The sequence below is a fragment of the Drosophila ananassae genome, chromosome 3R, assembly GCF_017639315.1.
Source record: "Drosophila ananassae strain 14024-0371.13 chromosome 3R, ASM1763931v2, whole genome shotgun sequence".
NCBI lineage: Eukaryota > Metazoa > Arthropoda > Insecta > Diptera > Drosophilidae > Drosophila > Drosophila ananassae.
Window position 1 is genome coordinate 12,350,042 of NC_057930.1, and position 123,056 is coordinate 12,473,097.

At 41.1% G+C, this 123,056-nt stretch overlaps 21 protein-coding genes and 3 long non-coding RNA genes across 35 annotated transcripts; 6 read left to right on the plus strand and 18 right to left on the minus strand.

Moving 5' to 3' along the window:
• Window positions 1-8,034: 8,034 nt before the first annotated feature.
• On the minus strand, window positions 8,035-14,445 carry LOC6503336 (phosphatidylinositol 3-kinase regulatory subunit gamma). 2 transcript variants are annotated; one of them, XM_001965353.4, is made up of 3 exons: window positions 13,864-14,445; window positions 12,180-13,038; window positions 8,035-10,003 (listed from the first exon to the last, which is right to left on the minus strand). In XM_001965353.4, coding segments are annotated over exons 1-3 (1,515 nt in total). In that variant the 5' UTR covers window positions 13,865-14,445; the 3' UTR covers window positions 8,035-9,348. The 2 variants fall into 2 exon arrangements, with proteins under 2 accessions (XP_001965389.2, XP_014760379.1); XM_014904893.3 differs by lacking the exons at window positions 12,180-13,038; window positions 13,864-14,445 and adding an exon at window positions 10,073-10,258.
• Window positions 14,446-14,943: 498 nt separating this feature from the next.
• On the minus strand, window positions 14,944-17,843 carry LOC6503334 (stress-induced-phosphoprotein 1). Its single transcript, XM_001965354.3, has 4 exons — window positions 17,674-17,843; window positions 17,317-17,599; window positions 16,148-17,252; window positions 14,944-15,478 (listed from the first exon to the last, which is right to left on the minus strand). Exons 1-4 carry the CDS (start codon window positions 17,680-17,682, stop codon window positions 15,406-15,408), a joined length of 1,470 nt encoding a protein of 489 aa, XP_001965390.1. The 5' UTR covers window positions 17,683-17,843; the 3' UTR covers window positions 14,944-15,405.
• A 394-nt stretch (window positions 17,844-18,237) lies between these two features.
• On the plus strand, window positions 18,238-19,631 carry LOC6507521 (splicing factor U2af 38 kDa subunit). The gene is made up of 2 exons (XM_001965355.4): window positions 18,238-18,500; window positions 18,575-19,631. The coding sequence occupies exons 1-2, from the start codon at window positions 18,457-18,459 to the stop codon at window positions 19,332-19,334; spliced, it is 804 nt and encodes a 267-aa protein (XP_001965391.1). The 5' UTR covers window positions 18,238-18,456; the 3' UTR covers window positions 19,335-19,631.
• On the minus strand, window positions 19,408-20,902 carry LOC6503332. The gene is made up of 2 exons (XM_001965356.4): window positions 20,656-20,902; window positions 19,408-20,599 (listed from the first exon to the last, which is right to left on the minus strand). Exons 1-2 carry the CDS (start codon window positions 20,745-20,747, stop codon window positions 20,197-20,199), a joined length of 495 nt encoding a protein of 164 aa, XP_001965392.1. The 5' UTR covers window positions 20,748-20,902; the 3' UTR covers window positions 19,408-20,196.
• Window positions 20,903-21,910: 1,008 nt separating this feature from the next.
• Window positions 21,911-31,714, plus strand: LOC6507554 (androgen-induced gene 1 protein). Of its 4 annotated transcripts, XM_014905131.3 has the most exons (4): window positions 21,911-22,032; window positions 22,715-22,941; window positions 30,099-30,319; window positions 30,889-31,714. In XM_014905131.3, the coding sequence occupies exons 2-4, from the start codon at window positions 22,744-22,746 to the stop codon at window positions 31,211-31,213; spliced, it is 744 nt and encodes a 247-aa protein (XP_014760617.1). In that variant the 5' UTR covers window positions 21,911-22,032; window positions 22,715-22,743; the 3' UTR covers window positions 31,214-31,714. The 4 variants fall into 4 exon arrangements, with proteins under 4 accessions (XP_014760617.1, XP_032311374.1, XP_014760616.1 ...); XM_032455483.2 differs by lacking the exon at window positions 21,911-22,032 and having other exon boundaries at window positions 22,612-22,941; XM_014905130.3 differs by lacking the exons at window positions 21,911-22,032; window positions 22,715-22,941 and adding an exon at window positions 27,970-28,191.
• LOC26514214 (protein amnionless) lies at window positions 25,248-27,003 on the plus strand. Its single transcript, XM_014905154.3, has one exon. It carries the CDS (start codon window positions 25,407-25,409, stop codon window positions 26,925-26,927), a length of 1,521 nt encoding a protein of 506 aa, XP_014760640.1. The 5' UTR covers window positions 25,248-25,406; the 3' UTR covers window positions 26,928-27,003.
• A 648-nt stretch (window positions 31,715-32,362) lies between the features above and the next one.
• Window positions 32,363-34,099, plus strand: LOC6507565 (androgen-induced gene 1 protein). Its single transcript, XM_001965360.4, has 2 exons — window positions 32,363-32,956; window positions 33,457-34,099. Exons 1-2 carry the CDS (start codon window positions 32,463-32,465, stop codon window positions 33,788-33,790), a joined length of 828 nt encoding a protein of 275 aa, XP_001965396.1. The 5' UTR covers window positions 32,363-32,462; the 3' UTR covers window positions 33,791-34,099.
• On the minus strand, window positions 33,787-38,470 carry LOC6503329 (protein smoothened). The gene is made up of 6 exons (XM_001965361.4): window positions 38,177-38,470; window positions 37,725-38,121; window positions 36,996-37,477; window positions 36,312-36,932; window positions 36,082-36,252; window positions 33,787-36,016 (listed from the first exon to the last, which is right to left on the minus strand). Coding segments are annotated over exons 1-6 (3,093 nt in total). The 5' UTR covers window positions 38,179-38,470; the 3' UTR covers window positions 33,787-34,596.
• A 454-nt stretch (window positions 38,471-38,924) lies between these two features.
• LOC116656023 (histone-lysine N-methyltransferase 2D-like) lies at window positions 38,925-41,495 on the minus strand. Its single transcript, XM_032455145.2, has one exon. It carries the CDS (start codon window positions 41,493-41,495, stop codon window positions 38,925-38,927), a length of 2,571 nt encoding a protein of 856 aa, XP_032311036.2.
• On the minus strand, window positions 41,484-42,961 carry LOC123257411 (protein smoothened-like). Its single transcript, XM_044716360.1, has 2 exons — window positions 42,664-42,961; window positions 41,484-42,608 (listed from the first exon to the last, which is right to left on the minus strand). Coding segments are annotated over exons 1-2 (543 nt in total). The 5' UTR covers window positions 42,666-42,961; the 3' UTR covers window positions 41,484-42,067.
• A 215-nt stretch (window positions 42,962-43,176) lies between these two features.
• LOC6503325 lies at window positions 43,177-49,420 on the minus strand. 2 transcript variants are annotated; one of them, XM_001965362.4, is made up of 3 exons: window positions 49,006-49,420; window positions 47,246-48,949; window positions 43,177-47,187 (listed from the first exon to the last, which is right to left on the minus strand). In XM_001965362.4, exons 1-3 carry the CDS (start codon window positions 49,343-49,345, stop codon window positions 43,412-43,414), a joined length of 5,820 nt encoding a protein of 1,939 aa, XP_001965398.1. In that variant the 5' UTR covers window positions 49,346-49,420; the 3' UTR covers window positions 43,177-43,411. The 2 variants fall into 2 exon arrangements, with proteins under 2 accessions (XP_001965398.1, XP_014760377.1); XM_014904891.2 differs by lacking the exon at window positions 49,006-49,420 and having other exon boundaries at window positions 43,177-47,192; window positions 47,246-47,418.
• An 80-nt stretch (window positions 49,421-49,500) lies between these two features.
• Window positions 49,501-51,717, minus strand: LOC6503323 (uncharacterized protein CG42266). Of its 5 annotated transcripts, none has more exons than XM_001965363.4 (8): window positions 51,201-51,717; window positions 51,061-51,141; window positions 50,929-51,006; window positions 50,864-50,866; window positions 50,778-50,804; window positions 50,692-50,724; window positions 50,292-50,637; window positions 49,501-50,238 (listed from the first exon to the last, which is right to left on the minus strand). In XM_001965363.4, exons 1-8 carry the CDS (start codon window positions 51,626-51,628, stop codon window positions 49,825-49,827), a joined length of 1,410 nt encoding a protein of 469 aa, XP_001965399.3. In that variant the 5' UTR covers window positions 51,629-51,717; the 3' UTR covers window positions 49,501-49,824. The 5 variants fall into 5 exon arrangements, with proteins under 5 accessions (XP_001965399.3, XP_032311370.1, XP_032311372.1 ...); XM_032455481.2 differs by lacking the exon at window positions 49,501-50,238 and having other exon boundaries at window positions 50,324-50,469; window positions 50,525-50,637; XM_032455480.2 differs by lacking the exon at window positions 49,501-50,238 and having other exon boundaries at window positions 50,324-50,469; window positions 50,517-50,637.
• LOC6503322 lies at window positions 51,442-53,945 on the minus strand. Of its 2 annotated transcripts, none has more exons than XM_032455478.1 (3): window positions 52,923-53,945; window positions 51,776-52,857; window positions 51,442-51,702 (listed from the first exon to the last, which is right to left on the minus strand). In XM_032455478.1, exons 1-2 carry the CDS (start codon window positions 53,881-53,883, stop codon window positions 51,836-51,838), a joined length of 1,983 nt encoding a protein of 660 aa, XP_032311369.1. In that variant the 5' UTR covers window positions 53,884-53,945; the 3' UTR covers window positions 51,442-51,702; window positions 51,776-51,835. The 2 variants fall into 2 exon arrangements, with proteins under 2 accessions (XP_032311369.1, XP_001965400.1); XM_001965364.4 differs by having other exon boundaries at window positions 51,688-51,718.
• Window positions 53,946-54,002: 57 nt separating this feature from the next.
• LOC6503321 (zinc finger CCCH domain-containing protein 18) lies at window positions 54,003-63,779 on the minus strand. Its single transcript, XM_014904890.3, has 3 exons — window positions 63,639-63,779; window positions 54,320-54,826; window positions 54,003-54,258 (listed from the first exon to the last, which is right to left on the minus strand). The coding sequence occupies exons 1-3, from the start codon at window positions 63,736-63,738 to the stop codon at window positions 54,113-54,115; spliced, it is 753 nt and encodes a 250-aa protein (XP_014760376.1). The 5' UTR covers window positions 63,739-63,779; the 3' UTR covers window positions 54,003-54,112.
• Window positions 55,098-63,774, minus strand: LOC26514262 (protein chiffon). The gene is made up of 2 exons (XM_014905159.3): window positions 63,639-63,774; window positions 55,098-61,273 (listed from the first exon to the last, which is right to left on the minus strand). Exon 2 carries the CDS (start codon window positions 61,252-61,254, stop codon window positions 55,987-55,989), a length of 5,268 nt encoding a protein of 1,755 aa, XP_014760645.1. The 5' UTR covers window positions 61,255-61,273; window positions 63,639-63,774; the 3' UTR covers window positions 55,098-55,986.
• Window positions 63,780-64,599: 820 nt separating the features above from the next.
• Window positions 64,600-66,262, plus strand: LOC6507575. The gene is made up of 2 exons (XM_001965366.4): window positions 64,600-64,817; window positions 64,896-66,262. The coding sequence occupies exons 1-2, from the start codon at window positions 64,778-64,780 to the stop codon at window positions 65,240-65,242; spliced, it is 387 nt and encodes a 128-aa protein (XP_001965402.1). The 5' UTR covers window positions 64,600-64,777; the 3' UTR covers window positions 65,243-66,262.
• Window positions 66,254-68,057, minus strand: LOC6503320 (protein disulfide-isomerase A6 homolog). Its single transcript, XM_001965367.4, has 2 exons — window positions 67,898-68,057; window positions 66,254-67,833 (listed from the first exon to the last, which is right to left on the minus strand). The coding sequence occupies exons 1-2, from the start codon at window positions 67,908-67,910 to the stop codon at window positions 66,539-66,541; spliced, it is 1,308 nt and encodes a 435-aa protein (XP_001965403.1). The 5' UTR covers window positions 67,911-68,057; the 3' UTR covers window positions 66,254-66,538.
• Window positions 68,058-76,109: 8,052 nt separating this feature from the next.
• On the plus strand, window positions 76,110-77,327 carry LOC6507586 (juvenile hormone acid O-methyltransferase). Its single transcript, XM_001965368.4, has 2 exons — window positions 76,110-76,800; window positions 76,854-77,327. The coding sequence occupies exons 1-2, from the start codon at window positions 76,149-76,151 to the stop codon at window positions 77,093-77,095; spliced, it is 894 nt and encodes a 297-aa protein (XP_001965404.1). The 5' UTR covers window positions 76,110-76,148; the 3' UTR covers window positions 77,096-77,327.
• A 6,384-nt stretch (window positions 77,328-83,711) lies between these two features.
• On the minus strand, window positions 83,712-90,336 carry LOC116656024 (mucin-2). The gene is made up of 2 exons (XM_032455146.2): window positions 90,243-90,336; window positions 83,712-90,173 (listed from the first exon to the last, which is right to left on the minus strand). Exons 1-2 carry the CDS (start codon window positions 90,243-90,245, stop codon window positions 83,712-83,714), a joined length of 6,465 nt encoding a protein of 2,154 aa, XP_032311037.1. The 5' UTR covers window positions 90,246-90,336.
• A 1,356-nt stretch (window positions 90,337-91,692) lies between these two features.
• On the minus strand, window positions 91,693-93,156 carry LOC116656068 (uncharacterized protein PB18E9.04c). Its single transcript, XM_032455428.1, has 2 exons — window positions 93,069-93,156; window positions 91,693-92,999 (listed from the first exon to the last, which is right to left on the minus strand). The coding sequence occupies exons 1-2, from the start codon at window positions 93,096-93,098 to the stop codon at window positions 91,773-91,775; spliced, it is 1,257 nt and encodes a 418-aa protein (XP_032311319.1). The 5' UTR covers window positions 93,099-93,156; the 3' UTR covers window positions 91,693-91,772.
• Window positions 93,157-103,331: 10,175 nt separating this feature from the next.
• Window positions 103,332-104,433, minus strand: LOC116656075. 2 transcript variants are annotated; one of them, XR_004311087.1, is made up of 4 exons: window positions 104,394-104,433; window positions 104,120-104,183; window positions 103,549-104,057; window positions 103,332-103,472 (listed from the first exon to the last, which is right to left on the minus strand). It is a non-coding gene; the product is annotated as an uncharacterized LOC116656075 (long non-coding RNA). The 2 variants fall into 2 exon arrangements; XR_004311086.2 differs by having other exon boundaries at window positions 104,120-104,211; window positions 104,394-104,429.
• Window positions 104,434-105,727: 1,294 nt separating this feature from the next.
• On the minus strand, window positions 105,728-106,091 carry LOC116656085. The gene is made up of 2 exons (XR_004311095.2): window positions 106,008-106,091; window positions 105,728-105,794 (listed from the first exon to the last, which is right to left on the minus strand). It is a non-coding gene; the product is annotated as an uncharacterized LOC116656085 (long non-coding RNA).
• A 285-nt stretch (window positions 106,092-106,376) lies between these two features.
• On the minus strand, window positions 106,377-106,708 carry LOC116656083. The gene is made up of 2 exons (XR_004311094.2): window positions 106,592-106,708; window positions 106,377-106,538 (listed from the first exon to the last, which is right to left on the minus strand). It is a non-coding gene; the product is annotated as an uncharacterized LOC116656083 (long non-coding RNA).
• A 4,639-nt stretch (window positions 106,709-111,347) lies between these two features.
• Window positions 111,348-112,296, minus strand: LOC6498688 (accessory gland protein Acp29AB). Its single transcript, XM_014906760.3, has one exon. The coding sequence runs from the start codon at window positions 112,258-112,260 to the stop codon at window positions 111,355-111,357; it is 906 nt and encodes a 301-aa protein (XP_014762246.1). The 5' UTR covers window positions 112,261-112,296; the 3' UTR covers window positions 111,348-111,354.
• Window positions 112,297-123,056: the final 10,760 nt, after the last annotated feature.

Sequence of the window (123,056 nt, forward strand, 5' to 3'; positions counted from 1 at the left end):
ATTGGTGGAAAGATTCTCTACCATTCTGCATCAAAACCTGGAAATAAAGTTTTCGATCGATTTTTTGTTCATTTTGGGATGGAACCCCTTGTAAAATCCGTGATCTCCAATTCGGCCTCAAAGGACATCCATATCTTGGCCAATTTGCATCCAATCCTGGAGAGGAATACCTTAATCGATTGGTGGAAAGATTCTCTACCATTCTGCATCAAAACCTGGAAATAAAATTTTCGATCGATTTTTTGTTAATTTTGTCATGGAACCCCTTGTAAAATCCCGGATCTCCAATTCGGCCTCAAAGGACATCCATATCTTAGCCAATTTGCATCCAATCCTGGAGAGGAATACCTTAATCGATTGGTGGAAAGTTTCTCCACCATTCTGCATCAAAACCTGGAAATAAAATTTTCGATCGAGTTTTTGTTCATTTTGTGATGTTAAATCCCGGAAATTTCCCTTGTTAAATCCCGGATCTCCAATTCGGCTACAAAGGACATCCATATCTTGGCCAATTTGCATCCAATCCTGGAGAGGAATACCTTAATCGATTGGTGGCAAGATTCTCCACCATTCTGCATCAAAACCGGGAAATAAAATTTTCGATCGAGTTTTTGTTCATTTTGTGATGGAACCCCTTGTAAAATCCCGGATCTCCAATTCGGCCTCAAAGGACATCCATATCTTGGCCAATTTGCATCCGATCCTGGAGAGGAATACCTTAATCGATTGGTGGCAAGATTCTCCACCATTCTGCATCAGAACCGGGAAATAAAATTTTCGATCGAGTTTTTGTTCATTTTGTGATGGAACCCCTTGTTAAATCCCGGATCTCCAATTCGGCTACAAAGGACATCCATATCTTGGCCAATTTGCATCCGATCCTGGAGAGGAATACCTTAATCGATTGGTGGGAAGTTTCTCTACCATTCTGCATCAAAGCCTGGAAATAAAATTTTCGATCGAGTTTTTGTTCATTTTGTGATGGAACCCCTTGTAAAATCCGTGATCTCCAATTCGGCCTCAAAGGACATCCATATCTTGGCCAATTTGCATCCAATCCTGGAGAGGAATACCTTAATCGATTGGTGGAAAGATTCTCTACCATTCTGCATCAAAACCTGGAAATAAAATTTTCGATCGATTTTTTGTTAATTTTGTCATGGAACCCCTTGTAAAATCCCGGATCTCCAATTCGGCCTCAAAGGACATCCATATCTTAGCCAATTTGCATCCAATCCTGGAGAGGAATACCTTAATCGATTGGTGGAAAGTTTCTCCACCATTCTGCATCAAAACCTGGAAATAAAATTTTCGATCGAGTTTTTGTTCATTTTGTGATGTTAAATCCCGGAAATTTCCCTTGTTAAATCCCGGATCTCCAATTCGGCTACAAAGGACATCCATATCTTGGCCAATTTGCATCCAATCCTGGAGAGGAATACCTTAATCGATTGGTGGCAAGATTCTCCACCATTCTGCATCAAAACCGGGAAATAAAATTTTCGATCGAGTTTTTGTTCATTTTGTGATGGAACCCCTTGTAAAATCCCGGATCTCCAATTCGGCCTCAAAGGACATCCATATCTTGGCCAATTTGCATCCGATCCTGGAGAGGAATACCTTAATCGATTGGTGGCAAGATTCTCCACCATTCTGCATCAGAACCGGGAAATAAAATTTTCGATCGAGTTTTTGTTCATTTTGTGATGGAACCCCTTGTTAAATCCCGGATCTCCAATTCGGCTACAAAGGACATCCATATCTTGGCCAATTTGCATCCGATCCTGGAGAGGAATACCTTAATCGATTGGTGGGAAGTTTCTCTACCATTCTGCATCAAAGCCTGGAAATAAAATTTTCGATCGAGTTTTTGTTCATTTTGTGATGGAACCCCTTGTTAAATCCCGGATCTCCAATTCGGCCTCAAAGGACATCCATATCTTGGCCAATTTGCATCCAATCCTGGAGAGGAATACCTTAATCGATTGGTGGAAAGTTTCTCCACTATTCTGCATCAAAACCTGGAAATAAAATTTTCGATCGATTTTTTGTTAATTTTGTGATGGAACCCCTTGTAAAATGCCGGATCTCCAATTCGGCCTCAAAGGACATCCATATCTTGGCCAATTTGCATCCAATCCTGGAGAGGAATACCTTAATCGATTGGTGGAAAGTTTCTCCACCATTCTGCATCAAAACCGGGAAATAAAATTTTCGATCGATTTTTTGTTAATTTTGTGATGGAACCCCTTGTAAAATCCCGGATCTCCAATTCGGCCTCAAAGGACATCCATATCTTGGCCAATTTGCATCCAATCCTGGAGAGGAATACCTTAATCGATTGGTGGAAAGTTTCTCCACTATTCTGCATCAAAAGCTGGAAATAAAATTTTCGATCGATTTTTTGTTCATTTTGTGATGGAACCCCTTGTAAAATCCCGGATCTCCAATTCGGCCTCAAAGGACATCCATATCTTGGCCAATTTGCATCCAATCCTGGAGAGGAATACCTTAATCGATTGGTGGCAAGATTCTCTACCATTCTGCATCAAAACCTAGAAATAAAGTTTTCGATCGATTTTTTGTTCATTTTGGGATGGAACCCCTTGTAAAATCCCTGATCTCCAATTCGGCTACAAAGGACATCCATATCTTGGCCAATTTGCATCCGATCCTGGAGAGGAATACCTTAATCGATTGGTGGCAAGATTCTCTACCATTCTGCATCAAAACCTAGAAATAAAGTTTTCGATCGATTTTTTGTTCATTTTGGGATGGAACCCCTTGTAAAATCCCGGATCTCCAACTCGGCCTCAAAGGACATCCATATCTTGGCCAATTTGCATCCAATCCTGGAGAGGAATACCTTAATCGATTGGTGGAAAGATTCTCCAACATTCTGCATTAAAACCTGGAAATAAAATTTTCGATCGAGTTTTTGTTCATTTTGTGATGGAACCCCTTGTAAAATCCCGGATCTCCAACTCGGCCTCAAAGGACATCCATATCTTGGCCAATTTGCATCCAATCCTGGAGAGGAATACCTTAATCGATTGGTGGAAAGATTCTCCAACATTCTGCATCAAAACCTGCGAATAAAATTTTCGATAGATTTTTTGTTCATTTTGTGATGGAACCCCTTGTAAAATCGTGGATCTTCAATACGGCCACAAAGGACATCCATATCTTGGCCAATTTGGATCCGATTCTGGAGAGGAATACCTCAATCGATTGTTGGAAAAATTCTCCACTATACTTTATCAAAATCGTTGACTTACACATTCTTACACAAATTGCATTCTTCTACAAACTTCTGCAATATCTATTATTTCTTAAAATGAATGAAATAGTTTTGTTGAGCAGGTTAGTTCTTTGTTTGTGTTCCCCTTTTCTCTTAGTGCACAAAACTGATAAATAAATATCACAGCGCGGCGCGTGCACTGTTTGTGAACTTTATCCATTAGCAATTAATCATTATTGAATTCGAAAAATTATTACATTTGTCATCGTTTAATATGCTCCTTCCTTTTCAAATCGAATTACGAACGATAAAAATCCAAAACCCTTTTTAGAGCATAAACAAGTACACGACTCTTTTAAAGATAGCTAAATTTTTTACAAAGTTCTGGAAACTCTGGGATTCTAGGTATTTACAAACAACATTCGCAATGTCAGCACCTCTTGATATTTCTTTTATTTATTTTCTTATCGTCGGCGTGTTAACAAAACTAAAACAAACAAAAAAGGAAACAAGCTGAGTTAGCTACAAAAGTCTATGGGAAGATAAGCTATTTATAGAAATGCAATCCAAAAAACGTGTTTTAGTTTTGCCCATTAACCAAATACGATGATCACTCACTCACTTTACTCATTCTTAGGTATTTTCATCCGAGTTTCATCTTCGAGGATAGCACGACCCAAAATGTGTCTTATTTAATAATAATCTGAGGTAATTCAAATCCATTCAAATATGATATCTTCCTGGCTTTATATAAAAAAGGAAAAAATATCTTGCAATTATACTTTTTGAAAAATAAGTATTCATTAAGAATTTAATACAAATTTTAGTATAGGCAAAAGTTAAATAATTTTATTAGAGTTAGGAATTCTTATCTCAATTGCAGCTGCAATCTATTTTTTTTCTATTCCTATCTTTAGAATATTTTTTGATGACCTATCACATTTTTTGAAAAATTCCCAGAAACCTAAGACCCCAAGACTCTTACTTATTCCAGTTTCAAGAATCTAAAAAGAATAAAACAAATCTAATTTATGTTTTGATTTCCTTGTGAAGAAAAAACTGCATTAGTAATAATTAATCAGGTTACTATATTACGATTGAAAAACCCAGTCACTCCTTAAGTGCATGGCTTTTCCGTGGTCATTGATGGCCCAAACGGCGGACGCGTGATTTTCGAATTTTCTTGTATTGTTTTTTAGACTTTTTGGCGATCGTTTTTCGCCAACTTCAGCGAATTGCAGCCAATCGGCAATGACGATGAGGGTTCATTGAAAGCAGAAACCTCCAGGAGGGTTTGGTGGAGGAGGAGGTAGGAGGTTCCAGTGCCCGCCCCACTACAATATTTATATGTGAACTTTTCAGGTGAGATTGTTTTTCTTTCATTTTTTTTATTATTGTTTCTTCTTCTCGTTTGTGTTATTTACGAACATTCTTTTTAGACACAAATACAAATACATACAATAATGTTTTCATCGCTTCTTTTTTTTTTTTTTAATTTTTCTTTCAATTCGTCTCTTTTAAAAAAAACTACTACAAAAAATGTTTGTTGTTTTGTTTGTTTGTTGTTGTTGTTGCTGTTAGCGCTTAAAGATCTACAACATATAGCATTCTAGAGCATACATATTATATAGGTATGTATGGGTTAAATATCTATATCGTATGTATATATATCCATATAAAAAAATACAACAAATTTGCAATTCGTTTCACATTTAGTTTCGTCGCCTTCCATTATTTTTTGTTTCGTTATTATTTTGTTTGTTTTTTTTTATTGAAATTTTTTATTTTTATTTTTTTTTATTTTAATTCTCCTTGTTCCGGCCTGCGCCAAAAAATGCAGACGCCAAGCGAGAAAGCGAGAAAAAAATTCACAAATATTTCCATCTAACACTTAGGTATGGCAAAAAGTCATCATCATCATCATCATCATCGTCATCGTCATCTACATCATTATATCATGATCTACATCAGTTATCGATACGATCGATATGATATCGATCAATCATATTTAGAATACATTTAATCTTTCACACATCTACTTGTTGGTTTGTTTCTTTGTGTTTTCATTTCTTTTTTTTTTTTTTGTTTTCTTTTCATATTTTTGTTTTGTTTTTTGTTTGAAACGCATATTTTACAAACTATATTTAAAACTTATAAATACTACAACGTACGAGATCCTCCGAAATCTCATAGAATTTAAGCAAAAATGAAACACACAAGTTACAGGTAAATAAATTAAATTAAGAGTTACACGTAAAGTATAGTATAATTTTTAATATATACAGTGGCGAGCAAAACTGAGTGCATGTTCACAACTCTCACTTTGGCCATCAATAAAAACACAACCGCTTATGCAAATTCAATAATTTTTTTTATATTATTAATCTTAATTAATTTATAACTTATTTTATGAGAAAAAACAAATTTAGCATATATATTCAAAGACTTAGAATAAAAAAACTAAATAAACTCACATAAACTCAATTTTGCACGTTTTAAGTCTTGTAACTGTTTTTGATTTTAACATCTCTTATCAGTATAAATCGGCCAGATTTACCGTTATATTTCTTTTAATGCTATTTTCGGTGGTCATTGATTAGTTAAAAGCGTGTTTTTGCAGAGCAAAGTTCTTTAGGGTGAATAAATATAAATAATTAGTGATAAAATCCTTAAAATGCGAAAATTATCGGGAGAAATTCAAAATAATATTGTCAGCTTGACCGAAAGTGGCAATTCCACTCGTCAAATTGCCGAAAGGCTTGGAATTAGCCAATCTGCGGTGGTCTCCATTCAGAAGAGGCGAAAGTTGACCCCCAAACCTCAAGTCTCAGGCCGGAAAAAATTATTGAAGGACTCAGATGCTCGACTAATGATGTCCGAAATGCGGAAAAATAAGAATTTAACCCCAAAGGGTGCTTGTCTGGCAATAAATAAAAATGTCAGCGAATGGACTGCTAGGAGAGCATTGCAAGACATCGGATATATGTCGATCGTTAAAAAAAATAAGCCTGCGTTATCCGACAAAAATGTCAAGGCTCGGTTAAAATTTGCAAAAGATCATAAAAATTGGACCATTGATGATTGGAAACGAGTTGTCTGGTCTGATGAGTCAAAATTTAACCGTTTTCAGAGTGATGGAAAACAATATTGTTGGATTCGACCAGGCGATAGAGTCCAAAGACACCATGTAAAGCAAACCGTCAAACATGGCGGTGGAAACATTATGGTTTGGGGATGCTTTACTTGGTGGCATATTGGACCTCTACAATTAGTCGAAGGTATCATGAAAAAAGAGGACTACCTTCGAATCCTTCAAACAAATCTTCCGAACTATTTTGATAAATGTGCCTACCCCGAGAAGGATATCATTTTCCAACAAGATGGGGATCCAAAGCACACAGCCAAAATAGTCAAGGAATGGATTGGAAAACAGCACTTTCAATTGATGGAGTGGCCTGCACAAAGTCCAGACCTCAATCCAATTGAAAATCTATGGTCAATTGTGAAAAGACGGCTTGGGCAATACGATTCTGCTCCAAAAAACATGGGCGACCTCTGGGAGCGTGTTGCGGTGGAATGGAGTCGGATTCCGCAGGACATCCTTCGAAATTTGGTCGAGAGTATGCCAAAGCGCGTAACAGAAGTCATTGTAAATAAAGGGCTCTGGACTAAATATTAGCAATAATGTAGTTATTAAGTTTTGATTGAAACGTGCAAAATTGAGTTTATGTGAGTTTATTTAGTTTTTTTATTCTAAGTCTTTGAATATATATGCTAAATTTGTTTTTTCTCATAAAATAAGTTATAAATTAATTAAGATTAATAATATAAAAAAAATTATTGAATTTGCATAAGCGGTTGTGTTTTTATTGATGGCCAAAGTGAGAGTTGTGAACATGCACTCAGTTTTGCTCGCCACTGTATATATTAATATATATATGGTAAATAGAAATATCTGAAAGACGCGCCAGTGTTTGTTTTGTGTGTATGTCGGTGTGTGTGTGTGTGTAAGTGTGATCGATTCGATTTCGATTAGGGAGAATGCAAACAGGAAGCACGAAAAGTTTTCAACTCGCTTAGAACATTAGGGTGGCACAAGAGAACAATTTAAGCAAAACAACTGTGGATACCCTTTCTCAAACAAAAAAAGAAAATCCGGCAGACTGGCAGAAATATATATACACTACGGGCATTAGATAATAAATGGGCAAGGGAGTTCGAAATTGCACAACTACTCCATTAAATATACTTATTAGTGAGTTATTTAGATTTGGTAATTTTGGGAAAGGGTATCCGTAAAACGCCTAGCAGGTGGGTTAAACATGCACTCCTACGTATTAAAGTGTTAAATATCAGTTTTGTAAAAGAACTTAAGCAGCTTTTTCTTGCCTATTGCATCGGTTATATATATTTTTTGTTATGTTTTTTTTTTGTATTTTTTGTATATAAGTTTTTATATATGGGCAACTTTTTTGTCTTTTTTTCCTGTTTCTTTCCGTTTTTGTTTAAATTAACAAATGTTAAAAATTTAATTATTACATTTTCGATTGCACTTTGTTTTTGTTTTGCTTGTTGCTGTCTATGTGTGTGTGTGTGTGTTTGAAGTTCTCTTGAATTTATTATAATTTTTATATTTTTTTTTTTTTTTTTGTTGTGTATATTCCTTTGTACATTTTATTTTTTCTTTGTTTAAACTCTGTGTGTTTGTTGGTATCTGTTTGTTTCAGTGTGTATCTGTGTGTGTGTGTGTCTGAGGTGTGTTTATGGAAATTAAGGCTTTCTCTTGTTGTTGGAACAAAAAAAAAAAAAAAAAAAAAAAAACATTGACAAAATATTTAATGAAAATTACTATTTTAGCAACAATCAACTGATCACATCGAGTAAATGTACGTATTTTTTTCGCTTAGAACTACATTAAATCAATCATAATATAACAACAAATATTAGAGCAAGGGGTGGTGGGGGCCTAAGATGGAAGGGGGGTGGTGGTGGTGCGGGTGCGGTTATCAAAACCTTAACCTGATTTCGCAAAAACGTATCGCAATGTTGCGGTTGCTCCTTTGTTTCGATTATTATTTTTTTTTTCTTTTTTTTTTTTTAGAATATTTACATGAACACGACAAAATTGTGTTGAAGAAATGCAGAAAATTTCTTCACGATCTCCAGGGCACCCCTGATCCTTTGTTTCTTTCCCCGCCCCCACCTAGCCTGCCACACCCCCTCCCTTCCCCTTTTCTGACAACGCGCAGCGTGATAACAATAATTGCAAGGGATGTGGGTGGGAGGTGGAAAGTGGGGGTAGGATGGTCAGGAGAGGGGCAGGACTTGGAGTTGGTACAACAACAGATAGCTTGACTTATCAATTATCACGCGAAATGCATTATTACAAAGTATATTATATACAGATATATGTATATACATATACGTGTATGTGTATGTGTATGAATATATAAAAAATTAATCGTAATATTAATAAGATTTCTTTCTCAATTAGAAAACAATTTTCGTTTCATCGAAAAGGTAAGCTTCTAGCAAGCCATTATCATCAACATTATTATGATCACCGACAAAAAAATGTTACTTGTTATGTTTCATTTTTTCTTTTTTCCGATTTTTCTTCGATTTTCGATTTACGATTTCCGATTTACGATTTCCGTTTCCGCTTACCGGAAGCCTTCTGATTCTTGAGGGGAAAGCGCTGTTACAATGACAGTTCAACTGCCCCAGCGCCTTCCATCACACACAAAAAATGTTTCAATACACAACACACACACCCATGTGTGTGTGTATATAATAATGATCCACAAACGCGACTGCGGTCTAAATAATAGAAACTGCAAGGGCAGAGGCTCTTCTTTTTTCTTCAGAAATTGTTTCAAAATACAAAAAACGATATTTTGTAAAAAAAAGAAAATATTGAAAAAAAATTAGATTTTCGAGGCTTGGCTCTCAAGAATGATGAACTACCTTTGGACCGCATTCGCTTTTTTCCAGATATCTAGAGATATATATATATAGAGAGTTGGGGGGGGAGGAGCAAGAGTTAGAGAGAGAGATAAGATAGCTAGCCTGAGGTGGAGGGCTTTAGGAGGGAGATTAGGGGCATCCTACTGCGAAGTACTAAAGTTCGAGGGCGAGATGGAGGCCGGCGGCGTTTCAGTTTCCTGGCTACCCGCCATACCATCCACCTGATCATGACTCGTCGTCCTGGACCGGCTAGTCGGTATGGGAGCACTGATCCCTATAAGGGAGTGCGGCGGCATTAGATTGGCGGCCTGCTCCCGTTCCAGTTCCACCTCCTCCTGCAGCTGGGCCAGGATGTTTTGGGAGTTCTGCTTCCAGTAGATCACCGGCCAGCGTAGTGTTGTGGTCAGGGTGTCGTTGTGCTCCTCCAGCGAGTTGTTGGCATAGTGCTCCACCAGTTTCTTCAGCGTCGGATAGATGTTGTAGGGAGCGGCGAATCCATAGCCCGTGGCTGTTTCATAAATGATGCAATGCTGCACCGTGTGGATCTCCTTCGTCGTACAGGCAATGGACAGGGCATAGTTGCCGGCATCCCTTACCCGGATGAGGAAAGTGCCGGGCGGAGCATCCTTCAGCATCTCCTCGGCATCCCGCCGCTTGGCATCCTTCAGTAGCCACAAGGCCTCGTTGCTGTGCGGCTGATTGGAGGCCGTTTCATGGTGTCGCAGCCACTTGACGAAGCCCATCTCCAGGATCGTCTTCAGGTCGTCATCCTTCAGATTGTGATTCTTCAGACGTCTGCAAAGGGAATAATAGAAGTCTATAGTTAGTGGAGGTCCTTTAAAGGATCGGTTTCTGTTTAATTACAAGAGGAACTTGTCCAAAACAAGATGAGCTAAGGAGCACATGCTATCAGATGGCTGGAAAGGATTGCTGAAAAATTTCATTCTTCAAAGCCTTATTTCACAATTAATTTCTTTATTCTGAGGGGGCTTGGCGTACGTGACTTTTGAGGCGTGGCCAGTCTTGAAATAATTTCAGTTTTTTGTTTATCTTTTTAAGAAATTCCTAACTGAACTTCCTAACTGATTTAAGATTTAATTTTATTTGTTTTAATTATTTTTTAAAGTGGTCTTCTATCTAAGAAGATAAACTTTCCAGGAAGATCTCTTCTAGAATCTAAATATTTTAATAATTGCAAGTAATATTTATTCTTTGTTCTGACGTGTCCAGCAGGAACTCTGCCCCTGGTGGTACTGACGCATCTACTACCAACTCGGCTAACCAGCCATTAAGTTCGATTTCTCCCGATAACCGAAGCAGCCGCTTGCAATTTCAACTGGAGACGAAACCCCCCCCCCCAAATCAGTACCAGATAACTAAATGCGATCGCTTCCAGTCCCCGGTATGGCGGTAGACGCCATTGGGTCTACGAGTGACTAGACCCGGAGGTTTCCTCATCACACGATCAGGGGGTGGAGCTTCGATACCTACTACTCCATGGCCCCACACCATGGGCCTCTATCTGAGTGACTAAGTCTCCGTCCCACAGAAAGAGCGATAAGCACTTGCGGTGGTGTGATATCATCATCGATCTTTAAGGCTGGCTTTTTTCGAGCAACCGAATCATCATCACTTCGAAAGGAAAATAATAGGTATAGAAGAAGCCTTTATCTAATCGGTATATGGAGCTGAACTTTTATCTTATGACGGTGGTGTGTGGCCTGAACTAATCCCTATAGTTTTGTTTTAAAAACCTTGCCAGCAAAGAAAGTGTTTGCCAAAAAAGCCTCACACTCTATACATATATAATATATAGTCGTAGGCGAGTGAGACCGAGACTGAGGCAAGTATAGAAATATTAAGCACTCTCGGCGACAAAAAAAAAAACTCATAATGCCGCCCTGATAAGCGGCAGCTATCTTCGGCAAAGGCGCTAACCTTATCTGGGGCTTTATTCCGCTTCCTCTATCACTCGGTTATTTTTTTTTCGCAATTTTTATTCTTTTTTTTTTTCTTTGGGTAGAATGCCCGTAGAAACCAAGAAGTAATGCCAACAATGACGTATTCTTTGTAACCCAGTTGCTGCCCTGTTGCCAGGTCGGGCTCCCTACCCGGAGATATGAGTCTCGTGTCTCCAGAAGATTAACAAGTTTCGCTAATCGGAGAAGAGAGATCCCCCATGTGGTCGATGGCTCAGCATAGGGGTAGTCTAATTAAAAAATAAGATTTTAAACTGAAAGTTCTAAGAAAATCATGAAGTTATCCAAGAAACAAATCAATCAAAGTCTGATAGGGTTTAGAGATGAGTTATAGATCCAAGAACAAATGACCTTGAAGCTCACCCACCCCATAATCCCCATAAAAGAAATTCTTCACATGATATTACTCAACAAATAATATATTTGGCAATTTTTTGATAAAAAGTTCTGTTCGTTTATCCCCTAAGAGGAGGGGGCTCTTATCACTACTCACTACCCCCCATGATATCATTATAAAAAGCCTACTTTAGCGGCCCTACTTGACGAGTATTTGTCATGAGATTTGACAAAATGGCAAATATGCTTAAAAATTTCTGACATATTTGGCTTTAAGCTAGATCATGGGGATCTCAACTGAAGCCCTGGACTTTGGAGTAGCATACTATTTGGGTGTATGACTTCAGAAGTGGCCAGGGATCAGTAGCGGGCATAGTTCTGGGAATCTGAAAGTTCGACTCCCGCACGTAGACGACTCGGCTGGCGTGGCTAATCGGAGGCAGTGGAGGAGGAGGAGGAGGAGGAGGAGGTGGCTACTGCCGCTAACAGTGTTATGCCATTATTATCGGTCTCGCATCGTATCGGTCAGACGAGCTGCCGACAGAACCATAGCCACTCGGGGGGGAATTAAAATTCCAATGCCATGCCATGCCATGCCGGCTAAAAAGTGCATTCTCTCTCGAAATTATAAACCATAGCCTATGACTACTACTTACTCTATGAATTTGTCCTTGCGGAACTGCAGGGCCTGGAGCTCTGGCTTGGTGGCGTTTATCTGCCGCTCCAGCAACAGTTCGTCCTTCTTCTTGCCCTCCATATAGATGTTCAAGGCCTGCAGCTTGTTTTCGATGATTTCCAGGATCTGGAGCAGGCGCTGTTGATTCTCCAGGAGACTGGACCGGGCCTGAACTCCCACTCCCACATCACTGCCGGCCTCCACCGCCTTGGAGTCGGTTGGAGTCTTCATGAAGGATTCGTTCAACTTGATCTGGTTGCGAATCATCTTCTCCGCGTTGATGAAGACCGTCTGGTGCATCTTCTTCTCCTGCAGCTCCTCCCGAATCGCATTGAAGGAGTTGCGCTTCTGTTCGAGCGTTTGTTCCAGTGTCTGGAGCATGTGCGACACCCGGATGAACTCATTACTGAGCAGGCCGAGATCACCATGTGGCTGGGAGTCGTCGTACTCGCAGGTGCGCACTATCGGATTGCTCAGCGTTATGTCAAGCGCCTTGTTGTACATGCTCAGCGAGTTCTCCTTGTAGTAGTTGATCATCTTCACCACCGAGTTGAACAGCATGGTGTCTATGAATCCGTACTTGCGCTCCATGTGACTGATCTTGATCAGCTTCTCGCTGCCGTCCTTCATCAGGGTGAGGGTGTACTCTCCCTTCTTGGAGAGGGCGTCTCTCACCAAGAAACTACCATCGGGCTTGCCGTGCAGTATGCCCTTGGCCATCTCCCGGGAGATGCTGCCCCAGTACCAGGGTGCCTGGAGTAGCTCCTCCTCGTTGGGATCGACCAGCGATCCGGGCGCCTGCGGTCGCATCGTTGAATAGTGAAGCGGTGAGGGTTGCACTGGGAATGGGAAATAAATTATAAGAGATTATAATAATTTATAATAACTATTATTATTTTTATTATTTATTTGTAAGGTTTAAAGTAGCTCCTAACTCGTCCTTCTTTCATAAAAATCTGTTTCTTAAAATTTTAAAAATATAAATAATAATAATATTTTTAACAAATACTTAAAAAATGCTTTATTATGATTACTAATCTTAAAAAATTTCAACAAAAAATTAGTTCTATTTTTGGGTTTTCATTTTTTTGATAAAATATGTACATATATGCTTTTAAATTTAAAAACAAAAACTCAAAAGCTGCTCCTTATCGTGTTTTATTTACGTTTCTTTTTATTTGTTTATAAAGATAACAAAAAAATATGAATTTTTTATTTAAAATTTGGAATAGTATTTCCTGTCGGCAAGTTGAGATATTAGCTACAAAGTTATGTTTTTTAATCTCTTATTTCTTAAAAATAGTACTACATTTTAACCCTCTTGTGGATGGCTTTTTAAGCCACATACCTTAACCCATGGTGGCTCCATATCTTCCCAAATCCGTTAATAGATATTGGCCTTATATCCCCCCCACCCCCACCGCAGAAAAAAAATAAATAATAGCAACAACTACAGTGCTCTCTCTCTTGGCAGAAAACGAGCCATGTAATCGCTGGCGTCCCGGCTCTCTCTCTTGGCCGGCTCTCTCTATCGCCCTCCCCCGCCACCCACACTTAACCCCCTCTCTCACTCTTGTGCTCGGTCGCACCGCTCTATGGGTTTCGGGCCTGTTGCCAAGCGCTCTGAATCCGAATTCGAATCTGAATCTGGGAGAAATACTTACTTTTGTTGGTTTTGTTACTTGGTTTTAACGGATTGACGGTAGGAGTTCCTGGCGCTTGGGATGAGGATGCTCAATGATAACTCTCGGTTTCGATCCTAGGGGCTACTCGCTCGATTTATTCGCGTGTGTTAATAGCTATAGCTACAGCTTATAGCCTATAGCTCGCACATCTTTCTATTCTCGATTTCGCACACACACACACAAATACAACCATACATGCGAACATACACACAGCACACACGCACTAACACCACAGTACGGTGGACACTACGACACACTGGTTAAAAAAATGGTTGGCTTGAGGTTCGGGATTTTTGATTAATTTTAGTGCTTTTTGCGCTCTATTCGTATTCAGTTATTGGCTTAACACATTAACGATTATGTCTCGGAATGGTTGGCGGCTTAAAACATTTTCGTACGGCACTTTTGGACGACAAAAAGGGAGTTAATCACAATCAGCACACCGTTTCCATTTCCATTTTCTCGGGAAGAAATCGTGCGGTGTTGGACAGCGCTGGTACTGTTGCTGTTGTTGCCATGCCACTTGCTGCCTGACTGCGGCTCGTTAATCAGCACTGGTCGCTTCCTGTGTTGGCCAGGGCCAAAAAGTACGTAAGGCCGGGCGAATGACGTAAGCGCCAGCGTTAGGGTAGCCAACTGGCTTCCAAATAGAATTAATCCTTTCAACAAACTGCGCAATAAGCTAAAACGAGTTTAATTCTTGACCATTTGCAATATATTTAAGTGAATTAGAACAGTCAAGGTATGATGAAACTACTAGCTAGATATTTTCTTTTAAATACTCCATTCCATGACAAAAACTTTAAAAACAAAATTTAAAACAGTTTTTAAAATAAAAAAGTAATATATTTTTTTAGATAAAATTGAATAAACATTTTTTTGATCATTATTAATTAGCATATTAAAAATAGTAAGTATATTCTTTTAAATCTTAAAACTTTTGCTTTGATCCAAACACTGCTTGGCAACACTGAAAACGTAACCACAGATTCGCCAGGCTCTAGTGTTGCAAACTGATTTTTACAAAACATGCCGCGCAATTCAAATGAAACCCAGTTCTTTACCATTCTTTGACTCTTTTATTTTACCTTCAAAATCTTATTTTAGAGCTAAGCTACAGCATAGTTATTGTAGTAAGAAAATAAGGACCTTGACGTTGGAGCCTACTCCATCCGTCTGCGTAAATCAACTAGGCAGACATTTATCAATGATTTTATATTCTCGTTTTAATAATTCTTTAGTTAGTTGTAGTTTATCGTCGTTCGGCGTTGAGGCGTTGCGATTTCTAAGGTAATAACGTTTTAGCATTAATTGTGGCCCGTTTCTTCGACAAAAAAACGATATTTAGTTAACCAGCTTAAAGTGCCATAAATTTTTTTGTATAATGCATAGTATTGGGTTTTTGTCTCCTGAATGTTTTATCAATATGGTTTTTTGTGTGTTTGTTGTGTTGTGTGTGTTTGTGTGTGTGAGAGGGGGTGTTAGTGTGAGGTTGGGTGTGAGTGGAGTGGAGTGGAGTGCTTAGTGTATCTGAATGATGCCCGATTCCAGCAGTTTCATTATCTTATCGGCGATGGCTGGATTCTGCAAGTGTCTGCAAAATAAAGGTAAGGTGTCGTTAATTAAAATTGAGTTCAACCACTTTGCTGCCCGGTACTCGGTACTCGTGCGGATAACACACCCCTGTGTTCTATTTTCAAAAGTATATTTTTGTTTAAACAATCAAAAATCCCAAATATTCTACTGCTGCTTTCTTGTCATTCACATTTTGATAAGATTCTGGGGCTGCGCCTATTCCGAAAGCTTAAAATAGCCATAATAACCATAAAAAGTTATATACTTTTGGGGTTCACTTTGTTAGATAACAAAGTAGAAATTAAATGAATTATATTTTTCCTTTCATTGAAAAGAAATAAAAAAAATAAAGAGTCAATTAAGTCATTGGAAACTAACCCACTTTTAAAAAGACAACTCCTTATAATGAGTCCCTAGTCTTCTATAACTTTTTCCACAACTTTCAAAGCTGATCTTAAATGAATTCCATTCAAAGTCTAAAGATTCCCTAATTACAATTTTAAAACATTCTTTCAACAACTTTCAACTTCCAAATAAAAAACGCTTTTAAAGAAAAGCTTTACATAACCTTTTTGTTTTGGAAAATGAAAGTTCTAGAACTTGTTCAGTCGAAACCCTAAAAAAACCGCATATCAAGTACCGGACAGCCCTCTGAAACTAAATTCTAGAATTTCAAAAATAAACTCACTCTTTCACCGCATTGGGATCGTTCTGCATCTGCTCGAGGATCATTCGCATGGCCGGGTCTTTGAGGATTTGCTGAATTTCGGGATCGGACATGGCATTCTTGAGCACCTCCTGGGGATTGCGCTGGAAGTTCATTGAGCACTGGCGGTAGCCTTCGATGGCCTCCGCATTGTTGGCATCGATTTCGAGAGCCTTCTGATAGGCCGACTGGGCTTTCGAAGTTTGCTGCATGCCCTGGAGGATCTTGCCCTTGCGAATGTAACCCTTGATGAACTTCTCATCCAATTTAATGCAGGTCTCACAATCCTTCAGTCCGAGATCAAAGGCGGCCAGCTTGGTGTAGCAGGCAGCCCGATTACTGTAGAGCTTGGGATCGTCGGGATTGCGCTTGATTGCCTCCGAATAGTGTTTGACAGCTGTGCTGTAGTCGCCCTTCTTGAAGAACTCATTGCCCTTCTCCTTCTCCTCCTCGGCCTTCTCCGGATTGATGTAGGCCATGCGCTCCTCCTCCTTAATCTTGGCCTCCACCTCGCTCAGTGAGGTCTTGATCTCCGGTGTGCGATGCTCGGACATGGCCTTCTCGTAGTAGACCTTGGCCTGCTTGTAGTTCTCCATCTTGCGGTAGGTGTTGCCGATGCGGGCAAAGGACTTGGCAATCAGCTTAAAGTCAGAACGGTTCTCACGACCCACCTCGATGCCCTTCTCGCATTGCTTGATGCACTCATCGTACTCCTTCCGTTCGAAGTGCACGGCAGCAATGTTGTTGTAGAAGGTAATGTCGTTGGGATCGTGCGAGATGGCAGCATTATAGTGGTTGAGAGCAGTCTCAAAGTCCTTCTTCTTGTAGGCCGCATTGCCCAGCTCCTTCTCCTGTTTGGCAAAGTGCTTTTTCCGCTCCTCCTCTGTCATGTCCTCGACTCTCTTCTCGGCGGGCTTGGATGGCTGTGCCGGCTTGGATGGGGGAGGAGATGGTGCTCGCCTGCTGCGCGGCTGAGGATCAATGTCCATTGGGAAGTCGCCCTGCGATTGCATGTAGTTCAGTACGGAAGCAGTGATATCCTGCCGACCCCGCAGCAAGATTTCATTCTGAGGATCGTACTTAAGACCTGAATTATAGCCAAAGTGAGGTTAGGTAATTCGATTGGGTGATTCATTTAAGGAGTGACCTACCCTCGTTGTACGCTTCGAAGGCCTTCATAAAGTCCTGCAGTCCGGCGGCAGCTGCTCCCTTGCGGGAGTACCCTTTCGGCCAAGAGGGATTCAGTTTGATCGTCGTCTCTGCATCCTCGAGCGCCTCCTGGAATTTGCCCGCCTTGGCGTAGGCCGCCGATCGGTTGCTAAACAGCACATGGTTTTGGCCGTCCAGCGTGATGGCTTCTGTGTAGGCCGCCACCGCCTCGTCGAACTTCTCTGCATTCAGCGCCTGGTTGCCCTTTTCCTTGAGTTCGTTCACCTGCGGCGACCGCAAGGGTTAGAGCCCACGTTTTCCTTTGTTTCGGCCCCCAGGGCCACCCGGTTTTTGCTCACCTTGTCCATATCTGCTGGTGTAGACGCTAACTAGGGTTAAGAATTCCTCTTAATCTCGGTTAACTGCTGGTGGAATCACGCTATGCGCCTAGCCAGGTAAAGATGCAAAAAAATGCCGACTTTTCTAGAAGCAAAATCGCTGTCAAACAACGGTGTGACCAGGCGCCTTGTTGAAATTGCAAAAATAACTAGCGCTTAATGCGATATCAATTCTAGAAAAACATCGATGTTTTTGATAGTTCTCAGCTAAACCATAAACTTTTATTTCCTTTTTAAAAGACGTTTTGTTTTTCTTATTTAAGAAAACGGTTTAAATTCGTGATCGATTCTTTAATTTTTTAGCTGGTTAAGTGTTAATAACGCTACTTTTATTTGGACTTTTATAGAACTCTGACTTAACATTCCTGCATTTAATTAAATTATTTAACGCTTTTACTCTATTTACCTTCGTTCAATTAGACTAATCTACGCTTAAAAGTAAGAAAAATTGAATTGTAATTAGTTAAAAACTCCTAATACCGATAGTTCTCCAGCCCTGGGGTAACCCTTAGGTGTTATCGATAGCGGCGCTTGACAACCCTGTTTTAGAGCTGGCAACGCTGTGCAAAATACAACCAGACGCTGCTTTTTACGTGCGGCAAAACGAAAAATAGCCGAAAATTGGCAAAAATAGACAGAGCGATCGCATTTCTGTGGCTCGAACGCACTGATAGGCAAACAAGGAGGAGCGAAGTTGAGCCCGTTGGCAAATAAACGCGCGCAAACCAGCCGAACAGCGCCACCATGGCCGAGTATTTGGCCTCCATTTTTGGCACAGAAAAGGACAAGTAAGTCGCATGGTTCTGCGCCCCCTCCAAGGGTTAGTTTTTCCAATTACTGAGTTAACCAATGTTGCGGGCAGAGTCAACTGCTCGTTTTACTTTAAGATTGGCGCCTGCCGCCACGGCGATCGGTGTTCGAGGATCCACAACAAACCGACCTTCTCGCAGACGGTGCTGCTACAAAATCTGTACGTTAATCCGCAGAATTCCGCCAAGTCTGCGGATGGATCGCATTTGGTGGCAAATGTCTCCGATGAGGAGATGCAGGAACATTATGACAACTTCTTTGAGGATGTGTTCGTGGAGTGCGAGGACAAGTACGGTGAAATTGAGGAGATGAACGTTTGCGATAATCTGGGTGACCACCTCGTGGGTAACGTGTACATCAAGTTCCGGAACGAGGCTGATGCCGAGAAGGCAGCGAATGATTTGAACAACCGCTGGTTCGGCGGCAGACCAGTATATTCCGAGCTATCGCCCGTCACCGATTTCCGCGAGGCATGCTGCCGGCAGTACGAGATGGGCGAGTGCACCCGCTCCGGCTTCTGCAACTTTATGCACCTGAAGCCAATCTCTCGGGAGCTGCGACGGTATTTGTATTCCCGCCGTCGCCGCGCCCGATCGCGTTCTCGCTCCCCCCGCTCGCGCCGTTCCCGCAGCAGATCACGCTCTCCGTGGCGGCGACGTGATGGTCGAGGCGATGGAGTTGGTGGCGGAAACTACGGAGGTGGCAGTGATCGTGGCAACGATCGCGATCGTCGCAAGGGTGGCGGTGGTGGAGGAGGAGGCGGTGGAGGTGGCGGCGGCGGCGGAGGAGGAGGCGGAGGTGGTCGCTACTAATATCCTGGATGATTTTCGATTCGGTGGCAATTTAGAGACGATATGATAAAAGAGAGAGAAACGGACAAGCAACTCCAAGTATCGTGTATTTTATTCTCGACGTTCATTTATCCTTTTTTTAAATCTCTTTTTTTTGTAAACGGAGAAGAGTGGAGTAGAGGAGGAGTGGGGTGTTCCACCACCACCTATGTACAAACCCCCCGCTATATACTTTACCGAGCGCCCATTAGAATTGTAATTACTTATAACACACATTCGTAATAATAAAATTGAGTAATACTATATACAGATGACAAAGCATAATGGAGCTTTAAATGAAAACTGTAGTTTAAATATTAAAATATTTAAGAGTTTGCTCCTGGCCGGCAAACTAATCAGACCACGTGAAATTATGAAAATATTGCATACATTATGTACTTTTTAAAAACATACAATATACATATATTCCGGAAATTCATTTATGTGTATTTAAAACTAATTCAAAATGTTTATTTTCCGTCAGACTATGTAAAAATATTTATCTGAATATGGCGTTAAAAATTATTGTTTTGAAAATGTGTGAAAGTTTTTAAGATGCATTTAGATTTTTAATAAATTTGCTAATATTTACAAGCAAACACTTTTCCAACCAAATAGTTTTATAATTTATATTTTTTCTTTTAATGTTGCTACATAACAATTATTATTTCTGCAATTATTTCAAACTCTTTCATATCTTGATATTCATTATCCAAAATCAAATAGCGAAAAACATAACAAATGCAATATTTTAATGGTCTATTGGCAGACCATGGTCTAATTTTAGTTGCTAACTAAAGTGGATTTGAAAACTACTCCTAGCTCCTGCTGTTGTTTCCCAGAATCAGACATTATCAGTGCTCGTCCCGACATTCTCTTTGGCTGACTCGTCCTCCGACTGCGGACCAGCAGATCCTGCAGCTGCTGCTGCTGGTTCAGTGCCATCTGCTGCTCCTGACATCGGCTGAGGCGGATTCTGGCGTTTGGGAAGCTTCACACTCGGCACTGCAACTGTTGTGACTTCAGTCTCCAGTTGGATGGTCCTGCGCGATGGCGATTGGGTGGGTGGCAGGGGAGTGGTAGAGGCATTGGTGGTATTGGAGTTCGAAGACACGTTAGACGCTGAAGCCTCCGTGGCCTTCAGTTGCTTGGTGATGTCTATCTGTTGCTGCAGCGTGTATGTGTTTTCGTGTTTGCGACGTTGCTGCCGCTCCACATCCCGCAGAACACCATCGTGGAGCTTTAACCTGAAAGAACATTTAATATTAGCCATTTATTTTAGAAATAAGGGGACACCAGTTACCGGTCAGCAGATTGTTTATAGTGCACATAACCTATGATAGCGGTGGAAACTGTGACTGCCAGGCCCAAAGTTACCCGCGACGCTGCCGACATTTCTAGGATTACAATCTGCGGGACGTGACCTGATCCGGAAAGGCATAAACTGCGAATTTGGTCTTTTGTGGATCTATTATTGTCGTATTGGGTTACGACATGTCCCCCGATTTGAAACAAAAACAGTAGGGCTGTTGATAACAAAAAAAATATCAATATATCGATATTATTTCGATATTTTATAATCTTTTTACTGGCCACATTTTGAGGAATTAAGAAGTAGGAATAAATTAAGCTTCACATGGTATATTTAAAATAAAAATTGTATTTAAAAAAATAAATAAATATAATGAATGCGATATTTTTTAAATATTTGGCAGTTATACAGTCTGAGAACCGAGCCAGTGTGACCACCAGAAGAAAATGGTAAAATAATTTGAAAATTTTTTGGGCGGGAAAAAAGAGGTCCTTAAAGTTTAAACGGAAAATATTTAACACAGTCTTAGTCTACTATGGCATTATATTTATTCTGTTAAGTAATTTATGGCATTAGTTTTAAACTGAGATCTATTTCAACTGGGTTTCAATGTTTGTATACTTTGTAAATGTGTGATAAGTATTTTCAAAAATTGAATTCATTTATTTTATTTTCACTATATTCTTTGTCTTTAAAGAATCTTTGCGATTTCTATAGCTTATTGTTAATGAAAAATATTTTAAAATTATTCATTTAATAAGCCAAATTAATTTAAATTTTGTGTTTAGCCTGGAACCCCTTTTCGATAAGCTTTTATTTATAAAATGAAACTAAAAAACTGTCTTTTCTTACTCTATTTAAGTAAATATTCTTATCTTTGGTTTGACGCAATAGAAACTGTTGTCCAAAAATAACACGAGATGCTTATCATGACGCAGAATTATCTTAAATTGCAGGCCCGGTGAGGCCCCTAATCTGTGCCTTTGCGAACAACAATACAAATATGGGTGAATGGGCTGCAGCGGCGATTCATTCAGGTGATTGGTCATCAGGAACGCATAAGAACGGTGGCTCCCATCCGCCCGGATCCGCCATGTGGCATCCGGAATGCGAATTCCGGAATCCGGACATGCGCAGCACGCACCTGAAGCGAAACAACGGAGCACAACCGACAACCACAAAACCGAAACCTGGAAAAAAAAAACGAAAACCGAACCGAAACAGAAGCAACAGCACAAGTACGAGTACAATGCAAAAAGGCAAAAGCGTTAAGCACAAAAGCAAGAAGGAAGGCAACGCGGCGTATGAGCGATATCCAGTACGACTCCAGTTTTCCATACGCTCTGTTGTGCCGCGGTAGTCCAATAGGTAGGATAGTCCCGAAATTAAAATCCGAAAATTTTGGTCAATCCTCTTGAGTAAAGAAAAAATCAGAAAAAAAAAAGAATCGTGCGTGTGCCGATTTGTTTAAAGAGTACAAATCAAATGTGAAATAATCAACAATTTCTCTTTAAATGGCCATAAAAAACCATCAAATTATGAACATAATTAAATTATAAACAAAAGCCACGGGAGGAGGGATTAGGATTTGTATTATTTTTTTGTTATTGTTGAGGAATTTCCTGAGTTGCCTGGAGGGAATAGGGGAGGAGAACAAGGGGGCCCTTAAATATTTATGTCAGTGACGCAAATATTGATTTAAATTTAGTGCGCGCTTTGGGTTGATTTAACACACGGAGGTGTCTTGCCTCAAGAGGAAAAACACCTTGACAAAGTCTTTTTATGTACTTATTTTAGTACTACTACACAGAAAGAAAATCTACTTATTTTCTAAAATAAAAGGGCGTTTTAAAGGGATGTTTCTGGGGATAAAGGGATAATACAAGTATTCAGTACTCATTTTTAAAGAATTATAGGAATATATTTTTAATAAATCATTCTTTATAGAGGCAAGGCACTAATATACAAAAACCTGCTATACAAAAATATTTCTAAATATTTTCGCTCTGTGTAACTCGTGTAATTCCCCCTTGGGCTTTTGTTCGTGCAGGATTTTAGTGACGAAAAAAAACATTCAAGATGACCAAAGTGGAGCTCTATAAGTCGCGTGTCTTTGTGACAATCATACACCTGTGCGCCCTGGGCCAGTTCGCCTATGGGCTCTACTACAGCTCCTTCGAGATCCAGCGCAGCTATAAGCTAAAGACCAGCCTGAATCGTCGCCTCGTCCCGGAATCTCTGCCCCAGAAAATCAAGTTTCTGGCCTATTGGTCGCTGGTGAGTAAACAGATTTATGTTACACCCAATTGAAGACATCCCCAAAAAGATATATATTGTGAATTATTACGAATTTAAAATCAACGATGGAATTGCGGACAGATTTCTTGGGTGTCTGTTTCAAGTGGGGCATGGAAATAATGTACATATATATGTAAAAAAAAAATGAAATGAAATGAAATGAGGAAAGAAGAAAATTATTCTTATTATTATGGATATGTATGTTGTTGTGTTCGCATTTATGTCTGCCATATGTTTGTTTATTTGTTTGTCTGCTCGTTGGGGAATCCGGCGACCGCACGGGTTCAACAACTGTAAGATACAGAGAGTATCTGATAGATACAGATAAAAAGTCCAGCGCTCGCAGTGCACTTTTCCTTTTCCTGGTCGGTCCAGTGCATCCACTTGGTGTGTGCAGATTCCTTCAATCCATCGCCCAGTGATTATTCTCCAATTTTTTTTGATTGTTCTCTCCAAGTATTTATTTGCTCAGATGTTTGCGGTTTTTTATTTTTAATTTTATTTTTTTTTTTCGCTGGCAAATTTATGGAACTGATGAATGCCAGAGTATCTTATGGGCGCCAATGTAAATATGCCATACCGGGCAGTTGGCTTCGATTTGATTCCAGACACCAATTGGGTGATTTGAGAGAGTTTTCTGGGCCTTCCATTGGCAGGCGTCACAACTCATTTACATATCGTTAAAAATTGTTTAGAAAATCGATCGGCTATTGCATTTTTCTCGCAGCTACTTGGCAACTATTTGAAAGCCAATGAAAACAATAGAAAATAGCTTGAAGTGGTTGTCATCGTGGAAAGTCGAATTTTTCATTCAACCATTGGTAAATAAATACCAGATGAGATTTGACCCATAAACTGGGAAAATTTTTAACAAGAAACAAAGGAAAATTTTTATTATTTAGAAATAAATTATATGATACCACATTGGTTATTACAAATCCATGAAATATTTAATGGACCATTACTTTTCCGGAAAATTACATTACCTTATAAACATTTATATTATATTTTGATCTTAAAGTACTGACCTATAAACATACTTTTAAAAAACACCATAATGTACCTTGAAATTATTACTCCATTAAAATTTAAAGTAATTATAAAATATAAGTACTTTTCATAAATCTACTTGACCTCTTTATTTTCCAACATTTATGGCTTAATTAATAGCCAAGGATAATTTCCCTGTAGGATATATATCTGAGATATTAAAATTCTTTAAAAACATGTTCTTAAAATTGTCAATTTTTGTTTAATTTATTTTTCCTCTCACAAGAACATACAAACACGTGTTGGTAATAATTAATGTACTTAAAATTTCCATTTCCGTGTGGCTTTTCCAGTGAAGACTTATGGTTTATTATTGAATGACCTTGCGTGCCCTTGATTAATGCCACCTACCACCCTCCAACCACCCACCTTCCACTACTTTGATCTGGCTGGTGAACATAAAGTGCTTTATATCTACAGATCTGCAATCGCTTAGGTATTTTTTCTTCATTTATTCTTCGGCAAATTGCTTTTATGTAGAGCCACGAGTATTTTTCGGTGCCATTACCATCCGGTTCAATTATTTTTGTTGCTATTTTCCTCTTTTTTTTTTGTTTTTTAGTTAGTTGCCTTTCTTCTTGGCATTCCAAAGGCTTCCGTCAAGCATCCGATGGAGGGAAAATTGTTTATATCAGCACAATCAAAATAAAAAAATAAACTTCAACTATTTTCCGCCAAACAATTGTTGCATTGTTGAAACATACGAGGGAGGAATCTGTGTAGGTTCTCTCCAGTCCACATTCATATAAAATCTAAAGAATAAATACTATATAGCTTATATTTATAAAAATCAATGTTTTTTAGGTTGATCAGTTCGATTTTAGGTGATTTATTAGCGCTATTTTTTGGGAGAACATTTATCAAGCGCGTGATGCCAAAATCCGAAAAAAAGACAATTGTTTTTTGAACTTTCTGGAAACAATAAAAAGCTTAATGAAATGTTTAAAAGATTGAACTTTATGAGAATATATAGGAACACTATTTTAACTAATAAACTGTTTAGGGGAATTATAAAATAGAATCCAGATTTTTCTTTAAATTTGTACTCCTAAAATTTATGACTTCCTAATCCTAAAATATTGGTCAGAAATTCTCAAATCATAATTTCTTAATCCCAAGTTATTGGTCACTAATTCTCAACAAAATATTATCCATCAATGAAGCCCATTTAAAATTCCCAAAGAATAACAGATAAATCTAGTAGAAGACTTGTTTTCCAACCATGTCTGGGGGATTTTGTTTACATCAGACAGTGCCATTCATCTGGATCGATTTGGGTTGTTATCTGGAAATTATTTAGATTTTTGTGGAACGTTTAACGCCCCCAATTTGAGAGAAATGCCCTGCCCTGACAAGTCACACAAATTCAGTTGAAATTCCGTTGCGTAGGCATCATGAGGCTGTTACTCTGCCTGTTTATCCCGATCCAGGTGGCTTGGGCCACCAAGTGGTATAGTGGTGGGATGGACTTCAACAGTCCCTCTTCGTGGGTGGATGACTATATGCCTTGTGGTCAAGATTTGATTGTTTTTCCGGAGCACTACCCGGCATTGCTGCCTCTGCCGGAGGACATCTCCGTAGATGGTATAGTTTTTCCCAAAAATGGAGCCATCCTGTTGGCCGAGGAGTCCACCATGACCTTCGGATCCAAAGCAACGAAATCCAACTGTGAAAGTCAGGAATGGAAAGCCTATTTGAAGCCGCCCAAGACCAGAAAATGGTATGATCCTGGCACCTGGACGGATAAATCCAAAGAGGTAGCCTTGTATGTGCCGGAGCTGGAGAGGATCCCCTGCGACAATGAGCAGGTTATAATCAAGGGTCATGGGCCCTTGGCCTTTGATCTCGAAAATGTGCAGCATCTTCGTCTGGGACAACTAATCCTGGCAGGATCTTCTATATCAAAATACTATTTGGATCAACTTCTTACCCAGGATGTGGGGCAGTTCTTGTTCCACAACTCACAGGATGTCCAGGTGGAGTACTATCGAGGTGAACTATGTGGCTGCCACAAGGACTTCGATCGGTTGGTGGAACCGGTCTGTCATAATGTCCAGGAAAAGTGTGAAATCCCCCACTGCCATTCTCCAGTTCGTCCTTACGGATCCTGTTGCCTGATTTGTGGCGCCATTCTCAGTATACGCAAGGATCACTGCATCGATGAGGACAAAAAGACTCTGGAGAATAAAATAAATAAGCTTATCAAGGAACACGATATGGAGGACCATCTAGAGTCCCATGTGGTGTTTGTGGGTGCCCAGGATTTTGGAAAGGTCCTGCAAGCCATCATCACAGATCGAAATGGTTACACAGAAAAGAGATTTGACTTCCTATATAGCCTCATATCAGCGAATAAGGGGAAACAGTTCACCATTGAGGTTTCTGGAAGTCACTACAATCCCAATGTCAGCTTTACTTCGGTGGTAATGATTCTCTTCTGCCTGGTGCTGGTCGGATTCGTCTCTGTGGTTATTCTGGCCCACTTTATGCCCGAAAATCCCTACTTGAATCGCATTCCCCAGTGGATCCACGATCCCCGTCGCTGGCGGTGGCACCACTTGGGCCTTAGAATACGCCGGAATCTCCTTTTCAATAGATTCGATAATGCCGGAGCTGGAGCTCCGGAAGAAGGCTCTGGTTCTGGCCTGGACCGTCTCGGCATTATGGCGTATGATCCCGAGAGTGGAGAGGTACGGGAACGAAGGGCTTTCGATAATCCCATGTTCGAACAGGGAGCTGCCGCTGAGGAGGCAGCAGGGTTGGATGCCAAGGAGCAGGAGGAGAACCTAGTGGTGCCCAAAATGGAGACGGGTGACTTGGACGCGGCTAGCCAACATGATGAGCAGGAGCTGACTGAAATCAATTTGGATGCTGGCGGGGAAGAAAGCGATCTTGAGGTGGAAACTATTGAATGAAAAGTCAAGAAAAAGTAATATTTTTGTTAATTTTTAGTATAACTTTTAAATAAAGTTTACGATTGATTTTTCTTAATTTTTTTTTTAAATAAATCACCTTAAAAAACCGAGGGTATTTATAAAGAAAATCTAATCACTTCTATAAAGTCTATGGTATAAAAAATACATCAGTTTTTTTGCAATAATATAAAAGCTTTCACATCTACCATATGACTCTTACCGATTCCAGATGGTTTTATGAGCCATTTAATGCACTACATAGCTCTCTAAAAGGACTCCCAGGACTATACCTGTCATGACGAAATATTTTTCTATATTACAAAAAACATATCAATTATCCAAACGCATAATCGATGAATGACGTGTAACAAAAGCCCAAAAATAACAAAAAAAAAAACAAAAAGAACACCTTGATAATGATATCCAGATAATGAGGTTAGGTGGTGGCTTTTAGGGGGCGGTGGGTGGCCTTTTGCTGTGTGACCTTCAAACGAATGACTCCTGGATGGGGGCCAATGGTGGTGGCGGGAATCGATAGTTGCCATTAGCTGCGCAACATATTTCTGAGAGCCTTTGTCTCGGCTCATAAATATGAATGATGCCCCTGTATTCGCATCTATTCATAGAACAATCCCAGTAGGTGGTGCAGGGGCTGTGGGCTTTAAAGGGGCGTACCTGGTGGGGCAGTTCCGATCCGGATTTGTAGCTTCTGTCAATTCATTCTCGAGTGGCTATACTTTGTACCACGGCGACAGATAAGAGTGCCTTATCAGGCTCAAAGTGAACGCAAAATACATACAGTAGGTGCTCGAAAAAGAGGAAATCCAATTAGGATATATAATATTATTGACTATTATCAGGTTTTTAGAATCATATATATATTGGAAATAATATTTTTCTAGTAATATTGAGAGTATTTGTATTTCTGATTGCTTTTAAACGAAAGCTTCCCTCTTAATGACTCGCCACTGTTATCATTTATTCGAAAACTCACATATAATTGCCGCTAGTGAGTGGACTCTGGCTATACTATAATCAGTACATATCTGGATCTGGTACTAGTAGGTTCATTATGGCCAAGCCCAAGACAAAATCAAAGACCAAGGGCTCCACTTCGCCGGGCTTCAACAAGGCGGTGAAATTGTTGCTCCACTTTACGGCCGCATTGCAGTTCAACTATGGCGTCTATTATTTCTATCCCCTCGAAATGCCCAATACAGTGCCTTTTGCTGGAAAATGGAAATTCCTGACATTCATATGTGCGGTAAGCCGGCAAGATATATTCTATATATATTTACATAAATATGTGTATTTAAAATTATTGAGTAATTTGAAAATATTCGTGTAAAAGAGGGGTTTCTATATAGATTGTTGAGTCAGGTTACCCCACCCTTCAAGTTCCCTAACATACAGATAGATAACTTAATCGCCAAGTAATGTTGTGTTATCTGAAACTTTTACCTATAGACTTATTGGAGACAGACAAAAAAGAATAAATATATATATATATATGTATATATGTACATAATAAAATTTGTTTCAAAAATATGGAAATATTTATGATTGTTTTTCACATTTTAAGACTCATTTCTGAAACACCATGAATATTATTACATTTTTGAATATAAAGCTTTTCGATTTGGGCTTTCGTTACTAATTCTTTTCTAATTCTAATTCTTAAGTCAAGCTATAATTATAAACTAAGCTATTTTATATTTTAAAATATATTTTAATATAATCTATATTTTAATCTTTATATTTTAAATATAAGAATAAAAGGTTATTCATATTTTTAAAGCAGTTTCTTTTGTTCTTTTTTAAAGACACTTCAACAAAACTCATTTAAACTTTAACTTTAATCAAAAACAATGTTTTTCGAATATAAAAATTCCATCTCTTTTAAATTTGTATGAATCTGAACATATTAAAACACCAAAATGTTCTACGAGGTCCTACAAGCTACAGAAAAAATCTTGAAAAATATATCCAAGCAAGCTTTATCTCAATATTCAAAAATGGTATAGTTTCTGAATGCAAAGGTTTTTCTTGTCTCTAAAAATTCCACGAAAACTCGCCGAATCCTGCTGATCTGGAAAGAAAAATAATATCCAAATAAGTTATTCTGCAATTTTCAAAAACCGCGCAAGTGTTGAAAGTATTGTCTGCATATCCACTCACCTGGTATTCTCCGGTTCTCGAAACTCGTCCACACTGTTTCGTAGCCACTTTGGGGGTGGCTATAGCCTCGCCTCGCCGCATAGCCATTCAACGTTCCAACGGCCGAGGGACCGGTTTGTTTGTGTTTTGGTTTTTGGTTTTGGTGCCGCCGTGAAAAATCAATCGAGACCCCGAACAGCAGCTGCATCTCGGAAAAATGGCATCGCCACGAAAAGGAAACTCCTCCATATACCAGGGTGTCTATGGAGCACTACGAACCCTCCTCCATCTAACAGCGGCCGTACAGTTCTCCTATGGTATATACTACGATTATACCTATGTTGAGTTTCCCACCACCGAGAAGGAGATGCGACTGCACCACCCATGGGGGGGCAAATTCAAATATCTAACGTTCCTGGATGCGGTAATCTTTCCCTCATTAGATACACGACACATATACTATGTAACGGCCGGGGTTTAAAGTTCACAATCGTTCTATGTTCTTGTTGTTATTTTTGTTTCTCGTTATATGCACGCTTCGTTTGTTTAACTGGTTTACACGCATCTATTCTACACTGAGATAAAGTATCTCACGGGTCAGATCGTTAATCTATGACAGCCATTAGTGGGGACTTGCTTTCAAACTTGAGAGGGAAAAAGATAAATTTCATAATCTTACTATTAGAAGTATCTGTATCTTTAGAATCTTTCTAAAAACTTTTCATTTTACTTCACTTCACATTTATCTTTTCATAAAAAATGTATAAGAATAAGATAGAAGCTTATAGATACTTTTTAAATGGTTTCTGCCAAGTTCTTAAAATAGCCAGCACTTCAAACATGTAAATGAATCGTGTGCCTTGAATTTCAATGAAGTTCAAATAGGAATCTAAAAGTATAAGAATTTGAAAACTTTTGTTACTGTGTATCAATTCCTTCCACTTCAGTTGAATCCATCAGAACAACCCTTCAGCTATATTATCTCAAACACACGTCTACTCTTCAACTTTGCAGATAATACAGGCCCTGTACTATATCGTCTCTCTGGTCAACGATTTTGTGGGCACCAATGAGCTGGCTCCCAAGAAGGCACCGGCAGTCCGTCGTTTCAAGGACTGGTTAATGGCCACTCTGGCCTTTCCGGTGGCCATTAATGTGGGTGTCACCTTCTGGACTCTGTACGCCATCGATCGTGAGCTCGTCTTCCCCAAGGTGCTGGATCCGGTGTTTCCCAGGTGAGATGGGGATGCTCTTTTGACTTATTTTCTGAATGGAGTTCAAGGGGGGAAGTATCTACAATTTGCATTTAAAAATATCTCAGCTCAAGTCTAATGAAAACAAACAATTCTAAAGTGTTTTTGTTTTGTTTATTTCTAGTTTTAAGTAAACTGTTCCTAGAATTTATTTTTCAAATTTTAATACTTCTCTGAAACGTCTGTTATTACTTGAAATTTTAATTTAATATTTGACCCAAAGAATTTTTAATATTATTATAAAAAGGTACTTTTTTTAAACAGTTAAGGTTACTTCATAAAGTTAAGTGTCAGCAATTACTGACCTGAAATTCCACTGCCCTAATCCAGAAATTTGTAGCTTTTTTTCGACAATTAAAAGCTGAAATTACTGACACATATTTTTAACTTTTTTTTGGTAAAATATTTACAAACTTTTTCTCTGCGGTGTGTTTGGCATATTAATTAGCAGCTTAGACTTTAAAGTAAGCTTGCAAGAAAGCTTACAAAAAACTTAGCTAAGAAATAAATTTCAAAAAGCATTTTTAAAAAATACCTTTATATATCCTTAGCTGGCTGAACCATGTCCTGCACACCAACATTGTGGTCTTCATCGTCCTGGAACTGTTCACCTCGTACCGTGCTTATCCCAAGCGTAGCCAGGGATTGGCCGGACTGGCCACTTTTATGGGCGCCTACCTGGTGTGGATCCATGTGGTGAAGCACTATTCCGGTGTGTGGGTATACCCAGTGCTGGAAGTGCTGCAGTTGCCCCAACGCATCCTGTTCTTTGTCGCCGTTATCGGATTCACACTGTCGCTGTATCTGCTGGGCGAGTTCCTCAACAACACCGTCTGGGCCAAGGAGGTTAAACTGGCCAAGCGCAAAACCAACTAAGATTTAGGCTGTGACCCATTTCTGTTCCGTGTAGTCGCGTTTAATTAGTCACAATATACAAGAAGAAAAAGGAATGAAAGAAAGGTCCTGCTGCGGTTATTAATTTCACATAAAATTGGATTATATTTGCTTTATACTAATTTTTAGTACTTAACCAGAATTTAGTAACAGAGTGATGGGGAAATTAAAAACTGCAGCCATACCTTTTGATTAATTCGCTAATATATATTTTAAAATACCTTAATGAATTGTGAAAGTCTTTAAACGTAATTGAGAATACAGTTTGCTAATGATATTCATTCTATTCTTAATACAAATTGCATTGTACTTGAGATTATAGCCGTAGTTTACATTCGGTTTATTAGAACTTGAGAGATCGCCTTCTCGATTCCAACAACCTCATATCACAAGGCACATACCACACACAATCTTTGAATACCTGCGTTACAATCTGTAATTCAATTCTAGAATCGTAATAAAAACAAACTTCGGTTTAAACAACTCTCAACTGTCTATTATTTTCTAAACAAAAAATTAGTAAGTATTCTATTTTGGTTCTCAGCTATTCTGGATAATATTGTTCTATTTAAGTTACTATTTTGTTAAACTTTTGTATCTAAAACTATTTTGTATCTTAGTAAGTAAACTTTTGTATCTAAAACTATTTTGTATCTCTATGAGTAAGACTTCTAAGATACTTTGTTTTGAAAGATACTTTGAAAACTAAAGATACATATGCTTTGTTTAAAATGTAGAAACTTTGTTTTAGAATTGTTTTTATTTTTTTATGACACTATAGAATTTGAATCTAAAAGTATGTATAAAGAAAACATACATTTAATATTCTATACTCTTTGGAAAAAAGGTTTTTGAATGTTCAGAACCACTAACATAACAAGTATTTCTATTGTGTTTCATTGAAATCATGACAGTTTTAGTGAAAAGTTTTCAAAAAAGAAAGTAATTTAGCACAGAATTTTTATGATATATTTTTTTTATATTTATAATTATATTTTTAAACTAAAATATAAACATCTAGGTACATAAATCCCTTCCCCTGTACCTTGTTTTGGCTTCAAAGCTGCCAACTTTCATTTTCAAGTCCGAAGGCCCCCCAATATTTTGGGGCTACCAACTCGTTTGGAGCCTTTCCAGTAAAGTCAGCTGTTCGCTTGGCATTTATTTGTTTTGATTTGTTCCGGCGTGTTGTCGAGCTCCTATATATAGACACTTTTTGCCGGGAACTAAAATGGGCAAGGTGAAGAAGCAGGTGCGTGAGTTCCAGGCCGCCAAGAAGGCGGAAAAGGACACAAATGACCAGCTGGACACGTGGAACGATGCCTACACGAGCGGTGCCTTCAGCTACCTGAGATTTCTGGTCCACCTGCTGGCGGCGGCTCAGTTCTGGTATGGGATGTACTACCACTATTTCCGGGTTCACTGGCCCTCGGATCTGCGCGACGAGGAGGAACTGAAGGCGCGCTGGGGTGGCAAGTTCAAGTATCTCACCTTCCTGGACGTCATTCTGCAGGCCATTTACCATTCCTTGGCCCTCTTGAATGACATCTTTGGCAGTAATGCCGTCTCCCTGAAGTCGAGATCCAAGTTGAGATCCATCCGGGATTATATATTCGCCGCCTTCGCCTTTCCGGTGGCCCACAATGTGTGCCTGTCGTTCTGGGTCATCTACGTGTGGGATCGTGAGCTCATCTTTCCCTCGGCATTGGATGCTATTTTCCCCAGGTAAGTTCAAAGGTCTTGTGGGTTTGTCGATTTACGTGGCAGTTAGATAGTGTACAGTGAAGATTCTTGAAGACGAACTGGGAAAGGGTACTTAAACTTAAACTTAAGTAGGTTAAAACTTTGTTTATATTTAATTTAGTAGAGATATTTACTTATTATTTTTTAGCTTTAAAATAATCATAGATAGATTACTTGTACTTCCTATAGAGTGTTTAGGAATAATTAGCCATATAATCTTTGGATAACTTTGAATTATTGGATTATTTGAATTATTTGAATTATTGGACTTTAAGGTTTAAAGAATTTTGTTTACTTTTTAAGTCATTCTCATTAATATTTATAGAAAATAACAATAGAACCTTAACTACAAATTTTTAGGAATATTTGTATTTTATTAAACTCCAATATTTAATTTTAAGGATCACCCCCTACACTCAGCATACCTCAGACTTCACAAGAAAGTGCCATAATTTACCTGTATTTCTCTCATTCCTCCTCAGCTGGCTGAATCACGTTGTGCACACCAACGTCGCCCTCTTGGCCATCATGGATCTGTTTACCTGCTTCCGTCGCTATCCGAGTCGCCTGGCAGGAGTCACCGGCAACATGGCCTTCATCATTCTCTACATCATTTGGCTGCACATAGTCCGATACTTCAGCGGTGAATGGGTCTATCCCATACTAGAGGTGTTGCCCCTGCCACTCCGCTACCTGTTCTTGGCTCTCCTTGTGGGCTTCAATCTGGTGTGTTACTTTTTGGGCGAGTTTGTGAACAACATTGTTTGGAAACCGGAACACAAGCTGCTTGAGCAGCAAAAGGTCAAGCAGGGTTAAGGGATTTAAAATCAATTTATTAGTTACACAAAAAATATGAGATATTTTGTAAACTTGTAGGCACTTTTCGAGGTACGATCCCCAATATGGCCAGAGAGGCTATAAACCGTCGTACACTTTGTATTATCTTAGAGTCTAGGATTTAAGGAAACAGTCACACAGATACACATGGAGATTACAAACTAAATGGGAGGGTATTTCAATTTATAAAAATATCATTCGCGGTCTAGTGTCTATGAGTATTCGTAATTCGTAGCTGTCGTAACGTAGTTTTTTGCTTATTTGCTCAATAAAACAACTAAGGGGAAACTTATAGTCCTTCTAAACTATTTAAAATCTAACATACATAGTGGATAGTAGATTCTGTTCTGGTTTTTTTTTTATAAATTTTGTAGGAACGAGCAGGCCGGACTTGACACTTTTGATTCCATGGAACTGATCAAATATCACGTTTTCTTTACTATTTAAGTAAATAAAATATCTCATTTCTAAAAAAAACAAAACTATCAAATTTCTTCGGGGGTCACAGAGGGGTTAAAATGAAGCCATAATTGAAAACAGGAATGCAATTTCCCTATATACTGTAATAGAACTCTGTTAAAATCTTTGAACTTTGGTATTAAAAAAGTATTTTGTACTTTTCTTTAAATGCATTGCTGATGGAGAGCTTTGAAAGTGCACGGAATAAATGCAGAGGAATCCTAAACCAGAACAGCTACCTTTCATTCTTACAGACAGTTTTAAAGGACCTTCGATTTGAGTTTCAGAAACTTAAGTAAATGCATCCGGAGTAGTTCGTTGCTGGGCTATTTTGAAGGCAGCAGCAACATCTTGAGCTTGTCGGACTCGCTCATAAAAGTCGGTTCTCTGTGATGTCTCGAATGTCCTAAAAGGGACTGTAACTCCGTGCCGCCACAATCATCATTGGCTGCCTCATTTCGTTGCCTGCTGGCTGCATTTAGAAGTCGCATCGCCTGCTGAAGCTCCTCATCACCGTAGGCGGGTACTAGCTCGAAGGGATTGGCCTGGATGCCCACATCGCAACTGGTCTTGCTGTTCCTGCTCTGCGGCTTGCCCATGGACATGCCGGAATAGGAGGTATTTAACAGGCTACCACAATCCAATGCAACATCTAGTTCCATCGAAGACAAGCTCAAGGTATCATTGGAACGACTCTTTATGTAGTCCCTCTTAAAGTCCAGAGGTTCCAGTGCCGTGGTAGTCTTTGGGTGGCTCTTTCTCGATTTCCTGGACTGGCGACTTCGAGTGGAGTTTCTTGAATGGCGATTGCCATTGGATTCATTGGACTTTTTCATGTTCTTTATGAAGTTTTCCAATGCCACCTGCTTGCTATTCGGCAGCTCCACGATCTTGGGTCCATCGTGGTCATCATCGTCCTCGCTGATCTCCTCCTGCTTGACGACCACATTGAGGTCCTGGATCTTGAGAGAAGCACGCGAGTCCTCGCCCTCTGAACTGGTGCTCATGTCCTGGTTTTGAAGGAAGGGTATGATGAAATTGCCATTCTTCTGCAGAAATTCGTTCAGGATGGAGGGATCGAGGCCGGCGTCCCCTGTTCTTCGTTTCATGGAGCCGGATGTATAGTTGTGCTGCTTCTTTGAGGTGTGCTGGGCGAACACACCAACTTTGTGACTAGCATTCGGATAGGTGGTCTTTTTGAGGGCAATTACTTGGGATTCTACCGATGTGCTGCTCTCCCGTCGCCTGCTGCTCCTACCAGTAGCCGCTGCTATGTAATCCCTTCTCCGTTGATTCCTTTTATTACCCGAGGAACTGCCATGCTTGCCACGCGATCTGGATGCAACTTTGGTTTTCATTTCGGCTATTTTCACCGAAACTTGGGAATCCACAGAGTTCCTTCTAGATTCCACAGATACATGCCTGACACTCACACTGATCTCCGAATCGAGAGAGCTCTTGCGAGGTCCTTGGCTGGAAGAGTTCGCCGTGGCTGCCCCCGTCAGTGCCATACGCCGCTTGACGCACTGGGGCAGGTAGTGCACCCACGTGGAGCTGATCTCATTGGTTTCCGAGGAGTTCAGATCATTGACATCGAAGTTCAGGCCCACGGGATCGGTGTGGGTGTTGTAGAGAGTTATGGAGAGTCGACCCTTGTCCTCAAAGTCCTTTCGTTTGGCCCAGGTCTGGGCTATGACCTTGTGCTTTGGCATTTTAACTTCTTCCACCACCTCCTTTCCGTACTTTCTGTTGAGTTATTGATGATTAATAAAATATTAATCGTAAAAGAGTTATTCCATTTAGTTACTTACTTTCTTATATAGCGCTTCCAAGTCTCAACAGATGAAGGTGTCCAGCACCAGGTGGACATTACAATGCCGGAACTAAACAGGCATAGTAAGTGCAGCTGGAGGATGCCCACACTGGGACGATTTTTGATGAGACAAGTGCTTTTCTCCTCGAAAACGGAAGATATTTTGCAGCTGCAACAAGAAAGAGAGTTTTTTAGTGAAATTAAAATATATTTAAAGGACCAACTTACATTATAAACTCCCTGAAGCTGAGTGACCATTCTTTGGCATGCCGGAATTCCGTGACATGACAGGCAATGGCAACCAGAATGAACACCAAGGTGAGCAGAGCGCAGACCCCCATCCGCATGATAATCAAATGGATCTTATTGCTGGCTGAGGTGGATTTAATGTCGTTGGCAAAGTGCTTCAGACCAAAGAGCATCACCATGCCCCGGGTGATGAAGTAACCGCCAATGAGGATCACACCACAAAGAGGTCCGAGCAGCAGGCCCGCTCTCATCGAATGATTTATGTATCCCACGAAGCAGATGCCCACGATACTATTCCCGTCCACTTCGCTAAAAGCCATCGTGGTAATCGTTAGCACCAAAGGCAGTGACCAAGCCACCAGGTGAAAGTAAGAGCCCTTCTTGTCGATCCGATCCTGAACATGGCCCATCGCCCGCCAGTGCCAGGCGTAGGTGAGAAAGACGAACCACACCATTCCCGCCGTGAGAAAGTAGTAAACCAGCACAAAAATCGCGATGCAAGAAAGATTCTCCCCAGTTGTGGGTTCCGAATGCCGGAGAGTTCCGTCCTTGCGACAGACAATGTCCTCGCGCGATCCGGAAGTAAATTGCAGAAGCCATCTTTAATTTAAAACAATTATTTCATGGACTATAAAGTGGATTATGGTTATAATAGTAACTCACCCAACACACGCTAGCAGAAAACAGAGATTGATGTAGAAAACAATAACTGCCGGATACTTGTTGGCATTCTTCCAATCAATAATGAAGGTGGCCACCACAAAGAGGTTCGAGAGCAGGCACAGGCTACCTGCCCAAGCAATCAACTTGTGGATCTGACGATGCTCATCGTCCGTGTACAATGGATCCTTGCACCGCACTCCGCAACCTTCGATGCCAGGATAATAGCTGGCAGCCGTATCAGTCGGCACCAAAGGACTTAGGCACTGCCCGGTTACATTGAATTTCATGTCTCGCGCTCCATTTGTGCATTTCGCGGGAAAGAGAGTCTCATTGCAGCGGAGGAATTTCGGGAAAAATGTGGTGTTGTACAGAATACGACACGGTTCCAGGGTCATTCGGCACATTTCGTAGGAGGGCAGGTAGACCATGTCCTGACCGTTGATGTTCTCACACTTTGGTTTGAAGACGGCGCACAAAAAGGGCTGTAAAAAAAGAGGATTAAATGTAAGTAAACACGAAATAGGGAAATCTTTAAGAGTTAATCATCTTAATATAGTTTTCTAGTTTAAGTTTCATTTAAAAATCTACAATTAAATAAAATACATCAATATAGATAGAAACAAGGGGGTATAGAAACGAATAAAGCAGTGATTGAGAAATCTATTGAGCCATTTCGACAAATCTCAAGGCCAGCCTGCTAGCTCATTAAGATCCATTCCCATTCCTCACCTGAATCGCAGCCCAACACTTGGGTACATGCTTGAGGGCCTGGTAGTCATTCAGCTTGTCGTTGAGCTCCTTCTCGGTGTGGAAGTCTGTGAGATCGAGGCTGCTCATCTCATGGGGGAATTTGGATCCAAAGCATGTGTTGGTGAGGTTGGTGGTGGCATAGCAGCGGGCCCGCCGGACGCACTGGATTTGTCGGCTGTCGAGGCCATCAAACCAAGGCTTATCGTCTTTGCCCTGTTTGGCGTAGAGGCGGAAATTGAGGGTGCCATTAATGGCCTCCAGCTCCACGTCCGATTTCTTCACGCTCGCCGGCGTTGTGCTGCTAAATTTGGCCAAACTGGAGGCAGTGCCTCCGATGAATACAACGATGCAGAGCAGTAACAGTTCCATGTTTTTCCTACACATACATTTAAATCAAATTATATTTTCTTATTCTTGTCTTTAATACTTACATTTGGGAACAATTTTTAAATTAAATTATTAATTTTAATGGAGCCTTTAAAAAATCGAGTGCCGCTCCTTTTTTTTGGAGTTCCGATCCTCCTCTTGGAAGTTGGTCCCACCCTTCACTCCATTGTGTTGAGCCTTTGTCCGATTTTTCCTGTTCTTGGAATTCCTTGAAATGGTTTATAGTATTTTTCAAAATAAAGAAAAACACAAAACCGTAGAGAGAAACAAAAATAAACTCGCAAGACGTTGAAGCAACAGATGAATATTAGAGATGGAAATAAAATAGATGCGATCGTCAAAGAGATGAAGAGATGTATTAGTGTGACCGTTTCAAGTTTGAAATATACCAGATTTAACAGAAAAAAACTGTTTTTTAAATTTATTATTTAAAATTTAAAAATTAGACGGTAATAGGGTAATTTTTCTAGCAATTAAATTCATTTGTTATGAATTTAATATTTTACTTACTTGCAAGTTGCATTTTAAAAAGTCCCTTTAAATAAAAAACTTAAATCTTAAATGTATTTCGATTTTAATCCAAATTGAAATAGGGCTATCCAACTTTGGGCATTTATGATTGGAAACTTAATCAAAAATGGATCGGATTTCGCTTAAGGTTCTCAATCATAGTTACCACACAATTTTTTTTTTAATATGTGTTGATACCGTTACGTCGCATGAATCTGGCTTTCTGGTTACAGGATCTGGGTCTCGGATCCTGGGTCCTGGACCGGCTGCTCTCGGATCGGCTTACCAACGATCACCCCTTTGGTAATATAGGCCAAAGTTGTCCGCGCAACTGCAACTTTCTTGGGGAAAACGGTTACTGGAGTCGTAAAGGACTTTGATTTCGTTATCCTTTTGCTCGCAGTTGGCACAAGGCAGTGTGAACTTAACCGTCGGCTGGCACGATCGCCTTGGCTGTTCCTGGTCGCTGTCAGCACAAGGACATTGGAAATTATCTGCAGGCTCAGGAGGTTCTTGCTTCTTGTGGGAACATGGACACTCGAAATTAGTCGACGCATCCTTTTGGTTGTTATTGGCAGCGAATCGTGGAGGACATTGCCTGTCACACTGGCAGGCAGTTCGTGGTTCTGGCTTTTGTGGTTGACACCGATCTGTACAAATTTTTTTGATCTGATCTTTTGTACAATAACAGATGGGTCGAGGTGTTGGCTCTATGGGCATGGGCTCTTCCTTTGGCTGCTCCTTTTCCTTCTTCCTCCCAAAGGAACAGAATTTTCTTTCCTTTGGTGGTTTTGGCTCCTTTGGTGGTTTGGGCTCCTTTGGTGGTTTGGGCTCCTTGGGTGGCTTAGGCGGTTTGGGCTCCTTTGGCGGCTTGGGCGGTTTGGGCTCCTTAGGTGGCTTAGGCGGTTTTGGTTCCTTAGGTGGCTTAGGTGGCTTGGGTTCCTTAGGCGGCTTAGGCGGTTTAGGTTCCTTTGGTGGTTTAGGCGGTTTGGGTTCCTTTGGTGGTTTCGGTGGCTTTGGCTCTTTTGGTGGTTTCGGCGGCTTAGGCTGTTTTTCCTTCTTTTTACAGGAAAAGAACCCACTGGACTTCGAGGAGGATCTCTCTTTAGGTGGCTTTTTAGGCTTCTCCTTTTTTGGTTTCTTTTCCTTTGTAGAGCTGACGGAGCTGGTGGAGGGCTTTGGTTTCTTTTCCTTTGGCTTTTTAAGTTCCTTATTAAAACACAAAAATCCACTTGATGAGGATTTCTTCTTTTTGGGCTCCTTAATTTTGACTTTCGACTCCTTTTTCTTTGGCTCCTTGATTTTTGGTGGCTTCTCTGGCTTTGGGGGCTTCACTGGTTTTGGGGGCTTCGGCGGTTTTGGCGGTTTCTCTTGCTTCGGTGGCTTGGGTGACTTATTCCTTCGACAACATTTGAAAAGAGATGACTTCGATTTCTTCGGCTGGCAGCTGCAGCGAACATATTCTGGAACATCACAAGTGCACTCATTGGAAGCACTTTCTTCGGCGGTGTCTTCCCCGGTTTCTTCCGTCCCCTTTGGAGTTTTGCAATAGCAGGTCAAGGGTTGATCTTTCTCCGCCTTGTACTTTTCAAAATTATCCATAATATTCATCTCATAGCTATTTAGTTCCGAAAAATTCATGTGAGGATTGTGGCGGGTCTTGCCAGGAATGGCTGGATGGGCACCCGGCTTGGGGCATACGGTTTCATTTTTCCGTATCGGATGATCCGGGTCGGTCTTGCCCTCTACTTTACAGGTCCGGTGACATTCGGATATGAGAAGACGATCCGATGCCAGTGGCATATATGACCGGGTCTCGGACCAAACCTTTGGTTTACTTTTCTCGTCACATTGCGCCTTTTTCAGGTCTGAAGCGTAGTGCGATTCAAAGGGTCTGCACAACTGGGAGATAGCTCTGCGCTCGCGTAGGAGAGGAATAAATTGCGCCGAATCGGTTACGCACTTCTTTTGCAAGCACAGGAAGTTGTTACAGTTATGCGATGTTCTTGCACATAGGCAGGTATCACTGTCCTCGCTGGAGAAGACATCAGCCCTTCCACTGCCCTGACGAGCCCGACCTTTACAGAGTTTGGGGCATTCTCCGCGGGAGTATCCCGCTCGACACACACAACTAGAGGAGGTGCTACTGTACGAGGGTTTCTTCACCAGCTTATGGGTTGATTTTAAAGACGGTTTTCGGGACGATGGACGATGGTGGGAACACCGGGAATGGTTGCAATGTACCGTCAGTGGTCGCTCCTTATCCTTTGTCCTGAACAACTGGCATGTTTTCATTAGACAGTTTTTAGGGGACTTGGAATGATGTCGGCTTGAGGAGGCGTCCACAAACTTCTTATAGTTACTATTTTTAATAGTTAACTTACTAATCCGCTGTTTAAGGCTAAGTTTTTTCTTCGGTTTCTTGTCGCAGTCGACACAGCTGCAGAATTGCACGGATGGCTTCTTCCGGGACCGATAATTATCCTCGGCGGACTCATCCGACTGACCGTCAGACCATTCGTCGTCTTGGGAATAGCTCTTTCCAGGACGACTGAGATAATTGCCAATCTCATTATCATCTGACCCACCACCCTCCTGATACCTAACCCCTTTTCCGGCTTTTTTGGCTTTCACATAACATTCGGGACTACATACACTAGTCCTGCTAGTGCTTCCTCCTTTATATCCTTGATTTTGATTCCGATCCCGATCTCTATCCCGATCTCTATCCTGATCTCTATCCCGATCTCTATCCCGATCTCTATCCCGATCTCTATCCTGTCCCGATCTCTGACCTGTTTGTTGGTTCCTTGGAGGTCTGTTTAAATTTATGCGTTCTGGTTCGGGCTCCATTTCTTTATTTTTATTTGGAAACCTTCGATCTGGACAAGTACATTCCTCGTCATCATAAACATCCGAAAAGCCCACATTGTTTCTGGATCGATTTTCAAAACCATTATTATTCTGTTGATTCCGCCTCCAGTTTAAATCAGTATTGGAATAATTTTGGCCATCGTAGTCATACCTATCTCTGGGGTAGTTGTCCTGAGGTGGACCTCCGTCAGGATGTCCAAGCCTGGCGAAACTTGGTTGAAAACCAACTGTAGGTGGGACATAATTGAATGGCGGGATGGTTGGAAAGGGATTTGGATTGGGAGGATTAAATTGTCCTTGCTGGTAGGGGTTTGGTCCAGTATAGGTGCAGTTCGGTGGACAATAATATGGATTTTGGTAGGAGTTGGCTTGTGGGAGCTGATAGTTCTGTTGGTAATTGACGGGCGGTGGAGCCACATTATAAGGCACCTGTGGCGCTGGTGGCTGGGCTTGTGGTTGAGCCAAACTGGTGGTACTTTCGCGGCCCTTCCTCTTATTTATTTCAAATTCCAGACCAGCCACAGTCTTTTGGAGGATATCGATTATCTTAGTCACATCACAATGAGCGGGCACCACTTCCTTTTCCGGTTTTCCGTTGGACGTATCGTTATCGGTAACATCGTTATCTGCATTATCGTTATCGTTATCATCATTATCCTTATTATCCTTTTTTGGTTTTTTGGCATCTGTATTTCGACTAGGACGACGTGAATTTGAAGGACTTTTCTTGGGGCCTGGTAGTCATTCAGCTTGTCGTTGAGCTCCTTCTCGGTGTGGAAGTCTGTGAGATCGAGGCTGCTCATCTCATGGGGGAATTTGGATCCAAAGCATGTGTTGGTGAGGTTGGTGGTGGCATAGCAGCGGGCCCGCCGGACGCACTGGATTTGTCGGCTGTCGAGGCCATCAAACCAAGGCTTATCGTCTTTGCCCTGTTTGGCGTAGAGACGGAAATTGAGGGTGCCATTAATGGCCTCCAGCTCCACGTCCGATTTCTTCACGCTCGCCGGCGTTGTGCTGCTAAATTTGGCCAAACTGGAGGCAGTGCCTCCGATGAATACAACGATGCAGAGCAGTAACAGTTCCATGTTTTTCCTACACATACATTTAAATCAAATTATATTTTCTTATTCTTGTCTTTAATACTTACATTTGGGAACAATTTTTAAATTAAATTATTAATTTTAATGGAGCCTTTAAAAAATCGAGTGCCGCTCCTTTTTTTTGGAGTTCCGATCCTCCTCTTGGAAGTTGGTCCCACCCTTCACTCCATTGTGTTGAGCCTTTGTCCGATTTTTCCTGTTCTTGGAATTCCTTGAAATGGTTTATAGTATTTTTCAAAATAAAGAAAAACACAAAACCGTAGAGAGAAACAAAAATAAACTCGCAAGACGTTGAAGCAACAGATGAATATTAGAGATGGAAATAAAATAGATGCGATCGTCAAAGAGATGAAGAGATGTATTAGTGTGACCGTTTCAAGTTTGAAATATACCAGATTTAACAGAAAAAAACTGTTTTTTAAATTTATTATTTAAAATTTAAAAATTAGACGGTAATAGGGTAATTTTTCTAGCAATTAAATTCATTTGTTATGAATTTAATATTTTACTTACTTGCAAGTTGCATTTTAAAAAGTCCCTTTAAATAAAAAACTTAAATCTTAAATGTATTTCGATTTTAATCCAAATTGAAATAGGGCTATCCAACTTTGGGCATTTATGATTGGAAACTTAATCAAAAATGGATCGGATTTCGCTTAAGGTTCTCAATCATAGTTACCACACAATTTTTTTTTTAATATGTGTTGATACCGTTACGTCGCATGAATCTGGCTTTCTGGTTACAGGATCTGGGTCTCGGATCCTGGGTCCTGGACCGGCTGCTCTCGGATCGGCTTACCAACGATCACCCCTTTGGTAATATAGGCCAAAGTTGTCCGCGCAACTGCAACTTTCTTGGGGAAAACGGTTACTGGAGTCGTAAAGGACTTTGATTTCGTTATCCTTTTGCTCGCAGTTGGCACAAGGCAGTGTGAACTTAACCGTCGGCTGGCACGATCGCCTTGGCTGTTCCTGGTCGCTGTCAGCACAAGGACATTGGAAATTATCTGCAGGCTCAGGAGGTTCTTGCTTCTTGTGGGAACATGGACACTCGAAATTAGTCGACGCATCCTTTTGGTTGTTATTGGCAGCGAATCGTGGAGGACATTGCCTGTCACACTGGCAGGCAGTTCGTGGTTCTGGCTTTTGTGGTTGACACCGATCTGTACAAATTTTTTTGATCTGATCTTTTGTACAATAACAGATGGGTCGAGGTGTTGGCTCTATGGGCATGGGCTCTTCCTTTGGCTGCTCCTTTTCCTTCTTCCTCCCAAAGGAACAGAATTTTCTTTCCTTTGGTGGTTTTGGCTCCTTTGGTGGTTTGGGCTCCTTTGGTGGTTTGGGCTCCTTGGGTGGCTTAGGCGGTTTGGGCTCCTTTGGCGGCTTGGGCGGTTTGGGCTCCTTAGGTGGCTTAGGCGGTTTTGGTTCCTTAGGTGGCTTAGGTGGCTTGGGTTCCTTAGGCGGCTTAGGCGGTTTAGGTTCCTTTGGTGGTTTAGGCGGTTTGGGTTCCTTTGGTGGTTTCGGTGGCTTTGGCTCTTTTGGTGGTTTCGGCGGCTTAGGCTGTTTTTCCTTCTTTTTACAGGAAAAGAACCCACTGGACTTCGAGGAGGATCTCTCTTTAGGTGGCTTTTTAGGCTTCTCCTTTTTTGGTTTCTTTTCCTTTGTAGAGCTGACGGAGCTGGTGGAGGGCTTTGGTTTCTTTTCCTTTGGCTTTTTAAGTTCCTTATTAAAACACAAAAATCCACTTGATGAGGATTTCTTCTTTTTGGGCTCCTTAATTTTGACTTTCGACTCCTTTTTCTTTGGCTCCTTGATTTTTGGTGGCTTCTCTGGCTTTGGGGGCTTCACTGGTTTTGGGGGCTTCGGCGGTTTTGGCGGTTTCTCTTGCTTCGGTGGCTTGGGTGACTTATTCCTTCGACAACATTTGAAAAGAGATGACTTCGATTTCTTCGGCTGGCAGCTGCAGCGAACATATTCTGGAACATCACAAGTGCACTCATTGGAAGCACTTTCTTCGGCGGTGTCTTCCCCGGTTTCTTCCGTCCCCTTTGGAGTTTTGCAATAGCAGGTCAAGGGTTGATCTTTCTCCGCCTTGTACTTTTCAAAATTATCCATAATATTCATCTCATAGCTATTTAGTTCCGAAAAATTCATGTGAGGATTGTGGCGGGTCTTGCCAGGAATGGCTGGATGGGCACCCGGCTTGGGGCATACGGTTTCATTTTTCCGTATCGGATGATCCGGGTCGGTCTTGCCCTCTACTTTACAGGTCCGGTGACATTCGGATATGAGAAGACGATCCGATGCCAGTGGCATATATGACCGGGTCTCGGACCAAACCTTTGGTTTACTTTTCTCGTCACATTGCGCCTTTTTCAGGTCTGAAGCGTAGTGCGATTCAAAGGGTCTGCACAACTGGGAGATAGCTCTGCGCTCGCGTAGGAGAGGAATAAATTGCGCCGAATCGGTTACGCACTTCTTTTGCAAGCACAGGAAGTTGTTACAGTTATGCGATGTTCTTGCACATAGGCAGGTATCACTGTCCTCGCTGGAGAAGACATCAGCCCTTCCACTGCCCTGACGAGCCCGACCTTTACAGAGTTTGGGGCATTCTCCGCGGGAGTATCCCGCTCGACACACACAACTAGAGGAGGTGCTACTGTACGAGGGTTTCTTCACCAGCTTATGGGTTGATTTTAAAGACGGTTTTCGGGACGATGGACGATGGTGGGAACACCGGGAATGGTTGCAATGTACCGTCAGTGGTCGCTCCTTATCCTTTGTCCTGAACAACTGGCATGTTTTCATTAGACAGTTTTTAGGGGACTTGGAATGATGTCGGCTTGAGGAGGCGTCCACAAACTTCTTATAGTTACTATTTTTAATAGTTAACTTACTAATCCGCTGTTTAAGGCTAAGTTTTTTCTTCGGTTTCTTGTCGCAGTCGACACAGCTGCAGAATTGCACGGATGGCTTCTTCCGGGACCGATAATTATCCTCGGCGGACTCATCCGACTGACCGTCAGACCATTCGTCGTCTTGGGAATAGCTCTTTCCAGGACGACTGAGATAATTGCCAATCTCATTATCATCTGACCCACCACCCTCCTGATACCTAACCCCTTTTCCGGCTTTTTTGGCTTTCACATAACATTCGGGACTACATACACTAGTCCTGCTAGTGCTTCCTCCTTTATATCCTTGATTTTGATTCCGATCCCGATCTCTATCCCGATCTCTATCCTGATCTCTATCCCGATCTCTATCCCGATCTCTATCCCGATCTCTATCCTGTCCCGATCTCTGACCTGTTTGTTGGTTCCTTGGAGGTCTGTTTAAATTTATGCGTTCTGGTTCGGGCTCCATTTCTTTATTTTTATTTGGAAACCTTCGATCTGGACAAGTACATTCCTCGTCATCATAAACATCCGAAAAGCCCACATTGTTTCTGGATCGATTTTCAAAACCATTATTATTCTGTTGATTCCGCCTCCAGTTTAAATCAGTATTGGAATAATTTTGGCCATCGTAGTCATACCTATCTCTGGGGTAGTTGTCCTGAGGTGGACCTCCGTCAGGATGTCCAAGCCTGGCGAAACTTGGTTGAAAACCAACTGTAGGTGGGACATAATTGAATGGCGGGATGGTTGGAAAGGGATTTGGATTGGGAGGATTAAATTGTCCTTGCTGGTAGGGGTTTGGTCCAGTATAGGTGCAGTTCGGTGGACAATAATATGGATTTTGGTAGGAGTTGGCTTGTGGGAGCTGATAGTTCTGTTGGTAATTGACGGGCGGTGGAGCCACATTATAAGGCACCTGTGGCGCTGGTGGCTGGGCTTGTGGTTGAGCCAAACTGGTGGTACTTTCGCGGCCCTTCCTCTTATTTATTTCAAATTCCAGACCAGCCACAGTCTTTTGGAGGATATCGATTATCTTAGTCACATCACAATGAGCGGGCACCACTTCCTTTTCCGGTTTTCCGTTGGACGTATCGTTATCGGTAACATCGTTATCTGCATTATCGTTATCGTTATCATCATTATCCTTATTATCCTTTTTTGGTTTTTTGGCATCTGTATTTCGACTAGGACGACGTGAATTTGAAGGACTTTTCTTCTTCTTGGGGGAAGTTGCCTGGCTTGGAGTTTCTTTGGCGACTGTTTGGCTGTTTGGCTTAATTTTCTTTTCAGTTTTTACTTCCTCCTTTGAAGTTTTGGAAGTCTTGGCCTTAACTTGGTTTTGCTTAGCTTTGCTACAGGGTATGCACTGGAAGTCACATTTCTTTTTCCCACAAGGAGGCCGATCCGAACTCGATGCCTCCTGGTAATCGCTATCCGCACTTTTGACAGAAGTTGATTTTTGTTTTTGAAGTTTGGCCGATTCGATGCGGGTCGGGGAGGTTTGGGTTTTCACCTCATTTCTACGTTTGTTAGACTGTTTATCCACGCCATTGTGTCGAGTTCGACGGGCATCTCCATTCCTTCTGGCTCTGTCAATACCCCGAGCAGCTCCCACCCCATCCACAGACTGTGGAGTTTTGGTTCTGCTAGAAGTTCGCCCCGTCTTGCCAGCTGTACTACAAATAATGGGAATTAGTTGATTTAAGATTGGTATTTGTTTAAAAATTACCTAATACTTGACTCTTTTCGGGTGTCTTTGAATCTCCAGTGGGAGGAGGACTCAGACATACACACTGACTCAGAACATTGGTGTGGGAGCCATTGTCCATCTCGTTCTCCTCTCTCCAAGTCACGTCCGGCCTAGTGTTCCGGCCATCATTTTCCGCAAAGGAGCTTAAGTCTTCAACGCTATGGTACCTTCGATTATTCGTTCGATTGAAGGGACACTCCGGATTTGGACAGTAATGATGTTCGTCGGCACCTCTTTGATTGGTATTTGAGTATTGTTGATATCTCGATCTGTCATCATTTTGGTTTCTGGACCTCCCTTCGTAGTCCTGGTTCATCCTGTCGTCATTCCATTGCTCCCTATTAAAGGGACACTGGGAATTCGGGCAGTACTTCCTATCATGGCCTCGCCTATCCTCTCTGTACCTGGGATCACTTTCCTGGAATCTTCTCTGGCGATATTGAGAGTTTGGATCGAAGTCATCACCCCGGTTTCTTCTCATTTGGGACATGTCTTCGTTGGACTGCATCCGGCGATTGCGAGGGAATGCCATGTCTTCACCATTCCGATATGGTCTAGCTGGTTCGCTATAATTATCGTTGGACCTGCGCCTAGAGGGGAATCCTTCTTGCCTTTGGCCCGGTGAGTTACTCACTTGCCACGGACAATCGGGGTTACCGCAGGTTCCTGAATGCCTCGTACTTGGTCGCCTTGAGTCGGGGGCTTCATCAAAATTCCCACCTTGATAGCCACTCCTTGGCTCTTGATTTCTACCAAACGAATTTTGCGAAAAGTTTCCCTGCATTGGAGTCTCATCAGGGCTATTTCTTCTTGATATATTCCGCCACGAAGCGTTTCCGTCTCTAAGCGGCGAGTCATCTCTCCTGAAATCCATTTCACCCATCGAATCATTGGAGTACCTATTGTTAACCGCCCGTGATGGAGGAATATTAGGACATTGATTGATGCAAGTGTTTTCACGACTGCTCCGAAACATATAGTATTCTATTTCGGTGGTACTGGGTATTTTAAGGCCCCACTTCGTTTTCAATGCTGGGGGGGGTTTGCTAATCTGATCGATTTTGTTCAGATGTTCGTAGGGTCTGTCATACTCGCAAACGTTGCTGCACAAATCATCTTCTGTTTCCGAGGGAGTGTAGCCTCCGTAGTTCTTAAATTTCCGGGCACCAGGACATCCCGGCTTACACACGAAAGTTCGATCCTGATCGACATCTTCACCGCTGTAGACCCTATTCCTCACTTTCAGGAGTCGTCCGCTGCTCTGGCTGGTCTTGCTGGTGCTACTTACTCGACTCTTCCCTCTCATCAAGGATTGGAGTCCTCCGGTGTCACTTGAGGACTCTGCATCATCAACTGTCTGAGTCTGAGCCACCGATAAAGATTTAGTTTGCTTTGCCTTCGGAGTGGTTTTCTTTTTCTTGAGAGTACACTGACAGGAGTTGTCCGACCTGAGGGGCTTGTTCAGATTGTGATCGTAAGGAGTACGATTGAGGCAAGTACAGTTGTTGACTTCCTCCAAGGATCCTTTAGAATTTTGATTCGATTCGTCCTTCGGTCGATTCAAATCCAGTTTCCAGCTAGACGGGTAGGTGGAGGAGCTGTGTCGAGATCGGGTGCTGCCTTTGGAGCGATCACTCTGCTTCAGACTATGGCCAGATCGCTCACTTAGATTCGGAGTATCCTCTAAAGAAATAGTTGTGTTTAGGAGCTAACTTATCCTTGGATTTCGCAAAACCCACCTTGTTGCTTGTGTACCCTCCATGAATCATTTCGCATGGTCTTTAGTCCAGGAATTTTCCCTGCTTTTTTCCTTTCCGAGGGGATCTTAAAGGGATTGGTTGCCAGAATCCTTTGCAGCTTCTTCACAGCCCGCGTCGACGACCTTTCCTGGCTGCGTTGCATAGCCTTAATGTACTCGGGATCTCTGGAAAGCGATGGCAGCACCATGATGCCACCTTCGTCTCGGTCCCTGCAATCCGGAAACGCGGTGGCATCCTGGCACCTGCCAACGCTCCTGCTCAGAGCTCGGCGCAGGAGGACTTGGTGGGCGGCGCGACGTCTTCTTGTCAGGCCAGTCATCTCATAGCAGTGGGAACAGCCGAGGCAGCTCAGAGGCTCAGTAACATTTCGTAAATATGACAGAATTTGGAAAGCCAATCATATTTTTTTTCAAAAGTAAAAAAATCTAAAAACCTACCACATAAACTATTACCTTTTCAAATTAAACTTAATTATTATTGGGGGCTCAGGTTTATTTCATTTTTTATTGGGTCCAACAGGAATTGTAAAGTCTATCAGGGATTATCAGAGTGGATTTTGAAGTAGAACTGTTGGGGATAATCGAAGGGCTTGTGCTGGATCTCTGGTGGGTAAGACGCTAAAGTCCTTTCTGGATTCTCGAAGGGCTTCAGTCATCAATCAAATCCATATTTCTACATGATCTGCTGTTAGTACTTTTTTAAGTTTTGGTTGTCGGTTGAAAGAAAGTGATCTTAGAACCATATTAGCATCTCCAGACTCTAATAATATCCCTAATATCAATTCCGAATCCATTGCGATTACCATCCGCATGCGTTGAAACATGGGAAGCAATTACCCCCAGAGCATGACGGATAGCAACAAGGACGGCATCTGGGTATGGGATTTATGACAAACGGGGGACTGGCAAACCGATCATAAAATTTCTTGGGTGCCCATTTCTTTCGAATGCGCTTGCGTCGTTTCTTTCTCAGGAAGCACTTGCAATAGGAATTGGGGAGAAGTTCGCGCAGTAGGCGCTCCAAATTGGTAAGATCGCACTCGCAGCCGAACTCATCCTCAAGTCCACCGTTCGCCACACAGTTGCACTTGCCCTGGGGATTGCAGGTGCAGTCCTGCTCCTCGTATTGTTCCTCATCCATAGCATTTTGAGCGACGGCGCACTTGCAGCACTGACAGCATTCCTTCTTTCCCGTTGTAATGCAAATGGGTACCTTGGATATTTTCAATTAAAAGATGGATTAAAATGATCAGGAATAGTACTGACCGTAATACACCGATATGACGTCTTATTGTTATCAGCCACAACCACATTCTGTTGATGCATATTGGCCTGCCATCGCATCTCGTCCTCATATCCCTCCAGGTTACTCATTGCGTCGTGCATCGTGTTGGTTGGTGTGCCCCCGAACTGGCCATCTTCCGAATCAGTGCAGTCACATTCTCTGAGACCAGGCTGATTACTTTGCATTGTATAATCCTCTGGACTTACGCAGTTACAGGTTTCGCCTCCTCCGCTCATTCCATCTGGACCACCGATATCGACAGGATTCTTATTCTTTTTGTCACATCGACAATCGCGTCTTCGATTCGGAGGCTGTCCGCCTACACCACTGGAATACCATTTAATTTTAATAGTTTTCTTTTTGAATTAAAGTATAACTTACTCTCTAGGAAATGCCCTTCGATCGTCTTGGAACCTTTGGCGGGAAAGAAATTATTAAATTTGGTTAAAGAACTTTTGATACATTACCCATTCCGACCATTTCGATAGCCATCACTGTGGGTTTATGTCGATTTTGGTTAGGAAAAGGATAAGTTATTACTTAAGAAACATACCGACTGGAAAAAAGAATATATTTTTAAAAATGTATCATATATAAACAGAATAATTTCTAACTTACTAGCAATTTGGATCTTGGGGGTAGCCCACTCCTGGAGGATTTCTCCTCGCTCCGTTTCTAGGCGGTGAGTAATAATAACTTAAAATACAAAAATTAATAAAAGGATATATAAAAAGGAGGACTAACTCCTACTTAGGATATCCACCCTGCCCAGGATAGCCCATGTATCCACCAGGTGCTGGATAACCTCTTCCCGGATACGGCTCTGGCTTGCTGAATTACAAAAGAAGGAAAACATTTCAGTGAGGAGTGAGGGAAAAGGACCTGCTCACTTGACGACTATCAGCAGGATGGTGGGCTGGGTTGGTGTCTGAGCCTGAGCCGGTTGGGCCGGTGCTTGTGGTGGTGGTGGTGCCAGCGAAACCTCATTGTCCATCGGTTCTTCACCTGGACTAACGGACCGCTGGGCCTCGAAAGCATTCGCATCGTTCTCATCGTAGTTCCTCGGCTGGAAGGGATCCGGCTGTTGGACCTCCGAAACAGTGTAGACACTCTCCATTGACTGAATGGTACGGGCAGAGTTGCGACGACTGGCAGTTGCCGCGCCTGGGCCCTCTTCGGTTTTATCCTTTTGCGGATCGGTCATCCTTATGGACGGGGGAATGGATGACCAGGCCTTAGAGTCAGGGCTTCGAAGACAGCAATTTCCACAGCGACAGATCGGTTTCTTAATTTCAACGATGTCGTCGCCACACAGCATACTTCGCCAGGACCTCCTCCAACATCCCTGAAGACTCTGTCTCCCAAGCCCCCGTTTTCCGGGGTTCGTGTGATCTGAGAAGCAACAATTCTGTCAAAATAATCTCAAATGAAGTTTGCTTTGGCAGATCAAGCAAAGTATACCTACCCAACTGAACTATGTAAATTATCAGAAAGGGGGGCAAACAGGAGCAGGAACATCCTCCATCTAATCCTGCCAAAAAGTGGAGTAATCTAGCCCTGGCTTGCGACTTGAGGGTCGATTTGGGGATCCCCCCTGCTCTCGATTTCCTTGATTGTCCTTGAACTGAAAGGGAGAGTAATCGCAACTGGTCGATCTATTCTGAAGCCTCCGGGATTTGGATTTTGGGGAAGCGGATTTTTCTTTGGAATGCGATTCCTTACGTCGTAGCCTGAGCGGGTTGGTGCCGACCGACCTCATCTCCGGGCCAACCTGAACTCCCTCGGTCTGAAGAGTCTTCTCAAACTGCACCTTATTGGCTTCGGATTGGGATCCGCTTTTCATGCGGTATGGCCTCCTGAAGGAGGATCTCTTGCAGATACTGAAAATCTGCACTGGCTTCTTGGGTCTACCAATACTTATGTCCGTGGTGCTAATGGCTTTATCGGTGGTGGCTATGATTTCCAAGGAACTGGACTCACTGGAGGTGTAGGCATCAGTCTGCACTTGTTTGTTCTTCATGGTCAGCGATCTCCGGCTCATCTCGATTTGCATCTGGTACTGTTGCTCCTTTTCCCATTCGGACAACACCTTCCGGTCAGTGTCACTCCAATCATCCTCATCGACGAAGGCTTCTGGCGGATGAGCTTCTTCCCGCTCCTCCTCTTCCTCCTCCACATAGGAGTAGGTCAGATGCCCACCTCCACTCTGAAAATCAGGGGAAGTCACAACATTAGAGCCCCGTGGGGTGTCCGCCAGGTAGATGGAGGGTCCACTACTCTTCCTATATAGCATATGTTTAATCGGTTTCCGAGGGTACTCGATTTCCGCTTCCTCCTCGGAGGACAGCTGGCTAGGAGGTGGTGCCGCTACTTGGGGCGGATTAAACATATTCGACTTGGTATTGCCACTTGGAGAAAGCATTTTCTGTACACGAGGAACATTATCCAGACTTCTGACCACTCCGCAGCATTGTCTGCAGCATTCCATTGGACACCACATGGTGGTGCCCTCATCCCTAACTGTCTGACAAGCGGTTCCTGAGGTATCTAAAAAATATATAAAGAGCAAGAAAGTGGATGGAACTCCCCCTTTAATGAAAACCTGAACTTACTACACATTTTGGCCGATTTTGAAGCTTCCAAAATCTTCGGCAATGTGTCCAAATCTTCTGTGCTGCTCCCCCTATTCTGCACCCGGACATATTCCGAGGATTTCGGAGGACGCTTCTTTGGTTTCCTCAACCACGGCAGTGTGTTTATGTATTGTCTCTTAGGTGGCCTGGATTCCGCCTCCGAGTCGAACGAATTCGGATTGGAAGGATCAACGTTTTGGACGATCAGAGGTTGGACGGGAAGCAGCAGGACCTGCACGGGTGAGGTGGTGGGTGACACAACTGGAGGGTCTACCGTACTATCCATGTGGTTATCATAGATATTCTGCTCCTGGGAGTGATGGGCTAAATAATTGTTTAGTTTTTCGACTGTTTCGGACATGAAATCGGTCAGAACCGAGATCTCAGATATCTCGGGAGGATTGTTGTTTTCCGGAGCTTCGGTTTCGGATTCCTTATTGGTGGTCTGACTGTCTTCCGAGCTCTTTAGCTTTTCGGCAGCCAAGTGGGTCTCCAGACCAAACAATATGTCTTTAAGGTCGTCTATGGCCTGTTGGCCGTTGGTTTTCTTCAAGGACCTTATGGGTGGCTGTGGGGGAGGATCGTAGCTTGCTCCTGAATCCATTTCAAAATCATCCACACCTCCAAAAGGATAACGCTCTTCGAGATCACCCCCCGTTAAACGATCCATGAAATTTTCACCATTAAAAAGATTATTTGGATTCCAGTTGAAGCCCCAGGGATTAACGGGCTGTGCTGGATTGAACATCATTGGCATGGGCATCAAATACGGATTGAGGAGCTCTCGCCTCCGTCTGCGTCTTGGTCCTCTTGGTGAAACCGACCCATTGGCTTCGATGTTGAAGGTGACACGTCGTGTCCTGCGCGTCATAGTGGTCCTTGCCGGCACCGAAACCAATGGTTCCAGCCTCAACTGGCATCTGCGGCGTCGCTCCAACATGCTAGCAGTTCTTTATTCCAAGTTGTCCGTTCAAAAGTGGATTTTAAAAATCTTCAAAAACTAATTTTGACAGCTAACCAAAACATTGAGAGAATTTTTTGTTTGAAACAAAACAGCAATTTACAAATAAGAATTTTCCAACATATATTTGAATTTGAAGAATGAATCGAAATAAATACAGAATAGTGGAATCGATGAGTGTCTATAGGAATTGTCTTGAAAATTATCATCATTTCGGATCCAGCCGATGGCGGGCTCCGAATCGGGAGCTCAGCTTGGGAAGCTCGCCGGGAATTTGGCCTCGGAAGTGGGCCCACTCCTTCTGGTAGTATTGGTAAAGTGCCACCGGATCAGTGTATCGGTTCTTGCGACGTCCTGAAAAGAAAAAAAAGAGTTTAAAATATTTCCAAAATATCATACTATCCATTGCCCTCACCTGTTGAAGATCCACGACTGGCACTGCGAGCACGAGACCTGCTACGGCGACGTCTTTGGGCCCTGGGACGTTCTCCAGCATTGGCTTCCGATTCGCCACTAGACGGCGGTGGCTGCCTGCCGGAACGCGATGAGCTCCGGCTACGCCTGCGGCTGACTGGCTCCGACTTGGCCATGGTCTGCTTCGTGCTCTGCTTGGGAACAACCGGCGGAATGGAGGCATCCATCAGTAGCTTCTCGCGGAAGAGACGTGCCAGGTCATCGAAGCCAGCACCACCTTCCGAACGTGTGTCCTCCCGATCAGTCTTGAACTCCTTCTCCTTCACGAATAACGATGACGACGTGGTAGCGGGAGCCGAGTTCTCCTTATCCTTATCCTTGTCCCTGTCCCGGTCTCCGGTTAGTTTGGCACGTGAGCTGGCGGTGCTGCGCTTATGCAGGCTGCTGAAATTGTCCTCCTTTGCGTTCTCCGCCAGACGCTCCTCATACTTGATGAGCTTGCGCAAGTCTATATCGGGATGGGATCGGATCAGAGATCAGAAAGTCATTAGCAGGGAGGTGGGAAGAAGGGGGGTGAACATATGGATGAGATGGCGACCGGTGCAGGATGGAGAAAGGTGGAAGGAGCAGATAGAAACCCAGAATTAAAATCATTTTTCTAAAATTTTCAACTTAAATCTTTTGCCAATTTTAATAAATTTCAAATCTAAAAAAAACTAGGCCAAATAAATAATTTTAACTTCCAATTTGGATAAAAAATAATTTAAAAGTTCTGCCAGTTGAATAAAAACTATCGTGTATTTTTAATTGAATATTTAATAATATAATTTACTCTTTGTTTTAATATTTTTACAATTGCTTTTGGTTTTTTTTTTGTATTAAGTTTAATTTATTTTTTATTTCTGTTACATAGTAGTTTACTTTCGCCTTTCTTTAATTTTTTTTTTTGAGCGTTGACTTGATATTAGTACATGGCTAAAAAATAATAATAAAAACATTTGGAAATAGAAACGAAAAAAAGGATCTTTACTACTTAATAGCTAGGATTTGAAAATGAGAAGTTCTTTTTTGGAATTGTCCGAAATAGTTAATGTGCATTTTTTGCATTTAATTTTTTGTATTTGTATTTAGGGGAAAGGGTATTTGAGCTAAACTAATATTAAACTAAGACTTATTTACGTATCGCTGTGTGTGATTTTTTTGCTTTTCTGTTTGTGAGTTGAAATTATGCTAAATTTTGGATGTTGATGGATGGGTCGGGATCTGTTCCCACTTCATTTCCGACTAACAATAGCAATAGTTTTGTTTATTATTAAAAATTAAAAAATGGACAAAAATAAATAAAAACCTTTGGAGACTCTGCATCGAATTGATTTTAATATTTAACAAAAAAATCGTAATGGCAGTGATAAAGTAACATTATAATTTCCAATTTCCAACTTCCCATTTCGCCAAATTTAATCCGAAAATTGAATTGGGAACAGAGTACTCGCTTTTTTGGAGGGAATTGTGGCCTAAAAATACCTATAAACTGAAACTTATCGTCTCTGTACACACTAAAGTCTAAAAAGTGATTGGTGCTGAATGATGACCGTGATGACCTGCCCCCCAAATGGGCAGGACTATTATGATGATGATGATGGTGGATGATGGAGCTGATCCGATGGCTCAGCGACGGTAACGAAATCGCCGAAACGGTGCCCGCAGCCGCCGGCAGGTGACACGCACCTCCTTCTTGAGGAACTGCGAAATGGCCAGGGATTTGACCGCCGCGGTGGCAGCTTCCGCCGCACAACTGCTGGCCGCCTTCCCATTGTTCGGCGGCGCATACTTGGAGATGTCGAACTTCCGCTTTGGTGTCGTCTGTTGTGGCTGCTGCTGCTGTTGGTGGGGACAGTGCTCGTGGGAGTCGCCCGCCTGGGTGTTGCTCAGATCCAGATCGGTGTCCAGACCATCCGAGGAGACGGTGAAGATGTCAGAGTTGTCTCCCAGTTTCTCGCTTGGCGATATGCAACTGCCGAGGCTACCATTCAGCTGGGGCGTCCGCCTCTGAACCTGGCCGGAACTGGGCGTGGAGGTGGCCTGGAGGCGCTGGCCGTTGTGCAGGGTGAGCAGCAGTTTCTTGCCGGGTGTGGAACGGTCCTCCGGTGGCGTAGTCACCGATATCGAGGGTATTCGGGCTCTCTTCTCGACCGGCTCCCCTTCTTCCTTGGCCTTGCCGCTGGTCTCCTGCTCCTCGAAGGCATCCTCGAACACATCCTCCTCTTCTTCCTCGTCCTCCTCCTCGACATCCGCATCAGTGGCCTCGATTTCCGCCTCATCGTCCTGCTGCTGATCCACCGAGTCGGCCATCGTTTCATCCTCCTCGGGCAGGCTTTCGTTTTCATCCGCCTCGGGCTCCGGCTCATTGTCGGCCGTATCATCCACGTCGGTGGCCGGTGGCGTCATGACGGCGCCTTCTCGAGGATTCTGCTTCCCATCTGCCGTTCTCCCCGGCCCACCTCCGCCTTCATCTCCCTCCGGATCTCCACCACCACCCTCATCATCTTCATCCTCTTTGCTCAACAGTTTTTCCCGGGTGGCCGATGTAGTAGTGGTCGTGGTGGTGGTCTGCTCCTCCTCCGTTTCCATTGGCTCCTGCTTAATGGGTCGCATCTCCACCAGGCCCATCTTCTGGAAGTTGATCCTCTCTTCAGGCATGGAACGATTACCGCCAAATCCCCCAGCATTGCGTCGCCTGTGCGCCTTCGGCCAGCCGGTGCGGTTGGACTTCAAGCTCTTCCGCTTTTTGTAGTAACTGGAATACAGGTTCAGGCTGTTGTTCATCCGCCGACTGGTGCCCGGCAGACCGCCCTTGGCCGGGTCCTCCTCATCATCTCCACTGCCCGCACTGCCCAAGAGCAAGTCGCAAAGGTCGAACTCGCTGGTGAAGCAATCGGTGGGCGGAGGTGTCTGCGGATTGGATTGCCTCTCCTGGGCCTCCACTCCCGACGATGACGAAGAAGGTTCTTCGATCTCTAGATCGTATTCCCGGCCAGCCAGCTCCAGGTATTTGTCTAGCTGCCAGGCAGCCAACCCGGGATTACTGTACTGCATTGCCTGATCCAGGGCTTTGAAGGCGGACGACTCCATCTCGTACTCGAGCACACCCTTCTTACTCGGGAGCTTGCGAACTCCCCGGAACGACCCGACACCTGGCTGCTGTTGAACGGTCTGTTGTGGCGGCCGCCCAACACAACCGGTACCCTGGACGTTGACCCTTCTCTTCCGCGAAGCCTTCGCCTCCCGTCGGTTCGCCGTGGAGGCGGCGAATTCCAAGCGGCGGGAGTAACTGTGGCTGTAGCTCTGATTGGCGGTGGAGGGCGGAATGCGGCGACTCCGGATGGGTGACGCCGTGGCTGGCACGGGAGCTGGCGGGGAATGATCGTACTTGTTCTGGCCACGCCGCATCCGCTTCACAGTCTCGCTGATTTCGGTGGCAAAGCGCAGTTCCTCCACGGGAGTGGCGGCCTGGGACCGGGTGGTTCGCGGCGATGCTGGCGCCACCACGGGCTCCTGCTTCAGGGGCGTCTTCAGTTTGGGCGGCTGCGCAACCACGGGTGGAGGGGGCGGCTCTTCAGCCTCGGAGTTCGTTTTACTCTGCGAGTCCTGCCGCTGACGGATGATGCAACTGACCAGGGCCAGGGTGGAAGCGTGCTCCCGCGGCGATTTCCTCGGCGGCAGCTCGGCAATCCTGGCCAGCTGCTTGTTCCGGCAAGTGATGCCGCTTTTTTGGCTATTGCTGCAGCTGGAACTGGAGGTGCTGCGAACCCGCTCTATCAACTGCACCCGATCCCCCAGAGAACCCGAGGCGAACTCCCGTTCGAGGAGCTCCGGCGTGCTGGCCTTGCTATCACATTTGGCTATGGCAGTGGCTAGGGGATGGCCTTCCAGCTGCTGCTGCTGCTGGAGTTGCTCCTGTTCCTGTTGGTAACGCTGGAGGAGGTGCAGCTTCTTGTGCTTGTAGACGGAGGACGTGCACGGAGATTGGTCATCGTCCTCCGTCTTCACTTCCTTCTTCGTCTGGGGCGTCTGCTCCTCTTGCTTCTCTGGCACTGCCTCCACCTCGGCCTTCCCCTCGCTGCCATCCCGGCACAAGGAGCAGGTGTGAGCCGGCAAGGTTCGGGCCATGGGTATGGGACCCATTTCGTAGGGCAACTTCCGGTAGCGGGTGCTGCCATAATACGTAAAGTAGTGCTCCTCGCCCGCATCCTGACGCAGAAACACCCGATTCCAAAGCTCTCCGCTGGGCAGGGACTCGAAGGTGTACTTCATCTTCTGCAATCGCTCGCTCTTGGCGCAGTCGAAGATGAGATCCACCGGTGGAGCTTTGTTCTTCGGTGGCCTGCCCTTGGCCGCCTTCGCTGGGCTCGCCGACTTGGGGGCTGGTCGTGTGGGCGATGTCTTCGCTTCCACCACCGGCTCCACCTCGCCGGCACTCCGATTTATGGTTAACCTCGAGCGCCGCCTGGCCGCCCTCTGCTCCCTGGTGTCGGCAGGTTTCCGGGCCTTTGTCGTGGCTGTACTTTTGGTGGCTATGTAGTCCTCATCGCTGCCCTCCGAGGACACGCTGCTCTCCAGATCCAGTTCCAACTCATCCTCGAGGTCCTCCAACAGCACCTCTTCGAACTCTGGTTCCGTCTCAGCTGGAGCTTCAACTTCCTTTTGCTTTGTCTTTGCTTTCTCTGATTCCCCCATCCGATCCTCCAGTTTGCTGGCCCATTTCCGGCTGGATGTCTGCCTCAGTTGCTGCTGCTGATGACGACTGCTGGCAGTGGCGGCTGTCACAATGGCGGTGGCAGTCCGACTACTCTTCCTGGTGGCCACCATTTGCTGCTCCTGCTTCACCTTCAGCTTCATCTTCATCTTTAGCTGCGGCTGTGGCTTCTCCGGCTTGGGCTCTTCCTCTGGCTGGATGGGGGCGCTCGGAAAGCGCTGCTGGTTGCTATTGCTACTGCTGCTCCCGGTGGACAACTGGCGCTGGAGCACCTCTTGTCCACTGCCTCCACCTCCCGCTTTTCTCCTCCTTCCCACGGCCTGGGCCCTCTTCCGTATACTAGTGTTATGTAGGCCGGAGGACTCTTTTGTTTCCGCTTCGCTGGTGCTGGTGTCCAGGCTGGCCGAGGAGATGCTGCACCTGCCCCTCACATCCGAAGTGGTTTGCCTGTCGATGTCCGTGGGCAGCTCACTGCTGCTCCTCGTCGTGGACGCCGTCGTCCGTGGAAACATGAAGTTCTCTGCCTCGCCATTTAAGCGCTGCAGCTCCGTTTGCCGGACTTTCTGGAACTTGACTATCAGGGAGGGGGAATCCACCTGGTTGCCGCCGGGCCTGCCTCTTCGCGGCGGAGTGGCGCACTCCTCGCGAGTCTCCACCACCTTGTACAGCGAGGAAGGCGGCAACATGGCTCTAATTGGCGGCGACAGCCCGGAGTTCTGGGTTTTCCGCCGCCCAGTAGTCGTGGTGGGAGTGGCGGCCGCCGTTGTAGGATGCACCTGGCGCTGGAGCTCCGATAGACTTCCAGCTTGCTGTTTCTTTCCGCTGTTGCCACTTCCGGCACTGGCGCCTCCGGGCGAAGGCGTCTGCGGGGATGCAGCCGATGCTTGGAACTTTTCCGACGAATGCTTGCCTTTGGTTATACGCTTGGATCTCTCCCGCAACGCTGGCGATGGCCTCTTCTGCTCCTCATTACTCATTGACTCGTCCACATCCATGTCCAGATCACTCTCAACGGGCGGCTGCTCTGCCAGGAACCGATTCACATCCGCCGAACTGCTTATGAGGCTATCCAATGCCAGGAAATTCTCCGAATTCTTGGCAAACAGCTCGTGATCCTTGCTCTGGAGATGAATGTTCAGAGTGTCGTACTCTAGCTTACAGATCTCGCACACTCCACCCTGTTTCTCGCTAGAATCCTTCGGCTCCCGTAGGTTGGATCGAGGACTATTCGGCGGGAGAGTCGATTGCTTCTTCAGCTGCTGCAAGGCCGGATGCTGGGGTATCTTTTCCTTGTCTTTCTGGGATGTGCGCGAGCCCTGGGACTTGCGGGTCATGCTCTGCTCCTGTTCCTTCTTCTCCTTTGTCTTTGACTTGGTTAGCAGTCGAAAGGCGCCGTCCTCGCTGCTTAAGTCGATCTTTGGCCAGTCGTCTGGCTGCTTAATCAGATGATAGTACGGCCGATAATTTCGCTTCACGGACTCGATCTTCACATACTGCTTCTTCAGCTGAATGTGATGGGGGCTACCTGTTGCAGTGCCTGAACCCGATCCTGCCGCTCCTGCTCTGCCGCTTTCCTTCTTACCGTACAAGTACTGCTTGAGTTCGGTTTGGATGCGCTTTATGAAACGCTGGGCGTAGTCCGTCTGCCAGATGGTATAGCTACGCTTGATGGATGTTGTGGGTGTGGTATTGACACCGCCACTGGGCACCCCAACTGTTGTCCTGCGGACGCGACTTAGTATGGCATCAGCACGTGATTGCCGCTGATTCGGTTTTCGGGCCGACGAACATCCATCGTCCTGATAGTGGCTGGTGGGTGTACCAGGTGTGGATGGTGTACCAGGTGTTCTGTGTCCTGTTTGGCTACCGCTACCGACCTCCGGCTTGTCGGTGATAAAGTGTGTGATATTGTCGCTCAGGAAGAACTCGAGGTGACCGCCCAATGCCTTGATATCCGACTCGATGCGAGTGGCGAGCTGATGGTCACAAATATCCAAATAGAACTTGAAGTGACACAGCGGCCGTTTGCTTTTGATGACCTTTACTTTAGGTGGTGTTGTTGTTTTGGTTGCTGTTGTTACTGACGATGCTGCTGCTGCTGCTGATGTTGCTGCTGGTGTTGCGTGGCTAGTTGTTGTTGCGAGTCTGCTGGCGCCTTGTTTGTCCGACTGCGGTTGCATACCTTCTGGCGCAAATTAGCTGCACAGTCAGTCAGGAGTCCCAAGAACCCAGAATAGAGAAAGAAAAGAGTGGAGACAAGAGACAATTAATTACTTGTAATGCAAAAACCAAGTCCACATAGGAAGAGGATATTTTATGGAATTTAGTTTAAAATATTTAATTACAATTTTTTAACAAAAAAAACTAATACTTTGTATTATTTATTTAGTTATTTTATTTAAAACCAACCGCATTTAATAACTCCTTTGCCGCGAAAAAAAAAAAAATACAATAAGGAAGAACAGTTATAAATCACTGCCCGGAGGTCCTCCCGCGTCTGCTTCTTCTTGCTCCTGGCTTGCGTGGGTTATGCAATTTTGCATTCGGATACACACAAATCAAATCAATAATTGCATTCCACTGCATTTCGGTATGTATTTCTCAACATCCCATCGTGTGTCGAGTGTGAGTTAATATTATTTTAATTCCAAACTAAAAATGGGACGACTATCAACCAACCCAAGCGGGTGGAAGAAGAAGAAGAAGCAGCTGTGCGGCAATAGAGGGCTACCAGATTGGGTAAAAGTGCCAGCACGTTGCCACTTGGTAATAGATAGTGATGATACATCTGCCAAAGCAGGAGATTAAAATCCAGTTTTAATATTAAAATTAATAGGTTACGATCTATTAGCAAAACAATCAAAAAGAATTTAAAAAAAATAGTTTTGCGAAATATAAAAAAAAAATTAATATTCATTAATCCTAATCATAAAAATATTTTACTAAATAATTTATATTAAAACTTAATGAGAACTATGATTTAATTGTAATCTAAAAATTTTTGTTTTCCCCCTTTTCAAGTCTTTTGTTTTTATCCTTTGTTCTGGGTCATTGCTTATCGGGTTTCGTTATGTCCCACATATTCGTTAAAAAAGAATGCGAATGAGCTGGCAAAGGCATAAAGACCGATGACCGATATCAATTAGGTTTTAAAGGTATCTGGCAACCCCCTGCCCACCCACTCCTATGCAAATGAACTGCCCAAAAGGCCCCAAAATCGACATATAACCTGAAAATCAAGCAAATCAGCAAGCTGCGCTGGCACTTTTTCCCCTCCATCTCCACCACCATTTTTTTTTTCCATTACAACACGAAAGTTAGTAGCAAAGAGGAATGCGGGAGAACAACGAGTGGCAACCCTCAGAAGCAGCAGCAACACCAGCAACCAAAAACAACAACAAAATGATAATAAGAAAACGAAGACGGCAAAAAATAACACACACACGAAATAAAATAAGAGCAAATGGAAAAAAACGCACAAAACTCAAAGATACCGAGGGAGGAGGGAGAACACGACCGACAGCAGCAGCAGCGGCAACAGAAAAGGGAAAAAGCAGAGGCACACACGCAGTACATAAATTTCTACGTTTGTGGAAAAAAAAAACAAAATTCATGTGAAGTCGCGGATGAAGCTGACAATGCGGTGGAGGCCGAAATACACACACACACAAACTCTCACACAGATACACGAACAGTGGAAGATACAAACAAGCAGAAAAGCAGGCCCAGGGCAACAAGCAACAACAAAAACCACGAGAGGCAAAACTTTACACGCCAAAGCTCTAAATACACTTTCAAAATTGGTTCCAATAAAATTCTTATCTATTTAGAACTGGTTTCTGGTTCTGGTCTATTTACCACAAAAGTATCTATCAGATAGTTTACATTTTATAGCTCATTTATTTATTTTTTTATTTATAATTAACAAATTATTATATTAACTGTAGTATCCACTGTAAGGGTATGAAAACAATGTCTTCCTACAGTGGTCACTCGGCTGCCATGTGTTTGAAAAATATTTTCTGTCTAGAAATGTGCCCTGGAAACGTATAGTTGTTGTTTGTTTTTGTTCTCCTGGGTTGCCGGTTTTGCTGATTGTTCGATTATTTTCCCCCCCCATATAGTATGTGGTGTGTGTATAGAGTGTGTGTGTGGCAGCAGCAGCAACCACTGTGGTGCCTGCCCAGTAGAGCCATATGTAGTTGAAGTATCTACCTCGCCACCGTATTATTTCTCAGTCAGTCTCGTGTGTGTTATTCACATTATTTCCGAGTAATACTCGTTTTTGTTTTTCTTTATTCCATTGCACTGTATTTCTGCTGTAGCTTGCCTCTCTCTCCTGCGCTTTACACGTACGTTCGTTGGCAGCGGGCACAGGGAACAAATAACAACAAAAAAAAATAAAATAAAATAAATAAAAATGGTGACGAATCGTTTGAAATTTAGCCGAAAAGTCGAAACTGTGAAGAAAATAAAACTTAAATATCAAAACATTCGCACACAAACACACACACAGGCTGGGAGGGGGAGGGAGAGGGGAAGGATAGACATAATCTAAACTTACCTTTCAGAAATTCACGGAGTTGCTCGGCGGTTATATTCCTATAGCCTAATTCATTTAGGTGCTGCAGTATGGCCCGTGCATCTAAAGGCAAATGTGACATTTTCTATGACTTTTCGCCAATTGTTCCGATACCGATTCTCGTATTGTTAATTTTTTGTTTATATTCCACTCTCACATACACGACACTCACTCACACACACATACATATATATACATATGCACCCCGTTTCTTGTCGTTTCTCTTTCGCGTTTGTTTCGTTTCTGGCTACACTGCCTCTTCTTCTTCTCCTTTAGCTACTGCTTCGTGCGCCGACAATCGACAAAAAATTTTCACTGTACTTTTGTTCGGTTTTTTTTTTCTTTTTGTTGTCCGTTGGCACCGCGTTGGCCGTATTTTACTTGCATTTAGTTGCGTCGAATTAATTAGTTGCAACGCTAAATATACACACAACTGTATTGGAACGATCGGGTGGTGAGCGAGCAGCGTCTATCGTTCCGTTGCATACGCCTTTGTTATTTTAATGATTTTCACCCCTTGTACTTTAGCAGGGCGTCGCCAATTTGGTTGTGCGCGCACAGTTCGAGAGTGGTAATGGACTTTTCCAATTTTCACATGTTTTCCAGCTAGTTTTATAACAATTTTCACCAATTGAAAATAAAGTGTACACGAACAGAGCAGCGCACACACGCTCGACCAACAATTTTTTCGTCGTGTTATCGATAGGCAGTGGTCATGAGAGTGGTGGCTAGGGATGGTCAACATTGGTGTTGGATATGGCCGAGGTACTGTGGTGAACAGTCACGATTTATTTCAAGTCTTCTTGACAGTCATTTGTATTATAATCTACCTTCTAGATGTAAGAAATGAAGTATTTGTAATAGAATCTACCTAGTTTATAGCACAAAAGTTAAAAAAAAACCTTGTCTTATAAATGTCGTGACTGGTCGCAGCTGAGTTATCGATAGTTAGGATCTGCCATCGCTGCCACCTACACAGCGAAAGGTTTTTCATTGTTGCTTGGTCTGCTCTGATTTTCTCGGTTTCTCTGTTCTGCGACTGCGTCCCGTTTGCGTGGATAAAGATAGAAAAAAAAAAAGAAAGAAACGAACGCTACTCGGTCCGATCGTATTTTTATAAAATGTCTCGCTGTGCGTACCTGCTTTGCTTGCTGTTCTTAGGTGAGTGATATTCGCGTGGAGAATGTGGGACAGATTTTCGAGATATTAATGAGATACTCGTGTGATCTGGTATTGCAGCTTCCAGTTGCCTGATTTCCAGTGCGAGCGCAGGGAGAAGTAATTATGGAAGGAGATACAAAACGACCGAGGCGCCCACCACCACCACCACGCCCCCGCCGACGCCAAAGGAGTATCTGGACAGTCGGGCCGGAATCTCGACATTTGGCATTATCGCCATCATCTTCACGGTGATAGTTGTATGCCTGGTCTTCTACTACGGCATCATCTGCTACCCGTTGCTCTGTCGGGACGAGAAGAAGTATCGCTTCATGGACGTGTCCTCCACCATTACGGCGGCCACTTCGCGTTCCATCCAATCTATAGAGAACTATCCGGATCAAAAGCACCACCATCAACTGGCCTGATTTACGATCTAGGCCTCCGACTTAGTTGTACTTAAAAAAAAAGACTTTGACATACTGCGAGTAACGAAAGCATAATTATGCTTAACGATTTCAAGTTCCCAAGTATCTGACAAGAATCTATCTCCTTCAGATAATCCATCCTTGACACATCCAATCGAATATCTCAAAAAATGTAGAAAGAAACAATACCTTAATCTATTTAAATAAAAAATTGTAGATTCTTGTCAGGTATTTTAGTGTTAAATGTAGCCATAACCAGTCGAGCAGTTCGCTGGAAAGGGAATTAATCATTCATAATTGTAAATTGTATTCCCTACGCATCCACTGTTTCTTTATCTGTTTCTTGTATAAATCCCTATCCCAGGCTCAGTCTCAGGCTCAACAAGTTTTGCCCGACCTCCATCCCTTGGCCCTGGGCCCCTGAGCCTCTACCTTCGTTTTTATGCAGGTAGTTTTACTGTCCGACTGTCCAAAACGTTTACACACCACTTTGTTCCGTCCCTCTCGCCGTCTTTTTTTCTGGTCTCAGATATTGTATATTTTTTTTTGGACAAAGCCAAAGTGTGGCGATTGAGTCACGTTGTCCATGGCTGATTCATAAGAAATCTCACGAAATTTGCCCGACTTTCTGTTTTCAAATTTAATCGCTGCTCGCCTTGGATCGTATTACCAGAGGAAGTGCTGGTGTTTAGCCTCGAATATTGCCCATAACTTCAATTAAAAAATGCATTTTAATGCCGCCCCAAAACACACACAGGTTGTACTTAAATAGATCGAAACCAAGTACTGAATATAAAATATAATGCCAATCATAGTTTAAGGCCCCCGATTCTGCCGTCGAATTAAGCAATATGGAATTTGTGCATTTAGCTTCTGAACAGTATCGTGTATTACTTACACTTTGTGTCAAATTTAGAATTTAAGCAAATTCACTTCTTTATATACACCCCCTTTTTGGACATTTTATGCGAATTTTTACAAAAATCGAAATAAAATATATACAATTTTAAATCATTTAAATAATTCCCACTTTTTGTTACACAGTTTATTCAATTCGTGGTACAAAATTCATATGTTCGATGGTTTCAATTCTATACAATCTATTTGAGGATTGGTAGGACAAAAAACGTGCTAGTATAGTACTCGTAATATTATTTATATTTAGATTTAGATACGCTGGCTGACCTAAGAATATCATTATCATTCAGAATGCAAGTATGTTCTTTATCGGTAAGTGGAAAGTTGAGCTTGAGCCGCACAGTCTTGATGGTATAAGGGGTGTATGAGATTAATCTCCTACAGCTCATCCTTAGCAACGTCGTCCAGGTCGATGTCGCTAAGATCGATGTCCTCTTCGGTGGGTAGCTGGCCGTCCTTACCATCCCAGGGATCCACGGAAACGATATCGGGCTTCTTGGCGCCACGAACGGGAGCCGTATGGCCGCGTCCGTAGGAGATGTCGCGCAGGAACTCATTGATGCCGTCCTTGGAGAAGGAACCCTTCAGAACGGAGAATTTCATTTTCTTGAAGTTAACAACTGCCATGGCAGGATAGCCGAATCCGCCCACTTCCAGGGATTCCTCGAGTGCCGGCTGCTGACCACCCTCGGCCCAGGCCCAGCCCCAGAGTTTCTGCTTGTACTTCTCTCCCAGGGTGCGGAGAATGTCGAGGAACTTGTTACGGCACTTGGCATCGCAGTCCAGAATGTGGGGAAGCACGGACACCACGCACAGAGGCTTGCCCTCGCAAGCGCTATCAAAGGTCGACTCGTTGGTGATTTCGATCAGCTCGGGAGCTGGGACATTGGCCACATGCTTGTCGCTAGCCCAGGACACAATATCAGAGGCAGTGCGTCCACCACTGTACTCCTCAGCATCGCTGGCACGCTTGGATCCAGCCGGGAAGAACTTAATAGTGGGATAGCCGCGTACATTGTACTCGGCGGCCTTGCTCTGGTGGGCGGTGGCGTCGAGGGCGCCCAACTTGACCTTGCCCTTGAGCTGTTTGGCAGCGCTAGCCCATTCGGGGGCCAGATTCTTGCAGTGGCCGCACCACGGGGCAAAGAACTCCACCAGCCAGATGTCGTCAGAGTTGAGAACCAGCTTGTCGAAGTTGTCTTCCGTAAGTTCAATGACATCATCGCCGGATGAGCTGGAACCGCCGCCGGATGAGCTGGAACCACCGCCGAAAGCAGCCTGCACCTTCTTCTTCGCTTCCGCTAGCGCCGCCTCCGCAATTGCCTTTGCCGTCCGCTGGCCATTGTAATCAGTGGGCGTCTTTTTATTGGCGCCGAAAATCTTGATGGTGGGGAAGCCACGTACACCAAACTGTCCGCCTAGACTGCTATCGGCATCAGCGTTAACGGAGCCCACTTTAACCACTCCCTTGAGAGCCTTGGCTAGCTTCTTGTACTCCGGCACCAGGTTCTGGCAGTGACCGCACCACGGGGCATAGAACTCCACAACCCAGATGGCGTCGTCTTTCAACACCTCCCGATCGAAATTGGAGGACGTCAGTTCCACAACGCCGTCTGAGGGGGAATAGAAGCCATAGGCTGAGCCGGCTATGAAAGCCAGTATTAAAATGGTCGCTGCAAATTAAAGTTTAAATTAAAACAATTCGCAATTATTAAAATCATTTTTGAGAAAACTTACACAGCTGTCGCATTCTGTTTTTTATGTGCGTAGCGCTTACGTGTCGCTCTGCTGTTTATCTTTCAGATTGATTTGGTCTTTTTTAACTAAGTATAGAGAAGCGGTGAGATGCGGCTTTTATTTCTTAACAAAAAGAAGGTACACGTCACTAGAAACGCGAACTATCGGCTAGCGATGTGCTTGCATCTCTTCGACTTGACTGCTCATCTCTAAGGCAATGGCTCATCTCTAATGTAACTTGAAAATTTAAATATTTTGGCGCGCTTTTTTGTGTGGTCACAGATTTTAACATTTTACATATTTGGAAATCGTTGGCGAAGTTTGAAATGTTGCATATATCCAAAAGCTTTTGCTTTAATATCTTCCCGATGCCTCGTAAAACTAAACAAGTTAGGGATTTTTTAAACAGTTGAAATCGCTTAAATGTTGACATGCTAACAGCTAAATAGGCGGGCTATAATATCAATATGAATGTTTCTTGTGGTGTTAAAACTTCTAGATTTAAGGTTTAACCGGTTTATTATAAAAAAATTTGGCGTAAATTCAAAAAATAAAAATCGCCATTTGCATTAAATGGTGCCAGACTAATAAACAAACGTGAACCTGTTTGTGAAAGTATGGCAACGTTAATTTAAATTTTAAAATTCTTCAAAGAGGAAATAAATTTAGATTTCAATTATATTCGTATTATTTTGCAATCTTTCTCAATTCACTTAAATCTCCGAAGGAGAAAACTGAATTTTGAAATTTATAGCGTTTTGAAGAATACTGATAAACACTCTGTTTTCCAGAATATTACAAATTTTTTATGCTGTTTGAAAAGTTTATAAATCCTGTTAAGAAAATATTTGGGTAGTATTCGTAAATTATTGGTTTTTAAAGACTTTATTTTATATTATATTTTAGCAAGTCAAAGATTTTGTTATTAAATTTTTCCAATTTCTTATGCTTTCCCTTATTTTGCCAAGATATTGTTTAATTTGTCCTGGTATTTCCTTTAGCTTTGCTTTAATTTACTCATACCTTGTTTTGGGGTAGCCAGAATGTCCAGTATCATAGTCATAGTCCACCCACTGTCTTCCTTTTCAGGCGCCCCCTTCGTCCTTGTTGGGGTCTTCGTTTGTTGCGTGCGCATATGAGATAAAATATGTGGTCAATTTTACTTAATAGCGACTTAGTAGTAGTGTTGCCAAGATTTATGTGACGTTCATATTGCCACAGAAAGACAGAGCAAAACAATTTACTTTTCTGGTAAATCCCTCTAACCCCCAACACTTCACCCACCCCCTATGCTATTCAAGGGTTAATTGGCGGGAGTCCAGAGGGTCTAACTTTCCCTTCTTCGATCTGTGTGTGTTATTTTTATGATTATTGAATTTTAATGCATATCGAATGCACACATAAAGATTCAATGACACATAGTCATAACTTCTTGGGGCTGTAACGAAAGAAAGGTTGTGGGTGTGGCCAACCCTTCTTTTCTGCCAGGCCGAATGTAATGTTTATGCCACATTTGGTTTGCACTTCTTGCTTTCAGCATAAAAAGGCGTAATATTTGTATTAACGTCAATGGGCAAAAGGTTGACACTGAAAAAAATATATAAAAAATTGTTTTATTAGAAATTGGGTCTTCAGTGAGTCTATAAAGTATAATAGACTTATTTAACTATAAATTTATATATTTTTGTGCTTGAATAACTTTGTTCTTTTCTGTGTAGTGACTTTTTCCTTACAGGCTTATCAAACAAATATTCTTATGCCCAGCGGAGCGATCTTTTTATTGATATGCTACGGTAAGGGTGTGCCGAAAATATTAACCCCTTGTTACCCCCAAAAATATAACTGGTGGCTCCTGTTGTTGTGTCTGCACTTCTGACTTATTCTGACGTCCTGTCAAAACACCTTTCTGCAAGGATGTGCGTCTGTCAGTGACATCAACCTTTCAGATTTTGGGCGGTTATGAGTGTGTGCACTTTAAAATATTTACTGCTCTTTTCTTTAACAAATTTTAGGTTTTTTTTAAAGATTTCTTTCTCTCAAAAAATTAGGTTAATTCTAAAGTTTTGAAACTATAGGATTAGGTTAATTTATTTAGGTTGATTTAAAGATTTCTGTCTATCTAAATAGTTTATTTCTAAAGTTTATTAATATATGAGGATTTGAATATTTTAATATTATAAATATACTTATTAATAATTAGGATTGAAGAATCAGTTCCTTATGTATAAACTTCAAAGTTTCAATACTCCTTTTTTCAAACTTTTTCCAAACCTTTTTCTGCATTTGGTTTGAATAAAATTTTGTATTTTGTTGTGTATCTTTCGGATATTCTTTTTTTTATCGCCAAATGCCATTTTGCAACGTGTCATATTTACTCTGCGGATTTGTCCCATTATTCACTTGACAACACCACGGAGATCAGAGTACCCTTCAAATTTTTTTTTGTTTGATTCTCGAGTGCCTTGTGGTGGCGGCTTAGTTTAAAGTTGATTCGCTGCCACGCGCTTTCCATTTTCCATTTCCCCCCTAGTTGCATGGGTATTCCTTTGGCCCTTTTCTCTTTTTGTTATTTTTGCAAATTTTACTTTATCTATTTTTCTATATCATTGAACTGTTTTTTTATGGGATTTTCTTCTTGATTCGGTTTCGGTTTTCGCCCAGAGTGGGGTTGGATGGGTGGAAAGTGTTCTTGATTTCTGGTTGATTTGCAGGCCTTACTGACTTCTTATCGAGTGGAACGTACGTACGTCTGGGCATATGTGTGTGGAGAGTGAAATGATGATATGTGGCTTATTATTGTCAATTTTTATGGGCTTTTCATGTGTGACTGCATTTTGGTAGCTGGGATAGAGACTACGTTGAAGGGAATGTGTTAGATAAGAAGGCGCGAAATGGTGGTGGGAGCTGTTGAATGGGAATTCGAGATGGGTAGAGGAGATTGGATTACTGGGATATTGTTTAGGGAGTCAATTTGGTTAAAAAATTATAGAGATTTTTTTTTAAATATCTGTAAGGTGTTAGGAGTGGTAATTTTTGTTAATCAAGTTTCTTGAAACAATAAACTATTTTATAATCCCCTCTTTATTGTCTATCTCCTTAAGTTTCCGGCCAAGAACACAAAACCCATTTAAACAATCCACTTCCACCAGCAAATAAACTTTGCAACAGAACGTGATCAACCATAATCAAAGAATAAGGTACACTACTCCACCATCCCATCCCCCAAGAGAACACGATTGAAGAGGAAAAACTATCAGGCGTGATTCTCAAAAGGGACCGAGTGTTGAACCTTATAATTTTCTTATGAAATAAACTGCAAATAAAGTGAATTTTATGCAAAATATGTTTAATAAACAAAATCAAGTTGGGCCATGGGGATAACAAAACAACCAAAAAAGGAAGAAAAACGGGGACAAACTGGCAAAGGACATCGCATCGACGACAGTGTGAAGATTTTTAATTGCCTTAGGAAAATGTGTGTGTGTGTGTGTGTGGGCGGTTTTGGGGGGACAGGACTTGAGATGCCAAGCCAAGATAATAAGATTGTAAACTATGAAACGATGTGGGAGAATGGGGTTGGAGAAGAATTATCCCCAGCTCGGGTTAAACAACATGTGTGTTGGGGTGGGTTGGAGTGTGTGTCTCCTTCTGGCTGGTTAGTGTCCATAAGGATGTGGATGTCCTTTTTGCTGGGTTTTGCCTTTTTAATGTCATTTCAGCTACTTTACAACGAGATATTTCAGTAAGGTAAATGGGGTGAGACCCCGTTTGTAGAGGCGGAAGATTGTGTGTCTCAGACAATTTCAGAAAATGCCAACTCATTACAATTTGGCCCCGACTCTCGACTCTCTGCGGCAACTTTCTTTCCTTTTATCCGGCCAAAAGTTGTCGCCACTAGAATCTGGCTACGTAATTAATGATATACATATATATAAAACACTTCTTCTCTTCGGTATAGGTATCTTATTTCTTCCCCTTCAATCTTATTGAACTTGCCTCGGTTTTTGGCTTTTTTATGCTGACGCTAACTCGAAAATAATTTGATATTTTCAATTAAAGTTTTCAATAGCTTTTCAAAATGTTTTCTGGTTGCCCAGGGATGGGGGTGGAATGGAAACAATAATTGCATTGTAATTGTCTTTTGATAGTGTTCATGTTTTGTTGAGGGGTAATCGAGTGGTTTTTAGGGAGAAGAGGTTTTGCGGTTAAGGATAGGGGTTGCTTTGCAAGGATTTGACTTTCAAATCTTTTAAAGTAAGGTCATGTCCTTAGACAAAGCTAATTTAATTGAAATAAAATCTTAGTCCCTGACCTGAATCTGTTTTATTTTTTTGGTCTTATGTTTCTACTTTCCCTTACCTTTAAATTACTTTTCTTTCATCAATGTTTCCTCTTTTATTCTACATTTTCCATTGAAATATTTTGCCGTTATTAATTAATTTTTTGATTTGTCTTTCAATATTGAGTTTTTCTCCTCCCCTGTTCTTTTCTCATTATACAAAAAAAAAAGAGCAATGCCGACAATTTTAATTTACACCCAAACACATAAAACGTCCTGCAGATCCCCTCACACCGCCTGGCCCGTAAAGCTAAAAATAATTTGCAGCAAACAAAACAGCGAAAAAGGAAAACTTGATTATTTTATAAAAATATTTTGTTACGTTAAAGAAAATTTCCCCCACGTTTCCCAGGTTCTCTTCTCTTTTTTTTTATAATGTATACCTTCTCCATCCCACACCATAGCCATGGCTTTCTTTTATTTCTGTTTCGTTGGTGCTTTGTCGATATTAAACGAAAATAAAATATAAACAACAAAAAATGCGACAAAAAATTGCAAGTTTTTCCTTTCCCCGGGTTGGGAGAAGAATACCTGTACCTGTACCAGAAGGTGGGCCAGTGGGTGGGTCTATGTTGGGAAGTTGGGAATTGTTATTGAATGCCATACTCGGGGCAGCTCGACATTTTTTCCATTGCACACTTTTAAGCGCAAAATCAGCTTAGGGGCTCATTATCCCAGCGTTCGTTCATTCATTTAATTTTTAATTAATTTTCCCAACGCCCACAAGAATCGACAAAAAAAAAAAAGAAAAACAAATTAATATAAGAAGGAATATGCATATATAAAATGTGAGCTTGGGACGCGTAAAGGGATTTCTGTTGCTGCCATCAACACTCGCTAGCTTTTGGCTATTTGTGGGCTTCTTTGAGACCTCGCCCACCAAACAAAAAATACAAAAAATTAAAATAAAGGATGAGAAGAGAAAGGAAAGAAAGTTGCGGAAAAAATGCATGGAAGAAAGTGGCACAAAGGGTTCAGTGGGTTGGTCTCTACTGGAAGAGGGGATTTTAAGGATGTGGGGGCTTCTTTGGCGAGCTGCCTTCTTTACTATTTAATTATTTTCGTTGCTCTTTTGAGCACGGCCTTTTGGTTATAACTTGGAAAATACTCATATAATAAAAACAATACAAACACTCGAACAAGGTAAGGTTATAATACACCACATTTAAATACTCTACAAGTTTTTTTTTGTCTAAATTTTTCCTAAAGATTGATGAAGGATATTATAAAAAGGATTTTTATAGGTAGATTGATAAAAAAGGCTACTTAATAAAAACTAAATCTGTAATTACAGATAATTTTGATAATAAGTACTAATCTTTTGTTTAATATATTTAAATAATCATATAAGTATTTATACCACTATACCACTATTAAAATAGTGATTAAGTGTTAGAAAAATAACCCCAACAAAATATTAAAAATCTTCAGTTTCATGCTTGAGCTTAAATACCTTTTTTTTAAAAGATAGAGTATTTTAAAGAAACAACCTGCTAAAAGCAAAAAACAGAACCAGGAAGCGTTAATTGATTTTGTTTTATTCTTTCTCCTAAGCTCGCCACACTCTGCCGGAAGAGGCAGGAGGGGTTGGAGAAAGGGATATTTTTTTTGGAGAAAAAAAAAGGAAATACAGGACGAAAAAGTAACAACCCTTTGCCAAGTTTTTCATTTCCTTGAACTGAGCTTGCTTGGCTCCTTTTATGCTTAATTAAATATTCATCAAACACACAATGGAAAACTTTTAAATACTCATCAAGTTTGCGGGCATCGTCGTCTTGGGAAACACGAGGAAAATCGTAGAAGGGATTTTGAGGAAACTGGGAAGCCTTGGGAGGATGAAGCCAAGGATGAGCTCTCATACGTTTTCGTCTGGCTCTGTCCGCTCTAATCAATAACAACAAATCGCCGTTTACTTTGTATTTTAAATCTGTTCAGCTTCTGAAGCCCTCTCTATCCCACATATATGCTTTTATCCGGAGATTCTCGATGTATTCCCCTTTGGGACATTAAAAACTCATTTCCCCCACCCCTGAAGAACCAAATCTCCATCTCAACCCTTTCACCATCTTCGAGATATTCTTGTTTTGTTTGTTATTTCATTATTTCAACATATGCAAAAGTTTGTGTTGTTTCTATTGTACAACCACCATGGAGAATATTCTGTGTGGACATACAAATAACCAGAACCGGATTCTATAGTCTACTGTTCACTTAGATAAACTTTAAATAGTTTTCAAGTATGTGAGAATGATTTCTGCGGAGTTGGGGAATGATTTTTGAAAGCAAGAAGGAGTGGGAATAAGGGTTGATTAGGAAATCGGTGTTATAATACTTTGATTTTTCGTACTTCCAAAATTAGGCTTATATATTAGCTGTTTTACAATCTATTCTAGTTATCCTATCTTAACTACTTGGACTATGATGTTTAAAGCTTATTATCCTTAACTAAAACTTGCCCCAATTTATTCATAATTAATTTATTGCTTATAAGTTCATTAGTTTTCTCTACAAGAATCAAGAAACCAAGCCAAGTCCCAGTTCAATTGAAAATCCTTCTCTCTAAGCGCTTCGGTTCGTTTCGTTTCGGTTTTGGTTCGCCCGATTTAATTGATTTCCGTGGCTCTGTGACAGCTCGAGCCAATCGACAGCTTTTGGTAATTGCAAGCCGACTAACCCCTTTTTGTTTTTGGCCTTTTGGCAGAAAGAGTCTGCGACAAATGCAATTAACCAGCCGTAACGCCCACACACATTAAGCCAGAAACAGAAACCCGGACGGAGGGCTTTTGATGTCACTTTTGGCAAATGAATTTATATGGATGTGCTGGGTGCCGAGTGCTGTGAGGTCTGGAAGAATTCAGAATGTATAGAGTATGGAACGCCGGTGGGTGGATGGATATGAATCGCTGGGACATCAAACGTGCGTTATGCTCATATGTGAAATATTCGAAATATCATGAGTTTGGCTCTCTGGCCCTGGCAGCAATTACACAAATGTAATTTGCAGCTAAATGGAATGTTTTTAATGAATTTATACTCCCTGACTGCCATCCAGAGTACAGCCAAGACAGTCCAGGGAGCTCTGTCGATCCCCAAAGAACCAAATGAAATTACCAACTTCTATTTCTAGAATCTGGATACATGCTTCATGATTGGTAATGGATTAGGCCAAAAATAGAGTTATTCGTGTCTCACTATTTTTAATCGCACTTGGGATAGGTCGTTGAACCAATATTTAGTATTATTTTGAGTTGAACGCACTCCAAAAATATTACACTTCTGCATTTTGGGGCTCAACCTTTAATTTTGGGGGGTATTCTTATTCAATTTTTGAGCGCTATCTTTATACATAAATTATTGTCCAATTGGAGGCTGGTACACTGTTCATGAAAATTATGTTAATACGGCGAGGAATTCACTTCCAGGGGTTTGCTCAAGTTCAATTGCCATTTACATGTCAATAGAATGTTACGTATTCTTCAAGTCGTATTTGTATGAAGGAAGCATTAGCTAAGCTCTATTGACCTAGAACTTGAGCTTTCCCTGGCCGATTTTAAAAGATAAACTTGAACATTGGGTTTATTCAAAATTTGTTGTTTAAGAAATCACAAAATAATAGCTTATTGAAGGTCTTATATCTATCCAACTTTGCTCACAACTTAGATAAAAAATGTTTTTTGTATGCGAGTGTAGTTGAGTGCGAACGATAATGTTCTAGCTCTCCGCACTCACTCAATTGTACTGCCCCCCCGACTGAAACCGATAAAATTGTTAAGCTTTAAAAATAAGTAATACAAAAATTACCCCGGCGTCATAAGCTGGTGAGTGAAAACAACAGAGATCTGTGACGACATCACAGATGTAGCAGCGTATATAAAGCTACGGATCGGCTGAAACCGGCGATCAGTCACCGAAATGAATCAGGCCTCACTATATCAGAACGCCAACCAGGTGCAGAGACACGATGCCAAGTTGATTTTGGATGAGTTCGCATCGACGCTGCAGTGGAGATCCGACGGAGAGGATGCCCTCCTGGATGTCGGCTCAGGATCTGGTAACGTGCTGATGGACTTTGTGAAGCCTCTCCTGCCGATTGGCGGCCAACTGGTCGGCACCGACATATCCAGTCAAATGGTGGGATTCGCCAGTAAGCACTACCAGGGCGAAGAACGTACCAGGTTCCAAGTGCTCGACATAGGATGCGATAAGCTGCCACAGGAGCTGAGGGGTAGCTTCGATCACGTAACCTCCTTCTATTGCCTCCATTGGGTGCAGAATCTGAAGGGAGCCATGACCAATATCTACAACCTGCTCAGACCCGAGGGAGGAGACTGTCTGCTCGCCTTTTTGGCCTCCAATCCCGTCTACGAAGTCTACAAAATATTGAAACTGAATGATAAGTGGTCGGAGTATATGCAGGACGTGGAGCAGTTCATCTCTCCCCTCCACTATAGCCAAAATCCTGGCGAGGAATTCAGTCAGTTACTCAGTGATGTGGGCTTCATTCAACACAATGTTGAAATACGCAATGAAGTGTTTGTTTACGAAGGAGTTAGGACTCTAAAAGGTGAGAAACTTTCTGTTTAAAACTGTTCTTTATTAATTTTTGGTATTTTTCAGACAATGTTAAGGCCATATGTCCTTTTTTGGAACGAATGCCTTCCAGTTTACACGAAGATTTCCTCAACGACTTTATCGACATAGTGATATCCATGAACCTGCAACAGGGCGAGGACAATCAGGATCAAAAGTTCATATCGCCTTACAAGTTGGTGGTGGCATATGCCCGCAAGACCTCTAATATTGTTAACAAGTTTTTGGATGAAAAACCAAATCAACTAATATTTAAGGGAATTAATTAGAAATATTAACGTTTTAGGTTTAAGAAAAGGGCACAGAGTCTATTATATTTCTACTTAAATAGTGTTCCAAAACTTGGCTGAAGCAAAAACAAATGTTAAAGGGAAATATTAATATTAATAATTACATAAATATAGACATAGTACATAACTTAAAAACACTAGGGCATATTTTCCGCTATGCATTACAATCTGGTCAGATATTTAAACAATAAACCTTGTTACAAAACTTCGAGAAACTTGAGATTAGAATATCTAATCAAAAATTCTATTTGATATAACATTTATAGAGAGGCTTAGGCATTGTAATTGCTGGTTTTGACAGAACCAATTACAAGTATAGCCGCCACTCTCGCCTCGACTCTCACTCTTACTCTCATTCATCTAATCTATATGATGTACTATATAGTAGTTCTAGTCCGTAAGGGGGTTACCTTATACTCTCACTGAAAGTTTCCATTTGGCGGAAAGCTTAGCGGTCTTCCCGCGAGTTTGATGAATCAAACTTTACATCAGACTCCCGTGGATTTTCGTATTTAAGGGGATGGGACGTCAATCCTCAAAAGGGTTGAAAATTGTACGTTTTCGGATCGGATCTTAGAACAATTTTAATTGTTTTTTCAACCATTTTTTCCGCCGATTTGTGTATGTTAGAGGTTGGCTGTGGAATTTTCAAAATGAGTTATTAACGCGATGTCTACAGAATTTTGGGGCCAACAAATGCGCATTCATGTCATTTGTCAGTGGCTGTGACGGGAGGACTCGGTTTAGTCCTTCGAAAGTGAAGGCGTGAGTTTGTCTAGCTTCCAGGCAATTGGCAGTTCATTCCCGGAACTCTCTCCCATTCCCCGCTGGTGGCTTAAAAGTAGTAAATGTTTGTCTTAATCTTTGATTTTTGTTTTCGTTTGCATTTATATCCGACTTACCCTCGTCCTGGGTCCCGTTCCAGGACTCTACTTTGTTTCTGGCAAATGTAAACGACAGGAATTAATTTAGATAAATGATTTCTCAAGTGCGCTGGCTGAGTTTCCGACGATTTGCCGCCTGTCAGTCAAATGGATTTCTCATCTGCCCCCGGCTCCTTGGTTTTTTGGCGTGGCTTTGGGGCGTGGCACACTCTCTTCCTGGCCCCTGTATCCTGGCTGTGATACCAGGAACTTATAGCAACCCGTCTCAAAATTGTTTTCGCAAACAAATTTTCGTATTGAAATTTGATTTATTTGTTAATTTGTTTGTAATGAATTTTCCGTTTGCTTGGTTGCCTGCCCTAGAGCTCAAGGAATCGGGTATTTGGGGGATTGGGGAGTTTGGTCCTTAATTGCCTGTGCCTGGCATTTGCTTTTCCTTCTCTGCCTCATTTGTTTAGCTAATTTTCTCGAGACTTGAAAGATTTCTGGGGTCTGGGGGTTAAGGGAAATTTTTGTGCTTTGGTTTGGAAAAAGAATTGGAAATATTTTTAATTCCAACTAAAAAGAAATGTGAAAGAATTCAATCCCCAATGGAAATTGATTACTAATGGTATTTGATTTTAAATGATTCAATGTTTATTTTTTCGATAAGATGTGTTAAAATTTACAGTTGTTAAATAAATATTTTACAATGCTTGTTTTTTAAACAATCTTATCTTTTAAAATTTCTAACAAAAGTGCAGAAATCAAAGCTGAATCACAGAATTTCTTACAAAATCCTTTCAACCTAAATACTCAACATTATCAAAAATGTAAAATACTTTATTATCTCACCTCTCTAGTTAGCCAACCACTCTTATTTCTTGAATATTTCGTTATTTTTTCTGTTTAGCTGACCCAGCCAAATTGTTTTTGCTGACCCACCCGACTCTGCCATTTGATTCCGGAGGCGTAACCGCAAAGATAAACACCGGATAACGGAACTGAATGTCCTGTATGGTTTTTGTGTGTTGTTTTTATTGTTGCGGGGGCGTGTGCATTTGGTCAAAGTTCAAACAAATGCGTCGCCATCGAAATGAAATGTTGGGATTTTCAGGTGGACTTTCCACCATAATTTTCGCTCAACCCCCGGCTGACCATTTTGTTTAAGTTTACTTAGCGGTTTTGTTGACTTTCGGGCGTTTTGGTGGCGTTTTGATTGCGTTTTCCATATGCAAATGTGGAAAAAAGGAAAGCTCAAAAATTGAGGCTTGCCGGAGAGTCTATCTATTTAATGGCCAACAAAACGCAATTACACTCACATAAAATAACAAAAAGAGCAGACACAAATGGTAGGGGTAGTCGGGTAGAAGATGGCGAAAAATATGCCTCATTATAACAAATTATAGAAGGAATATTGTAATTTACATTTTGACTCGGTATCATGTGCGGCTTTTTATTAAAAATTCAACACTAACGAGGCTCTTTTGTTTTTATACCAGAAGCAGTTTTCTGCTATGGCTGTCTCTCTTTCTGTATGAGTGTCCTTTGCATCTGTCTCTTTTTAGCCAACTCTTGCCATCTTCCTTTGGCTACGGTCCTTTGCGTTGCAAATAAGAATTTTAATAAATTATATTGTAATATGACAAAACGGTTTCGTAGTGCCGACAGTGGCGTAGCTTGGTTTCAGTCTTAAAAGGGGTAAGATATGAGTTTAAAAATATTAAATATTATTGTATTATACATATTTTGTCTAAATATTTATTAGATTTAAAACAAAACCTTACGAATAAATTTAAAAAAGGATATCTACCCAAAAAGAAGGAGTTCTTGTATGTTTTAGACCCTTAGTCCGGAACTCATGAATTTTTCAATAACAAAATGTTGCTTTCCTGCGAAAAAAAATGTGTCTAAAAAAATTGTAGAAAAATGTCTCGAAAAATTTTTGTTAGCCAACTTGCAGCTAATTATGGGCATCAGGGGGAAGTTACTGGAAACCCTTTGGGATGTCGAGTTAGCCCATGTTTAATCCTTTTTTATTTTTTTTTCATTCCAGAGTGGAGTGTTTCCGTACTTCATTACGTTTGGCTTCAGCTTTGGTTTATTTTAATTTCATTTTATGATTTAACTTTACACCTGCTTGAAAAACGACACACACACCGATACTTTGGGATGTACTTCAATTAAAAACCGGAGTCCTGGCCAAGGCACTTAAGTGCTTTTTACTCCTTTACCCCGTCCTGTCCTGTTTGGTGTGAGAATATTTCTTTTGCCCAAATTATTTCAACATTTTCCACTTCAGAGAGTTTGGGGAGAAAGTGTACCCCCCACAAAAAAAGGGACAACAGTAATATGAAGATTTCTCTCAGAAGAGTTTCTGGCATGCCGGGTCAAGGGTTTCGAATGGGTTTGGGTTCAGGTTTATTCTCAGTTCTGGCAGGGGGTACGCAGAGTAGTAGTCAACGTCCAACACTTCGTGGGCCAAATCTTCGTGTAATCGGATAAGGTAATTGGAGGCTTTGTCTAGACATTAAGTGTACATAGTAAATTTTGTTTTCCCCAGTTTTGTCCGAAAGATGACTGAAAAGGTTATAGTAACGAATTTTGGACAGTGGGCTGAAAGAAGGAAATAATTTGAGCTTTTAAAAGTACTGAAAGATGAGTGTTATTGTGAGAAAGGCTTGGTGTTTTTCATATTAAAATATGAGGTTGTGTTCTAAATTTACTATCTTGTATTTGGTTTAAATTAATGATAATTCCCCACCGTATCACCTTCATACCATCAATCAGAAATTGCCTTAGCCTTGGAAACAAAAGTTTTGTGCGGCAACACATGTTCCTATCCGTTGTTGGAAACAAAGTCTTCCTCCCTTTTGGGACAATCACATGAAGGAACAACTGCGACGGCTCTTAATAAATCGATTTAAATTTCTGATCATATTTTCATCTCTGGAGAAATTTAATAGTTTTTCGCAATAACATTTTATGTGCGGACGCATACACAGGATCTCGACATCATCCACTCGCCGATGGTGGCAGCGCTGGGAGAGCGCTAGAGAAAACTATCCAACTAAAATAATAAGAGTGGCAACAAACTTGGGCCCGGCACGTTGGGGCCAAGTCCAAACAAAGAAACTGTAAACTTTACGGGTCACACGATGTGCCAGGAGCTCTACGGGATTCCCCTTTACTCTCTAGCATTGCCTCGTTCTCCTTTGGCACTCTCCTTTTTCGGCCAGGACCAACGTCGTCGTCGTCGTCGTCGTCTAGGCAGCTTCCTGTGCATGGCAATAAAATTACTTTAGCCCATAAGTATGCTACAATTTTACGTACGAGCTCCCAGCTTTTGGTCGCAAGTGCAGCAAATAGTTTTGCGCCACGCCTCCCCCTGGACACAGAATGCTCCCACTAGTTCCATCCTTCCCCCTTACCGAGACACACATCATAATTAATGCAAAGCTGGCAAATGTATGCAACACCTGCGGTTTGTTTAAAACGACCGCAAGCATTCCCCACTATAGAGCTCGTCCTTCCTCCAGCTCGTTTGCCAGACTATTTTAGTTATTGAAATTATTTGGCCAAGTCGCTGACATTTTATGTTTATTTAATTGCTGCCCAGAGCCATAGGAATTTTCTATTATTAGTTATGTAAGCAAACCATGTAATTCGAGAGCAATATGGCATTAGGTAACATATTTTGATGGAAAATAAAGTAATATTTTTTAAATTCATATATTCCTTTTTTATTTATTTTTTATTTAATTGAAAGTCTACAACCTTTTTTTCATTTTCGGCCTAATTGAAATCCAATTTCGTTGCAATCATTTTCAATACGCTTCGCTTTTCAATTTCAATGCCAAAGGGTCATTGAAATTGGTTTTTACATTTTCCCTGGCCTATTCCAATGCTTGCGGTCAAGTGACCGGGACCCAGGACCCAGCACCAAAACCCCCATGAAAAAAACCCTCATATCGAAGGACCTCGACCTTAAATCGACAGCCGTTGACATGTTGACGACACAAGTTGTTTGTGGTTAAGTTTTTCTGTCGCATCATGCGGCGAGGTGGCTGACTATAATTAAATAGTTTCCTCTGGCATTTACCATTGGCCAAATGATGATATATATTTTTTAATTTACTATCTCTGTTCTGCTATGTTCCGCTGTTATCTGCTAATTGTATGTCCTTTGTTTTTAGCTGACATGCAAATGAGTTGCTTGTTTTTAGGCATTCAGTTGTTGACCTCAACATGTCTATTAATTTGCTTCAGATGTGAGCTGATCACAAAGGACTCATCTCCTTGATGGGACTTTATAATTGAAAGACTTTTAAAGTATGGCTTTGTAAGTAATGGCATGATATGTGTCCTTTGCGTTGGTGGCTTAGTGAATAAGTAGCTAACGAGCTAACAGTTTGTTTTAATAAAATCCTTAAAAAGTATCTATAGGAATCATTTTTCACAGTGTCCTTTCTAAATTTATTTTAATACAAAGTAACTTTATAGAAAAGTACCCATACCACAGCAATATCAGCAGTAGGGCAGCAAATGAAACCCGACATCGATTTTGTTCTCAAGTTACACCCGCTTTTGTTTACACAAAAATTATGTTTAATGAGCAGCAACCCCGAACTTCACGGACACATCTTTCGGGTATCTTTTGGGGTTGGCACAACTGACAATTATAATTACAAGGTCTTAAGTTTTTCGTGAAAATTATTATTTTAATTACGGTTTGCAGAATACAGAGGGTGGAAAAGAAAAGTAGAACCAAGACGAAGCCCAAATAAATTCGATACATTTATGGCATTGCGACAGATCATAAATTCAGCGATTTGAGTGATGTGTTTGTCGGACAATAAACTAAACGAAATATTCCAGTTTATGTGACTGTCTCTCTGGTATTAACACCAGAAATGGAATGCTGTAGCACCAACAAAAAATGTTCTAATCAAGTGACATAATCAGTTTTTATGGGTACCAAGGCAATCATAACTTTTCCTCATACACCCATACGAGTTGGATCGAGTTGGGTTTTATTTTCGCACGTTGATAATTTTTATTTCCTGCTGCTCCGCAAGATAACTTTGGTGCGTATGTCCTGTGCAAATAAAATACATTTTTGCTGCGCTTTTATTTCCCATCACTTTCACTGCCAAGAAGTCGCTGTCGCAATCGCAGTGGTGGTGTCCATCCCCCTTCATAATAATCATTTATTTAATGCGCCCAAACATTTATTATTTCCGCTGACCTATCCCTGGTCCACTCGTCCTTTTTCGTCTCTGTGTTTGGGGAGTCCTTGGAATGGTCAAAGTTAGATTGGACACTTGCGCAATTTTCTTCTAATGAATCTAATTGAGTCTAACAAGTGGCCGGCAACATCATGTTAATGCTAATGTTGTCGCCCCAGTCTCGGTGACCTTCATGCTGTCTGGTTCTTTAAGGAAGGGCCTAATAATTTTGGTTATATTTTGATAGGAGTGGGAGAGAGTTTAGCTTTAAGGGGCTTGAAATACATTTACTAATTAGGTTAAGGTATTAATTTTTAAGACCTGATTTTAAAGAAAAAGAGAGGAATAATAATATTTAAGAAATTAGTATTTAAGAATAGGATAAGAATTTAGAATGAGATCTGAAAGATGGTTATTAGTTCCGTCTGATACAAAAAAACATGTATGTGATTCATGCAGCTTTTTTAACTTTAATTATATTGAACTCGAAATGGATATATAATATTAAACTGTAATGGATGGTAAAGACTTTTTTCCGAATAGGTTTCCAAAAAGAGGTGGAAGTGCAGGTAGAGATGGAAGTGAAGGTAGAGGTGGAAGTGGAGGTAGAGGTGGAAGTGGAGGCGGAGGTGGAAGTGGAGGTGGGACTACCAGCGGGGGCAAAGGTAGGATTGCAACAACAGCGGCATCAGAATTCGGCAAGTTTATAGGAAATGGAAACGGTAGTGGGGGCGGAGGAGGCGGTAGTGGAAACGGAAAGCTAGGTCGATTGTGATGGTGATGGTGGTGATGATGTTCATGGTGTCCATTGTTCTGAGGAGTGCCACTTGTGGATGTTGTTACTCCTTCTGTTGTTGTGGACGCAGATGTACTTGTTGTGGGACTAGCTGTGGATGTTGTTACTTCTTTAGTAGTTTGAACAGCTGTAGAGGTTGTGACTTCTGTAGTTAATGTGGGAATAGCAGTAGAAGTTGTGACTTCTGTAGTTGTTGTGGGAATAGCTGTAGAGGTTGTGACTTGTGTAGTTGTTGTGGGAATAGCTGTAGAGGTGGTAACTTCCGTAGTTGTTGTGGGAATAGCTGTAGAGGTGGTAACTTCTGTAGTTGTTGTGGGAATAGCAGTAGAGGTTGTGACTTCTGTAGTTGTTGTGGGAATGGCAGTAGAGGTTGTGACTTCTGTAGTTGTTGTGGGAATGGCAGTAGAGGTTGTGACTTCTGTAGGTTTTGTGGGAATAGCAGTAGAGGTTGTGACTTCTGTAGTTGTTGTGGGAATAGCAGTAGAGGTTGTGACTTCTGTAGTTGTTGTGGGAATAGCTGTAGAGGTGGTAACTTCCGTAGTTGTTGTGGGAATAGCTGTAGAGGTGGTAACTTCTGTAGTTGTTGTGGGAATAGCAGTAGAGGTTGTGACTTCTGTAGTTGTTGTGGGAATGGCAGTAGAGGTTGTGACTTCTGTAGTTGTTGTGGGAATAGCTGTAGAGGTGGTAACTTCCGTAGTTGTTGTGGGAATAGCTGTAGAGGTTGTGACTTGTGTAGTTGTTGTGGGAATAGCTGTAGAGGTGGTAACTTCCGTAGTTGTTGTGGGAATAGCTGTAGAGGTGGTAACTTCTGTAGTTGTTGTGGGAATAGCAGTAGAGGTTGTGACTTCTGTAGTTGTTGTGGGAATGGCAGTAGAGGTTGTGACTTCTGTAGTTGTTGTGGGAATGGCAGTAGAGGTTGTGACTTCTGTAGGTTTTGTGGGAATAGCAGTAGAGGTTGTGACTTCTGTAGTTGTTGTGGGAATAGCAGTAGAGGTTGTGACTTCTGTAGTTGTTGTGGGAATAGCTGTAGAGGTGGTAACTTCCGTAGTTGTTGTGGGAATAGCTGTAGAGGTGGTAACTTCTGTAGTTGTTGTGGGAATAGCAGTAGAGGTTGTGACTTCTGTAGTTGTTGTGGGAATGGCAGTAGAGGTTGTGACTTCTGTAGTTGTTGTGGGAATAGCTGTAGAGGTGGTAACTTCCGTAGTTGTTGTGGGAATAGCTGTAGAAGTTGTGACTTCTGTAGTTGTTGTGGGAATAGCAGTAGAGGTTGTGACTTCTGTAGTTGTTGTGGGAATGGCAGTAGAGGTTGTGACTTCTGTAGTTGTTGTGGGAATAGCAGTAGAAGTTGTGACTTCTGTAGTTGTTGTGGGAATAGCAGTAGAGGTTGTGACTTCTGTAGTTGTTGTGGGAATGGCAGTAGAGGTTGTGACTTCTGTAGTTGTTGTGGGAATAGCAGTAGAGGTTGTGACTTCTTTAGTTGTTGTGGGAATAGCTGTAGAGGTTGTGACTTCTGTAGTTGTTGTGGGACTAGCTGTAGAGGTGGTAACTTCCGTAGTTGTTGTGGGAATAGCAGTAGAGGTTGTGACTTCTGTAGTTGTTGTGGGCATAGCAGTAGAGGTTGTGACTTCTGTAGTTGTTGTGGGAATAGCTGTAGAGGTTGTGACTTCTGTAGTTGTTGTGGGAATAGCTGTAGAGGTGGTAACTTCCGTAGTTGTTGTGGGAATAGCTGTAAAGGTTGTGACTTCTGTAGTTGTTGTGGGAATAGCTGTAGAGGTGGTAACTTCCGTAGTTGTTGTGGGAATAGCAGTAGAGGTTGTGACTTCTGTAGTTGTTGTGGGAATAGCAGTAGAGGTTGTGACTTCTGTAGTTGTTGTGGGCATAGCAGTAGAGGTTGTGACTTCTGTAGTTGTTGTGGGAATAGCTGTAGAGGTTGTGACTTCTGTAGTTGTTGTGGGAATGGCAGTAGAGGTTGTGACTTCTGTAGTTGTTGTGGGAATAGCTGTAGAGGTGGTAACTTCCGTAGTTGTTGTGGGAATAGCTGTAGAGGTGGTAACTTCTGTAGTTGTTGTGGGAATAGCAGTAGATGTTGTGACTTCTGTAGTTGTTGTGGGAATAGCTGTAGAGGTTGTGACTTCTGTAGTTGTTGTGGGAATAGCTGTAGAGGTGGTAACTTCCGTAGTTGTTGTGGGAATAGCTGTAGAAGTTGTGACTTCTGTAGTTGTTGTGGGAATAGAAGTAGAGGTTGTGACTTCTGTAGTTGTTGTGGGAATGGCAGTAGAGGTTGTGACTTCTGTAGTTGTTGTGGGAATAGCAGTAGAGGTTGTGACTTCTGTAGTTGTTGTGGGAATAGCTGTAGAGGTTGTGACATCTGTAGTTGTTGTGGGAATAGCTGTAGAGGTGGTAACTTCCGTAGTTGTTGTGGGAATAGCAGTAGAGGTTGTGACTTCTGTAGTTGTTGTGGGCATAGCAGTAGAGGTTGTGACTTCTGTAGTTGTTGTGGGAATAGCTGTAGAGGTTGTGACTTCTGTAGTTGTTGTGGGAATAGCTGTAGAGGTGGTAACTTCCGTAGTTGTTGTGGGAATAGCTGTAGAGGTTGTGACTTCTGTAGTTGTTGTGGGAATAGCTGTAGAGGTGGTAGCTTCCGTAGTTGTTGTGGGAATAGCAGTAGAGGTTGTGACTTCTGTAGTTGTTGTGGGAATAGCAGTAGAGGTTGTGACTTCTGTAGTTGTTGTGGGCATTGCAGTAGAGGTTGTGACTTCTGTAGTTGTTGTGGGAATAGCTGTAGAGGTTGTGACTTCTGTAGTTGTTGTGGGAATGGCAGTAGAGGTTGTGACTTCTGTAGTTGTTGTGGGAATAGCTGTAGAGGTGGTAACTTCCGTAGTTGTTGTGGGAATAGCTGTAGAGGTGGTAACTTCTGTAGTTGTTGTGGGAATAGCAGTAGATGTTGTGACTTCTGTAGTTGTTGTGGGAATAGCTGTAGAGGTTGTGACTTCTGTAGTTGTTTTGGGAATAGCTGTAGAGGTGGTAACTTCTGTAGTTGTTGTGGGAATAGCTGTAGAGGTTGTGACTTCTGAAGTTGTTGTGGGAATAGCTGTAGAGGTTGTGACTTCTGTAGTTGTTGTGGGAATAGCAGTAGAGGTGGTAACTTCTGTAGTTGTTGTGGGAATAGCTGTAGAGGTTGTGACTTCTGTAGTTGTTGTGGGAATAGCAGTAGAGGTGGTAACTTCTGTAGTTGTTGTGGGAATAGCTGTAGAGGTTGTGACTTCTGTAGTTGTTGCGGGAATAGCTGTAGAGGTTGTGACTTCTGTAGTTGTTGTGGGAATAGCAGTAGAGGTGGTAACTTCTGTAGTTGTTGTGGGAATAGTTGTAGAGGTGGTAACTTCCGTAGTTGTTGTAGGAATAGCAGTAGAGGTTGTGACTTCTGCAGTTGTTGTGGGAATAGTTGTAAAGGTGGTAACTTCCGTAGTTGTTGTAGGAATAGCAGTAGATGTTGTGACTTCTGTAGTTGTTGTGGGAATAGCTGTAGAGGTTGTGACTTCTGTTGTTGTTGTGGGAATAGCTGTAGAGGTGGTAACTTCCGTAGTTGTTGTGGAAATAGCTGTAGAGGTTGTGACTTCTGTAGTTGTTGTGGGAATAGCAGTAGAGGTGGTAACTTCTGTAGTTGTTGTGGGAATAGTTGTAGAGGTGGTAACTTCCGTAGTTGTTGTAGGAATAGCAGTAGATGTTGTGACTTCTGTAGTTGTTGTGGGAATAGCTGTAGAGGTTGTGACTTTTGCAGTTGTTGTGGGAATAGCTGTAGAGGTGGTAACTTCCGTAGTTGTTGTAGGAATAGTAGGAGAGGTTGTGACTACTGTAGTTGTTGAAGGAATAGCTGTAGAGGTTGTGACTTCTGTAGTTGTTGTGGGAATAGCTGTAGAGGTTGTGACTTCTGTAGTTGTTGTGGGAATATCTGTAGAGGTTGTAACTTCCGTAGTTGTTGTAGGAATAACTGTAGAGGTCGTAACTTCTGTCGTAGTTGAGGAACTGGTGGAAGATGTTGTGGGACTAGCAGTAGATGTTGTTACTTCTTCAGTAGTTGTCGAAGCTGCCGTGGATTTTGCAGTAGTTGTTGTAGGAATGGCTGTAGATGTCGTGACTTCAGTCGTAGTTGAGGAACTGGAAGTAGTTGTGGAGGCAATCGTGGTGGTTGTGGGAATGGCTATGGAAGTTGTTACTTCTTCAGTAGTTGTAGATGTTGCAGAAGTTGTTGTGGGAGCAGCTGTGGAGGTTGTGACTTCTTCAGTAGTTGTGGAGGCTATCGTGGTGGTTGTAGGAATGGCTGTGGAAGTTGTTACTTCTTTAGTAGTAGTTGTGGGAATAGCTGTTGAAGTTGTGACTTCAGTAGTAGTTGAGGTACTGGCAGTAGTTATTGTGGGAGCAGCTGTGGAGGTTGTGACTTCTTCAGTAGTTGTAGAGGCTATCGTGGTGGTTGTGGGAATGGCTGTGGAAGTTGTTACTGCTTCAGTAGTGGTTGTGGGAGCAGCTGTGGAGGTTGTGACTTGTGTAGTAGTTGAGGTACTGGCGGTAGTTGTTGTGGGAGCAGCTGTGGAGGTTGTGACTTCTTCAGTAGTTGTGGAGACTATCGTGGTTGTTGTGGGAATAGCTGTGGAAGTTGTTACTTCTTCAGTAGTAGTTGTGGGAATAGCTGTTGAAGTTGTGACTTCAGTAGTAGTTGAGGTACTGGCAGTAGTTGTTGTGGGAGCAGCTGTGGAGGTTGTGACTTCTTCAGAAGTTGTAGAGGCTATCGTGGTGGTTGTGGGAATGGCTGTGGAAGTTGTTACTTCTTCAGTAGTTGTAGACGTTGCAGAAGATGTTGTGGGAGCAGCTGTGGAGGTTGTTGTGGAGGCTATCGTGGTTGTTGTGGGAATAGCTGTGGAAGTTGTTACTGCTTCAGTAGTGGTTGTGGGAGCAGCTGTGGAGGTTGTGACTTGTGTAGTAGTTGAGGTACTGGGGGTAGTTGTTGTGGGAGCAGCTGTGGAGGTTGTGACTTCTTCAGTAGTTGTGGAGACTATCGTGGTTGTTGTGGGAATAGCTGTGGAAGTTGTTACTTCTTCAGTAGTAGTTGTGGGAATAGCTGTTGAAGTTGTGACTTCAGTAGTAGTTGAGGTACTGGCAGTAGTTGTTGTGGGAGCAGCTGTGGAGGTTGTGACTTCTTCAGTAGTTGTAGAGGCTATCGTGGTGGTTGTGGGAATGGCTGTGGAAGTTGTTACTTCTTCAGTAGTTGTAGACGTTGCAGAAGATGTTCTGGGAGCAGCTGTAGAGGTTGTTGTGGAGGCTATCGTGGTTGTTGTGGGAATAGCTGTGGAAGTTGTTACTGCTTCAGTAGTGGTTGTGGGAGCAGCTGTGGAGGTTGTGACTTGTGTAGTAGTTGAGGTACTGGCGGTAGTTGTTGTGGGAGCAGCTGTGGAGGTTGTGACTTCTTCAGTAGTTGTAGAGGCTATCGTGGTGGTTGTGGGAATGGCTGTGGAAGTTGTTACTTCTTCAGTAGATGTAGACGTTGCAGAAGATGTTGTGGGAGCAGCTGTGGAGGTTGTTGTGGAGGCTATCGTGGTTGTTGTGGGAATGGCTGTAGAAGTTGTTACTTTTTCAGTAGTAGTTGTGGGAATAGCTGTTGAAGTTGTGTCTTTCTTTATAGTTGAGGAACTGGCAGAAGTTGTTGTGGCAACAGCCGTGGATGTTGTGCCTTCTCTAGTTGTTGTGGATGTAGCTGAGGTTGTTGTGGGAAGAGCTGTAGAGGTTGTGTCTTCTTTTGTAGTTGAGGAACTGATAGTTGTTGTTGTGGGAGCAGCTGTGGATGTTGATACTTCATTAGTAGTTGAGGAAGTTGCAGTCATGGTTGTGGCAACAGCTGTGGATGTTGTGGCGTCTTCAGTTGTTGTGGATATAGCTGTGGGAAGAGCTGTGGATGTTGTTACTTCTTCAGTAGAAGTTGCTGAGGTTGTTGTGGGAAGAGCTGTGGATGTGGTTACTTCTTTAGTAGTTGTGGAGGCTGTCGTCCTACTTAGTAAACAGATTGGTAGGAATGGCCTCAGCCGGCATATTGGTGATTCAGTTGTTGTAGTTGCATTTCCTATAATAGGCTGCATTGGTAGTGCACTGCACAATATAAGAAGCAGTCCCAAGCTTCCCCTCTGAAACCATGGCAAGTATTGTCAATATTAAATACGATTTCTTGCACGAATTGTTCATTGAGAACTTACCATTCTGAGCTCGTTGCAGACACTGCACACTGAACTTTAGTTCCAACCATTTATGTACAGAATTTCTTTAGTTTTCTTCTGTTTCTTTTCAGATAAGTACATTCCATTTCTTAGACCCATGTCACTTAAATCACTTTTCAAATGTATGTAGGAAGTGCTTTACGATAGAAAATACTTGACCAGTCTTATATCAGTCTTTTTTGTACCTTTTAAAAAGTAATTAGCTTCGCTTACCTGTCTTTCGGGTTCGTTGACATGCACAGATATGTAAATAGTATATGGTATGCAAGGCGCTATAGATTCAAATATATTACTATTAAAAATATATTTTCATATAGTTTTAGGTGTTAAACCAATAGAAAAATATAAAATGAAAATATTTCCATTGATGGCCCCAATCTGTTTGCAAATTTGTGTGTAGAAAAAAATATGAACAATTCAGTGGAGATGTATGCATACATTTTGGTTTTTTGTGTTGATTTTATTAAGTGAAGAATCTGTATATCAAATGAGTTCCTTAACATTACATGAATTGGGTAAACCAAAACAAAATATTTTATAAGGATAATGAAATTATAATATCTAACTTATATTCTAATTAATTTTTTTGGCAAAACCATGCCGATTAAGACGCCTCAATGACATAGCTGGATATAATTTTCTAGCTAGTAGGCTTATGTGTTTATTAATCTGGTTGTCCACAGTATGTAGATTCAGATCTCTTTGAGGAGTGGAGCACGTAGTAGTGACAGCCTGTTATGGTTCTTAGCATTCGATTCTGTAAAACCTGGATGCGTTTATAATTCGATTCGGCTGCGATCCCCCAAATTTGTAAGCCATAAAGCCAAATTGGCAAGATGAAATGCACTGCCTTTTAGCATCTAAGCGTCTTGGTGCTCCCTTGCTTGGTTGCTGAACCCTTACTCTTTTATTAAACTTTTTAGTCGTTGAATTGAGATCTTTCCCAAAAGTAAGTCGCTTGTCCAGAGTAAATTCAGGATATTTTGCTTCGTTTGGCTGGTCTTGGCTAACTCCCTCTCATTGGATTTGAGGGGTATTAATTCTGAGCGTTTTCAATGTGAAGCAGAAGTTGTGGATTGATCTTTACATTCCATCTTTTGCACCAAGGTGCAAGAGCAACAGGATACTCCAGTAATCCATGGTAATGTAATCCACCCACAGCTTCTCTATGACAGATGAAGTTGTAAATTGAAGTTGTAACTGCAATGTGATCTGCATAGTTCTGCATAAGTTGTTTGGAGGGAGCTTCCATATGTTGACTGTTAGGACTGGGTATATCTACATTATACAACGAATAGAGCAATGGTCCAAGCAACGGTACTAATTAGTAAGTAGTTTAAAGTATTTATTTTTAAGACAAATTTGTAAAGCAAAGAAATAGTTTTAGAATAATATCTGAGAGATGATTACCAAAAAAACATATATCAGATTTATGCAGCAATTTTAACTTTAATTATATTGAACTTGAAATGGATAAATGGCATATTAAATAGTAATGGATAGTAAAAACTATTTTCCGAATTGGTTTCCAAAAAGAGGTGGAAGTGGAGGTAGAGGGAGTGGAGGTGGAATTACCAGAGGGGGTAACGGTAGGATTGCAACAACTTCGACCTCAGAATTTTGTAGTTTTACAGGAAATGGAAGCGGTAGTGGGGGCGGAGGAGGCGGTGGTGGGAGTGGGAAGCCAGGTCGATTGTGATGGTGGTGATGATGTTCATGGTGTCCATTGTTCTGAGGAGTGCTAGTTGTGGATGTTGTTACTGCTTCTGTTGTTGTGGAAGCAGTTGAACTTGATGTGGGAATAGCTGTGGATGTTGTTACATCTTTAGTAGTTTGAACAGCTGTTGATGTTGTAACTTCTCCAGTAGTCGTAGGAATAGCTGTAGAAGTTGTTACTTCTTTAGTAGTTTGAACAGCTGTAGAGGTGGTAACTTCTGTAGTTGTTGTGGGAATAGCTGTAGAGGTTGTGATTTCTGTAGTAGTTGAGGAGCTGGTAGTAGTTGTTGTGGGGACAGCTGTAGATGTTGTGACTTCTGTAGTTGATGTGGGAATAGCTGTAGAGGTTGTGACTTCTGTAGTTGTTGTGGGAACAGCTGTAGAGGTTGTGACTTCTGTAGTTGTTGTGGGAATAGCTGTAGAGGTTGTGACTTCTGTAGTTGTTGTGGGAACAGCTGTAGAGGTTGTGACTTCTGTAGTTGATGTGGGAATAGCTGTAGAGGTTGTGACTTCTGTAGTTGTTGTGGGAATAGCAGTAGAGGTTGTGACTTCTGCAGTTGTTGTGGGAACAGCTGTAGAGGTTGTGACTTCTGTAGTTGATGTGGGAATAGCTGTAGAGGTTGTGACTTCTGTAGTTGATGTGGGAATAGCTGTAGAGGTTGTGCCTTCTTCAGTAGTTGTGGAGGCTATTGTGGTTGTTGTGGGAATAGCTGTGGAAGTTGTTGCTTTTTCAGTAGTTGTGGACGTTGCAGCAGTTGATGTGGGAATAGCTGTAGAGGTTGTGACTCCTTCAGTTGTTGAGGAAGTGTTCGAAGTTGTTGTGGGAAGAGCTGTGGATGTTGTTACTTCTTCAGTAGTTGTGGAGACTGTCGTGGTACTTTTGGTCGTGCTTCGTAAACAGATTGGTAGGAATGGCGTCAAGCTGCATAATGGTGATTCAGTTGTTGTAGTTGCATTCCCTATAACAGGCTGCATTGGTAGTGCACTGCACAGTATAAGAAGCAGTCCCAAGCTTCCCATCTAAAACCATGGCAAATAAAGTCAATATTAAATAAAATTGCTAGCAAGAATTGTTCATTGAGATCTTACCATTCTGAGTTCTTTGCAGACACTGCACATTGGACTTTAGTTCCAACTATTTATATACAGAATTTTCTTAGTTTTCTTTTGTTTCCTTTCAGATAAGTACATTCCATTTCTTCGACCCATGTCACTTAAATCATTTACGATAGCAAATGTCTGACAAGAATTTATCAGTCTTTTTTGTACATTTTATAAAAGTAATTAGCAGCACTTACCTGTCTTTTGTGTTCGTTGACATGAACAGGTAAGTAAATAGGATATGGTATGCAAATTAATATAGACTTAAATATATTAAAATTGAAAATATATAGCCACATAGTTTTATAAATTTAAAAACGGTCCTTGGAGGTTTTATAAAAAGCAGCTGGAATCAAAGCTCAGGGGTTAGGCCAATAGCAAAATATTAAATGAAAATATTTCCGACCCATTGATTGCCCCAATCTGTTTGCATATTTGTGTGTAGAAAAAAATATGAACAATTCAGTGGGGGTGTATGCTTACTGTACAGTATGCCCTCGTAGCTCAGTCTATGAAATAATGAACGCATGAATGATTGCATACTTTTCGGCTGCTGGCTGCTTGCCGCTTAACATTTTCATTGTCATTTTCTCGTTTTTCTATTTTTTGAACATATATGAAAAAATACCCTGAAATCGGTTAATGTTTATTGAAAAGGCATAAAATTCGTTCTACCAGAATGGAAAATATGCTTTTGATACAATTATTGTGCCTATCTGCAGGCGCCGGTCCTCAGGACGCACCCCAAACCCAGCAATCTGAATCCTCCCCCCATTTTTACAATTCCTATCTGAAATTTTTCGGCTGTGTTTTTTAATGTGTTTTTCTTTTTTTTTCGTTTGAGTTCATTTTTGCCCTTGGCATGCTGTTCTTTTGGATCTCAGACCCAAAGGGCCTGCAGTTATATGGGTCGCTTGCCGTTGATAAAAATCGTGGATATAATATCCATTCTGATGTGACTGAGTTTTTGGTCCAGGATTGCAAAAGCAGAAAGCAATTTTCATGGCCACGAGGTGGAACAATGTCGGCTCGATTAGAAACAAAGAAATATGCTTAGCATAAACGAAATATCTCTTTGAAATTCAAGTTTAAGGTTCACACGATACACATTTTATTTGCTTTAAATACATAATCTCTTATCTTCTATCAGTTAACCAATTTTCGATTATAATTTAAATGAATTTTGAACGCCAGAAAGTCTTGGTAAGCCAGAGGAAAAAAGCTGTGAAAATTACATTGCTTTGATATTCAAATGCTCTTGTAAAGTTTCATTTGCCTTTTACAACCGCAACTCATTTTCACAATTTTCAGAATTTCGTATTTTATGCATTATTCAAAAGTGCTGCCCCAAAAATTTTGTGTGGGTCCTTGGTCAGCGAAGGGTTAATACAGAGAAGATGTGGGAGTGTGGGAAGTGGGAGTATGAACCGAGGACGTGGGTCTGTAGATGCTCACGAAACATATTTGATATTTCATGCCCAAATAAATGCAATGAAAATTCATCAATTGACTCGACTCAACTCAACTCGCCGTCATCGCCTCAGTTGGCATTCGACACTGTGGCCCCATTTGCATATAAATTGCTTTTGACATCGTTTGTTTGCCAAACACTTTCCGCTGCTCTCTCCCGAAAATTTTGCTTTTTTTTTTTTGGTTTTCCATCTCCTGGTCATGTCAAGTGCTTATCAGCCTGTTGGCATCTGTCCGGAAAAGCAATTGCAGAGCTCTTAGCATCGCTTTTTAATTGCCACAATTTGTGCTTAAACGTTTTGCCATTTCAACCAGTGCCTAGAGCAGTCCACCTAAAAAAAAAAGAAAATAATAAATAAAGCGAATAAGCGACACCCATGGTGACAATTATATAGAGCAGTTCAGTTCCATTCTGATCTATGTTGGCTGAGAAGAAGGGCGGGACGGAAACTGCCCCCGGGGCAGCATCGGAGGCTTACAAGTTGGCCCATTAGAGCCACGCGCGATATCTGGGAGTCTCTTTTGTGGGGCTACGTTGCATTGGTGGGCGGAAATGTCAACTTAAATTCCCAACAACAGTCATTCTACAGAGGGCGTTATTAAAAGTCGAAAATGTATTACTCTATAGATATTTAAAACTATTTTTTAATATAATTTTAAGGAAAAGTGAGCTCTAATTACAATTACTTATTTTCAGAAAATGGAACAAATTAAATATTTAATTTTGTAAAATATGCAATTGACGTTTTAATATTAATAAGTATTATTGAATATTGTAAGTATTATTTCTTCTATTTTGAATATCAAACTCACTGAAAATTCGAGCAAACTTCAAAAACCAGCTAATTTCTTCGCCTGGGGGGCAACATGCGGCGTTGACACAAAAATTCGTTAGAAAAACCCCAAAGAACAAGACGTTTGGAAAAGCGAAGAAAAGTCGCGGAAAAAAGAACCAACGATGGCAACTAAGGGTGACATTATTTTTCATGTCAATGCATAAAAAGGACCAACAAGAATAATAACAAGAAAGGAAAAGTACCGGCGACAGACTTTTGGCGGTTTGTTGTTTTCCTTGGCTGGCTGATTCTTTTGCATTTTTTATAGCGCCAGCCACGCCTCTTTGGACTCCGTCCCCGTCTACCTTTGGCCCCCCGAGGGCAGGTGTGGCTCGCTTTGTTTCTATTGTCATCAAGTGGAATTGGCTTTTAATGTTGCCGCTGAGATATCTTAAGAATAATTGTTTTGCGTGTTTTTCTTGATTTCCACGGGCTCAAGCATTTTTGTATAGGCCCCGCAGGTGCGTTTTATTCCAAGCCGATGAGATTTTTGGCCTGAGTTTTTAATGTTTACTTAGGGTCATGTTTTTTGGGCATTGCTATTGGCTGAGTTGGGCAATGGAGCTCTCGGCAATGGTCCTGGGAGTTATTAATTGGGAAAGAGGGAAGAAAGTTTTTGTTTAGTAGACTGGGAAAAAAAGGAGAAGCCCACCTATAGAGGGTTTTAAGCGATGGTTTTAAGAAAAAATTAAAAAGAGCTCTTGGCAATAATTGTATAAAATATTAATGTAGAAAGGACTACTTGGATAATAAATTGATTTTAAATTAGACTTGGGTTTTTGGTTTCCTTTTTACTATTTTTATTATTACCAAGCACCATTTTCCCCTATTTTTCTTTAAGATATTTTATTGTTTATTCTTAAGCTATTTTTAGCTTCATAAATAGTTTAACTTGAACGTTTTGGAAACCAGTTTGTGGAGATTATTCTCTTAAATATGCAAATCCCAGTGTGTGTGTGTGCATCATTTTCGATTTAAATATAAATTAATATTCTAACACGCTTCAGTTATGTTTTGGCGTTTTTTTTACTCTCTTTTGGGAACTTAATGAAGTCGGCGAGGAGCCAGTCTGGCTCTGATTTCGATGCCTGAGCATCCTGTTCATTTAAATTTAAATCCATATGTGTGTGTGTGCTTCTTTGCTCATTTAATCTTAATTAAAAACCGGTTTTTGGGTTGTGTTCCTGCTGTTGCCGTTCCTGATACAAGGATATGTTTATTTTTTCGCTCCGGTTCTGTGCCCCAAAAAGTATGCTACCAAGCGGCGAACTGTTTCATTTTATTGTGCCTGAAATGGCTGGGCTTTTGGGCAGAAACGGGTTAAGAAGGATAGCCTGGCCTGGCATTTATTTAGTATTCATCATATTTCTGATTTATTCAGTGGCAAATGGGCACGCGTATTTATGCTTATAATTACATCCAGAACCGATCCGAGAAAGGAAAGGAAAGTAACCCCAACCTCGAGGGATGATGTAATGCGAGCGTGTGTCAGGCTGTTTATTCATATGAAAATTGTTGTTTTTTTGGTTCGTTTATAGTTTACGAATTTCACGGTTGAATTTACACCTTTGGGATTAGATTAGTGCCGAGCGGAAGTTGGTATTGTGGGGGTTGTAAATAGGGTTGAGATTTTGTCCAAAGAAATAGGCGAAAGCTATCTTAATTCCAAAATGTAGGTCAAATTGGAATGGCTGTATTTAATTTTTAATACCATATTATAGTCTATTATTCTAAAATCACTTTTTTCCGCTGAAATATATTTTTATTTCGGCTTAAACTGCTTTATAGATAAGACCTTGTGCATTAACACATTATACAGCTTAAGAGGTCGATATATATTTTTTTTATAACCAAAATGATAACATCAAAAGTGACTTTTCAACTGCGCCATAAAAATTGATACTTGCACACTCCACACACATATGGTTTTTGCAGCTTCTGATGTTTTTTTTTCGTTAAAATTTTCAATAATTCTGAAAATTCAAGGCAGACATTTTCGGGGGAGGCTGTTGCAGAGCTTGGGAGGTATACCATATACGTATGTTAAGCGCTACCTTTTGACGCACTTAATCTGCCAATAAAAGTAAATCAAAAGGCACCAAAAAAAAGGCACCCCGAACAACCCCCAAACCGAGAGCAGTTCAAGAGGCATTTCCTGTTTTAAATTGAGGTATGCCATGGGATATTGCCGATATGGATATGGGATATGCCAAAAATTCCTTGCCTATTTTTTTTTTTTTGCTTCTTTTACTTTCGCATCTCATCTCTTTCTGCTTTCCGCCAATAAATTGCCGTTGTTTCTGCAGGATGGGGGAGTGTTCTGTGTTGAAAAGTGTAATTTTAAAAAGTCATAATCGCAGATAAGTGCGGTCTCAAATTGCCGGAGCGACGGACCCGAGTAAAAATGCCTGACAGAAGGCTATTCATTACAACGACCAACGACTCATCAGGGTATGGGGCAGGGATGTTGGAATGGCCATACATACACATATATAGAATATCTTATATGAGTGCTCTTTTTACACAACTTTTGCCTATAATCCCACCGCCCACAACAACAAAAGGAATGCAGAAAAAAAAGCATTGGAGAAACGAACGATTTACCAATTTTCATTTCAAGTCCATTGTTACCGCTCCGCCTGCTTAGCCCTTAGCCCCCCTGCCATGATGTATGTTGGTATTAAAAGTTATTGAAAAAATTGCTGACAAAAGAAGTATAAATATTTACGCAAAATACTATTTGAAAGTCAAGAGGCAGACAGGATCGGTAAGATAAAGGGATGGAGGCGCTGGTGGCAGGCCAGAAGCTCAGTTCAGAAGCCGATTTCAAGGATTGTGAAGAGCAAATGCAAATGATTGGCCCCTTTGATGTTATCCTGAACGAATCTCTTTCTATGGTTTGGACTTGAGTTTTTTGGGATTAAGATTTTCAGAGGAGTGTGTTGGGAGGCATATTTTAATTACAATGGCTTGGAAACTACTTTTTTAGAAGCTACTTTACTATTCTTTATTTAAAAGAATGTAGTCCTATTTTATCACAGAAGTGCCTGCTTATCCATTCTTTTCCAAGAACACCACACACCTATAAACTTGAATTTAATTAAAAACTCCCAAACAATTGAAATCCAAAAACAAAAAAAGTTGAGTCAGCAAAACAAAAGTTTTCCCCAACTCTGGGAATATCTCCCTAGAGCTTCTAGGCGTGTGCCATAGATATAAATAAAAACCGAAAATGCTATAAATTTTATGTTGAATATAATTGCTTAATGGCGATGGCATTGCCCCGGCATAATTGCCACATTTCACACCTTGGGAGCGGAGTTCTGGAAATAAAAATTAATTTTAATTTTAGGCAGCCTGCCAGTCAGTACAGAACAGGAACAACAATAACAAGACAATTACACACCGCACACACGAAATGAGTCCCGGCGCAAGGAACCAAGGACCTCTTCTCCCTTTCCACCTCTGTTTCCGCCCCCCTGTTCATCAAGGACTAACAAGGACACCGCACCGACAAATTGTTGGCCGCCGTTTGTCGAGTAGAAAATTGAAATTAAAAAGAAAATGCACAAAGGCAAAAAAATGTCTAAAATGTTAACAGCATTTCCCAGCACAGAGGGCAGAGGTGGGTGGATGTGGGTGTGGGTGTGGGTGCTATGGTGGTGCTATGTCATCCCGGTGGAAACTGTGGGAAATTGTCGCGTCTTGGGCGATAAATCAGGCAGGTGTCGTCGGCGGTTGGGTGTTAAGCATCTTTTCTGTTCTTTTCCCCGTGTGAGCTGTGGTCGCATTAAAAATGCAGCAAAGTTGCCAGAACAAGCTACATAAACCACCCAACCACCAGCCAGCTTTTTTTTCCACTCCCCCGCCCCTTCAAACCACCACCCTCCCCTCTAATGGCAACATTTCAATATTTCATGCAAAAAGGCGCAAGTAATTAAATTCAAGGAAAACTAACGGCAAAGACCGCACTGTAAAAATGCCATAATTATACGCGACTGCATGTCGTGTGGGCTTAGTGTACCGCCCTTAACCCTGTGTCTCCCATTAACCCCCAACCGCCCCGGCCGCGGACGACCTGCGGGGCGTACATACGCCTGCCCGTTGGCGTCATAACCTTTTACAGCCTTCGACGAGGTCTTCTCGCCGACATCTTCATCTTCGTCTTGGTTTTGATTTGGTTTGCATTAATACCCTGTAGAAAAAAAGTTAAGAGTGGGGGCTTTACTTTTATAAGATTTAATTATAAAATAAATTTTTTAATAAATAATAATAGAAATTATTTTACTGAATGACAGAGAGAATAAATATATTTTTGCTTTTAGAATTGCTTCTTCAACAGAAAATATTTATAGATCTTATAGTAATAGATCTTTGAAACCGCAAAATTAGTATAAAATTAAATATTATTAAAATCTATCTTATAAATTTTTTCTATATGGGTTGGTTCCATTTTACCCTAGAAAATGTTGCTCCTTACATAGTAACCACATTTTTGTAGCGCTTTTCATGTCTGCCAACCACGGTTTCGTCTACCCCATGGCCCGACCACCCAACCGTTTTGAACATTTTCGGATGTGGGGTTGCGTCTTAATCCTTTTTCCATTATTATTTTCATAATTCTTATTTACATGACGCCAAACGTCTTCGTCTCCGTCTCCGTCTCCGTCTCTGTCTCGGTCTCGGTTTTGGCATCTTACTTGCTGAGATTTCTGTCTGTTATTGTTGTGGGCGGGGCGGGGTCCAACCCTCCTTTCTTCAAATTTCCCAAAACCCCCCCGAAAATAAGGCCATCCAGGAGCGCAGAACAAGTGGTGAAGGCTTAGCTCCCCCAAAAAAGTAATTATTAGCTACGCTCCTGGTGAGAACCAAAAGGGTAGGGCCTGTCTCCTCTGCTTGACGCTTTTTTTAATGTTTGGCGAAAAATTATTTTCTTATAACTGAATTATTCACTGATTACATGCCGCTGCCTTTCGCGCTTCTCCAGTGTCCTTCGGTCTCTTTCGTTTTGTGTGGCGCTGTCTCTTTTGCCAGGACGGGCCAGGACGGGCCAGGACGGGCCTGTCGCTTTTGCTTTGCCAACCCCTTATCGTGCTTTACAAATTTATTACTCATACGCCCCGCCCAACCAGCCCCGAGTTCTTCGGCTTTCCACTTTTCCGGACAGACCCAGTTCGGAATGATTCGCTTGTTTGAATATGTGGGGGTTGCCCGAGGGCGGTGGGTGGCGGATGGGGGGGAGTGGTTATAAAAAAAGGCGGGGGTGCGCATGTGAGAACTGCATAATTATGAGCGCAAAACGGATTTAATTTTTAATTAAAGCGCATTTGAGTGTCTCCGCCCCAGGGTCCTTGTTGCTTTTTGCTTTTGGAAGAGCTTTTGGTTAATTTTTATTATATTTTTGTTTGTGTTTCGGTTTAACGCTGTCTGGAATTTTCAATCAAATATCTTTTAATGGAACTCATTTTCATTGACTGATCGGATTTTAATTATTATTTAAGTCTTCTTTTCAAGGGAATTGTGTTTTATTTTTGAAAAATCGTTCCTAAAGAACCTTAAATTTCATTCCTTTTGATGAGTGTGCAACCAGTAGCTCAACTTGATGATGGCCACTTGTAATTGTATCTACTCCCATGGCACCCTTCTCGTAACACTCCTGCCTATCGTCCACCTGCCTCGTGCGCCCAATATTATGCTTTCATTTCTGTTTGCTAAGTGTTTGCATAAAGCGCGCGTTGACTGACCACGCACCCTTGCCTCCCTCCCTCTACCTTCTCCGGAAGCCTTCTCCGCCCCCAGCCACATCACCATCCCCCAAGTCCAGCTCGTCCTCCCATCCTCCGGATTCATCCGTCCAAGCAGCGGGCATCGATAATGTGTCGCCTGTTTAACCAGAGGTTTGTTCTTCCCGAACCGGTACTACAGTGGGGAAAGTTAATAGTTAGATCTGAACAAGTACTTTATTAATTTTAATTATATATTACTTTTAAGCTGATTTTTAAGCACATTTCCTTCTAAAAAAGATCTGAAACTTAGTCTATTTTGATAGAAGCTCCTTGAAAAGTTACTCTTAATACTTCCCTGTGTACTCCTGCTCCAGTTTCAGTTACTGATTCTGCTCCTGTGTTCTTCTCTGGGCCCGTTCCACCTTCCTGGTGCCTGCCCTCGATGCTGATGATGACACTCATAACAATTGCGCGACGGCATTTTACCTGAACAAACTTTGATACATGCCTCGCTTGTTGGGCCAAGGGCCTCCACCTGCTGATGGTGGGAGGGAGTATAAGGGAGGGAGTGGACTTCCAGCTGAAGGCAATGGCCAAAACCAAACCAAACGTAAACGCAAATGAAAGCAATATGCAGCCATGTCAGCAGTAGCTACAACAACGAGGACGATGATAGCGGTGCAGTGGCGGCTAACAAAACAACTGTGGGGAAAAGTGGGTGTGGCTGTATGGGGGTGGCCACCTTGGCCATTTGGCCATTTGGCAGTTGGCACTCGAATGCAATTTCAGTAATTAAAATAAACAACAGACGACGGGCCGCTGTTGCAGTTTGACTCCTGGCCACTGCCAGGCTTTTCGATGTCCGCCCTCGTTGACAACGACATCCTCATCAAAATCATCATCATCATCATCAGGGACATATCATTATGGCGCAATCCTTTGCATCCATTTGGGCCAATTGCTTTGTCAAAATAAACAGTTAAGGTACAGCTTACTGGTTTTAACCAGAGCTTAATGATACTCTATATTAAAAATATGGATAATATTTTTTTTTCTAAGGATTAAGGAATTATGAACGAAAAAAAAAACATTAATAAGAAAATTTTAGTTTCTTAACTTTCCTAAACTAACATAGTGACCTCTTAAGGGTATCTCTCCAGAAGGACTATCCACCACACTTGGGACATAATAAAAGGCCCCAACGAAGTCCGAATTGAAATACGGCGGTGTGCAGCGGATTTTGTGGCTAGGGAGACAAGTCCGGGAATTGACTTAATTAAATGCAATTTTCAATGCGTTTTTCGCCATTTGAGTGCGCAATTTACGGATTCACCCCATGTAGCGAAAATCCTGGTGCCAAGAGATGGGGTCTTGGCATTGTCACTTGGTAGGTTTTTATGTTTGTTTAATTGTCGGAGATGCGTTTCGCTTTATGCTTATTTATGATTTAATTAAATGCAATGCAGTCCGTAAAATGAGCCATGTAAGTGAACTCCCAGGGTACTGGGGAAAGACATTTAAGGGTAGTGATGGTGGAGTTGGAGTGTTTATTTTCGTTTCGAGACGTTCTTTGTGGCCAGAAAATGACCAGAGAAGCTCATTTAATTAAGCTGCCAGCCCATAATGAGAAAATTCATTGCCTCTGACCAAGGGACGAATAAATATGTATTTTTATTATATTTTTATACGTATTTTTTCCAGCCATTTATCACAAACTCTTTTATACTTTGCCACAAAATTAAAAAAAAATCTCAACCATCAATCAAAACATTGGGTGTTTCATCAGCAACATTTGGTCAACCGTGGCAGTAAAGGATTATTTATAAAAATTAAAAAAAACAAATTCCATATATACTCGAAGCTTTTTTCGTTTCACATCGTTTTAACCCTAATCTATACATTTCCTCTTTTACCACCTTACCTTTATGTTGTTTTCGGCTTTTGAATAATTGAATTCTTCTGCTTGGTGAAACACGAAACTCGAATGCACAACCGATTGAGTTGATCAATCAATTTAAGGGTTTTTAGGTGGGTGGCTTAACCCTTACCGGATATGTGAAATGTATAGATATGGAGATTTTTGTTTGTAAGGAAATAAGTTGGAACTTCATTAACTTTACCTCACTTTTAGCACGATGACTTGTTAAAGTAAATTATGAAGTGTGAAAATCTTCTTCTTTAATTCTATTTGTAATTTTAAAAAAATATTTGTATATTAAACTACAATTTTCATAAATAAGGAACTCAATTGTAAGGTTTCTTTTCATAACCTTATTTCTTTCTATGCAATTTTAATTTACATACAAAACTTAATTATATTACTCATTTATCATCATAAATCCAAATTCCTGATGAAGGATCTATAATAAGAATTTAAAATATGTTAAAATTATTTATTATTAAAGTCCAATTATCAGTAACACTATTCTTACTTACCAAACCAAGGTACTGATGCAATTATTGCTAGAACAACTGTATTCCAAGACATTACTTAGTTTTAGTTTTAGTTTAGTGTAAAATACATTTTAAATAATTCTCTTTTATACGCAATTTTAAGAGTGAAAGTTTCTAGGAAATTTGATATGGTTTAGCTCTAAAGTTAAAGATTAAATTAATAAGACGAATTAATTTAACTGGGCTATGCGGAAATGAATGGAAAATTTTTTAAAAATAATTTTAAAAAAATGTGTGTCGAAATCCATCGGATGAGGATTGGCCAAAATATCGACACGGCAAGGTCATATATGAACATTCTGGATCTTACAAGGTGGTTATAAGAAAATATTTTTTGGTACATTATTATAATTTTTGATGCTGATAATTCATTCAAAAGTATGAAATCATAGAATTTATATTTTTATTAGCATTTGACGTTACTGAATATATTATTCAACACCTAAACAAACACCCCCTTCTCGTTCGCTTTCTTTGGTCTTGCATTGTGTCTAGTAAATTAAATAATCATTAATTATATTTAAAAGTTTAAAATTAAAACTTAAATACTTACACCAGAAAACAACTAATGTTATCAGACAGCCAACCAAGTAGAAAAAAGTTTTCCAAGACATCTTCTTCTTATATTTAAAATAGAAAATGAAGCTGTTTATATGTAAGATTTTCATTTATTAAATCTGGTTTTAATTTTTAGTAATAAATTGGTGAGTAACATTTTTGGATGGTAAAAAGGTGAGTTAAGAAGGTTAGTTAAGGCGATGTTAGTAATGTTAAACTAAAATAAATATTAATATAATATAAATGTTAATATTAGTTGGAGTTCTTACTAAAAGAAATGGGTATGTAATGTTTGCCAATGAAACATGTCATAGTTTTATATTAATTTTATATTAATTTTTTGACAGCTTGAAACAAATAAAATTAGCATTTAAAATCGGTTGTGTGGATTAAATGGTTTTAAAAGCATGGCATATCGATTTAGTACGCTAAGGGGTTTCAATTCTACATTTCAAGTATTGTAAAAATTTTGATCCAGAATCGTGGGGAATCGATCTACAAATCTTTTGAGATAATCTGCTTGGGTATCGGGTGAGAATTGGCTAAGATATGGCCACGCAAGGGTCATATATGAACATCTTGGATTTTACAAGAGGTCCCCCTTGAAAAATTTAAAAAAATGAGATGAAAAATTTCAAAAGCAGATTTTGATGCAGAATAGTGGGGAATCGATCTACAAACTTTTATTTGTATTATCGAAAATAATTATCGGAGAACAGAATGTTATATATAGAATGTTATACATTCCGATCTTGGGGCTTCGTGTCCTATAATTCTACATAAAAAACTGGCCAACTAAAATCTGAGCCGATTTTATCAAATTTTCAAAGGGGTAACATCATGATTTTGGCCAAAAATCGGGCCAAAATGTTGTTTCTCGGTCTTCATGATACTTCAATGCAGATTGGTGGCAATTAGAACGCTGATTCGTGAATGGTATTCCTTTCTTAAATACGATACGAAATGACTAAACTGTGGGCTAAAATGTGAATCAAAAGTGCGCTTTTTAGCCACCCTATCTTAACTTGGTCAACAGGCTCCCCGCAGACATTTATTTACATTTGTATTCCCATTTTATTTTTTCCATTTTGCAGCCATTTTTAAATAGCCATATTATCAGATATTTTGGGTTTCGCATGCAGGTTCGTCACCGGTACTTTACCTCGTAAAGAGGTTTTTTTATATGATATAAACATCCTGGATTTTAGAAGAGGTCCCCCTTGAAAAATTTGAAAATATTAGACAAAAAATTTCAATTGCAGATTTTGATGCCGCATCATGAAGAATCAATCTACAAATCGTTTGAGATAATCCGTCTGGGGATCAGGTGAAAATGGACCAAGATACGAAAATGGTTTGGGGTATATTAGATAAATATACATATGTACTTATTATAAATTATGTTTATTATGTTTTAAATTGTTAAAGCTGGTATTTCATTCTGTATTTACTGAATATTACTGAATATATTACTAACACCTACAATTATTTTCATTGGCTTTTTTTACTTTTTCGTTGATTTTTTTTGTCGTTCATTTTGTCTAAAAAATTTAATAAAAATTAATTCAATTTATTAATTTAAAATTAAAGCTTAACTTCTTACGCCAGAAAATAAGTATTGTTATCACACAGCCAACATAGTAGAAATAAGTTTTCCAAGACATCTTCTTCTTAAATTTAAAATAGAAAATGAAGCTGTTTATATGTAAGATTTTCATTTATTAAATCTGGTTTTAATTTTGAGTAATAAATTGGTGAGTAACATTTTTAGATGGTGAAAAAGGTGATGTTAGTTAAAGCGAAGTTAGTAATGTTAGACTAAAATAAATATAAATGTTTGCATTTAGTGCATCTAAATGATAGTTTAGATGATGAGTATTTACTTCTAATAGAAAGATATGTAATGGTTACTGAAACTATGAAACTGAGATATATTACTAAATATAATAATATATTTAATTTTTGATACTTTAAAATACCAAAATGAGCATTTTAAATCGGCTATTTGGATGAAATGGATTCGAAAGCATGGCATATCGATTTAGTATGCTAATGGGATTTAATTCTACATTTTAAGTATTGTAAGGATCTGAATAATAGGGAGAAATGAATAGTGGTTAAATTTTCAAAATATTTCAAAAGTGGAAAGAGAGTTTGAGAACGAAGATAAATATAAAAACTGATAAGGGAAATTTTATGGAGCGCATGGATTTTACAAAGTGTTCCGATAGATAAAAAATGCGACAAAAAAGTAAAATTTGTTTAAGATTTTATTGGAAATATATGAAATCTTAGAAAAAATATTTTTATAAACATATGAGGATACTAAATACATTATAAACACGCACAAATCTTTTCCTTTTTTACTGGCTTTTCCTTGTATTTATCCTTTTCTCGTTTCTTTTCAAGTTTTTCTAGAAAAAAAAATATAAATATTCTTATGTATTACATGTAAATAAGTACATACCCCAAAAAACAACTACTGTAATGATACATATAATTAAGTATAAATAAATAGTCCGACTCATGTTTTTGCCTTTTCAATTTTAAATCAAAAATTTAGCATTTTAAATCGGGTTTTAAGCTGAAATGGATTTAGAAGCATTTAATATCGATTAGTTATGCTGAATGGTTTTAAGTTTTCTTTTAAAATTTTTTAATTTATTGTTTGTTTGTACGGCAGAATATCATTATTGTATCTTGTTTTAAACGAAAGTAATGGTAAGGCTTTACATAATCTAATTGATTTCTTACAACTGGTATGAGATTTTAAGATCAGAGATGGGGTTTATAATATTCTTAGCCACTTGGCAACTTGAGTCTGAAGTTATCCTGGATTTTTCTCAGACACAGTTGTGCTTTTGGCACTTCATTCATTTGTGAATGTGACAAGTGCCGAGCACCGAGTACTGTGTGGGAATGGAAATGGGTATGGGAATTGTTGCCTGTCGTTGGCTGGCATCGCTGACGACGCTCAACTTTATGTTGATTACCTTTTTTGATTATGTCTGAGTGTGTGTTTGAGTTCTTGGCACACGGCGAAAAGCCGGGATAAAACAATAAACATAAACCAAATGGCGGGACGTCGACGACGACGAAAACAACGACGTCGACGACGGAGGGCATGAAATATGATTGAAGTTGAAATGAAAGATCCAGAGCCAGGCCACTTGAGAGGTGGCTCATGTGGAGAGAAACAATCCGGAGCCACTCTGGGGACACGAGTTGAAAAGGTGCAGCTGCTGACAAAAAAGGACATAATCACTTTTGCCGGCAAAGGCCAAATTAAATCCAGCGAATATGCAAAAACACACTCTGCTCTAGCACTTTCCCGGTGGCTGGGGCTGGAGTCCCCAAAAAACATTCTAATTGCAATAAAAAGTAACATTAACTGAGCGCCCCAGAGGGTGGCCCACTCAGAAACTGTCTCCTTCTTTGTAATAATCATCGAATAAATTATGCAAAAATCATTTCCATTGTTGTAAGTGGCTGTTCGCTGTTCACCGTGCCCCTTGTGCGTTGTCAACGTGGCTCTCATCTGGTTCCTTGTCGAGGGAAACAATATTTCTGTATCGCATTACAGTCACTGGGTTTTTGGTGGTTTGGAATCCTTAAATTGGCAATACTTGAAATTTTAATAAGCTCCACAAAGATATTTCATCTCATTTCGTTTTGTTTCAAGGGTTGAGCTTGAAAAGAGTTTTAAAGTTTCGTTTTTTCTTAATGATAATTTGTATTTGATTGAATTTTGTATATGATATTCGTAACTATTCAATAAAATAAACTATTATATCATAAACATTGACTAAGGCCCAATTACACAACCTTAATAAATCCGATTCCGGATTTTCCAATGTCAGAATTATCTCGTTAAGTTACTGAAACCCAAAAAAAAGGCCAGAGAACAAGTGACCACCCTTGGAAATACCTTTTGTAAGCCCGTCCAGGAGAAAGGAGCCATGAGCCAGGAACCAGGAGGGGTGGCCAAGATTAGCCGAGCATTTTATTTTCCACTTTGCTTGTATTTATTTAAATTTGAGCCTCGGCTATATGGGCAGAAAGATATAGCCAGACAGAGGCTTTGGACCTTGGGCTTATCGCTCGCTCAGCTTATTTGCACAGGCGATTGCCGAAAACCAATCGGCGTAAAATTGAAACCAGCACCGGGGATCGACTTCTTTTCATTTTTTTTGTACTTATTTTGGGGTGTGCTGGGGCATAAAAATGAAAAACAAATAAAAGGGCATCCGTGGTGCAGTGGAGAGTGGGAAAGTGTCGAGCTAGTGGATAGGAAATTTTCAAAAATTAAACATGCCCGATGCGCATCGATTGATTGACGCGCGATTTGACACGTGGAAAAGGCATAAAATATGAAAATACGAAAAGCCACTCGACGTGTTGGCAAAAAATTGGGAAAAATATAATAGCATCTGTAATTGTTGCAGCCACCCTTGGCAGGTTTTAGGGCTTTGACTTCTCCAATTTCGTATGCAAATCATCCGGCGTGGCGCGGTCGAAACCGCGATGTTGAGCGTGAAATTTGTTTTTCATTTTCATTTCGGTCACAAGTCGGCGGTTGACAGACACTCAAATCGAATTTTAGTCCCGCTCTGGCAAGTCATAAGAAAATATTTGAATAAAAGAACGCTCTTCGTTACCCTCAACGAAGCCTACTCTAAATGGCCTCCCACTTTGTCAGGGGTGTGTGTCGCTTACTTGACGCTTGTTTTTCGGCACATTATGCAAAATAAACATGCAAATAAGATTTGCAGTTAATAAAATTGGCGTACAACCTTATACTTCGTGTTCGGTTACCTCTGGTGGCTGGATAAGTCCTAAAAGACACCCCTCGAAAACGAATACGAAATCGACTTGTCCATATGCCACATTGGGGAACAATTATGTGAGATTTTAATTTTATTGCTAAGCGATTTTCTGGTACGGTTTGGGGGGGGGGGGGGGGGGGGGGTGGACTCAGGGGGAAATTTGAGATTTGCCAATTTTTTAAATTATAAAAAAATATTTCGTGTGCCATTATTTCCTTTACCAATAATTTAAGACTTTTTTATATTAGCCATGAGCCATTGCCATGAAATCTGAATAGGCCTGTCTATATTTCATTGGAATTCTGTTGATTCCTGCTGCCAACAAATTCTTTCTTTCTTTTTTTGAATTGGCTTGTAAATGCCAGGGAATTCATACTCCTCGGATAAGTAGCGTTAAATTGTGAGATTGTATTACATTTCCCCCGATAACAGTCTGGATTAAGATTTGCTTTTTGGGGATGCTTAGACGTCAGGGGATCAGACAGTTGGAGCTGGTCAGGAGGGGAGATTTTTGGCTAAAAACCGTCAAAATATAAACTTATTTAAGAATACATATTTATAATATCTTTAAGTAATAACATACAGACTTTTAAGGAGATATCGTATACTGTATTATTTATACCATTTTCATTTGGAAAAACGTTTTTTCTCGGAAAACATTTTGGATAAATTGGCTGACCACTTCCTGTATTTGTCAAATTTATTGATAGCCTAATATATCAAACTCCAATGCCCCTGAGAGGAAAGAAGTCCTTTAAAGAGGGTAAAAATTTCGTTCTCCTTGCTTCATTTTACGGACAGAATGTTGAAAACTTTGATTGATGCATCGTCGATAGCGGCGAAATGAAAATTAATCAAAAAATGCAAACTGTCTTGCGACAGCCACATGCCGCACAACTTGTTCGACTTTATCTCCCCGCAGTGCCACCCGTGCCCTGTCTCCCTTTCTTGCTAATAAATTTTTATTTAAAGTTCATAAAACAAACCGTGCGAGATAATAAATTATGAGTAGAAAAAAGTCAGAGAAACGCCAACAACCGGACGCCCCGCAACATCTGCGCCCATGAAATCAACATAAAAAGTCATTTGTATATAATTTTTTCTTGGCTTTGGTTTTTGTTTCTTGTATATTTTTTGTGTATTTCTTTTTTTAAAACAAATTTTACACAGTTGCTGCGGCTTCACGCTTATTTCGAATGCTCCCCGAAAAAGTATGCAAAGTATTATATTTCCCCTTCTTCGACGTCTTGCTCGTAATTCGCATTCATTTATCTAAGCAGCCGTGTCTTCTTTCACTTTTTTTTTGTAACTTTTTTCTTTTGTTGTTTTGGCCACTTTTGCTTACTTTTTTACGTGACTTGTTCCGCCTTGGGGAGGAAAGAAATATAAGGTTGGTCCTTTGCCTTTTGGAGCTGGAGCATTTGGCAATACCATAAAGTATTGTCGTACTTATTAAAAAACATAATTTAGGCATTTTGTTTGTCATTTATTTTGATTATATGTTGTAATGGAAAGTGCTGCCAATAATAAATACTAGGGTTTTCTTATAAATGTAAGTTATATTTAGATTTTAATAATATTTCTTTAATATTTTAAGCTCTAAAAAATATCAAATATTCTTTATTTCTTCCTGAAAATAAAATATAACCCCTCAAGCTAAATAGAACCCTGGAAAAAAACCAAAACTGAAGTCACTCGACTGGGGATTAGCTCGGTCTCCTCCAATCAGCAACCCTAGACCTGTATCCTGGCTGTATCCTGTTCAGTCCTGGCTGGCAACCCTTTTGTTTTTGTGCTGGTGCCGCGACATGATAAATGACCGGTGTTATTCAAATTAATTGATCAAATCCGAATGTCAGACTCTGGAAATCTGCGAGAAATTGCCAAATTACGGCATCAAATGAATTAAGTGGCGACTGACACCAGGCCAACGGATACGGATACGGATGTGGTTGGGTTCTGGATGGCTATGGGCATGGGCATGGGAATGTGGGGGGCTTTCGGATTTGGTAATGGAGGGCAGTTGGAAATTTGCATGTGTCATGCGAGTGACCGGGCGGGCGACACCCAGCGGGTACCGTACAAATTCCGGATGCGAGTCTACGGTTTACGGGTATATGTGTGTCAAACGGTATAGCTTCCGGTTGAATGATTGGACAAATGAATGGCTTACAAACGGACGCATGTCCGAACGGACGCAGGATAACCAGGACAACCGAAAGGGCGAAACAGGAGCAGCAGGAGCATCTCCCTCGAGGGCAGAAACACGTCGACTGTTTGTGGTTACTGCGGGCGCATTCATCTCTCCCAGAAAGTCAAAATATTAGGGCACTCAAAGAAAAAAGTATTGTATTTTAGAATCAGTTTTATTATACTAGATACTAGATTATACTAGACTGTTCTATTATTTGTTTGTGTTTGCCTGGCAAACAAAGTAAAGTTCTCTGGTACACCAGTTATCGTCCATATCCTGATAGCTCTTCAATGTAACACAGTCTTGATTGTTGTCATTATTGGGTTCATTTGGAGCCCACTTTAAGAACGGCGCTCTCTTCCCGGTCGCTGCTGAAACAAACACATTTTCCTGTTCCAAATCGGTAATGCCAATCCAATAGGGACTTTTTGTAAGTTTAATCCTGAGTAAGCTCTGCTCCATTTCATTTTCGATGGTGGCCAGATCGCCGCCCATCCGGCGACAGAAATGCGATGCCCCGAACCAGTTGAGTTTAATACTCTTCTCTATGTAGAAATACCTGGTACCAATCTTTACGAAGTTTGGCGGTATCTGCTGGGTGGCTGTGACCTTGGACAGTGTTTCTTTAACTTGGCTTTCGATTCTGGCCAGTCTCGCTGTAAGATCCTGAGGGACGACCTTTTCCCAAGCCAAGTTCTTGGTCTCAATAGAGTTCTCGGTTCTGGAGCTTGTATTTTGCAGGTCGGAAAGCTGTCTTTCCGTATTGTTTTGTAGCTTTTCAAAATCCGATCGATAGGTTTCCAAATATTCTTGTATTAAATGCTGAGCAGCTTCCAGGTTCTCTAAATTATTTTCTGCATTATTCCATCTTTCCTGAAAATATTCAGGTATCAGTTTGTTCCACGTCAAGTTGTTGTAATACAGAGAGGCTTCAATTCGGAATTGTGCATTCTGCAGAATTGCTTGTTGGCTCTCCAGCCAATCCAATCGGTTTTTGGTGTCATTTAGTTCAGTCGAATTGTTAACCGGGGTTTTGAGGATCGAAGCTTCATTTGTCTCTTGAGGTAGTGCCCAGACAACACAGATAATTACGAAAAGTATCGCGAATTTGAACATTTTCAGTGAATGCTTTCCAACGATGGAAGTTTTGCACTGAACACCTTTCCCCAGTGTACGAACACTTTATATAGATAGCCCCAAGGATTATGTTAACTGCTTTCCAGATAATTCTCTTTTCTAAGGAAATCTACTTCAGCAAGTGCGAGATAAGATTGTTGCTTCATAATATAAACTTAATTTATAAAATTAGGTTATTTAAATAATTTTATAATAGAAACAACAGTCGAAAGTTTCCCGACCATATAATACCCGGTACTCATCTCTTCTAGCCAAAAGATCTCATTCTTCGAAGGTTATTTGTAAACAGGTGTAAAATAACACATTTTAAAATACGTTTGGATGTTTCAAGAAAAGCCCCTTAAATTAGTCCCTTTAAATTCTATAACTGCTCTAAAGCTCAACCGATTCTGCAAATAAAATAAAAATTGACCGAATACAGTCTACCCTAGCACTCTACCCGTAACGGGTACAATAATTACGATTTCAGTGATTTTTTGTTATTTATTTAATGATATTTTTTTATGGCAAGCTATGTAGGTTTAATCATAAAATAATAATAAATTTGAAGCGTGCTCCTCCTTATCTCTTAAAAATGAAAGACAAATAATAAACTCACTTATTTCTGCCAAGTGTAGAGCAAGTGCCCAGTGGGCATACATACTTTTCGAAGCAAAAATTGTGCTCAAATTGAAATCGGAATTGAAAATTATCAGCAGCAGCAGCAGTAGCAGTAGTAGTAGCAGCCGGCAACGATTTATTGCCTTGCCTTCGACAAACTCCAAGCCCCCACACAGTCTTTTGGCAAAATCAAGAGAGTCGAATCATTCAGTCATTTGAGTTGGATTAATTGCTTGGAGTTGCTGGGAAAACGAGCCGGGGTAGACTGATTAATTTTGTGAGATTTTACAATTTGTGAGGTTTTTGCCGAATGATTGCAGAAAGCAATTAAATGCTCAAATTGAGTGCAAAGCAAACTGATTTTGTTGCACTCCCTTCTGGTGTTGTGGGATGTGGGGAGAAATGGGAGAGATCCCTGCCCATCTCCTTTGCAATTGTAGATGTACTACACTTTTCCCGTACACATTCGAAAGGAAAGTGACAAAGCCACTTAACACCTACTCATGTCACCCACACAATCCGCTTAGTTTAAATACCCAAAAGGCTAAACAAAAAACCCGGTAGCAAAAACCACCGAAAGCCACTCACCCACACAAAAAGGAGAGTGGATGGATCCGGTGGCGGGGGTAGATATTTTGGTGACTTTCTGCAAAATTTAACAAAAACAACAAGGGTTCGCAGCTTCTTTTTCGACACTAAACGCCCCTTTTTGTGCGATGATTTTCCTCAGCTTTTTCGATGTGGTGGGTGGGTGGTGCTTCGGCGAAAAGGGTCCTTGCTCAAAGGGCATTACCAACCACCAAAAAACTACAAGCGAAAAGGCAACCGATGCTGAGGGGTAAGGTTTCCACTTTTCTGTCAAAACAAACCACCCACACTCACTCGTCTTTTTTTCAGCAACAAGTGCTCACTCGGGAATGGATTTCACTTTTTATTCTAAAACTAAAATACATGTTTAAAATATATTTAAAATTAGTAAAAATTACGTGGATAGAGTGTTTAATATCTAAGATAGACTATGTATCTAGAAATTAAAAATCTCAAGCGGATAATGGAAAAGCCACAGAACATCCCAGTCATCCCAGTGAGCCGGAAGTATTTTGTGAAGTGGCTTTGACTTATGGCCAAGACACTTCCTCGAGGGGTTTCCTTGCCGTTCAGGGGCCTGAAGTTGTCAACGACATTGGCCAGGGCTAAGCTTTCTGGCTTCTCCTTTCCTCAGATGGGATCAGAGTTTTTTCCGGTCGAGCAGATGGAATCCTGCTGACCTTTCAGCCAGTTGTCTGGCCACCACATTGACTCTGTTTACCTTGGCATCAATTTCCATTTCCGAGTACTCCAGTGCAGAAAAATATAAAAAAAAGAGGGGCTGAGAGTATGAATGAAATTCAAATTTAAAAGTGTTTATGGCAGCGAAATGTAAATTTGTATTTGTTTAAGCGCGTCATGCCGCTAAATAGCAGAGAGTGTGTGCAACAAAAAGAGGCAAGTGCAAAAAATACAAACCAACCAAAAAAAAAATTGAAAACCTTTTTCGAAAGCCAAGCCACCCTCGAAATAAAAAAAAACCCTTTCCCTTGTTTTCGCACATGTGGTGCATGTGGTGTCGTCCACTTGAGTGTCAAGTGCATATCGCTTACTTGGCAGCCTCCTTCAATTTTCGATTTCCCAGACCCATTACATTTTCCCAACAATATGCAAATAAATTGCCATTTAATAACAAAACTGTTATAGCCCTCTGTTATAACATGTGGAATATTTTAAAACAATGGCCTGCATTTTGTCATTAATGTACCTATTTTCATTTGGCAATTTTCTTTGCATTTCAACCGGGGAGGCGGTGTCCATTTCAATAAAAACAATTTGTGAGTGCAACATTTGCATTGAGTGCTAACGGCCTTTTCATTGTTGTTGCAACTGCTGTTGCACTTCATAAAATCAGAGATTGCTAGCTGGGTGTTCCGGGTTACAGGACATTCGGACATAAATGGAGATATTACTGTGGTTTCTCTGGTCTACTGTCTATAAAATTATATACCTTTAATCCTTTGGAATATATTCCCAGAACAACCAGATTTCCGCCATCGAGTCACGTTTTTGTGGTATTTTAATATTGGACCGCCGCATCCTTGCAGGCTCAGTGTTGCAACAGAACCAGGAGCCCCTCATCGGTGGCAGCTGTCGTTGGAATTGCCGCTGACAAAACATTTTGCTGGCCGCATTTAATTAATTGTTCAATAAAATTAATAAACATTTGTGGGTCCTTGGCACGGCAAAAAGTCAATACTTTGGCTCTCTGGCTCTTTTCCGCAATGAAATTCATGGCATTTTTTGCTCGACTGCAATGCCAATGCAACAGCCTGGCCCTTTTGGTGAAAGGATGAAATCAGGATGCCCCCAGGATCGAGCCGCCGCTCGATTGCAGTCTGTGCAATGTTTTTCCAATCCTCAGACCCGCAACTCGAGGGCAGCCGACTGCATCGCCTGCAGACATGAATGCGACAAAGTCGTTTGGTGCAACAACATTTCGTAAATTGCTTCATAAATATCAATTTGTAAAATAATAATTGTTGGTCTCTGCCTCCCTAGCTACTGGGGATTTTAGATTGGACTGGGATTGGCAACACATCTAGACAAGATAGGCTTTAAAAAAATATCTAGTTTCGAACTAAACAGTCAAGCCTAGGGGGTACATCAAGATTTTTTGATTTAATGGAAGGAAATTGACATTAACTAAGTAATTTTTAGTCCTAAGAAGTATTTGGAAGTAAATGGAAAGGGTCATATAGGACTAGATTCTATAAACTCAAATTAAACAGCATTAAACCCATTAACTAAAGAGTAGAACAAAAACTAAAACCCGCAGCTCCCTCCCGGGTAGCCGCAATAGTCTAATATTGACTTGGCCCAAACCGCTGAGCCACTTAACCCGGACGGGTCAAATAGCCTGCAGGACAATTGGCCCAGCCTTCGCCAGGATCGACACAAAACACATTAATAATGCAGACTATTTATCGTGGCCACGTCCACGCCCACGCTCCCAACGCCTAGGCATCAAAATTAGCGCAAATAACAATTAAAAATGCTTGAATGCATTTAATTATTTTGTTGATTGTTAGAGCAAATATGTATGCTCAAATCGAGAAACTAATCAAAAATGCAATCGAAAAATACAGTTTGCACAAATTAATTAAAATTATCGAGGCGGGCGAGGCTCAAATCAACAAAATACCAGTGAAAAAAAAGTGAAATAACAAATGGCAGAGGTAAAGCAACTAATTAATGAGTTGATTAATAAACAATTAGACGGAATAGTGGGGGAGGCTGTGGAAAGGCAATATTTGTGGCATTGCGATGGCAATTTATGAGCTGGTAATTGACGCCCACACACGCGGATACAAAAGTGGAAGTATCTCGGACCCATAACTCAGTGAGCTCCAAACCAAGTGGCGAGTGTTGTAAATCAAGTGAACCAGCCATCCAGCCAGAGAGTCAGCCCGCCAGCCAGTCAGTCAGTCAGCCAGCCAGGGAGCCAACTTGTTTTCGATTTCTTGGCATGCAAACCTGGCCGAAACCCCTTCGGTGCCTCCTGCCTGCCTCATGCCACAGATCCCCCAACTAGATACCCGAAAATACATATTTTTTTTGTTACCTAGCACAAAAGTGGGTGGAGCGGTTTGGATCCCGGTGGCAGCCACTGCACTTGGCTTCTGCAGTTGCAAATTTCTTACTTCAACCGGGACACGCCCACGATTTTTTGTTTGTGGGCCTCTAGCCCTCAGGTTCCTTAACTTTTTTTTGTAATATTTGTTAGGCTTACACACACAGCAGCCCCTGCTGATTGTTCCGATAAGTGGCCCACGACTATGCCTTTGGTTTTCGGCTTAAAACATTGTTGTATTGGTTCTGCAGGTTCCAAGTGAAAATATGTTAATTGCAGTCGAATTAAAACAGAAGCCAAACAGCGGCCCATTGTTTGGACTTTAAATAGAAATTGAAATAAATGTTCCAAAAGCGTTAATTACTTCATTAACAGGCAAATTGGTTTGCAACTACTAGAAGAGAAACTTAACATAAAATGTACTATTCTTACAAGGATAAAAGTGCGCTTTTAAGAAATTCCCAACTCGGCTGAAAATTGAAATTAATTTAGGGACACAAAAAAAGCGTTAATTGAAGAACATTAGAGCAAACATTTGATTGCTTAATTTACATGAAAATTAACTAGATGGGAACATGGAACTTGGATGAGAAGGCGAAATCACAGAGACCTTAGAGCAAGAATGCCAGAAACGCGAAACCCCGACATGGAATCAAAAGTAATGGTGTCAGCAGGCTGGAAACCATCGACCCGACAGGACAACACAGTCGCGGAGTTCATAAAGACGCAGACCATTAAGATGTTTTAATTCCTGATTTTGCACCCTCGTCCTGGTTCGTCCTATTTTTTTTCTTTGAGTTTTTTTCTACTTTCGGTTAGGTCCAGTGAGTCAGGGGATTCCTGTCCGTCCGTCTTGGCTCATGACCCACGGAGGGCTGTCAATTTTTGGCTGCTGCTTTATGCCCGTCGTCTGTTGTCGTTTTATTTTTAATTTCGTCTGAGCGCGTCTTTTTTATGCCGTCGAGGCTCATTAGATTTGCAAAATGTTTTCCCGAGATGGTGGTCGTTAATGTTATTAGGTTCTTGGCTATCTTGGTCTCTGACCTCCCCCTAGAAAGTGCCAGAATGCAATTGGATTAATAAATGCCATTAGGCATTGCAAGTGTTTTATTTTTATTCCATTTTTTGGGATGGATAATTTGTATTTATGCCGTCATTTTATGCCACATTTAAGTCGAGTTATGGTTAGGCAAGAAATAAGTGAATTATTAGGAAAGAAATAATGCGGATAAAGGAAAGAATTGAATACGAAAGACTCTACTTTTTAGAGCAGAATGTTTATCTTTGAAATTATTTAATATAATAAGCTTATGATTTGCCTTAAAGAGACATAAAGCAGCCAAAAAAAAGTGTAATTAATTATTAGTATAGAAAAATGAAAAATGGAAATGGAAATAAGACAAATGTCAACATCCGGAGAGGCTATTTCACGGGGTGACTTGGAGGGTGTGACCCCGACACTTGGCAAACACATTTCCCAACAGCAATTAGACCGAAGCGTTTCTGTTTTTTCTTTGAATATAAATGAAGTGAAATTAAAAGGCAACTGTTGACAAAGGCCGGTCAGAGCCACACATGTGGTCAGGGTCAAAAAGCTACAATCGAACCAGGCCGGGCGCCATCAAAGCATTCGCACGTGTCTGGGCGGCCGAATGCGTCCTGCAGCAAATGCGTCTGACACCTTTCACCGGAGATGTGTGAAAAAAGCGAAAACCGCTGCCCAAATAAAAGGTCACAGAGTCAAACACAATTGGAAGGGTCATCGTGGTTGGGGGGCCACTGAACTGTCCTGGTCAGTCCCAGTTCACTCAGCCCGAAACCAATTTTATGTGACAGCATCAACGCCCTCAGATAATAATTATCAAAAATACATATAGCTTGCCTTGGTTAATGAGAAAATATCAAAAAGAAGATGGATTCATTGAGCTTGAAATTTGAGAAATATAATCAATTAAGTTCAGGTTAACACCTTTTGGAAGTCTTATTAGAAAAATGGTTTATTATAGAAGGTATTATAGAAACTCTTATTATCAAAATATAATAACACTCACAATTCACTCTTATGACACTTATTTTCAAATATCCATATAAGAAAATGCAATTATTTTTCAATTCCCCAAGTAAACCCCCATATATGTAGAAAAACATATCCAAAATCTAGACATTCCCACTGGAATTACGTCTGACGAAAGACCCAGGGCTGAAGAACTACCATTCACGCCAAAATAAATTGAATTCTTTTTCGGAAAATGAGACTAAATGAATTAAATGCTTAGCAGCAGACTTCTCATATAGTAGATGTATATGGCACACCCCCCTAACCGCCCGCAAGGAGGCGTAAAAAATAATTAAATGATAAACTAATCTACACCCAAGCCTTTAATAAGCAAAAGCGCCAAAGTGCGGGGAACAAGAGGACCAAACTGATAGAGTAACAGCTATTGGGATCTGTGAGTTTTGGGGGGAAAATGGGGGGGATGGGAAAGCCGGGAGGGAAATTCAGGAGAAAAGTTGAATGGAAAAGGGGTTTATGACGGGGAAAAGAGGAAACCAGGCTTACAGGCTGGGTGTCCTTGCCGGGTTCGCCGCCTGGGCAAATAATTATTATTTTTCGAAACTATAAATCTGCTTACAAAATATTTTCGTGCATTTTTCTCCATGCCACCCACAGCGCAGAGACGGTGTGCCATGGGGGCCATGGAAGGGGTAAACCAGACTGCGCCAACATCGGCAATGATATACAGTTTTCAATTAAAAATTATAGACTAATGAAATTTTCCAGCAACGCCGGCAGGAGAGTTTTCTCTGCTTTTACAATATATATTTTTTTTTTCTATTTTGTATTTTTTGTTTTAGGGGGAGCCGAGATGGTGGACCTTTTGGGAAAGAGAAGAGTTAATTGCTAGTCAGGCAATGAATAAGAAAAAGTTTCCAGCAAAAACCAACTAAACCTTTTAAAGGTTTGTATTAACTCTTGGGCATTTGAAGTTCCCAGGCTCTGGATGAAAAGAGTTTTGTCATCTCATACGTGTGTTGGCCCTCTCCTGATTTATGCTATTTACTTTTTATCAAGCTGCCGTCTGCACTAGCTCCAAAAATAATTATAAAGCTTGCCCAGAAACTACTCCGGCCTCGTCTACCCCGACCTTTTTCGATCAAATTTCTTAGTTTACAAAAACTACATACAGGCTGGACCCCGTACTCGTACATAGTACGTGTGTGTGCTCTGCACACCAACCACAAAATATTTTGGTATGAAAAATGTCCAAATTGCAAACCGAAAAATGTCTCCGGTACCTGGAACGAGAAACGAGACAAAAATTGGGGTTACTCCACAGAGTAGTTTGCTTTTTGTTTGCTTTCTAATAGTTGGCCAGGAATGAGTAATATGTGGACGATGAGCACCTGTCCCATAACTGGAAGGAACCCTGTCCTTTGCAGGATTCAACCCACTCTCGGTCCATCCTCTGATCCCAAAAACATTGTTGGTTTTTAGTTTTTCTAGGCTTTTGTTTATAGTTGGTGTAATTTGCTTTTAAGCGGTTTTTAATATCAAAGTATTGCTCAAATATTTTATACCAAAAAAAAAGGTGGAAATCCTCCCCCATTGAAAGAAGAAAACTTTTCATCCTGAAAATGCGTGGAAAATCTGTTTGAAATTGTTATGTCATTTTTATGCTAAATATATTCGAAATCTAGCGGTTTGCTTTTTGAGATTTTGTCGTAAAAACCAGGGGCAGAGAAATGATAACATTTGGACGCTTTTCCTACAAACCTAATGGCATCAAAGTGGAGAAAAAGTGAAAAAGTCATCAAAATGTAACTGAAGACATTTGCCGCGACTAATTCTTGTGACCTGTTTTTGGGGTTCTCTGAGCCTTATTTTGCCATTCGTTTCACATTTTTTAATGCCTTTGTTTCTTCCACCCCGACAGTTCATTAGCCAGAATTTACAGTTACTTTTTGGGAAATGCAACCAAAAAAAAAAAATTGTACCCAAATGTAGGCCCAAAAAGGACTCTCGTCGGCTTTGAGGGATGCTTGTTGTTACCTTGCCCCAAAAAGAACATCTGAGACCCTCTCGTCCACAATTACCATGAATATTAAGCCACAATAAGAGCCAAAAAGCTGCAAGCTGAACTCGCAATTGATGGAGCCACAGATGTTTCGGTGTGGTTTGTGGTTTGGTTTCTGGCCCACTCGGCCTCACCTTTGGCCAGGTAACCGAGGGAGGGTTGCTTTCGAAAATCTTCTTCACGAGGGGTTGTGTAAAAACTTCAAAGTACCAATTGCATTTTAAATTAAATTTATGTGGGCTTGCATTAGTAATTGAAATGGTAATGGTAATGGTTTACCCTGATGGTGTTTTCCAGTTTCATAATCTTTTAAATTAAAATATTTTTTAGTTTTATTTAATAACCGTTTTTCATCTAAAATCAATTATTTCCAAAGAAACATTCCTATTTTTTGTGCTAATATTCTGAAGTCCCTGGAGAAATGCGCATTCATTCAAAAATTCAAAACAAAAAAAATTACCCTTACATCACATACAGAACTAACCATTACACACTCAGTTAACTCAATTTATTCTTTTATTATTTTTTTTTTTCCTTTATTTTTTATCCTTGCTACTCCTGTCCATTTGCAAAACGTTGGCAGCCAAATTGAATTCAAATTCAATTTGAACTTTTCAATTTGGAAGCCGTTGGGAGAAGTTCTCAAGTGGTAGGATGGATAACAACGAGTGAGGCACATTTCGAATGCGTAAAATGTAATGAAAATTATGAGTTTTGGAGAGTTGAACCTGAAAAAGTGAAAGGCAAATGAAATTTCACAAACCAAATTGTTCATGCACTTTTGAGCAACACTTTCAGCGTGAAAACGGCAGAGACAGTCCGGGCCAGACAGACAGTTGGCCTGAAATGAAATGAAACATAAATTTAAATTGAAATACGGCAAAACGCTTCAGAAACATGAGCTTTTTTTGTTGCCAGTCCTTGGCCGCGGGCTACGTTTTTGATGCTGGGTGTGACATTTGACGCCTGTCGAGGGAAGTTTTCTTCACTTTCCCCTTGATTCTCAGCCACCCAAAAAAGATACCTTTCTCCAGAAATAAATACTCTTAGCAGTTATGACTGTTGGAGCTTTAATAAGTTAGGACAGTGGATAATAGTTTAGTTAATTCCATATTACTTATTTTAAGGATAAGGTGAACCAATTAGATATAATCAAACGTAAAACATAGTTATAATACTAATTGAATATATTTTTTAAATACTTTTGCAACATTGCATTAATAAGAACGATTTATTGATAAAAGCTTTAAAGCCATGGCCTCGAGATCTGCCCATCGCCATTAATACGACATTTCTGGTTAGACAGTAAAAGAGGGAATTTATATCGTAAAAATAAAAATTTCTAAACTTTTTAAAACTATATAAGACCAAAGCCCACTTTGAATTCCTTAGATTTCTGCATAAACCCATGACATTTTGACATAATTTTTTTTGGGGCGTGGGACAACAATGGTGACAAGACAATCAAGGCAAAAATTTATCTGTTTGGATACCCATTCCAGTTAGATCTCCAACTGCATATTTTGTTTGACATCATTGTTGCACATGCCACGTGCTGGTGGTGTTGCTGCTGCAGTTACTGTTGCACCTGCAACACATTCGTTGGGGGGGAAAACGCCCCAAAAAGGCGGCAACATGCAACGCGCCGTCGAAGGCCTTGCAAAAAATGCAACCAGCTGCATGTGCGTGCATAAATTTCCAGCTGCTGCCGTTGTGTTGTTCCTTTCGGTTGTTTGCCGATTTTGTTTGCCGATCCAGCAATGAAGACATGACACCAAAAAAACCCCAACCCCGCCCTTCATTCCTACTACAAAATTGCAATATTTTCCAATGCATTCTGGAATTTCCTACACTTTTAAAAACACAATACGGTTCTAATTAACTGAACTTTGACTCTAACTTGGACATAAATCGCACTAAAGACTGAGAACAAATGGTGTTATTATAGCTTCTGTCGTTGTTTTTCTCTTTGTTTGTTGCACAAAGCCACGGCAACACGAGCAACCTGAAAAGGAGCAACTAATGCAAACAATAGTTGAATGTTTGCCGGCCTGTATGCGAAAGCATTTCATAGTTCACATATGAAGGACAGACAGAAAGACAGAAGGACATGGACACGGACACGAGGAAGAATCAGAGGGGGTGGCCGTTTTCGACTTGGAGGGTAAACACCCAAGGGAAGCGGCAAAAAGGATATCGCGTGCCAACAAAAAATCACCATGTAAACACTTTCCACACACACTCACTCGAACAAAAAGGCGCCAGTGTGGAGAAAGCTTTTTGAAACCAAAACCACCCACCCTATATATATATGTATAATAGACCCCCTTTAACAGACCCCACCCAAAACCATCACCATTACATGTGTACAATAGTCGCCTTAGGTTCTGGATCCTGCGCTGTTGTTCTTGGATTGTTTTGTTTTATTGTGATTTTTA

Bases quoted from the DNA above. Each gene is read 5' to 3' on its own strand.
- LOC116656023 (XM_032455145.2), bottom strand. From the start codon at position 41,495: ATGGAGCCCGAACCAGAACGCATAAATTTAAACAGACCTCCAAGGAAC.
- LOC6503321 (XM_014904890.3), bottom strand. From the start codon at position 63,738: ATGTCACATTTGCCTTTAGATGCACGGGCCATACTGCAGCACCTAAAT. The intron at 54,827-63,638 runs GTAAGTTTAGAT...ATCCCGATATAG, and splicing joins ACTCCGTGAATTTCTGAAAG to ACTTGCGCAAGCTCATCAAG. The intron at 54,259-54,319 runs GTGAGGGCAATG...TTTTCTTTTCAG, and splicing joins CAGTCGTGGATCTTCAACAG to GACGTCGCAAGAACCGATAC.
- LOC6503334 (XM_001965354.3), bottom strand. The intron at 17,253-17,316 runs GTAGGTCACTCC...GCTATAATTCAG, and splicing joins CTTCGAAGCGTACAACGAGG to GTCTTAAGTACGATCCTCAG. The intron at 15,479-16,147 runs GTGAGTTTATTT...TTTATTTTGCAG, and splicing joins GATCCCAATGCGGTGAAAGA to ACACTTGCAGAATCCAGCCA.
- LOC26514214 (XM_014905154.3), top strand. From the start codon at position 25,407: ATGAGGCTGTTACTCTGCCTGTTTATCCCGATCCAGGTGGCTTGGGCC.
- LOC6503336 (XM_001965353.4), bottom strand. The intron at 10,004-12,179 runs GTAAGTAGTAGT...TTCCCTTTGCAG, and splicing joins CGCAAGGACAAATTCATAGA to ACGTCTGAAGAATCACAATC.
- LOC6507565 (XM_001965360.4), top strand. From the start codon at position 32,463: ATGGGCAAGGTGAAGAAGCAGGTGCGTGAGTTCCAGGCCGCCAAGAAG. The intron at 32,957-33,456 runs GTAAGTTCAAAG...ATTCCTCCTCAG, and splicing joins TTGGATGCTATTTTCCCCAG to CTGGCTGAATCACGTTGTGC.
- LOC116656068 (XM_032455428.1), bottom strand. From the start codon at position 93,098: ATGTGCAGTGTCTGCAAAGAACTCAGAATG. The intron at 93,000-93,068 runs GTAAGATCTCAA...CCATGGTTTTAG, and splicing joins TCTGCAAAGAACTCAGAATG to ATGGGAAGCTTGGGACTGCT.
- LOC6507554 (XM_001965359.4), top strand. From the start codon at position 29,302: ATGGCATCGCCACGAAAAGGAAACTCCTCCATATACCAGGGTGTCTAT. The intron at 29,509-30,098 runs GTAATCTTTCCC...TCAACTTTGCAG, and splicing joins ATCTAACGTTCCTGGATGCG to ATAATACAGGCCCTGTACTA. The intron at 30,320-30,888 runs GTGAGATGGGGA...ATATATCCTTAG, and splicing joins CTGGATCCGGTGTTTCCCAG to CTGGCTGAACCATGTCCTGC.
- LOC6507575 (XM_001965366.4), top strand. From the start codon at position 64,778: ATGTCTCGCTGTGCGTACCTGCTTTGCTTGCTGTTCTTAG. The intron at 64,818-64,895 runs GTGAGTGATATT...CTGGTATTGCAG, and splicing joins GCTTTGCTTGCTGTTCTTAG to CTTCCAGTTGCCTGATTTCC.
- LOC6507521 (XM_001965355.4), top strand. From the start codon at position 18,457: ATGGCCGAGTATTTGGCCTCCATTTTTGGCACAGAAAAGGACAA. The intron at 18,501-18,574 runs GTAAGTCGCATG...TGTTGCGGGCAG, and splicing joins TTTGGCACAGAAAAGGACAA to AGTCAACTGCTCGTTTTACT.
- LOC6503325 (XM_001965362.4), bottom strand. From the start codon at position 49,345: ATGACTGGCCTGACAAGAAGACGTCGCGCCGCCCACCAAGTCCTCCTG. The intron at 48,950-49,005 runs GTGGGTTTTGCG...CTATTTCTTTAG, and splicing joins GAGGGTACACAAGCAACAAG to AGGATACTCCGAATCTAAGT. The intron at 47,188-47,245 runs GTAATTTTTAAA...TTTGTAGTACAG, and splicing joins CGAAAAGAGTCAAGTATTAG to CTGGCAAGACGGGGCGAACT.
- LOC6503322 (XM_032455478.1), bottom strand. From the start codon at position 53,883: ATGTTGGAGCGACGCCGCAGATGCCAGTTGAGGCTGGAACCATTGGTT. The intron at 52,858-52,922 runs GTAAGTTCAGGT...TATATTTTTTAG, and splicing joins AAAATCGGCCAAAATGTGTA to ATACCTCAGGAACCGCTTGT.
- LOC6503332 (XM_001965356.4), bottom strand. From the start codon at position 20,747: ATGTCGGCAGCGTCGCGGGTAACTTTGGGCCTGGCAGTCACAGTTTCC. The intron at 20,600-20,655 runs GTAACTGGTGTC...ATGTTCTTTCAG, and splicing joins TATAAACAATCTGCTGACCG to GTTAAAGCTCCACGATGGTG.
- LOC6503329 (XM_001965361.4), bottom strand. The intron at 37,478-37,724 runs GTGAGGAATGGG...CTTTTTTTACAG, and splicing joins AGTGTTGGGCTGCGATTCAG to CCCTTTTTGTGCGCCGTCTT. The intron at 36,253-36,311 runs GTAAGTTGGTCC...TTCTTGTTGCAG, and splicing joins AGCTTCAGGGAGTTTATAAT to CTGCAAAATATCTTCCGTTT.
- LOC26514262 (XM_014905159.3), bottom strand. From the start codon at position 61,254: ATGCAACCGCAGTCGGACAAACAAGGCGCCAGCAGACTCGCAACAACA.
- LOC6503323 (XM_001965363.4), bottom strand. From the start codon at position 51,628: ATGCTGTGTGGCGACGACATCGTTGAAATTAAGAAACCGATCTGTCGC. The intron at 51,142-51,200 runs GTGAGCAGGTCC...TTTGTAATTCAG, and splicing joins ATCCTGCTGATAGTCGTCAA to CAAGCCAGAGCCGTATCCGG. The intron at 51,007-51,060 runs GTAGGAGTTAGT...TTGTATTTTAAG, and splicing joins GGGCAGGGTGGATATCCTAA to TTATTATTACTCACCGCCTA.
- LOC6498688 (XM_014906760.3), bottom strand. From the start codon at position 112,260: ATGTTCAAATTCGCGATACTTTTCGTAATTATCTGTGTTGTCTGGGCA.
- LOC6507586 (XM_001965368.4), top strand. From the start codon at position 76,149: ATGAATCAGGCCTCACTATATCAGAACGCCAACCAGGTGCAGAGACAC. The intron at 76,801-76,853 runs GTGAGAAACTTT...GGTATTTTTCAG, and splicing joins AGGAGTTAGGACTCTAAAAG to ACAATGTTAAGGCCATATGT.